This window comes from Pteronotus mesoamericanus, unplaced genomic scaffold (assembly GCF_021234165.1).
Source record: "Pteronotus mesoamericanus isolate MK-2021 breed Mesoamerican mustached bat unplaced genomic scaffold, CSHL_Meso_final contig_116, whole genome shotgun sequence".
In the NCBI taxonomy this organism is placed as follows: domain Eukaryota; kingdom Metazoa; phylum Chordata; class Mammalia; order Chiroptera; family Mormoopidae; genus Pteronotus; species Pteronotus mesoamericanus.
In genome coordinates this window covers 2215111-2337006 of record NW_026555027.1, presented here as the reverse complement: position 1 = coordinate 2337006, position 121896 = coordinate 2215111, and the positions used below count along the sequence as shown (strand labels likewise).

At 55.3% G+C, this 121896-nt stretch overlaps 4 protein-coding genes across 5 annotated transcripts; all 4 read right to left on the bottom strand.

Moving 5' to 3' along the window:
• Positions 1-3952: 3952 nt before the first annotated feature.
• On the bottom strand, positions 3953-25189 carry IFNAR1 (interferon alpha and beta receptor subunit 1). The gene is made up of 11 exons (XM_054577933.1): positions 25013-25189; positions 21011-21134; positions 17384-17562; positions 15519-15676; positions 15269-15410; positions 14384-14504; positions 11931-12130; positions 11681-11826; positions 7074-7224; positions 6270-6412; positions 3953-5287 (listed from the first exon to the last, which is right to left on the bottom strand). The coding sequence occupies exons 1-11, from the start codon at positions 25083-25085 to the stop codon at positions 5042-5044; spliced, it is 1683 nt and encodes a 560-aa protein (XP_054433908.1). The 5' UTR covers positions 25086-25189; the 3' UTR covers positions 3953-5041.
• Positions 25190-29615: 4426 nt separating this feature from the next.
• On the bottom strand, positions 29616-40473 carry LOC129073788 (uncharacterized). The gene is given in 7 exon segments (XM_054577445.1): positions 29616-32562; positions 32564-34417; positions 34516-34880; positions 34883-35733; positions 36120-36220; positions 40029-40093; positions 40371-40473. Coding segments are annotated over 7 exon segments (5241 nt in total). The 3' UTR covers positions 29616-30660.
• A 26441-nt stretch (positions 40474-66914) lies between these two features.
• Positions 66915-85599, bottom strand: IL10RB (interleukin 10 receptor subunit beta). Its single transcript, XM_054577922.1, has 7 exons — positions 85465-85599; positions 83723-83846; positions 80279-80436; positions 79391-79557; positions 75596-75743; positions 70546-70706; positions 66915-67762 (listed from the first exon to the last, which is right to left on the bottom strand). The coding sequence occupies exons 1-7, from the start codon at positions 85511-85513 to the stop codon at positions 67583-67585; spliced, it is 987 nt and encodes a 328-aa protein (XP_054433897.1). The 5' UTR covers positions 85514-85599; the 3' UTR covers positions 66915-67582.
• Positions 85600-87589: 1990 nt separating this feature from the next.
• IFNAR2 (interferon alpha and beta receptor subunit 2) lies at positions 87590-110430 on the bottom strand. Of its 2 annotated transcripts, XM_054577902.1 has the most exons (9): positions 110214-110430; positions 104391-104481; positions 103333-103374; positions 102140-102251; positions 100487-100653; positions 98644-98798; positions 94811-94976; positions 90728-90858; positions 87590-88660 (listed from the first exon to the last, which is right to left on the bottom strand). In XM_054577902.1, the coding sequence occupies exons 2-9, from the start codon at positions 104443-104445 to the stop codon at positions 87950-87952; spliced, it is 1539 nt and encodes a 512-aa protein (XP_054433877.1). In that variant the 5' UTR covers positions 104446-104481; positions 110214-110430; the 3' UTR covers positions 87590-87949. The 2 variants fall into 2 exon arrangements, with proteins under 2 accessions (XP_054433877.1, XP_054433885.1); XM_054577910.1 differs by lacking the exons at positions 102140-102251; positions 103333-103374; positions 104391-104481; positions 110214-110430 and adding an exon at positions 101249-101290.
• Positions 110431-121896: the final 11466 nt, after the last annotated feature.

Genomic DNA, 121896 nt, shown 5'->3' with positions numbered 1-121896 from the left:
CTGCACCGCCTTTGACGTAAGCTGGTCCCTGGGTCTGCGGCAATCGCTCGGTAGGACTCCCCCAGAGAAGCAGAACCACCGCGGCGTACAGAACAAGGCGCTGTGCAGGGCAGAAACGTCCCCTCCGAAAGACGCCCACGCGCAACCCCCGGAACCTGTGACGACACTAGATTAGGTGGCAGAGGGGACGCTCGGGTAGCGGACGCAGTTGAGGTTGCGTGAGCTTACTCTGGAATTCTGGGGAGGCCCTAGCCAGAGCAATGCTATCGGAGGAGGACTTGACCTTTGAAGATGTTGCTGGCTTTGAAGATGGGGGGAGCCACGAGCCAAGGGATGCGGCAGAAGTGAAGGAAGCCATTTTCTCCTAGAGCTTCCAGAAAGGAACACGCGAGGTGTTGGCGGGGGTGGGGCTCCTTTCTCACTGCTGAGGGCTCCTCCCTATAATAAACATCAACACTAGTTTTCTATTGTTACTCTATTGCTACTCTAACAAAGTAACCAGAGAGGCTTAAAAGGACACAGTTATTATATTACAGACTTGCAGGTTCCGTGGTTCAGGAGTCCAAAGCAGGTCTCACTAGCAGAAAAGAACATGACATGGAGCAACACGTGACCCGAGCCGGGTGAGAAGTGGCCAGGGATGGGGACTTCGCCCTCGCCTTCCCCTTGGGACCGAATCAGATTAGGATTTATTTTTCTGGAAATACAGGGTGGGGCAAAAGTAGGTTTACAGTCGTGAGTACGCAAAACGCAGTTTATTCTTACACTATTATTAACTATTGCATTATTTTTCATAGGGACAACTATAAACCCACTTTTGTCTCACCCTGTATCATGTAATATTAACTCTCTTAACTATTGTTCTAAATGGTAAGTAAAACGTGTTCTGTGTAATGGAGCTGGTGTAAACTGCTGGAGAAAGCATTATTTATATTGGTTTGGGGGTTTGGGGGGAGCCAGTAGTCCTTTGGAAGCTTAACGTCCTTGGGTTTGCCATGGAAGCATAGGACACCCAGCCATGTGGAAACATCAGATAAGCAAAGGAGCAGTATTGTACTGTAAGGCTGTCTCCAGCGTCACAAGGGACATAGACTGATAGAGGGTTGTGGTTTATCTGAAGTGACAGGCAGGGCACGAAGAGGACTCCTACCTGTCTGTGGGGCAGAAACCATTTCGAAGGTTTCCCGCGGGGAATGACAGACTTTTATACTAAAAACGTTATCGTCTTCCCTTTCTGTAAGTACAAGGCCAGACTATTCAAAGTGCTCTACAACAAGAGCTATTTTTAGTACAGGTATGCGTCATGCAATACTTGGGACACCCTTACACTCAAAGAATTGTTCACCTGAATTCACATTTAACCGGATGCCCTTTTTATTTGGCTGCACCTGGCAACTCGGAATGGCGCGCACAGGCGTCTGCTCCCCCGTGGTCTTCAGGCGGCCCGTGCTGGCCAGTGGGGAACCAGCTTCTCAGGGCCCCGCTGGTTGTGAATCTACATGCGGTGACTTGCCCCCGCCTAGTGGTGAGTCTGCCAAGGTGCCACCGGCAAGGCCCCACCGGTCCTCGCCAAGCGCCACCTGGGCACCCCCCGCCCCCGCCCTGCCCCAGTCCCAGGAGGTGGAGGAGAGCCAGCGGGCGCTGTCACAGGCCTGCCGGCTGCTGGCAGGGCGCCCGGCGTACCAAGCGTTCTTTGGGAAAGGGCGGCCGACCGCTGTCCCTGGACAAGTGGACACAAGACGACTTCTCTGTGCGGAGAACTGCAGAGTGGAAGGTGTACTTTTACCCGATGAAACACATAATCACCTTTTTAAATAACTTCTGGAGCACTAAAGCATCATAAAAACTGGGAGTGGACAAGAATTGAGTACCCCCAAAAGTACTAGACTTGTTGTTATACATGTAAGGACTAATTTTTTTTTGAGAAAATAGATCATCTTTTTACTAGAGAGACGGGAAAATGTTTTTCTTCATCCATCCCCTTCCTTCCCCCTCCACCCCTCCCTCTGCAGGACGTTTTCAGGACGGGGGTGAGGGCCGGGGAGTCACTGGGGAAAGGCACGTTTAATATAAATTCACTACCAAGAGGTGTAGTTTCTCTATTTCCTCCCTCTTCCTCCCCGCCCCCCTGCAGAGCCAGAGTATCTGCTCCGCCACCGTCTTCTCCGCCTCCACACTCGCTGTCCCTTCACAGGCCGCCCTCTGGGGGGACACGCACGGTTCCTGGGTCCCTCCCATGAGAGACCGACCTCTCTCGCGCTGCCTCTTTCTCCTCGGTGTGTGTGCCTGTGTGTGTACACGGCATTCCCAATTTCCCCCATCGGTGAGCACACTGCTGCACGAACACCCACGCGCGTCCGTGTGGCCCACAGACCTAGAATTCCGTGACCCCTAAACCCAAGGGGAAAAGCAGCGAGAACTGCGTGTCACTGGTACTCGTCACTATGTTGAGGGAACAGGGCCTTTCTTGGGCATCAGAGGTGGATTTATTAAATATCTCCCTGTCCGTTTTGGAAAAAAAATGAGAAAGCTTATTAAAAACACCACGGTAGAGGGTTCCTGGTGGATGTCAACTGTGTTCAGCTTCAGGGTCAAGTGCTTAGATGGAGGGAGACCAATGGGCGTGGGAGACTGGGAGTCTCCTGAGGGGGAGTCTGTCCTGGGGAGAGGCATCCGGGAAGCGGAGCAGCTGTGGTCCAGGGAGCAGCGCAGGCTCGCTCCGCGGGCTGCGCTCCAGCTGAGCTCGCTGCTGAGCTGCGAGAAAGCAAAGCGCAAATGGGCTCCTTGTCGAGGACAAGTGGCGGGACAGCAGCGGCAGCGGTGGGTGGCCCCTCGGGGTGCGCGATGCTGGCCGTGCAGCCTCGGACTCAGGGACCCCCCTCAACCAGACACCTTGGGAAGGTGCCAGTTGCAGCACCTTTGGTGCATGAAAGTTTAGTAAGTGCAAGTACAACAACAAAATCGAAGACTTTTGGCCCCTCGTTTTATTACATCAATATACAAACTATTCACAGCAATACGGTTTAAGACAAAAACAAATGATATAAAAGGTTTTCACATAGAAACAATAACATTGGTATGTCCTCCCACAACTCAGCACACACAGAGACACTGCCAGGCACACACACTTGGTTCGAACCGCCCGTTTCCCCGCACACCTCCCCCATCCAAGGCTCCGGGGACGCGAGAAAGGCCCCACTTCGCAGAGCGCGGTGGCTCCTGGGGGCATTCGGACACCAGACAAACAGCACGTGACACGTCAGGCAGTCACAGGCCACAAGGAGGGGGAAGGGGGATCCCGCGCACTGTGATTCTTAGGGGCTCCCAGATGCTGCTTTCAAGATCACATAGCCCGTGGAACATACACTACATTCTATTTTTAAAATAATTTTTTTGTAGGTTGAAGTTCTCATCAGAGGCTGAAGTTCTCGTAGTTTCTAATGCTCTAATAAGAATCTAGACGTGGTGCTTTATGGCCCTGTAACGCAACACAGGCCCCGTCGCGCGGGTGTGCACGGATGCGATCACAGGCCCGCGCAGCTACATGCGCCTCGAAGACATTAACTGCGTTCCGCATTCATGCGGCACTACTGCTGGCTGTGAGGAGGGGGTCTTCCACGTGGATTCTTAGACTGTATCTAGCCACGCCAAGAGCCATCGCTGTGGTGGTTCCGAGGCAGGCCCTGGCGCCCCCACATCCACAGTCTTGGGACAAGGCCCAGCAGCCTATGAACATGCGCCTGGGGTGAGCTGCGGCAGCGGGTGGGGCGCGGCGCCAGCTGAGGCTTCCTGTCCCCAAGGCAGGCGAACCCAGGGTGTCCCGTGTGCTGCTGCCGCTGCCCAGATGCTGTTCCTGGAAAACCACAGAGGGTCCTCAACCCTGAAGATGCACTTCCACATCTCAGGGGCCCAGTTTCAGCGCTGTCTTTCCTTCCTTTCCTTCCTTTCCTCTCCTTCCTCCCTCCCTCCCTTCCTTCCTTTCTTCTTTTTTTTTAAGATTTTCTATTCTTTTTAGAGAAAGGGGAGGGAGGGAGAGAAACATCCATGTGTGGTTGCCTCTTGCACGCGCCCTACTAGGGACCTGGCCCGCAACCCAGGCCTGTGCCCTGCCTGGGAATTGAACCAGCGACCCTTTGGTTCTCAGGCCGGTGCTCAATCCATTGAGCCACACCAGCCAGAACTCACCAGTGTCTTTTAACTGTCATGTCCAAGATTTCTCCTGTTCGGCACCTTCACACCCTGTCACTAAGTTCTTCGCTCTCCCATTCCTTAAAAAATCAGCGTAGCATCCTATTTCTCTGTAACTTCAGTCACTGCACATTCTGATCAGCAGCTGTCACTCTAATAAGGTAGGAATCAGGCTGCTTAATGACTGTGCAGAATCACTGGTTTGACCCCTGAACTGTGGAAGTTCAGGGAGCTGTCACATAGGAGCCAACGCTCTTGGGAGGAATGGGTAGAACTCCTCAGAGAAACTTTAAGTATCACGTTCTGACACCTGAGAATGTTGTTTAGGGTGAGCTATTTTTTCAGAAAATCTTTTCCGTGGCAGTGGTTGCCAGCATTTCTAAAGAAATTTCCTGGGGTCCACTCCAGCGTCAGAAGACAAAGCCAAACATCTAAACATCTCCTGAGACATAAAGGTCTCCTCGGAATGGAGAATGTTGGGTGCCAGGGACAACACAGCACCCAGCAGCACCGTGACAGCCCCAGCTGACAGGGGCACAGAGACTCCCCAAGGCTCCAAAGTGTGCCGCGCTGACGCGGGTCCCGCAGGGAGACCGGGCATCTTTGGGAACAGACTCCTGTAAGACAGGCCCGAGGACAGGGCTTTGGAGATGCCCCGTGGGAAGTGACGCTGAAGGCTGGCCCCCCGATTCCTGCAGCTTGCTCTGTACACAGGTTAGGCCCACGCCTGTATTTTTAGGACCCATGACGCAAAGGTGTGTCTTCCCCAACGAGCATATGGCCCCCGCCAGGCCCGGGAGACGGGGCCCGAGGCCGGCGGCAGAGGCCAGCCTCACCCCTGATGGGCCGGAGCTCATCCCTGCCACACGCTGTCCTCCTGCCCGAAGCCGTTGCTCGCTCTGCTGACATTGTCTGCATCTTCGTTAGAGTAGTTTCCTGAATCCTGACTAGTCTGGGAGTTGTACGTTTTGTGATCTTCAGTCTGGTTAGTTTCTTTTATGGTGGCGATCGTGTCTCCATTTTCAATTATAAAACATCTTTCAGTTTGCTCCTCAGATGTGGAAAGCAGTATGTTCTTCAGTGACTGTTCGGAGATGTACTAATTTAGAAAAGAAGAAGAACAGAAACGGATCACTTAAAATGATAAAAATCAATCTTCTAGTCGTAATAGCTTTTGTTTCCTATTAGAAAGTCCGCCCAGAGCACAGCGCCTGCACTATCGCGCTCAGACGAAGCCCTGCACAGTGAGCCCACGGACGCCCTGGCGCCGCCCGCGGGGCGGGGGGCGGGGCCTGAGGACGGCACCCCGTGCTGGCGGCGCGGGCACCGAGGGGACAGAGGGCCGACAGCGAGGGCCAGGGACGGCGGGCGTCTCCCTGTGGGATATACGGGATATAAAAACTTCATACCTAGTCCACAAAGGTCCAGAAGCAGAGAAATGATAAATTAATTTTCCCTGTTCACCTAGGAACAGCTGTTGTCCACAGTTAGTTTTAAGTTCTTTAAATAGCGTGATGAGTACTAGTGGGTACGGGAGTGATTTTAAAAACTCAGGGATGGGGGAGGAAGATATGTACAAGAGTTTTGGGGGGGGCAGCCGGGGTGGGGGTGGGGCCCGCTCCCAGCCGCAGCGCCTGCGCCCCCGCCGCCCCACTCTCCTTCACGTCTCCCTGGCTCCAGAGCTCGAGCTCTGAGCCACACTCTCGGGACAGGCGCCCGAAGCCCCCGGGCAGGTTCCAGGCGCAGGCCTTCCGCATGCAGTGTTTCCCCTGACTGTCCCGGCCTCACGGAGGGACCCCGGGCCAGGTTCGGCCCTGGCGGTGCGTTTGGCCTTTCTGTGGCCACAAAAACTTTTGGGGATAAAACTGCCAGAAAAATAAGAGACTAAGGACAAACATTGCTCTTCCCTGCTACCTTCTGTCAAACAAGCGCTTCCAGAGTTAACTCACAGACCCGTAGAAGAAAAGACCCAAATCAGTCTGTCCTCTAAATAGCAAGAAAACCGTATCTATTCTGTCGAAATGCGATACGGTTCTCCTTTGTTTTAAGGAAAACCCCGCTTCCCTCAAAGAGCGACCTACCTCGTCGATGGTGGAGGGAGGCACACTACTGGGGAAGAACACGTAGTTGACCAGTCTCCGGAGGCCCCACAGGGTGAGCAGGAGCAGCGGGGCAGCCAGCATGACGCAGAGGACAGCCGCCAGCCAGGCGCGGTGGGAGCTTCCTGAACACAGGGCACGGAGCTTAGCGCCCACTCGCGTTGGACCACAGGTGAGTTCAACGTAGTGACAGTTTGCGTAAGAGAAATACAGCCGAGCCAAAGGAACTCTATTAAGTGAGAATCTCTTAAATAACCTCCTTAGGGCTGTTTCCGGCAGCACTGAGCCCACGCCTGCTGTCAGCGGCGACACGCACTCTTCACGAGGGGCTTCCCCGGGAGGGCACAGCACTGGCCCCGGGCGCCGGCCACGCAGCTGATGCCGCTCCGGGAGCGGAGGCACCAACTGGGGCCCACCCAGTCCCACGTGAAAAAACAAATTCACAGCGGAACTGACTGACTTCCACGTGATAACATGCCAAGGAGTATGTAAAAACTTTAAGTCTTACTTAATAATGAAGGGTGCTACTTACAGGAAATTAATTACACTGATATTGGATGAAATATAAAGCGTGCAAAAAACATTGAACGGAATTGAGTATTAACAATATTTTCGAAAACCAAATGACTTGGCTTGAAGGCCTTCTTTTGATTCATGGAATTCATGAAGAACATATTCTCTTTATTTTTGCAGTAAAAATGAAGAGCTTGCCAACTGTAAACGGCTGGAATTATCTATAGTAAGTCTAGTTCCCCTGCCGAAGAACATGCACCGCGCGACTCTGACCTGGTTTTGTCCTCTCGCACGTGGTCTCGCTGAACTCGCTGCTGTTGTTCCACTTCTTGGCCTTCAGGAGCGCCCTGGCTTTGATGCAGTACATGGTCAGCGCTTCCAGGTTCGGAAGAGTGAAGTCTGTCCTGTTCTCTACAATTTTCCTCTGTAAAAAAGAAGCGTATCGTTGATAAGATGTAGTTACCTCATGAAATCACAGACCGAATAGCTACTTTCTAAATTCTTTAAATAGTCCATCTCAGCCTGGCCTCTCCCAAACACAGTTGTTGTGTGTTTTAAGAAATATAAATTTGTGAGATTAACAGCTCAAGGAGACAGACAGAGATAGCAGATTTCTGCAAGTCTTGAACAGACTGCCTACGGTCACACAGGGTCAACATCTGACATCATGAGAGGCAGATCTAGAAAGGAAAAACATAGGTCTCCTACCATAGAAGTTCACACCACAAAGTCAGAAAAGCAAGACAGATCAATTTAAGAAACAGAAACAAAAAAGAAGGGTCTCACAAATAATGGGAAGACAAAGAAACATCCCCCAATCAAAGGGAAAGGAGGAATCCCCAGAAAGTTTACTTGCCTCTATTTCATTTAGTTCTCTATCAGATATTGCGTTCCAAACAACGGTTCTAAGGAAGCCCAATGAGCTCAGTGAGCTCGGAGAATTACAAAAAATTACAGGGAAACTACAAGGAACTTACTGCAAACTATATCAGCATGAAAAGGGACACAGAAACTATCAATAAGAGACAAGGGGAAATGAAGGATACCATTTTTGAATTGAAGAACACAGTAGAAGGGATCAAAAGTAGGCGAGATGAAGGGAGGATCAAATCAGCGAGCTGGAGGACAAGGGAGAAAAAAGCTCCCAGAAAGAGCATGAAAATGATGAAAGACTCAAAAAGAGTGAAGAGGCGTTTAGGGAAATGCAGGACAACCTGAAACATAATAATATCCGTATAATAGGGATACCAGAAGAAGACGATGAGGAAGGGATAGAGAACCTGTTTGAAGAAGTAATGATGGAAAACTTCCCTAATTGGAGAGATAAAGTCACACAAGTCCAGGAAGCACAGAGGGTCCTATTCAAGAGGAACCCAGTGAGGCCCACTCCAAGACACATCATCCTTAAAATGGCAAATCTCAAAGACAAACAGAGAATCCTAAAGGAATCAAGGGAGAAAGGTAGTCACATATAAGGGAGCCCTGGTAAGGCTAGCAGCTGACTTCTCAGCACAAACACTGCAAGCCAGAAGGGAATGGCAAGAACTATTCCCAGTCATGAAAAGCAAAGGCCTGCAACCAAGACTGCTCTACCCAGCAAGGCTCTCAATTAAAACGGAAGGCCAAATAAGGAGTTTCCCAGACAAAAGGCGGCTAAAAGAATCACCTCCACCAAACCAGCACTGCAAAATATGCTAACGGGACTGCTTTAGGATGAAGAAGAAGAGTCTATGAATCCCCAGTTCCTTTCACGGTCACCAATACTTGATATTACCAGTATTTTTAATACTTCTTAATCTGATTGTGACAATGATGTTATTTTAATTGTTACTCGATTATTTGTTGAAACTAAACCTGTTTTTGTATATTTCTTGCCTACTTATATTATTTTTAAAAAGGTTTACATGACTTTTTGGTATTCTTTATCCATTTTTTGATTAAATATTTGTAGAATTTATTCCCTAAAAACCCCCCCACAAAAAACTTAATCCTTTTTTAGATGTGCTGCAAATACTTTCCTATTCTATTACTTGTCCTTTAACTTTTTAAAATATGTATATTACTGTGTGATCTTAAATGTTTAATACAGTCATATTTTCAATATTTTACTTTATAGCTTCTGGGTTTGAATATTTCACTTCAGGGTAAGAAAAATATTTTGTATTTTCACCTAAAACTCCTTCGATTTTATATATTGATATTAACGCACCTGAATATTTTTTGTATTATTTGTGAAACAGGGCTCTGTATTTGTTTTAGTCCAAGTAATAGTGGTCCATGCACCTTATTTGTTGAATAAGCCTTATTTTCATTGATTTGAAATATCAATTTAATCATCTATTACATTGTTAGACAAATATATATGTTTGTTCCTAGAATGCTCATGTTGTTTCACTGATCTACTCGATTATTTCTGTGCTGGTGCCATGTTGTTTTAATTGCTGAGACTTTGTAATGGATTTAAATTTTTTAATATTTTATCATGGATTTTGACATTTAAAAATAAATAAATAAAATCAATTTGCATTTAAACACACAAAAAACAAACAAACAAGGAACTCCTACCTTTCATGACAACATGGATGGAACTGGAGAATATTCTGCTAAGTGGAATAAGCCAGTCGGTGAAAGACAAATACCATATGATTTCACCTATAAGTGGAATCTATTCAACAAAATAAACTAACAAACCAAATAAGCCACAGGCATGGAAGCATGGAGCAGATTGAAAGTGACCCGAGGGGATGGGGAAGGAGGTCAATGGTGGAAAGGAGAAGGGACTAGACAAAGGACATGTATGGGTGACCACGGGCATGGACGACAGAGTGGGAACTGACTGTGGGAGCGGGGGCAGGGGGTGGGATGGGTGGAGGGTGGTAAAGGGGGAAAAACTGAGACAAGTGTAATAGAATAAACGTAATTTAAAATACAAATTAAAAAAATATATAAACTTGTTTTGGACAACACATTATAACCAAGTCAGGAAGTTAAAGATGCCGCTGCCGAAAAGAAACATTGAGTGTTTTTAAGACAACCCTAACGTATTTTATTAAGTACATGCCGATGAGGTTTGCTCGCCACCACGGCACCTGTGCTTCGTGGCGGAGGGTAAAGGCAGGGACCCAGTCTGGAGCTGCGGGACCGCACGCCGCTCTGTGGCCCTGGGCTCGTGAGGCAGCAGGCAGGGCCGATGTGGACAATCGCCACTCCTCCCTGTGTCCGTCAGCCACTGCCACTGCGGCATGCGATGAAACATAACCCAGCGCCGTGAAGTATGATAAAACATTCCCTGGCTTCAAACACACCCTTTTTCTCACTCCTGAGCGTCCCCGCTGGCGGAGGGGCCGGCTCCATCCTCCCTGGACTGGAGCCTGCGCGGGGCACGCGCTCCTCCTGACGAGCCGGCTAAACCGAGCTCGCGCGTGCAAACCTCGGCTCGTGCCGTGCGCACGCCGCCCACAGCCCAGCCAGGGAGGCAGCCACGGGAAGTCATCCCGAGCATCTGCTGAAGAGCAGTTCCACTCATCTTCAAATCGAAACTGTCTGGCAGGGCTGCTCTGAAGAATGATGGAGACAATTCATATAAAATACTTCTTAGTGCGCACCTGATTGTAAGTATGCAAATAATGTGAGCTGCTGTTATTATGGTAGCTATTGATGAATGATCCAGCATAGGTTAGAATGGTAACTAAAGGTCACTTAATTTCTACCATTTATCAAGCAACGTGCTAGATATTACTTCATTTGTCACCTCATTTTAAATCTTAGAAATATCCTCCCATAAACTGACTGCTATGATCACCACCACTTCGAAGAAGAGGCAAGAGTCTCAGGGAGGAAAGCGCCTTCCTGAAGCCAGACGACCCTGGAGCCTGAGACACAAACCCAGGTTTTCCTCAACTAGGGACGACTAAGACTTGCCCGTAATGATCACTCGGCTACATGACACCGTGGCTACAGTGTGTTCTCAGAGTTAAAATGAAAGTTGCCAAGTAACTGGAATTTTCTTAGATTTCCAACAGAAAATGAAGTTAAAGAATTAACCAACTCAACAGCATACGATTTTTAAAAGCTGATTCTGTAATTGTAATTCTACAGGAAAAAGCGATCTAGGAATAATGTGGATTAGCTGATGCTGTGGATTATCTCTGCCAGTGGCTTTGAGACTCAGTGTTTAAACCAGTATTTCTGACCCTTTTTTCAAGACTGCCCCCCAAGGAGCCCCTTCAGACGCTGTTTCCTGAGCCATCCCCACAATGACGCTGCCGAGGAAGGGACAAGACCCCGCCGGGCCGCGGCGAGCCCTGGAGGCAGCTCTTCCCCGAGAGGGCCACCGCCACCGCCACAGCTGCGATTCTGCCGCCCTCGAGCCGCTGCTGCCCCGCTGGAGGTGCCCGGCCCCCGGGGGGAGCAGGCCTGGAGGCATTTTTGGTTGTCACGACTGGGAGGAAGCTCTGCGTCCAGAAGGAGGGCAGAGGCCAGCAACGCCGCTGAGCAGCCCGTGACACGGAGTACAGCTCCCCCAACAAAGAATGAGCCCAGGCAAATGTCAACGGTGCCGATGTGCGGCAGGTCCCGTTGATGCTGAGGAGTCACGTTAAAATGCAAGTTCCTGAGTTCCACCCACCGAGAATCTGCCTGACTGGGCACCGGGTCAGGGGTCTGAATTCTGAAAACCATGGGGGCCCGGATGCAGGTGAATTCTAACTCTGCTGTGCAAAACACGGGAAACACTAACATTCTTCATGCTCTAAATATAGGTGGTAATCACATAGTCTTAGAGTTTAAAAACTTCCCTAAATTCTTAACTTCAAACTTTTTCTTTTTTACCCAGTCAATTTTAGCTCTACATTAAAAATCATACTACACAGTCTTTTTACCTCAGCATTTGAAGTGTTTTCCCAAAAAATAATTTCATAGGTCAGCAGGTAATGCTGGTGCGCAGACTTGTTTTGAGAGCCGATAAAGACTCGCAGGGAGCTGCTGTTAACAGCTTTCATGATCACGACGGGAGGGAGGAGGACAGCTAGGAAGAACGGGTAAGGACACAATGTCACCTTGGGTTAGAGAGCATTCGGAATTTGCACCAAACCGAAGGCTTACCGCCCGAAGTAAAAGCTACGGGCTTACTCTGGCTTTCGGTGTCAAACTCCTTCTCTCTGGACCACGAAGACGTGCTATTCCCGCTGGAGGCTCGCACACGGAAAAAGTAAGTTCCTTTTTGGAGGGTGCTCTGGGGAAAGACACACTGGGCAGCTCTTGCGCCGTCACAGCCTGGTACCAGTGTCCACTTTGCCTCGTAGTCTGCGGGTCTTTTTTTGAAAAAGGCACTTTTAAGACAAAAGAAAAAACGTGTTTTGTTTTCTTTAGGCTCCGAACACATTAATTTGATTATCGAGTGCATACAACGGGCCAGACGTCCTGCAGGGGCTGGGCCGTAACGCCAAGTGGTCCCGCCCGCAGGAGACGGGCAAGGCACGGAGGAGGGAGGCAGGCGGCACCGGAGAAAACCCGAGACCTGCGTCCAGAGGGCGACCGGGCAGCGACGTGCTCGAGGCGGCTCGGGTCTGAGCAGTGAGTGGCCAGGAACTGCGAGCTGGGCGCCAAATACGGCCTCCTCCCCGCTGCCCTGCCAGGCCCGAAGGCCCCGCTGTCCCCGGGGCGGGTCTCCGCCACAGGGGCGGTGAAATTCCACGGGGGCCCTGAGAGGCCTGCACCCCGGTGCCCACATCGCCCCCGGGTGTGGGCAGGACCCACGACTCCTGACCAGGTTGCATCAGTACAGCACAGGTAAAGAGATTTTATAAATGAAATTAAGCTCAGGCCCTGGCTGGTGTGGCTCAGTGGACTGAGTGCCGGCCTGCAGACCAGGTCCCCACTAGGGGGCGTGTGAGAGGCAACCATACACTGATGTTCCTCTCCCTTTTTCTCCCTCCCTTCCCTTCTCTCTAAAAATAAATATTGTTTTTTAAAAAAAGAAAGAAATTAAGGTTGCAAATCAGTGGACTTTCCATGAATCCAAAAGAGGGTCTAGGGGTCAGCGACTGTCTTGTGACGCGCTCCAAGAAGCAGGCCATCGCGAGTTCTACAGCGAAAAGATGCCTCCTGCCGGCAACCACAGGCGCTCGAGAGAGGACGCGGCACCTCGTTCGGGACCACAGCCCCAGACCAGGCCCGGACGGCTGCCTTGTGAGGCGCGGAGCGGAGGGCCAGTGCAGCCCACCTGTGCTCCCGGCCAGGACCCCCGGAGGCCGCAGGCGGTGTTGTTACAGCTGCCGAGTGTGTGGCGGTTTGTTGCAGAGCCGTCGGAAACCAGGACCTCTCCCACCCGCCTCCTTGTACGGCCCTCCCTGTCCTGAGCTCCCTGTCAGCCACAGCCCAGCCCGAGGCGCCCTCCTCTGTCCATGTTACGTGCCTGAGTCAGCAACTGGCTCTTATCGAACGGCTCCACTGGCCTCTCCAGCCCCATCCACCTCTGTATTTTAATTCCCACTGCCTCACATAGTTTGCGTTTCATGCCTCAGTCCTACAGGCACTTTGCGAGGCAACATGGGCTCCCGGCTCCGGGTCCAGGTCTGTAGAGCCAGCGATTTTATTCCACTGGACTCAGACACCCCTTCAGTGCTTCGCCCAGTGTGCTGTGTACTCACAAGAAACTCAAGAGGCCAGCCTTCGGGAACCCCTATCCCTGTCCGGTCGGCAGCCCTGCTCCTGGACAAACTTCTGCAGGTGAGGAAGGCCCAGAAAGTTCCTGCAGCACCCTGATCGGCTGGCGAGGTCGCACGCACACGCCGTGGCGCGTACACACGGTGCTTCTCCAGTGCGCACCTGCTCTCGGCCCCCAGCTACCGCCACTGGACAAAGAAGCCCGCCCCAGCTGTGCCCGCCTCGTCGTCCCTTTCCCTTCCTGCTTCCCCTGGGCCTGCCTGAGGTCCCCTCCTCCTCTGCCCTGGACGCTGCCCTGCACCCTGTGCCCACCCCAATCTTCCTCTTCTTTTTTCTCTATTCGTCCCCTACAGTCTTCCATCAGCAGAGGTGTGTGCGTCAGACTCCATCCTTATCTTTCTCGTCTCCTGTCAACCGCGTAGGACACAGTTCTCCCCAGCTTTCTGAAGTCCCCACTCAAGTGCTCACTGAAAACTTGATCAAAGCCACTGAACTAGTCAAAGGGAACGGGGAGGCCACCCTGAATGGACCAGTCCCCGGGGCCACGCGGAGATCACGCTGGGACCTTGTGGAGCTGAGCGCTGCAGGAAAGGGCAGGCTGAGCCAGGCTCTGAGGGAGGGGCTGCCTGCCTCTGGGACCACGCCCTCCCAAGGGAAGGGACCAAGGACCGGGAAGGACACCGCGTGCTGTGAGGACACACTGTCTTTTGTGACGCAGAGCCGTAGGGCCTCAGCGAGCAGCTCGGCGTCACCCAGGAGGACCCGGCGGAGCCAGGACGGGCATGAAGCGTCCTGTCCCCCGGCACAGCCAGCTCTTGGGGGCCCGCACTGTGGCGGGGGCTGCAGCCCAGTGAGCAGCAGCAGAGGGCCTGGGCCAGAGAAGCCACGCGAAGGGGCCTGTATGAACGAGGACTTACGGGAGCCACTGAGCTTGGAAAGTCACGTTCTTGTGTGTGTAATTCCACTGAATAACATAGGACTGATTTTCCCCACTGACTCGTACGTTCTCTGGTGGAGGCAGTTTGTCCACGTTTTCAACTGGAAGACAAAGAACACAAAAAAACAAACACATTCACTCCAGTGAGCCGGTCTATGGCGAGAATTCTGAACAGCACTGGCAAGAAGGAGAAAGGCTGCGTTTTGCCGCTGAGAGTTTAAGTGCCGCGGGGCGTTCTCATGATGGGCTCTACGCAGCCACCCCGAAGGGCGTGAGGGACCAAGGGGTGCTGCTGATGCACGAAGACACCCCCAATGCACGGGGTGAAAAAGGAAGCTGTAGCCGCTATCTAGTGGGACCCGTTTTCTTGTATTTCAGAACACAAAACACAACTGCGGTAAGTGCGCACTGAGGTGAGCCCTGCGGAGTCTGAGAGGAGAGCCACGGGCGGCTTCGCTGACGAGGGGGCCGGGGAGGGGCCGGAGAGGCGAGCATCGCTTTGCAGCCTTCCCTATGGTTTGATTGGAAAAACAAGGCGTGCTACATTTATAATGAAAAGAAACAAATCTAAGCTCCTACCTTTGACCTGAATTGCTGGTAAGGTGTCACTGGTTCAACGGATCAGGGTGTGATCATATGTTAACATTTTGCTTACAAAAGTCTATTTTTTGGAAGACTCACTGTTCTTCTAGCACCTCCCTCCCTCTCTCGGTAGATACTGAACCAATGTTTTTGCTTATTAAGTGCTTTTGTTTTAATGTCTATTAAACCATCGTATAAATTTCAGCAATGACAGGAAAGATGTCACACTGACGGCCCACGGCGCTGCCCAGCACTCGCCGCCCCGGACGCGCGCCCCGCGCACCTGTGGTATTCACGCAGTACACAGGGCTGTCCACCGCGTGCTTTTTCAACAGGAAAATTCTCGCCTTCACTTTTAAGCAATAAGTTGTGGTGGGAGAGAGATCAGTAATTAGGTACTTGGGATAAGCAGTTTCCACGGTTGTCTAGAATGAAAAAAAGGAAGTCTGTTCTTTAAGAAAGCACAGGGTCAGGTTTTAGGATTAATTCACAACCTCCCCGTCACACGACACAGGGGTGGAAGCAACACACACCTGTCTGCCCGAAGCGTCCTCCCAGAAGGTGATCCTGTACCGGAAGCTTGACTTGTCCATGTCCCACATGCCATTGTCTTTTGTTCCCGGAGGAGAGATGTTTATTATTATTGCCTTATCTTCGGCTTCTAAACGTACTTTTGGAGGACCAATTTGAGCTGTAAAAGTCAAAGCACGCACTGTGTGACTTCACCCACACAGTACTCAGTTCCCGAACGAGTAATGACTGCTTCGTGTGTGCCCGACGGGCTAAACCACAGGCTGCCCTCGCGGAGCTCACGCTTTCTCGGGGGACACAGCGGGAACCCCAGCAGACACGTGCACACGCCCCGTCCTGCGGGCTCAGGCAACACGGAGGAGCACAGAGGGACGAGGACAGAGCGAGAGCTGTCACAGGCACGCCAGGCAGGGAGGGCGCCCCGAGACCCGCTCTTGAGGGAGAGAGTATGTGTCCCCGGCGGCGGCGCTCTGGTGCCAGCCCTGCGGGGGAGGGCCGGCCGCCCTCGGGGGGCAGCTGGGCTCCAGTGGCCGATGCGGGTGGGGGGCAGCAGGGGCCATGGAACCGAGGGCTGCGCCTGGGCCAGGGCGTCCTGGCGGACGTCTGAGGGTGCAGGGCAGCCGGGCACAGCTGCTGCAGCAAGTGCTCCAGCTCCAGGGACAGTGCCCGGGGAGGGTCCGCAGTGCCTGCGGAGGGACAGGCCCCTGCCTGCGGTCCGTGCTGCCGGAGTGCGGGGAGTCGGGGAGGGAGGGGCAGGCGAAGACGACCCGAGGCCCCGGGCCTGAGCCGACGCGAACAGGGCCGGGCAAAACCAGAGACCAGTCAGCCGGGAGGGGCAGCTGAGATGCCTGGGGACGCCTGGGCAGAGATGCTGGCCTGCGAGCGGGCGAGCCACGTCTAAGGTGTAGGGCCGGGGTGGGGCCGGGGGCCGGCCTGCAGCCTGAGCATGGACGGCGTGGAAGCCACCGGCCACCCATGGGGCGAGAGCAGAGAGGAGCTGGGGCAGAGCCCGGCAGTGGCCTGGGCGAGGCGTGGTGGGCACAGGAGCCACCGAGGAGCAGGATGGGCAGAGAGGGCCGTGCCCTGGATGGCCAGGGATGCCAGGGTGTCCACAGAGGGAGGGGTGACCACATCGATGCCACAGGGACACGGACCCCGGGGAGGTCGGGCCGTCGTGGGTGACCCCGAGGCGGGGGTTCCCTGCAGCAACGAGGCACGAAGCTCGGAGAGGGCGGAGGGGATTGCGGGGAGGGGGCACAGAGCAAACGGGCCCAGACATCTCAGCCCTTTCAAAGGAGCCGAGGGTCCCAGGGAACGTCTATTCGTGTGGGTTATGGCCTTCGATGTTTAGCATGTTAAACATTAACATTGATAAAAATTTAAAACATTTCATTCATTAAGTATAATGATTAAACCACTATAACAAATACTTGTTATAAAAACTATTTCCCCAAACCAACCAACCACTTAGCAAGAAGAGTGTGCTGTTTCCCACTCTGTTCGAATCTCCTTCTCGTCCAGCCTATAAAGGGGACGGGCGCACCGCACCGCTGCCCCGCGCGCTGGCCGGCACCACATCCCCCCGCCACGGCGCCTGGAAACGCCCGCGCGCTCACAGGGGGCTGAGAGAGGCAAACAAGCCTTCCGGACTCTGCTGGAGCTGCTGCAGCTGGACAGCCCCTCCGGGGGGCGGGGGACCACATTTTGAGAGCCACCCCTGCGGGAAAGCCAGGCCGGGGCAGGGACGAGAGGGCTCAGTGGATCTCCGTTTTGTCTGAAGGTGGGGCACTGCTCATCCCGGGAAGCGAGCTGTCCTGGCGCCACTGAACAAACAACGCGACGGAACGCGCGCGCCGCTTTTCCTTACCTTTCAGATACGGTATGAACCAGTCAAGCTCCTGCCATGGGGAGGTGTTATTTCCTTCTTCTGCTCTTATACGCAATTTAACTTTGTCATAAACATTTGTGTTGAGAGAAGAAAAGTCGCAGTTGGTACTAGCAACACACTGACACCCAGGCAATTCCATCCAATTATTCATCTCTAATCTTTAAAATAAAAAAGCAGACGAATGAATGAATGAGAAAATGGATACAGAACAAAAGAATGTCAGATGTGTCTTCTGTTTACTACCGTTAGAAAGCTACTTTGTTATTTCTTCTACTAGAGTTAACGTCCTGTTGACACGCTAGTGTGTAACCTTCACTTTTTTAATGCACGTACCCCAAGTTCTCATTCATAAAAAGGACTCATTTTGACATACACTTTGTAGCTCAGTTCTATAATTTTGTGGGGGGCCGCCTTAGGATTTCAACGCAGAGACAGCAGTGACCCATGACTATGTGTCACTGGACTCTGTGGTGTGACTGCTGGCCAGCTGGCTGCGTTCCTGGGTGGTTGTCTCTGTCCTGAAAACCTGGGGGCTGGCCCCGACCGCTCCAGTCTGACCGCCTCCTGTGATCGGGTGTCTTGGCCCTGACGGAGGCCTCAGAATCCACAAGGGCTGAGAATTTTCTCTCCCCCTTGAAACCAAAACGTCCCTCCTTCCCGGGATCTCCCGGCCCCATTCCACCACATCACCAGAAGCAACGCCCCTAAAGGAGCGTGCGCGAGTACGTTCCTCCGCACGGACCGAATCAATCAAGATGCTCAGGGATTAATGCGGGATTCCTTGGGCACATGAGGAAATCGATGGCCACCCGGCGCCCACGTGCAACAAGGGCCTGAGGTGGGGATGAGGGGCAGAGAATGAACACGAGGCCCCACACCTCTGCCTGCGAAGCCTGCCCTCCTTGAGGCAGAGGAGGAGCCTGTGGGAAGGTGGTTTGGTCCAGCTTGGTTCAGAGCCTGCCACTTGCTGATTCCTCGTTGGGACGCTGCAGAAATTGCTTTAAAGATGTTTTATGACAGCGGAAACCAGGGACAATAACCAAGTAATCTTGGTGCCGATGCATATTCAAGTCTACCCTCTTTTCCAAAATGGAAACATTTTAAAAAATGACCAAAAACACACCGTAGCACATGGCACACTTCCCTCTCGGTCGGGCCCTCCGCAGCGCCACCTGCCTGAGCCGCGAGCTGAGCTGCGCCCGGCGGCTCCTTCATTCGATGGCCGCGTTCCTGAAAGACGCCTCCGCACCACAAAACCCTGGCTTTTTTTTTGGATAGTTGTATTCTACTTAAATGCCACTTATTAGCAAACAACAATTCCAGAGAAAGAAGGAGATGGGAGACAGTCCAGGACGGGGACACAGCACACAGATCTCTTTCAATCAGGGGCGCGGAGGGTCAAGATGGCCAAGGGGATGCAAGACCCTGGTCATGCGCCGTGGCCCCGTCATCTGAAATACTCACTGTAAACAGGAAACCTCCTAAGAAATTTAAAATTCTAAACAAAGAAACAAACCAAAAAATCTAAAATTCAACCCACCCTCGTCTGTCCTGCCCACGCCACCACCACGGCTTCTGCAACCACGGGAGCTGGGGCGGCAGGTACTACTTGGATTATTTCTTAAAAAACAAAACAAAGCACTTCATCTTATACAGTACTTAGATCCAGGACAGAATGTGAAGAGGAACGAGTGGCCCGTCTAAAACTGCTGTCGAAAGACGGGTTTGAGAAAAGAGGTTCACGCCACCCCTGTCTGAGCCCTCGCTGCGTCCTGAGCACCCAGGCGAGGGCCCGGGTGGGAGCCACAGCACCCAAGGTGGGCGTCCTGACTGACTGTGTGCAGAGGTCTCACGCACTGCCATCCTGGCCTGCGCGGGCCCCTCCGGCCCGGTGCCGAGCAGCTTCTTCGTGGGTCGTCACTTGTCTACAGCGACGTGTCCTCTGCTCTGAGAACACCACCCTCGCTGAGAAACCGTGGCCCGCCGCTGCCACACACGGCCCGCCGCTGCCCCGAGCGCTTGCTGTGTCGCTGTTCAATACTCACAGCAACCTCCTCAGTGAGACACTTCACTATTGGGGTGTCCTCGCCGGTGTGCCAGGGACAGTCCCAGTGTGAGCTGGTTGTTCCAGCTCCTACAAAGTTACGTGCCTCTTTTCACTCTCAAGAGCAGCTGTTTTGGATGCTAAAATGCGTACATGGTTTTAGTTTTCCTCTCTACGTACGCAGCACACAAGGCAGTGGTGGAAACCGCAGGCGGCAGAGGCCAGCTTCACCATCACGTGGCACCGCACGGCACCAGCTCCCCCAACGTGCGGCCAGGCGTGTGTTCCGAAGTCCGCGGCTCGCCGAGCTGGCAGAACTCAGCAGGGGAAGACACGCGACCCACGGCGCCCGGGCGCAGGCGGAACGGGGGCAGAGGAGGAGTGTGGACGGAAGAACCCACGCGAGCAGCAGCCCACACGAGGGAGGAGCCCGAGAGCGCAGCCCGGGCTCTGTTCTCGGACACGGGCCACTTTCAGTGAGAGTGTCCAAGGTCACCTCTGCCACGCTTAAAACAGTTGTCGGGCAAGACACTAAACTGTCTTTTCTGAACTAAGGCAAAGAACACAATCGGTAACAGATGCCAACGTTAAATTTAAAGAAATCCCCTAGAGATAACAATTCTTACGTGGGGTGAGCAAATGCAGGCTTATCGTTGTTCATAGGAGAAACAGTACAATAATTAATAAGTGATCATGCAGGAATAAGCGCGCTTCACACACACACAGCTGTAAACCTACCTTTGCCTGCCCTGTATGGCCAATTCTGAGAAAACCGTGTGTGTGTGTGTGTGTGTGTGTGTGTATGCGTGTGCATGTACACGCTCCCACATACACACGCTCACACGGTTTCACAGTCTCCCTGCCAATAAATGCAGAACAGGGGCGGCATGGCCGTGAGTCGGTGGGGGGCGGGGTGGGGGGTCCCGCTCCTGATCAGCCTGCGTCCATGTTGCTGGTCACCTGCTCTCTAGGACAGGGAGCAGCGGAGCCGGCAGGCCCCGGCACCCAGGCAAAGCACGGCCCTTCCCGAGCTGTGTCCTCCTGGAATCCCTCCTTCTGCGGCCCCCGCCTGCCCATCCCGCAGCCCCGCGGAGCGGCCAGTCCGCACTCGGGACCAGGCCCTGGAACTCCAAGCTCGGGGGCTTACAGAGCGCAGCTGCCGTGCCGACGCCGTGTGGGATGGAGGTGAGGGGACCCTGTGCACAGGAGACCTGCTGCCCAGGCCCAGAGCCGGAACAGGCCTTCCTGGGTTCTCCCCGCCGCCGCAGGGGCTGGCAGAGCTCACGCTCAGACCCCAGTGTCTGGCTGACGCAGGCGGAGCGTCCTGAACAGACAGTCCAGCCAGCCCACCATCCCCAGTGTCTCTGGTGGCAGGGCCCAAAGACAAATGCATCTAAGGCTCTATTTGCAGAAAAGAAGTTACAAATATGTAGACATGAAAATTTCTTAAAAAAATAAACCAACGAAATGTTACACAAATCTGAAAAAAAAAAAAAAAAAAAGGATGGTACTAGAACTATACAAAGGTTTCCGATGATTCCAGCCACCCGGAAGACACGTACGTTTGGTAACCTGCTGAGAAAGTCACGTTCCTGCCGGGGCTACTTCTGCCGTCCCACTGCAGGATGAAGGTGTCATCGATGATGGAGACTTCTACATTTTGAGGAGGTTTTAGATTTGTTCCTCCTACGAAGATAACAAGAAAGAAGAGTTACGGATACGCTACAGACATTTAAAAAAAATATTTTATTTACATATTTTTAGAGAGAGGGGAAGGGAGGAGGGAGAAAGAGAGGGAGAGAAACATCCGTGTGAGAGAGAAACATTGCCTGGTTGCCCCGTGCACACCCCCAACCAGGGACGGAACCCGCGACCCAGGCGCACGCCCTGACCCCGGCTGGGAACTGAAAAGGCGACCTTCTGGTTTGCAGGGTGACGCCCAACCCACTGAGCCGCACCGGTCAGGGCCACTATGGACACCCTCAAAAATGTTAGTCTCCTCTTCACCTTCCTGATTAAAGACTAGATACACTTACATGTGATAAAGTGTGTAAAAAGTCTAAGAACACCTAACGATTGCTTTTAGCACAGAAAAGCTGCTAATTATTTATATCTCTGCATCTGAGAGCTGCAAAAAGATTTTTTTAAACCTATAAAAAGTGTTACATGTCAATTATATCCCAATAAAAGTGGAAAAATAAAGGAAAAAAGTAGGCATTGTCCTTTAACTGAAAAAAAAATTCTCTGTATAAAGAGAGTTTTTGTTTGGTCTTGAAGTCACAGTGACGTAGAGGACATGGGGTCCGACTGTGTATGGGTCCACGTCCTCTGTTCACAGACAGGCCTTGGATGATGGAGACCTGGACCGATGGGACTTCAAAGCTGACAGCTTTTCCCAGGAAGAGACTACGCCGAGCCCAGCCGGGAGACAGGGCGGCGCGAACGTCTGCCACACCGGCTGAGCCCCCAGGACCCTGAGAAAGTCCCGACTGCGGGCTGGCCGCCCTGGGCCTCCCACGCATCCGTGAGGACTTCGTCTAGACGCCTCCTTTGTTCCTTACGCTGCCAGTGTGAAGCTCTCACCAGCTGGATGCCCTCTCTTCTCGCTTTCCCTTTCTGGCAACTGCAGCCCACATCTCTCTTCTCCTCTGACCCCCTAAACCCTCCGAGACCCAGCTCAAGCTTGACCCCTTCTAGAAAACCTCCCCCCGACCCTACCGCTCACGCTGGCCCTGCAATCCTGCACGTGCCGCACCAGGAACCTGTACGGCTCCATCCCACGCTGAGGCCGATGAAGAAGTGGTGAGCAAGCCCCGGCCTGTCACCGAGGAGGCTCTCAAAACGGGTGGGATGAAGATGTTCTTGTGTGTTAAACACAAACCTGTGGCCAGACTGCAAGTGCTCTAAGGGCCGGGTCTCTAAGTACAGCTGCCAATTGACACTGCGTCTTTCAGGGAACCCAGCACGATGCTGGGTTCACAGAAGCTTCTTCAATGGCACGAAGGTCTGGTTTCTCACTGTGACAGACCTCAGTTTTTAAAAGACCAGCTTCTACATTTACTTCTGGTTCCTGCGATATTTCTAGCCTTTACTTCTGCCTCAGGGCAAGCAGGCTATCTCCCTGCAGACTTTTTCAACCATGGTGTCCCGCGGAGAGTGCTTCCTTTATTGGGACTGCTTCCTCTTTCCCGCTGGAGAAATTATGGTGTGGAAAGAAGGGGGAGGCAGTAAAGAAGCTGTTTTCTGCTTTTGTTTTTTTTATTGAATTCAGGGAGGCACTCATGGCCTGCCCCCACCCCATGTTTCTGATTCCCGCTCCTCACCTGAGACCTCACCCCTGAACGGAGCGCTCCCCCAGGCCCTCCTTGGAACGTCATTCATACTGCGTGTGCTGGAGTTTTACAGTCCATGCAACTAAAGGGCCGTGAATGCCGAGGCTAACAAAGATCGGATAGCATTTGTAGCATCCAGTCTAGAACATTCCAATTCTACAGTTCAGGGCCTTGAGATGGGAAGGGGAGGTCTGAGTGGATTTCCTTAGGATGCAGGCCTTCTGCTCAAGGAAGAAGGCCCTGGAGCTCCAGGCATCCTGGCACGTGAGAGATCAAAAAATGACCGACTGATACGCGGACAGAGACTTGGAGATGACAGTTTATTAAACAGGATTTCAGAGTTCATAGATTTCGTGCTATTACTATTAGCAGTATCCTTGTGATAATAGTTCACTTCGGGCTCTTAGCATATCAACTATATAAATGGGTATTTAACCCAAACTTGTACTTAGACAATTGGTTGCTTCCAACTTTTCATGTTCATATTGATAACCAGACAGTTACTATTTTTAAATCTGAACACATACATCTATACAAGTATAAATCTCCCCCATATTTTGGATCGTTTCCTTAGGGTTCCAGAATTGCATTTACCAGGTTTTAAAGTATAAATATTTCTATGGCCTCAGAAGACAGAGCAACATTACTATGATCTCAAGCTCAGGTTAACATTTCACTTAGTTTTGAATGTTACTATTCCGTTGAGAAAAAAGCAGGTTAACTGAAAGATGGGCTCTGAGGCCTGGTTTCCAGGGTTTGACTGCCCACTCACTACTGGCCTGCGATGCTGGCCTCCGGCAGGTTGCACAGCCTCTCCTCTGCAGGAGGAGGGCACTGGTGCCTCGCGGTTGCTTGGAAGCCAAATCATACAGTTTCAAGAGTGATTTTCCACCTTTTTCATCTCGTGGCACACACAAACTAATAAAATTCTGTTGGCACACCAAAAAAAAAAGGTGTAATTTTGGGCCAATCTGACAAAAAATAGGTATAATTTTGATTCATTCGCACTGGACAGGTATGGTCATGTTGGCTGTTGTCATTTTTTATTTGACCATCTAACGGAAAAGAGGTCAGTGCCCCTGACTAAATCGTCTGGTACCATCCTTACAAACTTTTGTGGCACAATGGTTGAAAATCCCTGCTTTAAAAACACTCAAGAGTAGTGCCTGGCATATGAAATAGTTAAGAGCATAATAAATTACTACCTCTGTATAAAATTTATTGTAGTGGTTCTTTTCTAATCTACATTAAAATTAGGATCTTTTAAAAAACATGTACTTATTTTTCAATTATGGGTCTTAATGCACATTCTCCTGAAATGTTACTTTTATGCAAAAACTCTGGGGAAGCTCTTATGTTAAAGTAAACACAAGTTTAATGCAAATTTTCACGAACCAAAGACTTCAAAGAAATGATCACGGATTGCACCCAGACCCCGTCACCACCCGCTGAGTACACCATACCCCGTATTAGCAGCGGAGTTTGAGAAACAGGATACCATGCGCCACATTCGGGGGCGGTTTTCTAAGCCAAAGGTTTTAGGCGGCCTTCCTGACCCCGGGGTTCCTGCCCTCGGTTGCCAGGCCCTTTCTTTTGGAGAACCCCGCCGGCCCTCCCGCCCCACTGCAAAATCAGCCTCACAGCAGCTGCCATCCCCCGCCCCCCGCCCCCGCGCCCGTACATCCTGGCTAAGTACTAAGACGGACAGCAAAGGAGCCCGGAGGCTCCAGCCTTTGTATTCTGGCCCTGTACCGGTCCTTTGTTATTATTTTTTATTAGACTCTAGGAATGCCGAGTGCACGGAAAATTCCCGGAATCTTAACTCCTTCTCACGTGGGACGACCTATTTACAAAACGGAGAAAACGAGTTTCAGGGACAGCAGCACACTCCCGTGGCTCACGCTTCAAATCAAACGGTCCAGCCGGGCTGCCCAGTTTTCGACCAAGGAAACAAGCTCGACCCGAAGGCTCTCGACACCCAGCGCTTCGCGGCGAGCGGGACCTCGGGCACCGGGGCGCTCGCCGCCAGGGGCGCGGTGGACGGAACTTGCACACCATTTCCCCTTGTTTAACTCTCCAACCAAAGTCGGTTTCAACCTGAGCGCCGTGGCCACGAATGACCACAGGTCTCCCAGAAAGACGTCCGTGCTGTGCTACCCACATCCTGGGGCGGCGGCTTCCAGCGCCGCCGCAGCCCAGCCCGGAGCGTGCGCCCGGACCCCCGTCTCTCACCTGCGGCTGCGCGCAACTCCCACGGCGGCCCGGCGACCAGAACCAGGGTCGTCACACCCAGAAGGCCGATCATCCTCCGCGGCCCGCCGACAGCCCTGCCGTTCACAGCGATCGCCGCCCTAACAGTGCCGTGCTACCCGAGGGGAGCCTCAAGCCCGGGCACAGGAAGAAGCCCCACCGCACGCCCCGCCCCATGCTCCTTCTCCACCTCTTACCCCTAGCTCCTGCGCACGCGCCGCCCTCCGCGCACGCACCGCCCTCCGCGCACGCACCGCCCTCCGCGCACGCACCGCCCTCCCCGCACGCACCAACCTCGCGCAGGCGTAGTCCCGCGATTCCACCGCCAGGGCTGGCGCCCGCGGCTTGGACCACCCCCGCCTGGGAAAACGTCTGCTCGCTCCCACTCTTTCGGGGCAGTGACTGCTTGCTAGGCGTCCACCCTCTTCTCGGAAAGCAGCGCCTAAAGCGAGCGCTCGATTCTCTCAACGACCCGGCACGCTGCCAGTGCGCTTGCGCAGGCGTCGCTGCCCGGAATTTCTTCCCTTCCCCGCGGGTCCCCGCGCCGCCCGCCGACTCGGAGTCCCGGAAAGCAGTGTCGAAGCGCCTGGGGGTTTAGGGAGGGCGGAAGCTGCCGGCGGGCCAGGCCGTTTCTGAGCGCAGAGCGCTGCCAGCCAAGGGCAATGAGGAGGCTGTCCGGTGTCCAGCGCTCGTGTTCGGGGCGGTCCCGGCCGAGGGAAAAACGCAAGGCTCCGGCCTTGGGGACCGCGACACTTACCAGGAGCAACTTGAGTTTGCCATTCAGACGGTTAAATACCTTACTAGATTATGGGCATTATGAAAATAAGCAAATGACACGTATAAGCGATGAGAGGTTAAATCAATTAAATGCTTAGCAGTTAATTACAACACCTAACACTATTGATGATCGATCATAAGGCAAAGTGTTTGGAGAGAACAACGCGATTGAATGTGTCTTACAGCTTTGAGATATAATTTACATGTCATGGAATTTACCCATTTTAAGTGAACAGTGATTTTTAGTAAATCTATCTAGTGAAAAACTTTGGGTGATCACTGTGTGATTCAGCGATTCTTTGGTTTGATTCTATCAGTGCTTTGTTTTCATGATGTCATGGATGGAAAAATACTCCACGAGAATATGTAAATCCAAATGGAAGAACAAGATTCCTGGTTGCAATGACTAAATCACTCTTCAAAAGATTTTCCAAGGACTCTTGGATTTAAAATTCCATTTCCTGCTGCCGAAAGTTTCCATGCAAACTAGTTGGAATAGGTTGCATTTTTTACATTTAGGACGGTGAACCCCATGCCAACTGAAACATTTCATCTGGAAGATTTTTTAATGTTGCCCCCCGCCACTTTCATGGGCAGCTAGAGTTTTTATAGGTGCACACAGCGTTTTTGGCAACAAAAATCACATCAAAAGGGAAATACCCTTAAATGTATTTAAAAGTGCAAGAGTTACATGTACGTTCTAACTATATAGTTGCTTTTCATTTTTACTTAATCACAATAAAATCCTTGTTAAGGTGTAACAGCAGGAGGTCAAGCCTGGGATCTTGACTGCTCCTTCGGATGAGCAGAAGAATCCACGAGGAGGGCTCGGTGGGCTAGACGTCCACGGTTATTACTCGTGCAGCACGGGGCTCTGACCGCGGTGGGTGGGCGAGCAAGTCCACGCCCCAGGGCCAAGGGGTTCAAGGTGAAAGCCCTGCCTGCGACTCTGAACTACAGTGCCTCAGTGTCAAGAAAAGGCCAAGAAATAGTCCCAAGACAGGAACTCCCAGGAGTTGACAAGGGGGGAAGTTTTACAGTCCATTTCCAAAAGAAGGCACGTTCCTGCTGGCCGGCTGCCCTCTGGCTGGGGCCCTGTAGCCCTGTATTGACCCCACATGAGAGATTCAGTGGTTTGTTTTGTTTTCCAGTATCGGTGACATGCCACGCCTTGTGAGCCACCTGAAAAAGGCCAGGGAGCATCTTGTAAAAAAAAATGAGCAACGTGTCTTCGGGTTGACAGCGTGTTCATGGCACAGACTTTCGTGGTCTTTCCTCATCTTAATACAATATATTGTTAATGTAGGGTTGCATTTTAATAAAAACTTAGATTGCTTTAATAGTATTTACCAGAGCGCTTGATACACTTCAGTTTCAGTGTATTTGCCGCAGTACTTTGCGGGCAAACCATGAATCACTTTTCCCTGTGGTGAGTACCAGCCCTCTTACTCTAACCCAGGACACGCCCACCCTGAGTCAACTCAGAATGATCCAGCTGAGGTTACGCTTTGAGTTTTTTCATTAAGTGTGTTCTTTTAAACTTTTTATTCTGAAAAAATTTCAAACTTCCAGAAAAGTTGTAAAAACAGAGAATTCCTGCAGACCTTTTGCCCAGAGTCACCAAATGGTTAACGTTTTGCCACATTTGTGCTCTATACACATATACAAGTACAGATACAAACTCAACGTATATATGTGTATATATATTGTTTCCCTGAACTTCTTTAGACTTGGCCTTGGTCGTCCGTGACACTGGCTTTAAAAAAATAATAATACAAGCCCAACGTTTCATAGGGTACTTCGCAACTTGGGCTTGCCTGGTGTTTCCCTGTGATTAGATTCAGCCTCCATGTTCCTGACCAGGACACTGCACACATTGTGTGGTGTCCTCAGAGGTCCCATATGCTCACCCACTGTCCATTCGTCCCTTCGTGGCAATGCTAATTTTCATCCCCCGGTCAATGTGATAGCCAGTTTCTCCACTGTATAGTCACTGTTTTCCACCTTGCAACCGACTTGTGGAGAGACACCCTACGATCCTGGAAATGCTCTGCTTTCATCAGACTTTTTCACCGAGAATTGGCATCCATGAAGGGTCCGTGCAGAAGCAGCCTACCGCAGGCTGCGAAATGGGAGTTCTGACCTGCCTCTTCCACTGCGAGTTTTATGTTGTTGGCATAGCATGAGAGTGCTTTTCGTCTTTCCATTTATTATCTGTATGCACTCATAGCGTCTTATTCAATCAGTTATAGTTCATTACTATCCCTATTTGCCTATTAAGTTTTTAGATGACCATATTTTGCTGTGTATAATGTGTACTTTTTGCCCAAATTTTTGAGGGAAAATAAGGATGTGTATTATACATGGTATAATTGTTACGATCCCCGCAAGTATGAGCTCAGAAATTAGAGTTTGATCACACACTCTTTATTATTTGGCCAAGTTTTACCTGCGCAGGGGCCACCTTTCCCTCGAAAGGAAAAAGGCGCGCCGCTGTAAGGGTACACGGGTTTTTATAAGCAGAGCAAGCAAGCAAGATACAAGGGCAAAAAGCGAGAAGTGGCAGTTAGCGATAGGCAGCTTCTTTCTTTTTTTTTTTTGCTGATTAGGTTCAAGGCTGTTACTGGGCCCCCTACTCTGTCTTTCTCTGGTCAGGATGTTTATCTGAGGCAAGGCTCAACCGTTGCCCTATGCCTCCTCCTCATTCTTGTCGACTCTGGCCCAGCTGCATGGGGGCTGCACCCTGATATGTTTTTCTTGGTATTAGTTTCTCCCTTATCCTCAGCTCTGACCCTGCTTTTACCGGCTGTTTATCTGAGTCAAGGCTCAGCCGTTGTCCTATCTTGTTACTAAGGGGGGGCTCTAATTCTTCCCTTCATCTTGGGGTATTGTTTGTTCTAGTTTCTTGTTTCGGCCCAGGCTTGACCTAGTGTTAAAGTTTGGCCCCTTCATTCCCCCCTTTTTCTTGTTCATCCTTTGTCAAACCCTTGACTCACTGTCTTCTGTGGTTAGTAGGGTATAGGGCTGGGACAGTACCATCAGTTTCACAACCTCTATACGGTCCCGCACAAATGCTATGAGCTTATTCAATATTATTGGGCCAAACAGCAGGATTAGCAGGAAGATTAGGACCGGCCCAGCTAAGGCCGACACTAGGGTAGTCAGCCAGGGTGAAGCTTTAAACATGGAGGCATACCAGGAGGAATCACCTTCCTCACTATCCCTTTCTTTTAACCTATGAGTCAAAATTTTGATGTTTTCCCTTATCACTCCCGAGTGGTTGGCATAAAAGCAGCATTCTTCTCCTAAAGCAGCACAAAGCCCTCCCTGCTTCAAAAACAGAAGATCTAATCCTCGCCTATTTTGGAGGGCTACTTCTGCTAGCGAGTCTACTTGCTTCTCTAGATATATTACCTGCTCTTGTAGTAGGGACACATCCTTAGAGAAAGTTTGTGACAGCTGTCGTAGACTCATTTCTCCCTGCACAAGGGCACCTGCCCCTAGGGCAGCAGAGCCTACTATTCCGATTGTAGCTACGATGGGGACAAACAGGGGGACCCTCTTAACTCGAGGGGAGGGTTGTGGCAGGAAGTTAGAATCTCCCCCATATAGATAAACTTGGGGAATGATATAGGCACTAACACAAATATCAGGGTTTATGGGGGCTATGCATTTCATGACTCCTCTTGTACAAGCAAACCATAGCCCTTCCTGAGCCTTTAGAATCTCAGGTTCCTCCTCTTGTATGGGGGTCTGCTTCTGCATATATATATAGCTGGTACAATAATTCTCATATAATGTGGAAGAAAAGTTAGCTAGGACGTAGCACGTCCCGTTTCCATGAAAATCTGCTAATTTTAAAGTGGTCTCTTGGTGACACTCTGGCATGTGATACGGATAATTATCCTTGGTCACCTTGATGGGTTCTGAGGAAGTTTCCGTGGTATTTGCTCCTATTCCCACAAAAAAGGGAGGCCTTGGGCTGAGGCATAACCAGCATGACTCGGTCAGCATTGGCTGAGTATTATTCAGGAAGGGAAAAAGTCTATCTAGGAGGTTTAAGGTGTCATCCTCTTGCCCGGGGGCTCTTGGGCGTCCCTCAGACCTGGGTCCCCTAGTGGGCTCGTCTGGGTACCCGTCGGTACCCTGTGCACTAGCAGGGGCCGTCTCGTTCCTTCCTAGCTCACTCCCTGATTTCTCAGGAGTCGGCCCCTTTCCCAAAGAGACTATTTGTACCGGCGGAGGCCGTGTTGACAGGGGTAGCCCTCCTCCTAGACCTTTTAACAGGGGGCTGCTCGCGAGGGGTATCCTACGTATGGTAAAGAAGGCCCCTGGGTCTGCTCCTGGTACATAGAGCCTAATTCCCCAGGTACGTCCTTTAACCCATTCCGAGTCATGCGGGTGCAAGACGGTGAAGGTGACCGTCTGGCTGCGAGAAATTATAGTGCCCCCACCTGCCCATCTCCTTTGTTCTCGGTGGACAGCGATGTGAGGGTCCTTCCCTCCTCCCGGACTCCACCCCCCGTCCGTCAGGGTCTCACATCCCCAGGCTTTACAATAGAAGTCCGTATGGGATCCGCAAGTGCGGCGCTGCCCTGAGGGGGGTTCCGGGCAGGCATAGAAGGGGGCAAATTGCAAGGCCGTCTTGAAACTATCATATTGGTTGGCGAACGACCACAAGGGTCGAGTGTCCTCATACTCCTCCTCAAAGAGTTCTGATAAATTTATTCTGAGTGAAACTATCCTCTCGCCCCATGTTTGGTTCTTGGCAAGTACAGTTCCATCCCTCGTCCTTATTAACACCCATTCCCGGAGTTCATACCCGCTCGTTTCCCAATTTAGTCCAATCAATATTAAGAGCGGGTAAAAGAGAGCCGGAGAGGCTTTCCTGGGTCCTGTCGAACTCTCCATGGTTTTTCTTCACTGGGGTCCTGAGCTGGCTTAACGTGGGAGAGGTGTATCCAGTAGGGTTTCTCAGCCACCCGAACGGCAGTCGGGGTGCTTAGCAGTACCTGGAATGGCCCGATCCACCTGGGTTCAAGGCTTCCTCGCCGGTGGTTCAGGATCCATACCCATTGACCGGGGTTCAGTGTCCTTAGTTCGCTAGCACCGCCTCTTTCATTTGCCTCCTTTTCCTCCCTTCATAGGCTCCGGATTTCTTCTCTGAGGGCCTGCAGTGCCTGTAAGGACTTTAGAAAGTTATGATTAGAGGCCTCCATCTCCTCTCTAGTCAGCTTGGGCACTAGTGGCACAGGCTGCCCGTACATGATTTCATAAGGCGTCCACCCTCTTGTGTACGGGGTACATCGAGCCCTAAATAAGGCGAAGGGGAGCAATTCTACCCAGTTCTCCCCGAGCTCCTCCTTTAATTTAATTAATGTTTCCTTCAAGGTCCGATTCATTCTCTCTACCTGCCCTGAGCTTTGGGGTCTATACACACAGTGCAATTTCCAGGTTATGCCCAATCTCCCGGCTAGGTTTTGGGATATTTGGGATACAAAGGCAGGCCCGTTATCTGATCCAATCGCCACGGGAATGCCATATCTGGGAATTATTTCTCGGACTAAGATTTTCCCTACCGTGGCTGCCGTTTCACCCTTTGTGGGGAAGGCCTCCACCCAGCCCGAGAAGGTGTCTACTAGAACTAAGAGGTATTTGTATCCCGATTTCCCTTTTGACATTTCAGTGAAGTCAACCTCCCAGATCTCTCCAGGGGCATTTCCCTTATGCCTGATAAATTGAGGGCATTTTTGATTCTGCGCGTTTACCCTGGCGCATGTCTGGCATCTGGACACTACAGACTCTATAACCTCCCTTAGATTAGGAGCCCTGTAATATTTTAATATTAACTTTTCTAGTTTTCCCTGCCCTAGGTGTGAGCTCGCATGCATTTCTCGGACTACATGGGTTAGCACTCCCTGGGGCAGGTAAAGCCTGTCATCTGGGAGCACCATCCAACCTCCTTTGTCTACCTTTCCCCCTAGCCTCCTCCCTTCTACTTCCTCTCCCTTACTATAGGTAGGCGGGGAAGGTAGCACTGGGGTAGGCACCATGGGGAGTACTCCTGCAGCCTCCTCTCCCGCCGCCTCTTTGGCCGCCAGGTCAGCCAGGGCGTTACCCCTCGCCACGGGGTCACTTCCTCTCTGGTGCCCTCGGCAGTGAATGATGGCTACCTTCTTGGGCATCCACAGCGCATCCAGCAGTTCTAGGATTTCCTGGCGATTCTTGATTTCCTTACCTCCAGCCATCAGTAGCCCGCGCTCCCGGTAGATGGCCCCATGCACATGGGCTGTTGCAAAAGCATACCTGCTGTCCGTGTAAATGTTGACCGTCCTTCCCTCGGCCATCCGGAGGGCTTGGGTGAGCGCGACCAACTCTGCTCTCTGGGCCGATGTCCCCTTGGGCAGAGCTTGTTTCCACACTACTTCATCCGCCGTCGTCACTGCCGCTCCAGCATACCTGTGTCCATTACTTACAAAACTGCTCCCATCCGTGAACCAAGTCAGATCAGCACCTTCATAGGCCTGGTCCCGCAGGTCAGGCCGTGTTCCGGCTACCGTTTCCAGGACATGGGAGCAGCAATGAGTCACTCCCAATTCGGGGACTGGTAGCAAGGTGGCCGGGTTCAGGGCAGTCGTCTTAAGGAATCTGACAGCCGGGGGGTTCAGGAGCTGTGCCTGATATTGGGTCAGTCGTGCGTTGGTCAACCAACGACCAGGCGGTGCACGGAGTACTTGCTCGACATAGTGTTCCCCCGACTACTTGGATGTCTTGCCCCAAGGTTAGCTTACTCGCCTCCTTCACCAGGACTGAGGTAGCCGCTATGGCCCTCAGGCAGGCTGGCCATCCTGATGCCACCGGGTCTAATTTCTTTGACAGGTAGGCCACCGGTCTTTTCCAAGGGCCCAGGGTTTGGCTCAACACTCCTAAGGCCATTCCTTGTTTTTCTGCCACATAGAGGAGGAACGGTTTGGCTGGATCGGGCAAGGCCAATGCCGGGGCCGAGACAAGAGCTTCCTTCAGGGCCCGAAACGCCTTCCGCCCCTCCTCAGTCCAGGCAAACTCAGTCTCTTTCCCCTTTGTCATGTCGTAGAGGGGCTGTGCAAGCCTGGCGTACCCCAGGATCCAGAGCCTACAGTATCCCACGGCTCCTAGAAATTCTCTCACCTGCCGTTTGGTGATTGGCTCTGGTATCCCTAGGATAGTCTGGACCCTTAGCTCAGATAAGGTTCTTAATCCTCCGCTCAGGTCATACCCCAGGTAGCTTACCTTGGTAGACACGATTTGTGCCTTCTTGGCTGAGACCCTGTATCCCAGCCTCTCGAGCTCCCTCAACAAGTCCTCTGTTGCTTGTTCGCAATCACTGGCGTGGGACGCAGCCACGAGAAGGTCGTCTACGTACTGTAGGAGTACTACCTCGGGGTGTTTTCTCCTGTACTCTTGTAGATCCTGGCTGAGAGCCTCGTTAAAAATGGTAGGGGAATTTTTAAAGCCCTGGGGCAGCCTTGTCCAGGTGTACTGACCTCCCAGGCCATGCTCAGGGTCATTCCATTCAAAGGCAAAAATTTCCTGGCTCTGGGGTGCCAGTGGGATGGAAAAGAATGCATCCTTTAAGTCTAAGACCGAGTAGTATTTGTGGGTGGGAGACAAAGCACTCAAAAGCGTATAAGGATTTGGCACTGTGGGATGTATTGTCTCTACCCGGGCATTCACTTCCCTTAAGTCTTGTACAGGGCGGAAATCAGATGTCCCAGGTTTCTGCACAGGCAGCAGGGGAGTATTCCAGGGGGACTGGCACTTCTTCAGAATTCCAGCGGCCAGTGACCGCAGCAAGTGCTTAGCTATCCCCTTCTTGGCTCTGGCGGGAATCGGATACTGCCTGATTCGCACTGGGGTGGCTGTACTCAATAACTGGACTACCACTGGCGCCTGATGTACTGCCAGTCCTGGGGGGTTGGTCTCTGCCCATACCCCAGGTATCTTTTCCCAGAGTGCCTGGGGAACTCCAGTGGAATGAGGCTCGGCCTCACTCACAGCTAGCAGGTACTCTTCCGACAGGGGAACAGTAACTTCTAAGCTGGGGTTCCCCTTCTCTTCCTCGGGTGTCTTGAACACTATGGAGGCTTGCAACTTTTGAAGTAAGTCCCTTCCTAGCAGAGGGTAGGGGCAATCCGGTATAATCAGAAAAGAGTGAGTGATTGTCCCTTTTCCAAGGTCCGTAATTCTCGCACTTGTCCAAGGATAAGTCTCTGATTTCCCGGTGGCCCCTATAATTTTGGCTGTCTCCTTTTCTAGTTTTCCTTGGGGCTGCTTCAGGACAGAAAAGGTGGCTCCCGTGTCGACTAGGAAATCAACTGGTCTTCCTTCGACTGTCAAGGTGACCATGGGCTCCCGGGAGCCAATGCTTATGGAGCCCTGGCCCCGTCAGTCCAGGGTCTGCAGGAGCACCCCAGGGGTCCCCCTTAGCTCCTCCATCCCCTTCCTCTTGGGGCATTCCCTCTTCCAGTGCCCCTTCTCCTTGCAGATGGCGCACTGATCCCTCTCTAGCCGGGCTCCCCTCCTCTCTCTGTTCCCCCTACCGGGGTTCCCTCTGGGTGCACCTCCTTTCCTCTGCGCCGCTATCAAAATTTTTGCTACTTCCCTAGCCTTCCCAACCTCTGGGTCATCCCTGTTGACACATACCTTTTGGGCTATTTCTAGCAGTTTACTGATATTCTCTCCCTCAAATCCCTCATCTTCTGCAATTTCCTCCTTATGTCCGTGGCTGATTGCGTGACAAAGGCTATGTTTACGAGTCTCCTATTCTCCCTTGCCTCTGGGTCTAATGGGGTATATACCCTCTACGCCTCCATTAATCTTTCCAGGAACGCGCCAGGGGTCTCGTCTCGTCCCTGCACTACCTCACTCACCTTCCCAAAATTTGTGGGCTTGCGGGCTGCTGCCCGCAATCCCCTCAGAAGAGCTCGGGGGTACTGCGGAAGTGCCTCCCTTCCCCCTCCAGTGTTCGGATCCCAATGCGGGGGATGGAGGGGAGTATTTCCTCCAACTCCCTTCTTCCTCCCGCTGTCCCTTCTTCCTCCCCCATAACCGCCTTCCCTGCTTCCCTCAGGATCCTTTCCCTTTCCTCAGACGTAAACAGGGTCTGCAATATCTGCTGGCAATCATCCCATGTGGGCTGGTGGGTCCGGAATATAGTTTCCAGTAGGGAAATCGAGCCCTGGGGTTTCTCAGAGAATGGGGGGTTCTGGTGTTTCCAATTGTATAGATCACTCGTGGAAAAGGGGACATAGATTAGCCTAGGAGGCGCCCTAGGGGCGTCCGGGGCCGTGGGCGCCTCTCGGAGCGGTAGCAGGGTCGGCTCTCTAGAGTCCGGAGCGCGCCGGCCTTTCTGTCCCTCACCACTGTAAGAGGTCCCTCCCCGGGTGTGGGGCGGACTAACAATTTCCCCGGATTGCTCGGAGGAATCGGGTGCCGCCTGGGCGGGATACGGCGGTGGGGCGTTAACAGGATCTAAGGGGTCCTCCGGCCGGCCTGGCAGGACTGGATACGGCCGGTTCCCTTCAGGTCCCGATGACGGCTGGGGCTCAGCACTCCCCCTTCTGCTATTTCCTTGGGGGCCTCTCTTCTCGCCCGATCCAGGGGCTAGGCACACCGCTCTGCCCCTCCTGTTTGTCCCTGCCTGCCCTTGGCTGCACTTCCGGACGTAGCCCGGCCTATCCGTGGCAATATCCGTCCAGACATTGATGTAGATTTGCTGGTCCGGATGAGGCACCACGTAGGTGACTCGTTGGACCGAGAAACAAATTGGCAAGTGGAAAGTTCCCTCAGTCGGCCACCCAACATTAAAGGTGGGCCACTCAAGCTGGCAGAACGCTCGGAGGGCCTCCGGGTCGGGAGGACTCCCTCCATAGCGCTCCGCCCGCTTTCTGAAATCAGAGAAGTTTTTCAAGATGCAATCCAAAGGTGAACCCTCGACCGCTCCCGTGGATCCCCCTTGTCCCGTGTCTTTACGTATGTGGGTCCAAAGATCGTGACTTATGAGACCGAGGAGGGTCAAGATTAAACACGCGGCCAGGCTCCACACTACTCTCTCACTTACGCCGTTCACTCTTCGGCCGGCCTCACACACGCACATTTAGGAGACGACTCAGACAGACGGGAACGATTAAAGCACTTTCACTTTCGCCCGCCTGGCCTCTCCTCTCGCGAGGGACTTGGGTCTGTCTTAGCTAAGGCTGCCCAAGTAGAATCCGGGTTACCTCCCAGCCGTTATGCCATATGACAGACCGAGGACCCGCAGGTTGGGGCTCACTCAGACTCCGTAGGCTCGCTGTCCCGTGGAGTCACACAGACAGGCACTCGCTCACTCACACGGCACTTTCGCATGCGCTCCCGTACCCGTTTCTTCCCGCGCTGCGCACCAAAACCGACCTCAGGCGACCCTGTCGCGACTCCCGAGGGCGTCCCCTCCTTGGGAGCCCCCTGGGTGGACTGCTGGTGACGTCTCACCTACCACCTCAGGGCTGCAAAGGCTAGCCTTTCCTTCCCCTTAAGAGAATTCTCGGTTTAACTCACCCAACTCGAGCTGGTCCCTTTGATTCCCGTCCTTTTACCCCACAAAAGGGGGAATCTCGCTGGGGCCTCCAAATGTTATGATCCCCGCAAGTATGAGCTCAGGAATTAGAGTTTGATCACACACTCTTTATTATTTGGCCAAGTTTTACCTGCGCAGGGGCCACCTTTCCCTCGAAAGGAAAAAGGCGCGCCGCTGTAAGGGTACACGGGTTTTTATAAGCAGAGCAAGCAAGCAAGATACAAGGGCCAAGCAAGATACAAGGGCGAGAAGTGGCAGTTAGTGATAGGCAGCTTCTTTCTTTTTTTTTTTTGCTGATTAGGTTCAAGGCTGTTACTGGGCCCCCTACTCTGTCTTTCTCTGGTCAGGATGTTTATCTGAGGCAAGGCTCAACCGTTGCCCTATGCCTTCTCCTCATTCTTGTCGACTCTGGCCCAGCTGCATGGGGGCTGCACCCTGATATGTTTTTCTTGGTATTAGTTTCTCCCTTATCCTCAGCTCTGACCCTGCTTTTACCGGCTGTTTATCTGAGTCAAGGCTCAGCCGTTGTCCTATCTTGTTATTAAGGGGGGCTCTAATTCTTCCCTTCATCTTGGGGTATTGTTTGTTCTAGTTTCTTGTTTCGGCCCAGGCTTGACCTAGTGTTAAAGTTTGGCCCCTTCAATAATGACGACTACCAAGGGTATAATAATGGGTATAATAGTCCTGTGTATAATATGCACAAGAACGTGGGTGCACATTATACATCACAAAATATGCTAATATAATAGACTATTTTTTAGAGAAGTTTGTTTTACAGAAAAATTGAGCAGAAAGTAGAGTTTCCATAGATACCCTATAACCCCTCAGTTTCCCCTTAACATCTTGCTCCGTATGGTACCCTTATTACAATTAACGACTTTATATTGATCCAGTGTTATTAACTGAGGCCCGTAGTTTACATTAGGGTCCACTCCTTGCGTTGTGCATTCTGTGGGTTTTGCCAAATACACAATGCCATCGGCGGGAAGGACATTTTTTTCCTTCTCCCCTCTAGGTTCTTTGGTTGGTCTGATAATTCAAAGAGCATAAGACAGATTCACAGGAGAAAAACAAATGTAGTTCCGTGCGTGCTGGAGCAAACAGTAGGAACACGGAGGCACCCCGGGGCGAGGAGCGTGGGTTCTGGCCCCCGACCTGTCTGCGTGGAGACGGCCGCTGAGAGGAGGCGTGAGCTGGGGAAAGGAGCGAGGAGCGGAGGGCGCGCCCTCCCTGGAGGCCTGCGTTCCGCGTATCCGGAAGGAGGAGCGCGGCCGGCCGCCGGCCTACGGGAAGAGCGAGCGCTGGTGGGCAGTGGGAGCTGACCCGCCCCCCCCCCGCCCCCCGCTCCGTCGCCCAGCGCCCTGGGCTAGTTCTCGACCCGGGTTTCTTCGCCCAGGTTAGAGTACGCGTGGCAGAGGGCAGCGACGAGGACGACGCGAACTGCTGCGAGGGCGGAGTGCAGCTCCGCCTCTGGCACCTGGTGTTCAACAAATATTGGCTGTTTTTACCCCGGGCCACGGTGGCGGTGGTTTTCCCGCTTCTGCCCGGTTCCGGGAGGGGGGCGAGGAAGAGCCCCTCCTGCTAGAGAAAACCTGGAAGACCACGTGGCCCCGATGATCAAAACCTCGCTCCGTCGCCTTAGCGGGCTCCAGCGGAAAACCGGCGCGTCCGCAAACGTCGGCCCCGCCCCTCCTCGTTCCGACAGGCGGCCTCCACCGGGTTCCCCCCGCCGCGCAGGAACCCCAGCGGTGCGCTGGCCAGACCGGGCCCCCGACAACCGGGACCCCGCGGCCGTTCTCCCGTCCCTCCTCCGCCGCCGCCGCGGGAAGGGCGCCCTTCCCGCGGCGGAGGGATAACCTCTCCCCGGGTCTGTGCGCGCGCCCCGCGGCAGAGCCTTGGCTTCTCATCAACGGAGAAACGTCCTTCAGTCTCTCCCGTCCTAAAAAGGCACGTTCCGTACGCCTTCTGGAAACTGCCCTCTCTCCTTCCGCGCACAGCCACGCTCGCCCTCGCGCACGTCCCCACGACTGGCCAAGCCGGGCTCGGCCCGCCTCGTGCCTCTGGCCCTGTGCTCACACGGTCACCGGCTAGCTAGCGGTCGAAGTGCACCTCCCCCGCCCCCGCCCTTGGGGTCTCACGGCTCTGCTCTCGCTTCGCTTCTCAAGAACATTTGGTGTTTCTTGGTTTCCGGTTCCCTTTTGTCAGGGTCTTGTGATTTCACACGCGCTTGCTGTTCTGTCTCTCTGACCGTTTGCGCGAGCTCCATTGCAGACCCACTCACTGCTTGTCACGTAAATGTCGGGGTCCCCCACTGCTTCATCTCCTGCCTCTTTTTTCTCATTTGAGCTCTCATGGTCTCCTCCCCTCCCTGAGTGCATTAGCTGTTATTTATGCCGATGGCCCCCAAGCTGTCTTCAGCCTAGATCTCTCTCCCGATACCCAGCTTTTACACCCACCACACATACTGGCCAAAGTCCCCGGTTATCCTGCTCCTCAGTTGGAGAGTCTGGTTCTAGGCACGAGTCCTATGTGTGACCTTTCATTCCCACCCCCAGGCACCTGGAGGACTTTGCTCCGCAGGCCTCCTATGGGAACTGCCCGCCCCCGCCCCCCACAGCAGGTGGGGCGCAGAGCAGAACAGTGCCGGTTTCTAGGCCGACCTGCAGTCAGGAACTCGGGCTCCACGGGGCCAGCCGCGCCCACGTGCGCGTGCCTGCATTCCAGGCCCTGGGTCAGAGGCCCCAGCTGGAAACCGTGGTAACTGGCGTTCCTGCTGCCTGTCCTCCCCAGGCCCAATAAGCAGAGGCAGGGACCGAATCTCTACCGGCGCTTTATTCCAACAGCCGGCGAGCTCAGGAGATGGCGGGTTTGTGCCCTCACAGGCCCTCTGACCCTTCCTTTCAAGCCAGGCTTTTTATAAGGAGCAAAATGTGTCGGTAAGGGATTTGGAATTCAGGAAAGAAGTCAATCGGTAAAAGCGGCCGTCTGGAGATTTCCGTAACTGTGTAGAGCAGGACCAATAAAGTGGCGTTGGTCTGTTCAAGACAGCATGACACATAAAACAAGATGGTGTCACTCATGTCAACCAAGGTGGCTGTCGGTCAGCCGTGACACTTTGGTTCAAGAGGGAGACTACTGAAGTCATGCTAGACATGTCTGGCAAGGAGACACACCCGACACCTGTCCACGTGCTCAGAGCAGACACAGCTTGAGACTAACATCCTTTGATCCGCTGACCAGTGATTTTCTATCTGTGTCCTGTGTCCTGGGTGATTTTCTTTATCTGTGTCCTGGGCAGCGGGATGTCTCTTCCTGGACCACAAGGGTGCAGAGAGCGTCTCGATCGCTGGTGGTCTCCCCTGGAGCACAGAGGCCGAATCACTGTGTGTCCGGGAGCCGGGCGGCTGTACCTGCAGTTCCTGAAGCAACAGCATGTCACATGCGTTCACAGGCTTATTAACTATGACCCGAAACCACAATTTCCCACTCTTGAGTTTCCCCCAACAAGCTGGGGCCCCCCCTCCCCTGCGAGTCAGCCCCTTGGCACACCTAGCCCGTCTCCCAGACCACCCCCCACAGTTCATCGACCCTTTGGTTCAGGGGTCTCGGGCCGAGAGGAGGTCTCACCATCCGTGCCGTGCCACTGCTAACCCTGTTTCCAAACCGCTGCTTTCCAAACCTGCCCGCGCAGTCTGCGGGGAGGAGGGAACCCTGGGAAGGCGCGCTTGTCCTATTCCTCTGGCTCTTGTCCTAGTGAGCTGGCTGTCTGGGCACTTGATTACTTGACACCATTCGGGGGCCCTTTGCATTGGAAAACTTGTGTCTCTTCAGCAGAAGGAAATGGGGTTTGTGGGGCTTCCAGAATCTGTGTGTTTATTTTTTTCATTGTTTATAAAATTATTGACCATTATTTCTTCTAATTCTTGTTCTTTCCCGCCTTCTCTTTCTCCTCTTTCCAGATGCGCGTACATTCGGTTGCTGAAGTCGTGCCATAGCGCACTGATACTGGGCGTTTGCCAGTCTGGTTTTCCTCCTCATCTTTCACTTCGGATAGTTTCTGTTGCTGCGTCATCCGATTCCCGGATCGCGATCTGTTCGTCTACAGGGTCGAATCTGCTTTTAAACCTAATTCAGCATATTTTTCAGGCATTGTAGGTATTTTCATCTCTAGAATTTTGAGTTGGATCCTTTTAAAAATATATTTCTCTACCTTCTTGAACATATACAATGTGATTTTAATAACTTTTAATGTGCCAATGTATTATTCTATCTGTTATTTCTATTAATTTATTTTTCTTCTAACGTTGGGTTGCATTTTCCTGCCTCTTTGCATGTAATTTTTGATCGGATGCCAGACATCGTACATTTTAAATGGGTGAGCGCTTGAAATGCCTGTGTTCCTATACATATGGTTGCGTTTTGTTCTGAGATGCAGTTAAGTTATATGGAAATAGTTTGGTTCTTTTGTTACCAGAGAGGGAGCAGCCGGGAGCAGGCTCTTGACTTTGTGTAGGGAAGGTTTCACAATACGACTCTGGGTGATTTGGGGTGGACGTTTACTAAAGCTGGGGACAGTGCAAAAAAGGAAGGACTAAGCGTAGAGAAAGCAACAGGAGAGAGCCTAGGCGGGGCTCTGCTTTGGTTCCCGAGAAAAGTTACAGGAAAGGAGTGAGCCGAGGCGGGGCTGCCGTCAGCCCAGTCAGCTCCCTGGGAAGTCAGAGGAAAAGGGGGCCTCAGAGGCAGGGTCAGAGGGGGAGGCCGGGGCAGCCGCCGCGGCCCTGGCTGCCAGTCTTGTGGGAACCCTTAGAGTCTGGGCGGGAGTAGGAGGCTCATGCCTGGGTAGGGCAGGGCAGGGCAGGCTCTAGGGCCAGCCGGAACCTCAGGGGCCTTTGCCCTGAGGGCTTTTTATCTTTTTTTTTTTTTCCCTGTGAGTGAGACTCTTAGGACAGGGTTTCAGCCAAATATTCATCCCCTTTCCAGGTGCGTTTTAAATACGCTGACGCATCAAAATGAGCGCACAGGGGAGACTGGGATGAGTCTCTGGTCTGCTTCGCTGTTTTCTTCTCCCTTGGGTCTGTCTGGCTTTCAATGGGGTTTTTGTTATTTGCTCTGCTGACTTCCTCTGTCCTTGGCTTTGGCTGGCACAAATGGCATTAATGGGTCTCTGTTTTCTCTCTCCCAGACCAGAGGGATTTAAGCCGTGTATCCTCCGGTCGGGGAGGAGAGGCGTAACCCGATTGCTCTCCAGTGTCCTTGGTCAGGGGAGATGAGGGCTCACGGGTCACCAGCCGGCTACTAGTTGCTCAGGCCCGTTGGGCAGGTTCAGGCCTCTCACTCCAGGTGCCCCTTCCCTTCCCCAGGAAGTTCTTTTGCTTCCCACTCCCCTGCCTCGCTTACAAGGCTTACTTTTGTTGGATGGGACCAGGCGAGTATTTCGTGTTGGAGCTAAATTTGCCCCGCTTTTGAGGTCATGTCCTTCCGACTCTCCATGGATGAGTTATGAGGTTTTCCATTCTGGCTCGTGAGCCCTTCCCGCTGGGTATGAGCCCCTGGCATTGGGCTCCCCCTCCCAACTGGTTCTTGCTCTGGTCTCAAGTCCCCTGACACACATGCTCGGGTCAGTATTTAGCCACATACTTGAGGGAGACTTTCAGTAGATCTCCGGAGCTTGCTCTCAGGGTCCAGCTCTCTCCTCCCTGGTTCGCTGCCCGGAAAAACCCCGCTGCTGCGCCCCTTTGGACCCCTAGCTCCACCTCGGCGGCTCGCAGCGGGCTGAGTGCCTGCCGTTGAGCAGAGGGAGGCCAGGCAGCTTCGCAGCGCGGCAGTGAGGAAAAATATGCAGTGCCTAGTAGGTCATAGATAATATAATGTTTTATATGCATACATATTCTGCCAGAAGGTCACCATCATTGTGCTATTTTTTAGATCCTTCCTCCTCTCCATTTTCTCTGCTCCCTCCTTTATAGTAGAAAGTTGCTCTTGCTTGATTGACCTTTGGTGTCTCTCGTTCTGTTTTTGTTCTTTATGTCTTTGTATTTTTGCACTTGATTGTGAAGAACTTTCTTGACCTTTTGAAAAATTTTTATTTCTGCAATTATGTGTTTAATTTTCACAAGCACTGTCTCACTGTGATTGCTCTTGTTTTGTAAAGTAGCATCTTGTTCTTGTTTTCTGGATGCACGAACACATCAGGCTGTGCAGGATTTGGGCTTTTCTGGCCTGCTTGTCTTCTCACCGTTCTTTCTCTTCAAGAGTAAATTTGTTCTATTTGCTTCTCTTTGTCTTCTCTTTTAGGCTGTTTGTTTTTCTCCTTGTCTAGTAAACTTCAAGTGCCCATTTATATTTAAAAGGACACAGGTTTTAAAAAAAAATTAAAAACCACGTAAAATGATCCTTGGGCATCATTACTGATGTCTTATTTAGTAGAGCAAGTTGTTTCTGGGTTGGAGGTAATAAAAGGTTATGAGCCCCAAGAGTAGGCTCTTCTCAGTACAACTGCCCAGGCTACCGCGTGGCAAGTGTAAGGCTGAGTCGTATGTACCCCCGCTCCCCACCCCCATCTCTTATCTCATTTCCGTCATTCGCAAAGCTTACTTGCTGCTTCAGCAATAAACCGAAACAAAATTCCATGCTGAGCGGCGACTGAGTCCTCATTTCCCATCCTCAGACTCAGACTTCATGGCTGGTCTCGTGTGTACGGATGCTTTCTGTGACCCTTCCATGACACCTGGGATCCGCATGACCTGTCTGGGGACAGCAGCCTGCATCTGCCGCCGGCAAGCGCAGCCCTTTTGTCGGATGCAGGCCGGAGGTCTTAGCAACGGCGCGTGGGGACATGGGCGCTGCCGCTCGCGTCCCCGTGGCCCGGGCATTTCGGAGGAACGCGCTCTGCACCGCTGCTGAGCGTCTCCTGGATTCAGGACACTCACCTGCGTTGACACCTGGCTTCTTAGAAGTCTTCCCTTGCTTGTATCGTCTCCCTCTACCCTAGTGCTGTCCCTACGTCTCTGAGAAAAGCCACACGCTCTCACGTACCATCTCGGGATCTTCTCCTGGGAAGGAGGCAAGTGCCCACGGAGGGGACTGTGGGCCAGAGGTTGGCGCGCTTCCCCTGGCGGCCTTCTAGCCAGGGCGCCGCCCTCCGCTCCCCGAGGCTCCCGAGGGGGGGCGGCAATGAAGGTGGGTCTCACCCCGGTGTTTCCTGTACTGTGTTGCCGCTCCTGGTGGCCAGAGGGACTTACAGGCCGCAGGCGGCGGGTCTGCCCTCCGACTGGTGACCCGCAGCGAACACAGGCCTGCAGGGCCGGCTGCCGTGAGAGCCGCTTCTGCGGCCGCGGGGTCCGTGCCTGCCCGCCTGTGCCGCGACTGGGAGCTTTTTCACTCCTGCGCACGGAGAAAGTGCCGGCAGCATGGAAACCTGCTCGTGTTGCCCTCACTTGACAGTATGCGTATCCTTGAAGGGATGGCGTCTCCCTCTGGCGGGGGCCGGAGGGCTTGTTAAAACAGATCCAAACCCAGGCCTCGCTCCTAGAGTTTTGGGCCAGGGCCTGGGCTGGGGCCAGAGAGTCTGCATGTCTAGGTTCTAGGTGATGGCTCTTGTCCAAGAAACACACTTGGAAAACCATCGCTTTGAGGAATTTGGATGTTCTTCTCATGCCAGCTGAGATGACTATCCAGTACCTTAGCATCTCTGCTCCTTTCTTGGAATCTTCTGATACAGTTGACCTATGCAGTTACCCATGCGACGGTATTGTATCTGATGGACTGTCGAAGTTACTTGCTGGTGATGGCAGGATGTTTAGAATTTTCTATTTATGTAGTTATCCTTGGGTGAGCTTCTTCCATGTTAGCAGTTCGCCTACCCCAGTAAAATATTAGCCTGCTTCATTTAGTTTTAAACACAATTAGCAATCTCATTCTTTTCCAACGTAACAGTTAACACACCCACATATATTACAGATACAGTGCAGTGTCTGTCCAAAGCAATGAGGTTCGCAATCTCTCAGGACACTCCTCTGCATGCATAAAGTGACGCATTCTACACGCATAAAGCCTTATGCTTTGAAGGCAACGCTCAGATCTCTTCCTTAACTCAGGTGCATTTGCATTGTGATTTCTGGAAATGAGAACAAGGTCCCCGAGGAATCTGTGGGCCGCAGTGTGTCCCGGAAATGAGGAGATGGAGTTGAGGGTGGAGCCGAGAAGGGAGGGAGACGCCGGCTGAGAGGCCGTGGCGGCCGTCGCGGCCGTGGCGAGCCGGGAGGGCTGCACCAGAGCCTCCGTGTGTGTGCGGGAGCTCGGAGCGCCAGGCAGGCAGGAGAGGTTGAGCAGAGGGCAGGCCGGGCGCTGTGGTGGGGCCGGGGGCGGGGAGCAAAGTGTGGGGCGGGAAGCACACCCCTGGCACCGGAAGCGGCAGAGGCGTAGCGATAGCTCCCTGAGCGCATCCTTAACGCTGGGGAAGCAGAATTGTCTCTGATAGCCCTTAATCAGGAACCCTGCTTTGATAGTCTCTACAAAACATCAAGGCATTCACTGGCTGTGTTGAAGAGCAAAATGTGGAAAAGAAGGCTAGAGGCTCTTTTATATGAAACATCTCGGCCACGGGGAGCCGGGTCTGTCTTGCTTACGCCGCCGTTCATGCCATCTTCCATGTCACCTTTATTGCAAATGTCTTTGGTTTACTAACAGTTTAGAAGCAGAAGGGAGAAATAAGGCTTTGAGGGGAAATGTGATGTAGCTGATGACCAATATGGAAGGCCAGTTTGTTCTTGGAAAGGAAATTTGCCTGATACATTGTAAATGAACACACTCTGGTACTCACTCCACCCCTGTAAGCTATGCCCTGGATCCTTATTTAATTCCCCGTTGCAGGGAACATGCTTTTGCTCATCAGAAATACTGCATTCTAGGTTTACCTTTATCGTTAGAGACCCGCTCAAAAGACATCACCTAAAACCACCCATGTGTTCAGACAGATGCACGGAGGAGCAAAAGGCACCCCCACCCCCAGCACACAATTCAAGCCCAGTTAGCCACCGGGGGCGCTTTTTGGGAGGTGTCTTCTTTCTCAGGGTCCACACACATGATGTGGACGAAGCCAGACAGGAAATGTCTTGCACTGTACGATTCCACTTCTATGAACTCTGCCCAGAACAAGTAAATTCAGAGAAGCAGGAAGCAGATTGGTTGTTTCCAGGAAGTGGGGATAGGGCGTCTGAGGCGTGATTATGTAAAGGGTGAGGATTTTCTTTTGGGGCAATGCACACGATGAGCAGCTTGGTCTGGGGGGTGGTCGCACAGCATCGTGACTGTGCCAAGTGTCACTGAACTGCACACTTTAAAGTGGTTAATTTCATGTTCTGTGAGTTTCAACTCAGTTAAAAAAATAAATAAAAAATATTGGCATGTGGGATTGAAATATCATGTGAGGTTTTTTTCTCCGATGGTGGGCACTCAGCTCCGGGAGCCCCAGGCAGTGCCGTGGGGGCTTCCTGCAGTGTCTCTCCACCTGAGAGGCAGCCAGCGCCCCCCCACCCTGCGAGGACCCCCACTGGGCCGTGGCCCGTGCTACAGACAGCAGCTGAGTGTCTTGGGCGGGAGACGGGGAGCAGGGGGTAGAATCGCTACCATAAAGTCTGCAGTAGAGGATGAAGGGGAGAGAATCGATGTGGAAGTGTTGAAATTTCCACGTGGGGAGAAAAGACGGTGTAAACGTCCTGGTTATGGGCACAGATACAACCTAACCACAAGCTGAACGATGCGGGAAGGCTTACGCCCGCTGATGCCACCTCGTGTACCTATAGTGTCTGAGAACCAGGCAGATGGTTCTCCCTGCAGCAGCACGGCCGCTGTGGGAGGGGCCAGGAGACCTGGGCTCCTGTGCGAGCCTGCCGCCAAGTGCCCCTGGCCTGGGGCCTTCACGTACGCACACACGCGTGTGGCAAACCCACCTTGAGCACCTGGCAAGCGCCGTACGCTGTTCTAAGGCCTGGGGAACCCGCCCTGAACAGGACGCACGCTCAGCATCTCTACCTGCAGGGAGCCTGCAGTCTGAGCAAATCAGCTGATCAAATGCGCGTCGAACTGCCTGGAAACAATATAATGTCGAGGAATGAGCATGTGCTATGTATGACAAAGAAGCCGGGCCAGGGACAGCGAGAAGATGCCAGCAGAGAGGAGACACTGCGGCAGGAAGGCGGTGAGGTGGTGGGAGGGCCACGTCCGCAGGGAGCACCCGGCAGCGGCATCGGGAGGAGCAGGTGCAGCGGCATCGGGAGGAGCAGGTGCGAAGGCCCTGGAGGGGCGTGTGCCCCATCCCAGCTCAGCCTGGGGAGGACCGAGCAGTGGGGGCGGGGGCGGCTGCGGGCCAGAGAGCCTGCCGCCCACGGAGGGAGGGTGGATGCTCCCCAAACGCGGTGGGAGGCCACTGCAGAGGTTTTAGCCAAGATGGGAACTTAGGTCTCAAAATCACCGCTGTGTAAAGATTCGAAAGTGGGGCGCGGGGAACGGGGAAGTGGAGAAACCCGCTGGGAAGTGACCGCAGTCACCCGGGGGCGGGCCGGGGCCAGGGCGGATGCCGCGGGGTGGGCGCACTGAGTCGTGTTTTGAAGGGGAGGTGCACACATCTTGATGGTGGGTTGTACTCTGTGGTGGAAGAGGGCCGAGGAGCCATGGGTGCCGCTGAGATTTTGGCCAGGCCCCCGGCTCTCGGCGCCTAGGAGTCTAACAGGACAAGGGAGAGCGCACAGAAAAGGAAGTGCGAAACCTCAGTTTACCCGTCTGTTGAAGACACGCAGCTGAGGTCGGCGATGAGGAGCCAACGAGGCCCTGCGCACACCCTGAGGGCAGGGGGACCCCTAGTTCTCTTTTTCTGGAAGAGCGAGCCTGCCTCGCCGGGCCAGGCTCCTGAGGCTCCCAGAGAAGGGCTCGGCCAGCGCCTGGGTGGGGCCTGGGACCCAGACCACAGGCTGGGCCCAGAGCGACACTCGCAACAGATGTCCACGCAAGAGCTGCACCAGAGCGTCTACAGCAGCTTTATCCCGAACTGCCAGAGCTCGAAGCAGCGAAACACCCTTCAGTTGTGAATGAATAAGTTACCCTGGGGGTACATCCACATGAGGGAGTCTCGGGCAGTGCTGAAATGAGCCTGAAGCTGTAGCAAGGCAGGGAGGGTGCCTGAGTGCGCATGGCCCAGGGAGAGGAGCCTGTCTGCAAAGACTGCCCACCATGTGATCACAACTGTTCGACGTGTGGGGAAGGGCAGAAGCAGGGAGACCGTGGCAGGATCCGTGGTCGCCAGGGCTTGAGGGGAGCACTGCGGACGCTGAGGGCAGGGAAGCTTTCCTGTGTGAACAGCAGCGGGGGATACATCTGTCAGGGGTGAAACCTCATGCCGCTGCAGGCTTTGGTTGCTGGCGACAGGTGAGTGTTGGTGCATCCGTGGTAACAAAGGGACCACAGGCCGAGGGCTGGTGGTCTTGGGGGAGGCTGTCTGGGGGCAGGAGCGGTCGGTGGGAGCTCTCAGGAGTCTCGCTCAATTTTGCTGTGAATCTAAAACTGTTCTAAAAAATAGTCTATGAATTTTTTGAAAAATGCTAATTACCTTGAGGCAGAGCCTCGTGGGCCCTGCTATTCCTTGGGGTGCCCCCACCCCTGTGGGCATGCAGCTTCTGTTTTTTACTTTAACTGTCTGATCGAACGGTTTTTCGTATATTCACAGAGTTGCGGAGCCATCACCACTGGCTCTAGAGCATCCTACCAGTCCCCCAGAAAACCCTATACCTTCGGCAGTTACCCTTCATTTTCCTCCAGCTCCCAGCTCTGGCAACCGCTAAGCTGCTTCCTGTGTCTTCTGCGCGTTTCCTATGATAGGAATGATTCCAATATGCGGCCTTGGCGGCTGGCTTCCTCCATGTAGCATCATGCTTCAAGGTTCATTTGTGTTGTATCATGCATCAATTCTTCATTTCTTTTAATGCCAACCAATATTCCATTGAATGCATAGACCACATTTTATTTATTCATTTGTCTCTTGATGGATATTGGGGTTATTTCTACATTTTAGCGATTATGAATAACAGACCTGTGAACATTTATGTACAAGTTTTTGTATGGACAGATGTTCTCATTTGTCTTCAATATATACCTACATAGGGAACTGCCGAATCATATGGTAATTCTGTTTAGCCTTTTAAGGAACGGCCAGACTGTTTTCAGAAGGGGCTGCGCCATTTTACAGTCCCACCAGCAGTGAAGGAGAGCTCCGATTTCTCTGCGTCCTTGCCACACTTGTGGTCACCTGTCGCTTTCACACGCCGTCCTGTGGGGCAAACTGCGCCCCTTGGTGGCTAGGAGTGTTGAGCGACTTCCCACGTGCCCCTTGCCCGTCTGTGTGGCTTCACTGGAGCGGCGCCCATTCAGATCCTTTGCCCTTTTTTAAAATTGGGTTATTTGTTTTTTTATCCCCTTTGAGACTCTTGAAAGCTCTGGATCTTCTACCCAGGACAACACATACAAGACCTCAGGCTAGGCCACGCGGGCTCTGGAACCAGCCTCCGGGGCTGACCCGGCACGGAATCAGCGGGCGAACCCGGGCGGGGAGAGGCCGAGGCCGCCCGCGCCCGCTCCCGCCCGGCTCCCCGTGATGCTGCTCGCTCCCATTTCAGTAATTTCAGAGACACGCTAAGTCATGGCCTGTGTTTAAAGAGTTAATAATTAACTCTTTCCGTTCACATTCTTCTTAGATAACTGCTACATCAAAGACATGAGTTTTACAAACCAGAGCTCCCCGCACATTTTAACAGATGAAAAACTTCATCAAAGTCTTCCCAATGAAACCTTGATGAAAATTACAAGCCAAATTAAGATACTCCTCAGCCACAGGAAAAGATGGCGTACAGCCATTTGCAGCAACATGGATGGACCATGGGAATATCATGCTAAGTGAAATACGTCAGTCAGAAAAAGCTAAGACCCATGTGACTTCACTCATATGTAGGATATAAAATGGAAACTCATGGATGCAGACAACAGTGCGTGGTGGCCAGAGCGGGGAGTAAGTGGTAAAGGGGGTCAAACATACGGTCACGGGAGGAGATGTGACTTTGGGTCCTGGGCACAGAGGGCAACGGGCGGAGCATGCACCATAGAAACGCACATTACAACTTTACGGTCATATTAACCAGTGTCACGCCAATAAATTTAATTAAATTTATTGTACCCACACTACAAAAATAAAGTGCTTCGAACACTTTAAAAATCTCACATACATGAATATGTTGCTTGGAAGTTGTTCAATATAAATCCCTGAAATGCTTTTATTTTCTTTGCAAAAATGCCCGTTGTCATGGATCCGAAGTCGCTTCTCCCTGAACTCCGTTCTCACTCTTTTCCCCCCTCGTTTTCGTACTGCCCCCCGCCCCCCGCGCCCCCGCGCCGCCCCCGGGGCGGAGTCCTTCCCACTGCCCCCTGACACCGCCCCCCAATCCGCCGCGCCCTGGGCCCGCAGGCTCCCTGCACGGAGCGCACCTGCGGAGCCTTTCATTCTCACACCTGGGTCCGGGCCCGGGTTCGGCCACGGCGGGGGCTGGCGGGGTGGGGAGGGGGGTTGGCGGGGTGGGGAGGGGGGCAGCAGCCTGAGACAGGAGGGTGGGGGGCCGTGAGGTGGGCTCCCTTCGTGCAGGGTCTGGGCGGGCTGGCTCTGTCCCTCCACCGAAGGCGGCGACCCTGCCGCGGGCCCTGCCCTCTCAGCGGCAGTGGCTCCTCCCTCGTCTGCAGGCCTAGGGCCGGGAAGGCCCCTCGCGCCTCACGCCACTGTGCCCGCCTTGCTGGTCTCCCCTAACCCTGCCCGCCCCCGTGCTGTCAACGGTCCCTTCATTCCAGGCTCCGCCGCCGCCCCGCTGGGGGCCCTGACGGGACCGTGCGGACAGGGCGGGCAGGCAGGCGCGGTCAGCAGGTGACGCTGGGGCCTGGGCCGGGGCCGGGGCCGGGAGCTCACACCCACGCTCGCGTTCGCGCCCGGTCCTGACAGCGCAGAGCGGGCTCTGCCTTTTCGGGGTGGCCGTTGCCCTTTCCAGGAGGAGCCGCCCCGGTCATGAGCTCTGTGCAGCCAGTCCCGCGTTGGTTTTTTGCGCCCTTCGTGTTGTGATCCGTTGGACAGTGACGTCGTTGGCCCGTCCTGCCGGGCAAGCGCGCAGCCGGTGAGACGGTGCGTCTCATTAGGCGCGCGCTCAGGGCGCGAGCTCCGCGAGCCGCTTTGCAGCTGCTTGTTTTCAGAACGGCCTGGTTTGGGTCGGCCTTTAATTACAGTCAGTTCCGTTGACTAAAACTGTGGTTTTTCTTCCCGTTGACCACTGCGACGAGCCTTGGAGAGGCCTCTTCCCCTCCAGGGCTGGCCCTGGGCCCGCGCAGGCCCTCGGGTGCCCGTGGCTCCCTGGACGGGCTGCGCAGGCAAGATCGGCCCTTCCGGACAGCCTGCTTGGGGCCCGCGGGAGCTGCTCAGGGGCCCCTCGGCGACCGAGGGAGGCGCGGAGGAGGACGCAGCCACGATTCCCCAGCGAGGCCTTTCCCGGACAGGCTGTCTGTCCTGAGGGGACAGTGGCTGGGATTTTCCTCGTGGATTTTGCCACCTGATATGGTGTCTGAAAAGCAGGTCCATAATATTCACTGTACAAGTTACCCCACCCATAGAAAGAAATGAGGTTCTTTTGTTCAAAACCAACCGTTCAATAATCAATCCTAGACATTAATTTTTTTCTGGTGACTCAGAATTAACCTTAGTGGTTTTTGGTTCACTGACTCTTGCTTCTTTCCTTTCTCTGGAAATGCAATCACTCTTTGTCTCTATCTGTGCCGTCATCTCCTCGTGCACTATCATTTCTCCAACCCCATCGGCAGGCTCTGCAATCACAGCTGCAGGCGCTGCGAGGCCGGGCGGCGGTGCGGAGTCGGGCGGCTTCGCCTTTTGCTGCAGGCGTGCCTGGCTCCCCCTTCCCGGTGCGTCGTTGGTCTTGGCTCTGTGCTGTGCGCCCAGTGGGCTCTGAGTCTGTGGCCTTCCTTCCAGGCCTGCGGAAGTGAGTCCGCGGGGCGTCTGCGCTTGCAGACATTCTCGGCAACTTCTTTAACTAACACCAAGATGCATGGATACACCTAGGCCACAGGGGTTTATCAATAGATATATATATATTTATGTATATCTATATCTTAACTTCCCCTCTCTGCATCTGTTTGCTGAGGCTGCCATTGCAAAGTCCCACCGCTGGGCTGGTCCAACAAGACATTTACTTTCTCTTCTAGAGGCTGGAAGTCAGAAACCGAGGTGCCAACAGGGCGGGCTCCTCCGGGGGCCGCCTTCCTTGGCCGGCGGACAGTCCCCGTCCCCTTGAGTCCTCGCAGGGCCTTTTCTTTCATCGACATAACACCGGCCAAAACTGTAGAGCATTTATATGTGGTGACAGTTGCAGGGGAGCAAGATCTCAAATGCGTCAGGGACTGACAGTGCGCAGCTCGTGTGTGTGTGTGTGTGTGTGTGTGTGTGTACACAAACATATTTACGTATGTTCTCACCTGAGGACATATTTTCATTGCTTTTTTTAAGAAAGAGAGGAAGGGAGAGGGAGAAAGGAAGAGGGAGAGCGAGAGAAACATCAGTGCAAGGAAGACACACGATTGGCCGCCTCCTGGGGGTCAGGACCCTTTTACAAGGGTGTTAACCTCGATGTACGGAAACGGTGCCCGGGGCTTGCTTGAGGCCAAGCGGGGGGTGCCTTTTACTGACGAAGGGCCAGGCCGGGAGCAGGACTGGCCACGGCGTCCCGCCCAGTCAGGGGTGCCGGGTCAGGCCCCCCGTGAGACGACGATCCACAGGACCCTTTGTTTTTCTCCGCACAGTCCGCTGTTGTTTTATGTGCATGCCCCACCTCACCCTTCGCTGCCCTCACGATGGGTGTTCTCTCCTTACCTTCCGTGTTGCCGATGAGAAAACTCGGGCGGGGAGATGTTCAAGGGCCTGCAGGGGTCGCTCAGGGAGCTGCGACAGAGCCCGGCCCCCCACGCAGGCCGGGCGGCGGCCCCCAGAGTGGGCGGCTCCCCTTGGCGTGAGCCTCCGAGGCCGTGGCTGCGAAAAGGCACCGCACGCCGTGTGGCTGGAGGCAGCGGGCGTGGGCTCCCCTGTGCCCTGGGGGCGAGACGCCTTCCTTGGCTCCACCGAGCTGACCAGGGTCTCGGCCGTGCGGCAGGCCCTGGGAGGCAGCCCCTCGGGAGGCTCCAGGACGGAGCCGCCGCTTGCCCGTGGCCTCGGCCGGCCCGTGGCTGCAGGCCTTCCTCCGCCTGGGATCACACCGTCCTGTTCTGGGTCTGTGACCTGCCTCTGCCTCTCGTGCAAGGACTCTAGTTAGGGCCTCGAGGGCCCGCCCTGATCGTCCGGGGCATGGTTTTGTAATGGGGCGCAGGGCATGGGCCGCCTGCCAGTAGGGCACCGCCCCCCTCAACCCCCCCGCCCGGGGCACCGGAAGGCGCGGCGTTTCGCGGAGCCAAGGCGATGGCCGAGCCTTCCTGGCGGGGAGACCTCGGGAGCTGTGTGCGTGACTGTGAGAACACCCAGGGACTCGGGACACAGCGGGGGGCGGGGGGAGCGGGCGCCCACATCTGAGGCCCCTGTGTCGTCGGGAGCTCTGGCCCTGACTAAAGATGGCAGCCAAAAGCGGGTCAAGGACAGTGGGGAGCTGGCAAAAATGGCGGACACTGACCCACCATCAGAAGAGCCCGACGTGAGGCCACATAGCAAGTTCTGAGCTGAGCATGTAAGTCAGGGGGGGCCGAAGGCTGGTAAGGGAGCCGCGGGCTGGGGGTCGGCCGGGGCGGGGCGCGAGGCCGGGAGGTTGACCTGAGGGATGGCAGCCGAGCCGGCAGAGCTGCAGGGACCTGCCTGGCCGAGCACAGACGTGAGAGAGGAGCTTGGAGTTGAGCTGTGACGAAACGCGAGCTGCAGACTTCTGCTTTTCTGAAGGCTGGTGCCTCTTAGTGGCGTGTTCCGAAACTGGCCTGGTTGGGCAGAGGGAGGCAGGGCTCTTTGTTTCTGGGTGTTTTTAAAGGGAGCAGGACTTCACAGCAGAAGTCCACCGTTATTCTAAATCTCTGCAACCTTTAAATAAACAACCCCTTTCCTTCTTCACCAAACTCTCTCTTTGAGAGTCATGCTCCTTGGCGGCAGGCAGGCAGGCCCTACGGCCGCTCTGGAATGCCACGTTCGGTGACACGTTCCCCTCAGAGCCCTGAACCTAACCCCACGTCCAAAGACCCCTTTTGCAAAGACCACACTCACAGGTGGCATGAATTTGGGCCCTGATGTCTTGTAGGGGCCATTTTCAGCCTCCCAGCCCCCTCACCCTGCTACCTAATCCAACGCATGATTTAATCAGCGCACTGTGCCCTGTGGGCAAAGTGGAGACAGGGAGCCCTGGCGTATGGCGGCCTTGAGAGGTGCCGTAGGGAAGCCCAAGAAAAGCTACGGCTTCCCGCCCTGCCCTCCCCCGCACCCCTCCCCCCCAAGTAGAGTGAACAGGAAGAGGCCCTGAGAATTGTCTCCAGGCAGCTGGAACCTTCCAGCCAGATCACCAGCGGGGACTGAAGCCCCAGCCTGAGCTGAGAATGTGAGAAACCACATTTGCAGCATGAAAAACAATGTGGGGCGGCCCTTTCCTCTGGGTAGAAGGTGCTTTGTACGTGGGCAACCAAGAGGAAGCAAAACTATTCGGCTGTTTTTGCTTTGGCCTTTGCCAACAAAGAGACCGGCCAGGCAGGAAAGGACAGGTGGGGCAATCAAAGCCCGAGGCCATGGCTTCCCCCAACCCCTCATCAGACTCTGCCGACTGGACTGTGGGCCCAGCCCTGGGGCGTCCGAGGAGCAGGGAGGGGCCGTGGGGGGGGCGCGGAGGACGTGCCCGGGAGTCAGGCAGGTGGGGCTGCTGGCGGGCGCGAAACGCCCGTCTGACTCAGAATGCAGAGACGGCGTCGGCCATGGCCTTGGGGAAGAGCGTGAGGACACAGGATGGAGCCATTCCAGTCCCGCTGCGGCGTCACTAGAACCCCCTAGGCCAAGGCATGAGGAAGCGATTCTGTTCTTGTTCGAACCAGCCTGGGGGCCTGACTTGAAATCCCCAGCTGCCGCTGGTCACACCTCCAGACGTGTGACTGCCTCCCACAGGGCGCGGGCGCCCATTTTTGAGTGGTGTGCCTGCCAGAGTGTGTAAAACATGCAGTGCTGACTATTTAGTCCGGGGCACCGACTTTGAGACAGGAGCGTCCAAAGCTACAAAATTCCTAGGCAAGGGGAACGTCAGCCAAGAAAATTAAACAAGGCCCAAGAGTTTGACCAGCTTACAGCAGGGCCTTATCTCCCCTCACCGAAGACGCTTGAGAGCAAACGGGTTCTACCGCTCCTCCCTGGCCAGAGAACACAGGGCCATAAACCACAGGAGTCCTGGGAAGAGAGGACCACCAATGCCACCCCCAGGGAAGAGTTTACAAGGGTGCCGGCTCGGGAGGAGCCCACTCGAGGCCCGAGCATGCAGGCTGGCCAGCCTCAAGGACGCGCCTTTGCCCTCAGGACGCTTCGCTTTCCCTTGTCCCGCGGAACACCGCGGGGTCTCTTCTGCTTTGTGTCCGGTTGTTTCAGGCTTGCAGACCGTGAAGACCCTGGAAGAAACATCTTTATCGTTTCTGTCTAGCAAAGCCTCCCGGCTCTTTCTGAGTTTCTTCAACAGCTTAGAGAATAATTCTCGTTTTTGGGACATTTGCTGGAGATGGAGACTTTTAGTGGAAAAGCCACAGGGAGAGCGGCTGCGTGTGGAGCAGAGCTGTGCCCCCCCCCCCCCCCCCGCCGCCCCGACCCCCAGGCATGGTGTCCTCCCCCCCCCCTCCTGAGCTCCAGCTTAGCACCCTTTGTTTGCCTGCGTACCTTGTTTCCTGAACCCATGTCTTCTACAGCCCATTTCTTCTACCTCTGTGACTTTCTAAATGAGCCTTCTCTGACAGTCTGGAGAAAAAAGAGCACTAAGGAGATTCATCCAACACAGACCCGGCCCCTCCTCTCCAGGAGGGCTTCTCCCCGGCCCTTTCCCGGGCGATTCAAGAGTGCGCCTGTCCCGCACCCCTGGTGTTCGATATTTTGGAGTCCCGTCCTCGCCTTCCCACCTCCCTTACGGCTTCGCCTGCCTGGCACAGGTCCTCCAGTCGACGCCCTGTCACCCCCATCCCCCGCGTTCCTCCTCTCGGATGCGCAGGCGGCCGACGGAGACCCCATCCCGGGCCCCTGGGGTTCGGGCTCAGCCCCCGCGGGCTGCCGCACGGGCGGGAAGAGCGGGGAGACTCATTCAGGAGGAGACAGCAAGAGGGGCGGTAATGGCATGGAGCGCTTCCCCAAGGGACGCTTCTTCACCTCACAGTCAGTGTCGAGGTCGTTGCTGGGCCGAGGAGGGGGGGCCGCGAAGGACGGAGAGCTTGGCATTGGCGGAAACTGGGCAAGTGTCCGTCAGCACCTTGGGTGCCCTAAGCGCCGAGGAGACGCGGACAAGCCGAGAGGACGGTCTTGCTGCGCTCGCAGCTGACGGCGGCATGGTCGCTGTGGAAAGGTTGTTTACAAGGGCAGAGCTGCTTTGGGAAACAGGCTGGCAGTTCACTGAACGGCCGGACGAGATGTTCGTGCGACCCAGCGATTCCAGCCCTGGGTAGGTCTGTCCGAGAGAACCGAAAACACACGTCTGCACCAACCCCCCCCCCCCCACACACACATTTGCAGCAGCATTACTGGTGGTAATCAAAAAGCGGAAACAGCCCGAATGCCTACCAGCTGATGAATGGATAAACAAGCGTGGTCTGGCCACTCGGCGGGACAGTGTGTCGCAATCACAACAAGCGGAGCGCTGCTCTGGTGCAGCGGGCGTGGACGCGCAGCGCGATGCGAAACGAAAGCAGCTCCGCACTGAGGACCACGGGCTGTCTCATTTCACGTCTATGAAACATTCAGAACAGATGCCTCCACGGGCACAGAAAGCAGATCGGTGGCTGTGTGAGGCCTGGGAGGGGAGATGAGGCGCGAGGAGGGACCGCCCGCAGGCAGGGGTGGCTTCTGGGGTGGCGGAACGTGGGGCCGCGAGGTCGGGATGGAGGTCACACCGCCCTGTGAGCACACGAACAGCGTTCGGGCTCCGTACCTCACGTGAGCAAATCGCGTGGTGCCTGAGTTGCATCTCGGTAAAGCTGGTTTGGTTTGGTTTCAGTGGGTAAAGTTGCAGAAGACACAGGACTCTGGCGGCGGAGGAGGGCTCCGGAGGGCTTCCTGTGTTCGTCACACTGATGTCACTCAGGCGTTTCTCCACTGCTTCCTCCGGGCCACTGATGTTTCTTCTGGGCGTCTCTTCTTTTGTTTAAATAAAACAAGCAAGTGCAATTTCTTGTTATTAAAAACAGTTTTTTCCCTAGCTACGAGTTCTACACAGAATGTCTGGAAAGCTAGAAGAAGAAAGGGAAAATACTGATTTTTTTCAAAATCTCCCCCTCCACATTAATTGGTCCCCCCTTACCTTCGATCCGCACCTCTTTCTTCCTCGCCTTTGGTGAGTGTCTGCTGGTGCCGCTCAGGGGCGCGGCCACCACGGTGAGCGGCATCTGCGGGCGGGAGGCCGATGCGGCAGCTCCATGGAACGTGACAGAGCTGTGTCAGGGCGATTGACATCCCGGGAGGTCGGGTCGAAGGCCAGCGGACAGCCCAGAGCATTCTTTGCTGCCAGACCCCTGTGACAGTATCGATTCTGTTGTGTGAGTCGGTTCTAACAACGGACAAGACCAGGGGACGAGGGATGCGGCAGCGCTGGGACCGGGCCTCCCGTGACAGATGATTGTTTATCATCAAAGCTACTACCCATTTGATATTTATCTCCGTTATCCTGAGGTCCTAGCTGTTGCTAACAAAAACATTGATGTTTCACTTTAAGGAACACAAACAGTCACCAGCTTTGGTGTGCTGGGCAAGGACAGCGTGGTGGGTCAAAGGTCATAGCACGAAACTTAAAAAAAAATGAGATGGAATCCAGGGCGAAGGGGTGGTGTTAGTTCTGTTTGTATCTGTACAGCGAGAACAATGGCTTTCTGTGTAAAATGAATTTGCCACTGAGGGTGTGGCTTCTAACCCATTTTAGCCAAAAGCAAGAAATGTTAAACATGAGGAAGAGAACTGAGATGCTGTGAAGTTCTGCGTGATTCCTGATGCACAGTGGAAGCTGGAAAACAATTTCAACTCAACTCAAAAGTAGTTGGAGTAACTCTACAGAGCATAACCCGTTCTCACTGGTATTACTTCTCTCTTTCGCACGCTCCACAGAGTCCGTTGACCTACTTAGATAGAGTTAGCTCCCCGGAACCCGCACCTGTTAATGGCTCTCCAGCCTGCATGTGGTGCGCTTGCCGCCTGTTCACGGAGGGTTCAGTGCGCTGCTTTTTATCAGCCATGGATTCCAGGGACATTTCTTAGTCCAGGCACGGCGAGGGGCTGACCTGGTGGAAGGGGCCGCCCACACCGCAGGGAGAGCTTCGCGGGTGGGCGGGGCGTGCGGGCCGCTCGGAGGCCAGACGCCGCGAGGGGAGGGACGGTGCTGGCCACGCGCAGGTGTTCCAGAGACGCGCACCCCCCGACGGGCTGCGGCCCTCGCAGCTGCGGCACAGGCCGATGGTGTCATCGGTGGCAGTTGGGCTCTCCCGTGGGATCGCGCGGAAAGCCTTCCGAGGGCCCGCGCAGGAGGGGCCATGGCGTGGCGAGAGTCACGTGGGCGGAAAGAGAAGCTGCTCCTCTGCGTTTCCAACTTCCCGTTGGCATCTGTCCTACCATCGGAAAAGTCCGACCGTGTCTTCAGCAAGGTCAAAGCCAAGGCAGTGTCTGGAGTTTCTGCTGCATATTAAAACTCAGGACTTTGGAGCTTGCAGGCCACAGCGGTGGGGCCCAGCAGCTGCTAGACCCCCAGGGTTGGGCACTCCCGGGTGAGAGAGAACACACGAGTGCTCGGGGTGTGTTACCGGGCGGGTGGGGGTGGGGGGGGGAGAGAGAGAGAGAGAGCTGCTTTGTTCCCCTGGGATTGTAACCAGGAGCTTTTTCAAAAGAACCAAACCACGTCCCAAGCTCCCCAAGCAGGCTTTGGATGGGTCTGTACTCCCCAGTCAGACTGACAGGCTGCTCGACCCCCTGGGGTATGAAGCTGCTGCTTCCTGATGAAGCAGCCTGGCTCGTGCTCCCCAGTTTCTCAAGCTCCGTGTCTAATTCCCTTTGCTCCCCTTTCTTTATTCATAGTTAGCTAACCAGCAACAGGGACAGTGGGTGGACCAGCTGGCTGGGCCCTGAAAGTGGGAGCGGTCCCCGGAAGGCTAGAGACCAGGGTGCTGCGTGGGGTGCTGGCGGGTTGGCACTCCCAGCCCCAGGTCTGCTCTCCAGCGTGGCGGCCCCCCCGGGGCGCTCAGAAGAGCAGGGGTGCCTGCGTCCTCCCCCGAGGGCGAGAGGGAAGCGGCCCGGGTGAGGTCCAGGCACCGCCGTTGCTCGGGCTCCCCAGGGGCTGCGGCGGGCATCCGGGGCTGGGAACCTGTCGGGAGAGCGGGCCCGGGGCGCCCGAGGCTGATCCGGTCTGGGGGCGGGGCGGGGGCCCCCTGGCTGTCGAGCGAGCGCCTTGACCTCAAGACTGGGCATCCAGAAAGCTGGGGGGAGGGGGAGGGAGGGAGAAAGAGGGAGGACAGAGAAGGGCTGACGTGGGGAGGGGGAGGATGGGAAGAGAGTGAAGAAGAAGGGGGCGGTGCCAGTGAAGAAGGGGCAGCTCGCCCCTGGCTTCCCGGATACGGGCTCGGACGGACGCGGGCTCCTGCTCAAGCGGCTCAGCGGTGGCTCACCAGAGGGCCTGCCGAATGCCCTGCCACTGTCAGAACCCGGGCCGTTTTCTCGCAAGTGGGGTTCTTCCCTCCGTCTTTACTTTCTGGCTGCAAAGTTTGCAGCCTCGGCAGCCGCCCACCCATATCCTGCCTGACACATCTGGGCCCCAGACTTGACGAGGCCTCCGTGTGTACCCACATCCCAGCCGGCAGCAGCCTCAGCCTTTGTCGTGCGTCCAGGACAGACTGCTTCTGTGACCCGGTTTCAGAAGTTCCTGTGGAAGATTCCACCCCAGAGAGCCGATGAAATAATAAATGTCAAGTGTTTCTCACAAGGCCTGGCACACTGTCAGCACTGACTCTTACCTTTGTCGACAGGACTAAAGAAAAAAAGAAGGTGCGTGTCTATTTGAGAGGATGGCACCTCACGTAGTCCCGTGATGTGAAAAAGAGAGACGTGGCCCATTTTGGGGAGAACGGGGCTGTGAGTGCCTGAGGTGGCCCGGCAAGAAGGCGAGGGGCAAGCGGTCAGCCCGGGCAGGGTCCGGTCCCAGCGCCCCGCCTGCCTCCGCTGGTGCCGCGTGACAGCCCTTGGTCCCCGTCCCCCGCCTCTCCCAGGGAGCCCCTAGAAGGCCTCGCGGGGACGGATCAGCCCATCCCCGCACCAGCTGGTGTGGACGCTCTGCGTGCGCGGGCAGGGAGCCCAGCGGTCCTCCGCTGCCTGGGGGCCTCTGCCAGCGCGGCGGGTGTCTCTTCATGGGGGTACCTCTCAGCCGCACCCTCCCCCGTGGCTGCAGTGGAAATGTCACCTGTCGGACAGGAAGAGACTGGGACCGAACACTTCATGAGCTTCGGCAGCAAAATGAGGGTGGAATGCCAAACCGATGTCTTTTTCTGAGACAGAGACCCGTGACCAGCTGGTTTGGAGAATATCCTGTGTGTTTGAACCCACCTGGGACGTGAAGGCACGTTGGAATGATGGCTATTTGGAAGCATTTGCACACTTGTTACAACTTTCCCCAACATTTTATTTTGAAAACTTAAATCTCTAGAAAAGTCAGTTGTCTAGATGCCCTTCATCCAGAATCACTATTAACCCCCCGCAGCATCAGCTCCCCCTGGCCCCGCCCCCCACCACGCAAGGGCGCCCACCCGCACAGGTCGGCGCACACCTACGCTCGCCTGCACGCGCGCCCTGCAGCCGCGCTGCCGTTCCAGCGTGTGCCCACCACCGCCCATGAGCCACGGCTGAGGTGGCAACCTTCTTCTTTTCTCCCTCAGTGGTTTAATCACGAATGTCACGGGACATCGTACAGGTGGTCACATCTTGGATTCAACAGACAAAAGAATTGTTAATGGGCTCGGCACAGTGCCTGGCTCACTGCCAACGCTGCCCAGATGTTGGCTCTCTTGACTAGGTCGATGTGGCGGCGGGTTTGCCCAGCGTTCGCCCGGCTCGGCCCGCCCGCTCTGTTTCGGCGCTGTATCGTGAAGCGCAGGTGTGTTTTAGGGCTCTCTCGTCTTCCCCATGAACTGGCATTCTTACGGTTACATAACGGTTCTAACTCTAGTAATGCTTTTTGCCTTAAAATCCATTCTGTTTTTTGAAAAAAAATCTTAAAATTTTATTTATTTATTTATTTTGAGAGAGGGGAAGGGAGGGAGAGAAACATCAGTGTGCGGTTGCCTCTCGTGTGTCCCCTACTGGGGACCTGGCCCGCAGCCCAGGCTCGTGCCCTGACTGGGAACCAAACCAGCGACCCTTTGCTTCACAGGTCGGCACTCAATCCACTTAGCCACACCAGCCAAGGCTATTTTGTATGCTATTAATACAGTAAAAGCAACTTTCTTGGTTAGAATTTGGCTGGTACATCCTTTGCCCTCTTTTGACTTCCGCGTTTTCTATAGTCTTATGTTTTCTGTGGATCTTCTACAAACAGCTCAAGATTTACTATTAATTTAAAAAGTGCAGTCTGACCGTCTTGTCTTTTCCTGGATCGTTGAGTCCACTTATTTTTGGTTTATCTCCATCCCATTACTTCATGTTTTCTATTGGTTCTGCCTTTTAGAAAGGCGACCTCTCCTCCCGCCTCGCCAGAGCCCTCTCTTGCTGCTGAGCGGCTTTTCCACTCCCGCCTTCCAGCCTCCGCCCCGGCCGTGCTGCCGGCCGGCCAGATGCTTCCCGGCTGCCTGTCGCCGCGTCTGCCTTGTGCATCTCCCGTGCTTCGTGCCCCCAGAGGCCAGTGACGCCCCTCCGGCTGGGACAGCCCACAGTGTTTCCAGACGTTGTCCAGGGTCTCCGGTGACGCAACTGCCCCTCTCTCCAGCTGAGGACCACTTCTCTGGCGATGACGTTACTCTTGAAATTTTAACCTATGTAACGCGTCCGCCTCTCAAATGAATCTTTATTATTCTCCGAAACACAACAGGAACTTTGAAACTTTTAATCTTCCATCGTTCTCCTTTCTGAGTTTTAGTTGTTGTTTTTTTAGATCCAGGATATATACTGTATTTTGCCGCATACAATGTATATTGTGTACCCACGTTTTTGGCCTGAACTTTCAGGGGAAAAAAAAAACTTTCACTTTAATTTTGAATTCAGTTATTTATTTATTTATACTTAGAAACAAAACCGGTTGTTGTATTCTGGGGTCTTATTTTGCATACGGATATCATTACTGCTTTCTAGAGTTACATTTCTAATGCATCAGCATAAATAAAAGAATTAAAAACATGTAAACAGATACAGAATTTATACTACCCTTATACAATGTACGTCATTATTTTTTCCTGAAAATTTTGGGCCAAAAGTGCACATTATACACGGCAAAACACGGCATCACTGTTGTTTTGCGCAGTGGGTATTTATTTGGGTTACTTGTGTACTTACCGGTTCCTTCCCTATAGTCCTTCTTACGTGTCACCGTTTCCTCCTGGGAACTGTTTCCTTGTGCCTAAAATACATCCTTTGATCTTTATATAGTCAAGGTCTTTTGAAGTTAAAAGTTCTTAACTTTTTGTTTGTCCGAGTCTTTATTTTATCCCTTTTCCTGAAAGATTTTTTTTTGCAGGATACCCCATTCTAAGTTGACAGAGATTTCCTATGTGCTTGGCAGGTGTCCTCTCAATTTTTGGCACCTGTAACGGCCGAGGCGTCATCCGGAGGTCTTGCTGCTCTTCCTCGGGCGGGACTCTGCTTTCTTGGTGTGTGGCGTCCTGAAGTTTCACGGTGGCCCGACTTCTTCTGATTTGGTCAGCCTGTAAACCGGTACCTTTCATCAGCCACTGTCCTTTCAAATATTCAAATGCAGGCATACCTCAAAGAGACTCTGGGTTCAGTTCCAGACCGCGGCAATAACGCAAATACTGCGATCGAGAGAGCTGTAGGCATTTTCTGGCTTTCCAGTGCTCACACAAGTCGCGCTTCTACGGCACTGCAGCCTGTTACGTGTGCAATAGCACCACCGTTTTCGGCCATGTATAATGCTCATTTTTTCTGCCCAAATTTTTGAGAGAAAAATAAGGGTGTGAACTATATGTGGCTATAATGATTACATACCGTGGATAATAATAATAATCCGTGTATAATGTGCACAAAGCTGTGGGTGCGCGCTCTACACGGCAAAATACAGTATGTCTAGTAATGCAATGTATACACCTTAATGGAAAACACTTTATTGCTAAAGATGCTAACAGTCATCTGAGGCGCCAGTGAGTCATGCTCTTTTTACTGATGGGGGGGCCTTCCGTCTGTAAAAATAAAACGCGGTCTCTGAGAAGCACCGTAGAACGAGAGGCGCCTGTAGACCATCTCACGCTGTCCCTCCTGTATCTCGTACCGACAGCTTCATAGTCTCCGCCTTCACGTTGCGCGGCAGGTACCCTTGGTCATGACTTCGGACTCGCCCTGTCAGTGCCGGCGACTTCTACCTGTCACCATGGCAAGGCCACAGCAACCAAACACTCGGCCAGTCACCCAATCGGAATGTTGCTGTAAAGTGTTGTTTTAGAGGAGATGACCGCCGAGACTTGCAGGCGTTGAGTAAAGCAGGTGACCCGCCGCGATGTGGGTGGGCCTCGCCCAGTCAGCTGATGGGCCTCCGAACAGAAAGCTTGAGTGCTTCTGAGGAGGAGAGGATTTCGCCTTGAGGCTGCTTTGGACTCCACCGGAGTAGCAACTCCTGTCTGTCAGTATTCCCTACATGTTTTGGACTCGGCAGCCTGCGCAGTGGTGTGCGCTGGTTCCCTAAAGTCAAATTCTCTTTCTCTCTACACACACGCACACGCACACACCCCTTGCTGGTCCCGTTTCTGTGGAGACCCTGGCTAATCCACTCCCACTTCGCGCCAGGTTACCTTTGCTCTCTGCAGCCGCGTCTCATCTGCTGTGAAGCCCATTCCCTGAATTTTAAATTTCAATGGCTGTACTTTCCATTCCGAGGGCTCTGTTTGCCCCTCCTCCAAAAATGTCAGTCTTTCTCAGCGAGCAGTGGATTGTAATTGTTGCCGATTATGCTCTCCCTCCCTGGTGAGAGGGTTACCCGGCCCTCCCGCTGCCGAGCTGCGGCCCCCTCCCTGGGAGCAGGACGCGCCCCACCCCACTCACACTGGGCTTCTCCGTGTCTTCGGCCAGAAAAGCAGAAGCAACGTGCTCTGTGTCCCAGCAGAAGCTTCAAGAACAGTTGCGGGGGTTGCATTTCATTCCCCATTTGGCAGGTCCTTCAGCCCGGATTCTAGAATGAAGAAGTCACTGAGGTTAGGACAGAACCAGAGCCGACCTCCAGCCCCTCATAAAATGAGTAGGAAACAAGCCTTTGTCTGAGAAGCCACGGAGATCTGGGTTCCTGTGCTACCACCACGACGCTGAACAGGCCGGCCTCGCTGCTCCGCAGGCGTTGGCAGCGTGGCCTCCGCGACTTTAACGGCGCTCGGCGTGCCGTGGGCTCTCCCACGGTTTCTGTCAGCATCTGAGGTCTTCGCCGACCTGGCTTAGCGGCCTGTGGCTCCTGCTGGCTCTTGCTCCCTTCCGGGTTCTGTGACTGCCAACGGCTAACCCCGAACTTTTATTCGACCACCCAGATAGTGTGACCTGGGGCTGCAAACCTCCTCTTTGAGAAAAATTCTCAGAAAAGACCTATTTAGCCTCTTCACTCAGAAAATAAAACAAACCAAAAAGGTTTTCTCCAGTCCCTGGCAGGGGTGTGGAGCAGGCTGGAGCATGACCCCACAGGTACCAGGCACCCGTGGACGCGACCTCACTTGAAGAAAGGGTCTTGGCAGACGTGACGAAATTAAGGAGCCCAAGGCTGGAGATTGTCCTGGACTATCTGGGGGGCCGGGGGAGGGCCTGAAAATCAGCCACAGGTGCCCTCATCAGAGAGAGGCGGAAACCAGAAGCAGAGAGAGAGAGGAGACCAGACGCAGACTGGGGACAGCCACGGGGAGACGGAGGCAGAGGCCTGCGGAGCGGGGAGGCATTTGAAGGAAGCCAGGAGTGACCGTCTCCCCACACGTCTGAAACTCCTTGGACAATACAGCCTCTTGATACTGACTTGGGACTTCCGGCCTCCGGGACTGCGAGGCGACGCGTTGCTGTTGTTTGAAGTCACCCAGGCTCTGCTCCTCCGTCGCGGCGGCCGCAGGACGCTAATACCAGGGCAGGGTGGGAGTCGTTGGCTCCCGGCTCCCCTTCACCCAGAGGCGGGGCTCCCCGGGGCTTCACACTTAGGGGAGGCCTCCGTGAGACTCTGCCCTGGGTGAGTCCTGAGCTTCGTCTCCTGTCCCCTGGGCCCTTGGGCTGAAATCTACAGGGTTTGTCAAATGCTATCAAGGGAAAAGGGAGCTCTTGACCGGCTTGTCTAGGGACAGGCCGCTGAACATTCCTTCCTTCCTCGTCAGGACACACGTGGGCCATCGCTTGGCAGACATCACGTCAGCATTTTAGTTGACGAGAGTCGATTTCATCAGAGGGTCAGCCACGAGGGGAGCAGTGAACCAGCGGGAGGGCCTCTTTGGAGAACTAAACAAATGTCCGACAGGGTTGGGGTGTGTGCGCGCAGGGCGGAGGTGAATGGGGTCCTTGGTCCCCGAGAGGCCTCCGGTTCCCCCCGCAACACAAAACCCCGGCCGGCGTCCTCCCCCGCGGGGAGGGACGGGGCTCAGCCGCCAGCCGCCGCCCAGCAGGACCCACGCCCTTCTCTCCCCTGGTCGCCCCCAGGGTTGCCTGTTCTCAGTGGAAGCTGTTGCCCTGCGCCCACCCCGCCCGCCCTCCCGGCAGCCATCTCAGGCTTCACCTGTTGCCCCCGGAGCCCGTCAGGATGCCCGCCCCGGGGGAGGTGCTCGGTCGGCCCTGCTGCTAGGGAACCACACAGACGATGCATCCTTGCTGTCCTGCTCCTGTGCCGACCCGGTTGGGTCTCAGGACTGGGGGGACCCTCCTCGCGACCTCGCCCTCGCAGGCCCGCTCAGGGTCTTAGCTGCAAACTCTGGGAACCGACCGGCCGATCGAAGCGCGGGCGTTTCTCAGCACCATGTTGGGGAGCCCGCAGACTCTCTGGGACCGTTGCGGGGTGTCGCCGCTGCGGGCGCTGGTCCCCGGCTGCCGGGCGCTGCTCCTGGAACCCCTGTCTGTGTTGCTGTCGCCCTGTCTCCTAACTCGACGCTGGGCCGGAGCCGGGGCTCTGTGCCGACAGCTCAGCAGAGAGGGTGTGGGGACGGGGCTGCGGGGGGTAGTGGCGGGGGGTGTCCCCACTGGCAAGGCAGGCAATCCTTAGAGGAAGGGGACGCAGGCTTGAGTCGGCAAAAAGAACGCCGCGGGTCCACGGAGGGTGCAGGAGAGCTCGGGGGGCATCTTCTCTCCTGCCTGAGCCCGACGCGTGCACAGGCCCGTTGCTCATCACAGGAGGCGCCGCACGGAGGGACAGCACCGGTCTCCCCCGGCCGGGCCTCAGACTGGCCCCAACCAGAGGAGAGGACATGAGAACCGAAGACTCGGCGGTTACGCCGTCACGCTTTGTTAGTGAAGTGATTTTAAAATCCCGCCAACTGTAAAAGGAACACAAGGAAGGTCCGCTAACTTCTGATCTTCCCCCCATGAGGGTTCATTTTAAAAACGTCGTTATGTCAAGAAGGGTTTTTCCTATTTGGGGGGGCCTTTGACACATCGGAGCGACGGAGCGACCTGGCAGAGAAAGGGCGCGGGCACGTCTGTGAGCTACAGACGCGCCCGCGAGGCTCGGGTGGAGGTAAGCAGGGCTTTCTGGAGCGAGTGCTGGGCGTGGGCACCCACTGGGAGTGTTCAGGGGGGATGCGAACCCCAGGTATTTCCATCCCCACGTCCCTCCGGGGGAGGAAACGGACTAGTCCCAGGCTGCTGACAGCCTGAGGTGGGGTTCAAAGCCCAGGGCCCTGCTGTTCCCCGACCTGCCTACACCGGGGGCTCCCAGGTGCGGCAGGCCCTAGCCCTGCCCCGGCTCCTGGCTGACGGCAGGAAGGGACTACGGGACTCCCACTGAGCGAATGCAGGTCAACAAGGGCCTGTGAGAGCCTCATTCAGTGTCGGGCAGCCAGCACATGTCGCCTCACGAGCACAGACCAGACAATGAAACTTCTTAAAATTTTTATTTATTTACTTTTAGAGAGAGGGGGAGGGGGAAAGAGAGGGAGAGAAACATCCATGTGCGGTTGCCTCTTGTGTGCCCCCTGCTGGGGACCTGGCCTTCAACCCAGGCCTGTGCCCTGACTGGGAATCAAACTGGCGACCCGTTGGTTCGCAGGCCGGCGCTCAGCCCACGGAGCCACGCCAGCCAGGGCACAGAGAAGAAAACTCTAATGGCAGCCCAGCCCTGTAGAAAACATGGACAGGTAGAAAAACGAAGCTCTGAGAATGCAAAGCCTGCGCTCTGCACGCGCGGCTTCGCGGACCGCCCGTCGGCAGGCCGGTCGGACGTTAGAGCACCTGTTTTTGCCTCTCATTGTAAGTGTGTCTGTTTCTCACAATTGAAACTTGTTCCTCGTGGGAGTGAGCTGCGAGGCTGAAAACAACAGCCACAGTGGGTGGCTGTTTTTCAACCCCGGAGGCCTTGGGACTGAGCAGCCAGTCCCAAGGTGGAGTCCTGTGGCCAAGCGAGCCTTTGCGGTCCTGCTCTTGGGCTGTTCAGACGTGGTCCCGGGTCCCAGAGTTCCGGACCGGGCCTTGCCGGGGCGCCTGGGCCCTCGGTGGCCGCTCTGGTCGCCTGCAGAGGTGGCAGTGGGACGCAGGGCGTGCCCCTCCTCGGAGACTAGCTGGTGGGCAGGTCCCGTCCCGACGGTGGCCTGAGGCTGCCGCTGTCCCCGGGATCCTGCTGCTTGCCGCTTTCAGGGACCTCCGTGACGACACTCAGTTTGTCAAAAACCTCATTCTCGTCTGAGAGCGGGAAGGAGGCAAAGAGAAGCCTGTTGCGATGAGGCTGGCTCAAAAACTGCAGGAGAAAAAAAGGAAGTGAATCATTACGCTTCCCCACGCCTTGCCCTGGGCTCACAAAGGTTTTCTATAGAGCTCCTGGCTGGAAACCCTTGTTTTTAAAAAAAGGTGACAAGAACATACGGGAGTTCCTCAAAAAATTAAAAATGGAATGACCATGGGACCCAGCCATCCCCTTTCCGGGGAGCCACGCAGAAGGCCTGAAGGCCAGGTCGCAAAGAGACCCTTGCACACCCACGCTCCCCGCACCATTTGTCACCACAGCCCGGCAGGTGGGCGGACACACTAAGTGTCGCTTGACCACACAACAGGCTGCCACTTAGCCTGAAAGGCAGGGAGCTGACACCTACTACTGTGGGGGTGAAAATGACGCCAAGAGAAACAAGCCAGGTGTGGGAGGGTAAACACTGGGTGACCCTGCTGGTACGGGCCACCCGGAGGCCTGAGAGACAGCGAGAGGGCGGGGCGGGGGCGGGGCGGGCCTGCCCCTCCCCGTGGCGGGCCAGTCAGACAAGGGCAGCGTCCGAGCGCCCTGTCTGCCCCTCTCTGAGCAGTGACGGCACACACGGGGCTCCTGAAAGCCCCGCCGATCGATCGCTCGGTCCCCACCGCTACCCCTGCGGGCCCACGCGGGTCTCAGCCTTCGGGATGAGATGGAGAACCCTTCTTCCCCACTTCAGCCATCCCCTCCAGCCCCTTCCTCCTGGTCCCGCCTCCGGTGGGTCCGACCCTCCGCCCTGGTCTGAGGCAATCACGGGCTCCTTGCCGCCCGCCAGTGGGGACTTGCAGGACGCCCCGCCGGGGGAAGGGGCAAGGATGTCCAGGTCTCTGTTAGGAAAGGACGAGGCTGGGGGCGGGGGGAGGGGCCTCCCCAAAGCCTCAGATCCAGTGGATTTGGAAGAACAGACTAGAAGCTGCTGCTGAGTCTCCTGGGAAATGGGCCAGGCGAGAAGAAAGGGAGCAGCTCGCTGGCTCTCAGGAAAGCGCCCTGGGCCCTGCCTCGCCTGCACACACGCAGCCGCAGCGGCTGGCCGCCCGAGGCACCCGCGCGCCCGGACCGCGCCCGCCTCTTCCGGCCCCAGTGGAACCGTCCTCCACGCCCTGGCTGCCGCAGCCTTGATATTCTGAGCCAGAGGGGGCCCTTTCAGACACCACCTCGAGGAGCCTCACTTGCCAGACCCCGGGCAGCGCATCCCCCACCCTCCCCGGGCCCTTGCCACAGCCCCGCCCTGCTCCCGGGCAGGCCCCGCGGTCCAGCCTGCAGAGCCCTGCAGCCTGGCGGGTGGGCGGTCACACGGGCAGCCCTGGGCTGTGCTGGTCTCCTGGTCTCTGGCTGCGATTTCCTGCCTGACAGGTCTCTTTGATGGTGAACCTCCAAGCAAAATGAGAAGAGCTTTCCTTCCTCTTGGTTCTCCACGTACGAAACACCTTCTGCCCAGGGGAAAGGGCCGCCCCGTGTTTTTCCGGCTGCGAATGCGGCCTCTCACCGTTCACTGCTAGAAGGTTCCTGGCTCACTGTGCGGCCTGCAGTCCTATCGGCATTCTTGTGAGAAGCTTCCAGCCTCTCAGACTCCTGTGCCTGGGGTCATGCGCCCCTGACGCCCCTCAGAGACAGGCGCCCGTCACCCAGCTCCCATGACCGTGGGACCTCACAGGCGCCCAGGCCTGTCTGGCCGGAACCCGCCCTCCCGAGGAGGCTGCGCCTGGGCAGGGGTGTGCGTCTTTCCCGGGGTGGCCTGTGCCAGCTGGCTGGCTGCTGTGGGGACAAGGCCTGACACAGCTTCGTGTCCAAATGGCCACAGGACCAGAGAGGCGGGAAGTGACAAGGCCCTGGCAAGACACGCACATTTCAGAGGGTGGGGACTGGCCCCCCGAAGATTCGGGGCCCCGCGGCGGATTCGGGGTCCTGAGGAGCCGGGCGTGCTGGGCCCTCCTCCCCAGGGAGGGACCCAGTGTCCTGTCTCAGCCCTGCCACAGCCAAGAAGAAAGAACCGTGCAGGGCGGTGTCTGGGTTTGTGGGCGGAGGGTGGTGGAAGGGGCAGCGGCACGTGAGACCGGGGTGTGACCAGGCTCCGGGCAGCAGACGCGGCGGCAGCTTGTGCCCCTGGCCTCCCGCCTGCAACCCCTGGGGAAAGGCCAAGCCCTGGAGGGGCTGCTCCAGGGCTCCCTTGGCACCGGGGTGGCTTCTGGTGGATACGAAGGGGCACCCCAACCTCCTTCAGGAGGGAGGCACTCGCCCCCCGCCCCGGGCGGCTGGAGCTGACGGTCTCCCCAGGAGACCCCGTTGCTTGCAGCCCGTCCTGGGCCAGGCCCACATGGGCTCATGACAAGTGGCTCCCAGGCCGTCGGGCCTCAGCTTGGGATGCCTCCGAAGGGTCACCCCAGCTGCAGAGCCCCCGGGACTGGCGGAGGCCTCGGCCAGGACGGCACTCCAACCCGCCCTGCCCCCACCGCCCTGCTCCCCTCCACCCTCAGAGGGGCTGTTCCCAAGGGCGCTCCCCATGGTGCCTTCCGGATGTGACATCCACTTCAGCGTCTGTGTGGTGGAGAATGAGAGCAAAGGGGGGGGTCCTCTTGGGGCGCCCAGGTTGGAGGGGCAGCCTCAGGAACACACCTCTGCCCTTCCTTCGGGCCAGCTGGGCACAGGCCCAGGGAGCAGCCCAGCGAGCGGACGCGCGTCTTTCTCCAGGAAAACCTGCCGGCCGGGCCGAGGCAGCCCGGGGTTAGCGGGAAAGCTGCACGCGGTCACGGCTCCCCCCACCCCCGGCCCGCGCCACCTACCTCCTTCAGGTGCTGCGGGAGCGAGTTGCCGCGGGAGAGGGCGTGCTTGGTCCGCTTGTAGATGCACCACAGCAGGGCGGAGCAGCCCAGGAGCAGCAGGCAGGCGGCGCACACCGCGGCCACCAGCACGGCGGCCACCACGACCCAGGAGGGGGCTGTGTCTGTAGGGGGGACGCGCATGTCACCTCACGGAACGGGCTGCAGCCTCGCACCGTTCTCACTGCCTGCTGCAGGGCTGTGCAGGGCGGCCCCCAGGAACAGGGCCCGCCTGCTCGTCCCTGCAGGCGCGGGAGGACCCGGCCTTTCAGACAAGCCCCATCCTCTCCTATCTCCCCCGCCCCCCTCCCCGCCCCCCAGTCTGGTTTCTGCCACGACTGCTGGCACACGCACAGAATGATGAGCAAGAGCCCGATCCACTGTCCCCTCTTGGAGGCAGCACGGAGCGGCCCCCGCCCCGGCCCCGCCCGCTGGGGACCTGCCGCTTCTCCCCCGGCTGCAGAGCCCCCCCGCACCCCCACGCCAGGGCGCTGCATCTGAAAGCTGCACGCACCCTCGCCAGGGCCGCCGGCCCAGACCCCTGCACCAGGGACCGCGAGGCCGCCCTGCGGGGCCGCCCGGCACCCCGGAGGGCCTGTCCGGGCAAAGCCGTGGCAGCCGAGGAACTCCCCACTGGCGCTGCCGGCACCGGGGCTGCCGCTCTGCAAGCGTTCACTGTGAAGAGCATGGGCCCCTCCCTCTGCCCCTTTGAGGTGTCGGTGCCCCACACGCAGGAGCGTCGCCCTCGGGGACACCGCCACTTCCTCCGGCACCACCACCTGGCATGTCCCCGTCCCCGCGGCAGGGACGGCTGCAGCCTGACAGGGTGAGCACGCCAGTGGGGGCCACGGGCACCTCCCCCGCAGACACCGCGTGACCCTGTCACTGCCAGTTGTAACCTGCCACCCCCTCCCTCCTCCTTCCTTCCAACAGCCCGTCAGCAAGGACCCCTCCCGACACGCGTGCTGAGCAGATCTGTTTCTGCCGTTTCCGGAGCGCCTGCCCTTGTCGTCAGGCATCAGCCCCGGAGGCCACGCGGCCTGTCCGCCACCCTGGGCTGCCCCTGGCCCTCCCCCAGCCGCCCCGGCCACCCAGGCTCTCTGTCCCACCCCCGCTGCCGGCGGCGCCCTCTGGACCGCGCCCTGAAGCCTTGGGTGCTGAGCAGGGGGGAGGAGGAGCCCTGCCCTTTCAGAGCAAGTCACTCGGGACTGTTTGGGCAGGATGTCAGTTCCGGAGGCGGCAGACGCTCCTGCAGCCCTGTCAGCTGCTGGCACCTGCAGCCCCGCCAGCTCCCCAAATATCTGGTCGGGCGCACACGTTCTGTCCGCCCGCCTTGCTCCCTTGTCCTTGGGGAGCGACCTCCTCCTCTCCCTGGCTCGTGCCCTGGCTGAGTCCAGAGGGGCCCTTGTCCCGGGTCCCCTGTGAATTCCTGTTCCATTCGCCTAGGCCCGGGGTGCTGCTTCCCAGCCCATACTTTCGGTGCAAACACGCGTCTCCTGGTAGACGCAGGGCCGTGTGGCAGGAGGCTGGCCGGAACGGTCCCTGGGCCGCCCCCTGGCGCACGACAGGACTTGGCCTCCGGATCCGACATTCCAGCTCCTGAGGAAGTTCCGGGATCCCACGCGTCCTGCCTGCCCTTCCTCCCGACACTACCGTAGTCCTCCAATTTGGCGGGGCCCCAGAACCCCGCCCCCCCGCCCATGCACTGACGGAACACGGGTCGCCGGGCCACCCCGGCGCTGGGATGCCACTGATGAGCCCGGGAGAGCAGGGCCTGGGCTCCCCATGTCTCCAGCTGGAAAGGCAGCGTCTTACACAGGGACAGCCCACAGGCACACGGGGGCGATGGTGACAAAATCCAAAGGACGCTTTTGTGACGGACCCTGAGGGAGAACAGGGACGAGAGAGGGCACTACTTCACGCGTAGGTCGTGGGAGAGCCTCTCTGTCAGCACCCGCTCTGCAAAGCTCCTGCACCTGTTGGGTCCTGCCGGCCACGCTGCGCATACACCGCCTCTCCGTCCTGTCCGCAGGGACGCGCGCCTTCGCTCCCCCGCGGGGCGGCTTGCGGGGCGGCCTCGCAGCGGGGACAGCCTGGGCTCGGCCCGGCCTGTGCTCCGTCGTCTCCCGGCTGGGCGGCTCTGGGCGGGTCCCCCCACCTCTCTGAACCTCTGTGCAGCCTCTGCAGGTGAGCAGAGCCTTGCGGAGCTCTTACGGAAACGCGCTGTGGGGTCTGAACGAGACACCTGTGCTGAAACCAACCTCAAGTGAAGTCTGGCAAAAGCCCGTCTTCAACGGGTCAGACTTTCCCTTTCCTTTTACATGATGTTCGGATTTCGTCACTGACAGTCCCAAAATATTTGAAAAATTGCTCTTTTTGGTCAAATTGTATGGTTCATGCCACGTTTCACGACATAAACCTTTGGGAATACACAAAAACATGATTTTAATCTGTCAGCATTAATAACGCTTGTTCTGTCTAGCACGGACTCAGGGCTCGCTCCGGGCCGGGTGCCGCTCGGAGCGCCCCCTGCCCCCAGGGTCCGGCAGTGCTCTTCGCCCCTCCCATTTCACAGACGGGGTGCTGAGGGGCGGTTCAGGACTTGCCCCGGGCCATGCTGTTCACCACAGGGCAGGACGGGATGGACGCGGGGACAATGAGGCCGTACTCAGGGCTTTGGGAAAGCCAACGGCAGGTGTTAGCAGAGGCATGATGCCAAGGTCGGGGGTCACAGAGATTCGAGCAGCACAGGGCCCCAGGGACCGGAATTCCCATTCAAGCACAAATGACTCTCAAGAGGAATAAAGTGAGGAAAAAAAAAAAACCAGGCAGAAAGGGTTCCTGGAGACAGCCTGCGGCACACGCGCACAGAAGGCAGGCTTTTGGTACTTCGGGAAGCGGCTGAGAGGCTCCGCCAGCTCACGCTACAGATGGGGGCACAGGCAGGTCCGCTCGGCCACTGACCTCGGGCCTCCGCCTGGCCTGGGGGTGCCAGAGAAAGGAGGGTGACCAGAGAGTCCCCTCCCCAGCGACAGCAAGACCCTTCACTTCCCACGAGGCTGTGCAGTGCCGGGAAACCAGCCAGGGGACCGCAGAGCGGCTCTGACCACATGGCCGGCCGCGCTCCGGGAGGCTCCTAGCCCAGGCAAGTCACGTGTGTGGTGCTTAACAACAAGAGAGGACAGAAAACCAACCAGCAGACAAGAAGATTCTGGAAACGGCAGGCCCGTAAGCTTGGGGCTGCTCTCCAGAAAAACATACAAACATTCCCGAAGGGATAATTAAATGGTCATTTATATACCCTTGCAAGAGATAAGGAAGAAAACTAAAAGTAACATTAGGGCACCAAAAAGAAACTATGTCCAAAATCTGGCTGGTGTGGCTCAGCGGACTGAGGCCCGCCTGTGAGCTGAGAGGGCACCGGTTCAACTGCCGGTCAGGGCACGTGCTTGGGTTGTGGGTCAGGGTCCCAGTTGGGGGCAGGTGAGAGGTGACTGACTGATGTTCCTCTGGCACATGGATGTTTCTCTCTCTCTCCTTCTCCCTCCCTTCCCCTTTCTCTACAAATGAATAAAATCCTAAAAAACAAAACAAAACCCTTTAAAAAAAAGGAAATTTGCTTTAAGTAGCTGCCTTTTCTTTCTTGGATTGGGTTCACTGTCAATAAATGATGGCATCGGATGGGCTGTTTTTGCTAATCCTCCAAAAACATGTTGCGAGATCAGCTATGCTAAGAATGCTGATCTGGAGGGCAGCTTCCCTGGGGAGGAAACACCATCCCGCCAAGCACTGGGGACTGCAGGGCTCTCATCCTGGGAAAGATCCCCAAACACAGGGCCCAGGTGGGCGGTGCTGCACTTTGATACAGGGTGTTGATTTCAGCCCCTGTTTGCCAGAGTCTTTTGCAAGGACGTTCGGGACAATGACACAAAGTAGCTTATGTAACGGAGACCGCATCCAGAAGGATGGGAAGCAGCAAGCAAGCGCAGAGGAAGGCGTGTCCTGGAACAACAGCCGCCTGGACAGGCGGGTAGGGACCCCGAAGCTGCCGCAGCCAATCAGCACAGGAGGCACCGCAGAATCGGGTGAGAAGTCAGCGCAGTGACAGAGCCGACACCCAGGCGGAGCCGGGTGAGCCGCAATGGTGGATCGGTGCGGACACAGCCCCGCAGCGTCCTCCGGCCTGCACAGGGAGGCGGCCGAGGAAGAGGCCGGGCCGGGGTTAGGGCAGGGCCTCCCTCTCCGGAGGGGACTTGCCATCACCTTCCTCTGCATCTCTGCGGCCCCAGCTCCCCGCCCCACCCCCAGAGGCCCCAGCGAGGGAAACCGGCCAGGGGACCCGCCTGCCCTCATCCGTCCACGGCCTGAGCTGGCCGGGCCCCTGAGGAGGTCTTCACATGATTAAAAGGCCTGTTTGTATGTACACATCTGGCCAGGGGTCTATCACCTCGGCTGCGACCGTCCTGTGTCAGCCTGTAACAACCTCAGCATCCAGGCCACTCGCTACCCGCCCCCTCCCTCCCTCCCTCCGTTTTTCCTAAGGAAGGACAAGTGCGGAGGCTCCCCGCTGGCCACTGTGCTGGGGTCCTGGCGCCCCATTTTACGATGACCTTTGACGCGAGCACTGCTCGCTGGAATGACAGGGTTTTGGACCCGCCCCTTCCTGTCATGTGTCTGAAGGACCTGGGGACCGGCAGCCTTTGCTGGTGATCCCAGGTTGGAGGAGACTTGGTTCGGGGACCGAGAGGACAGACTGAGCAGAGTGTGGGCGGGCGCACGGAGGCCCGCCTTAGCGTCCCCGGCGAAGGCGTCCGGCTGTCCCTCCGGTCTGAGTGCGGACGCGCCGCCTCTCCAGGGGGCAGCCAGCCGGCACCAGGCCCGCCGGTGAGGGTTGGCCGGGCGAAGTCTGCGGAGCTGTCCGACACCCCCCCCCCGTCCCCCCCGCCCGGCGCGGGGCCGTGAAGCCACCTGGGGCGCGCGGAGGGGGGCGGCAGGCGGCGTGGCCCGGACTCACCGTCGCTGGCGGTCCGCTCACAGACAGGCTCGCTCCACTCGCCGGCTTTGTTCCGGTCGGGAAGGAACCCTTGGACTCGAATGCAGTAAGTTGTCCACGGCTCCAGATTTCGGAGGACCTCAAAGTCATGCTGACAATCAAGTGGATACTAGAAGACAAAAATAAGAACTTGGTCCCGCAGGGAAGGGACATCGTCATTTCCCACTCCCTCCCCTTTCCAATTATACCCTTCACGTCAGGCTCAAAGAAAGAGGATGAAGGACCCCAGGTCGTTTCAGGGGACCCATTTTAAGGGACGGGCAAGGACTGACCGTGGTCCTCACAGACGGCTTCTTCCTCACATCATTCCCGAGTTTGAATGACAAGCAAACCATCCCACTTCCTTTTGTAAAAAGACAAACCCGCTGCATACGTCGAATTCCCTCCCTTCCCCCTGCAACTTCACATGTTGAAGTCCTAACCTGTGTGCCTCACAGAGTGACTCAGCTGGATACAGGGTCTTCACAGACAATCCGGGGAAGACGTCATTAGGGTGGGTCCCTAAGCCAACACGAGACCGCTGTCCTTATGGAAAGAACTTGGGCATAGACCCTCACACAGGGAGGGTCCCGTGGAATGACAGAGGGAGCCATCGCACTCCCACAGGCCAAGGCGCCGAAGACCACCAGGCCCCGCGGGGAGCGGCGGCCAGGGCTGGGACAGAGGCCCCCGCCTCCACCCTGATCCTGGGGCGACATATTCCGAATTGTGGTCGGGTCGCCCAGTTTGTGGTGTTTTGCTACCCGAGCCGGAGCTCACCGACCTGCCGGTCGGCTACTGTAACTCTCGGTGCGATTTTCCTTCTACGCCAAGAGCGCATTTCTGACCCCGGCGGCCCGGGTCTCCCCTGAATCTCTCCTCCCCTCAGGCACCGGCTGCCCTCCGAGAGCAGCCCCCCTCCCCTGCCCCCCTCCCCTGCAGGGCACACGCCACCTGGTGGGGGCGGGGGCATCCCTGATCCCCTTAGTTTAATGTGAATGTAAGCTATCGCGACGGATGATACATTCCTGAAGAATCCAAAATCGTTTCCGGCAAAATAAAGGGAATTGGGAGTATACGCCACCTGTATTTCCACATGGTTGTAATGTCCCTACGAAAGAGTCCTATGTAAAATTTGTTACAGCAATAGGAGCTTCAACAGAAAGTGGACAGAGACTTTTCCTTACTTTAGCAATTGGTTATTTTTCTTTGGGGGCTGGGTTTGTCGATCTCTCGTCGATATTCCTTTACTGCACGAGACGCTGCACTCATGGAGGGCAAGAGAAGATTATACCAACTGAACACCTGAAGGGTACGGCTGACTTGTAATAATGAGAAAGGAAAACATCCCCCCAAACTCCTGGCTGTCCTTTCCAGAAGCCCGAACCCGCTGAAGCCGTCCAGCGCTGCCCCTGCAAGACGACACGCGGCGGTGGCCGGAGGCGGCGGGCGGGGCGAGGCCCTGCAGAGCCTCCCTTCGCTTCCGGGCGCCTCCGGGTCTGATCTCCCCCTTTCTCCTGCTGGGAAGCGACAGATTTCTAAGAGCCTTTGCTGCCATTCGTTTAGGGACCTCACCGGGCAGGCACCCTCCCGGACACCGTGGCCTTCTAACAGAGACCGCGCCGCCCCGTCCTGTCCGGCTGCGACGGCGGAGCGCCACGGACCGGGCGGCCTAGGACAACAGGAGCTGTTCTCACCGCTCTGGAGGCTGCAAGTCCCAGGCCAGGGTCCGGTAGGGGCCGCTCCCTGCGTCACAGCTGCCTGCTCCCTCACGCACGAGGTCTCTCTCACACACACGGGACTCTCCCTCGTGGGGGCTCACCCGCCCGTTGGCCCGCCCCCCAGGGTCATCGCATGAGGGATGACAGCTCAACACAGGAATTCGGGGTGAGGGACCCGAACGCTCAGCCGGACGGGACAAACAGGTAACCCGATGCCTCTCCTGTGGGCGCGTGCAGGATAAAACGCTAAAGACAGGCCCTTGGGCGGGGGCTGTGGACTCCGGGCCTCCATCAGCGTCCGCCGCGCACCCCTCCGGCGGGGGGACCCCGTCTTACTTTTCGTCTCGGAGCTGAGCAGAGACCTGCGTTTGATGAGGAACCATAAGACACATCGTTCGCATTGCTTTCTGGACACACTTTTCCTGTGGTTGGAACTATGGGCCCAGCGCCCGCTCTGTGAGGAAGGCGGGTATCTCCCATCACCCGGCGGAGCATTTTCTGGGCAGGGGGAGCGGCCCGGAGATTCTGGGGGCCTACGCAGTAAGCACGGAGAGACTGAACTAATTGTCCTAAGACAACACAGGCGGGTGACCCTTTCCTCCCCACACTTGAGAATGAGGTGATAAAAAGCAGCATTTAATGTAGAGGAGATAACATGTAACTTAACTCACACAACATATATGTCAGTTCAGGGCCACAAATGACACCCAGCTCAGAAGCACTACAAGCGAGAGTAAAACATGCCCGAGAATGAACGAAAACAGCCTTCCCACGCCTGCACCGGGAAGGGCACGGGGCCTCACCGGCTGACCACATGCTCAGGCACTGGGCCAAGCTCGTGTTTCCGAGATGCCACCAACCGCCCGGCAAGCCTGTGCGGCAGCCTGCGCGCCCGCTTCATTAATAAATGGGGCCGTCGGCCCTTTTTGCAGGCGAGAGGAAGCTGAGGCCAAGCACAGCGGCCCGGGCAACATTCCGACAGGTCTCTCTGCCCCCCACCCCCGCCTGCACCTGAAAGAGTTGTCCCCTGAAGAGGAGAGCAGTGGGGAAAAGTGGCTCCAACAGGGAAAATGGGACACTGTTCATCCGGCGTCCAGGGGCTGCCTGACCACGGACCCGACTCATTGGGGTGTGTGGGGGCTCAGGGTTCCTGCCGGGGAACTGTCATTCGGCGGATCCCGGGTCCCCCCGCCACCTGCTGAATCAGCTCTGTCTTCTGCAACTTCCTTTCGGGGAAAGGGAAGGGTGAAAGGGACACTAAGCATCTTCCTGGTTCGTGCCCGAGCCGTGACCTTTGTTGGAAGAATAAAATGTGACGTGCTCTCCCTGGGGGAGAATGGGCCCTTCTCCCTGGGAGACCAGCACTGTTAATGTTCAACTTTTGATGTATGGCTGTTCCTTTGGGGAGAACGGGCCTTTTTCCCTGAAAGACCTGGTACTTAACGGAGTCACGCAAAGCCCGTGGCGTGTAGACAGCTTTGTCTAAAAACTGTTTAAGCAGAGCCCCGCCGTGAGACGGTGGAACCCCACCCGAGAGGAGGGCGCATCGCTCGGACCGGAACGCGGCCTCCGGGATCCCCAGCGCCCATGGCGGCTGGTGGCGAGTTCCCGACTGGTGAGGTCTGCTCTCGATTCTTGCTTTCACCTTGCTTTCTCTTAGTAAATATAGTACTCAGTTATTCTTATTTTGATCTGGGGTCTTCATTGTCCGCAAATCCGAACCTCCAAATTAAGTGGCCATGGTCTCGTATGTGCCCCTTAACGGCTCAGAAAGACAGGCCCGCGCACGCGGAACCAGCACCGTGGAGGTGCGCCCTATGCGTAGCCTCAGGCCTGGGAAGCAGGAGTCGGGAACGCTGACCAGCCCTCAGCCGGGAACTTCTGGCTCTCAGAAGACCAGGCCTTAGGCCCTGTGGACCTTAAGGTGCCACCGCCGCCTTGCAAGACCCTGACTACGTGACCTCCTGGCCCCGTCCCCCATGGTCACGGCCTCGGAGCGGCCCTGAGCAGAGGACGGGGAGCTACCCCTGAAATGCGCGCGATGTGCCCAGCTCACCTTCTCATCAGAGCCGTTCTTCCAAAACTGCACCTTGTAAACCCACAAGTTATAAATATTCCTCATGGTCCAGGTTTCGTGCTCCTTCTCAATTCTGGGGGCTAAGAAACGGATGTGCAACGAATTGGCAAGTGCTTCTACTTGCATCGCAGGAGGCCCGATGATGGCTAATGGGAGAACGAGGCAAAAGGACAGTCAGAAACCACATTTTAAAAAGTCAACATTCATTTTTCGTAGCTGCTTAAACCAATGGGTCTGCTGGAGAACCCTGCCCTTCGCCACGCCACACTGACTGACGTGGTCTAGGAGCACCGGGAAATTTTGTTTCTTTAAAAAAAAAAAAATCTGATAACCTTTGATTTTATTAATCATTTTGGTCCATTTACATTTATTGTGATTTCTGGTATATTTGAAATTATTCCAAGTACCTTATTTTGTGTTTTCTGTGGACTGCTCTCCCCCCACCTTTCTTTGCATTAGGTTGAATATCTTTGTTTCCTTTTCTGGGCTGGGAGCTACGGATGGCACCTCTGTGATCGGTTGTGTTTGACACGTACAATGAACCATAGACAAGCGGCGCAAGACTACGCGCTGATCATTCTAGTCTTCTCGTTAACAGCCTGGCCCTACTCGTTCCCACCCTGCAGGCACTGAAGTTACCACATTTCTGTTCCGTTACCTTACTGACTGGCTGTCTATCCTGCCCTGTCCGCCCCGTGACTTCCCCGAGCCCCAGCCCCCTCTGTCACATATTCCCTACACTCCCAGCACGGGTCTGTCCCCTACTTTGAGGGTACTCTGTGCATTCTTGCTCAAGGGTCACCCGGGGGGAGAAACTGAGGTATGAGGGTGGCACCATGGGGGAGTGGAAAACAAAGGGGTACTTACTGTCATCCACAGGACAGAAGGTGAGGTTCACCCAGGTGGAGCGCTCATCTCCGAGCTCCGCCCTGACTCTCAAGACGTGCTCGCCGTACTTGGAGAGGACGGAGAAGTCACACTCTGTCAGGGCGGTGCTGGTGCACACATTCTGGAACTTCCTGTAACTGCAAGGCCAGCAAAGGGCACCGTGAGAGCTGCCCCTCGGGCTCGCGCAGCCCGTGCCCCCGCTGCCGCGGGGGCGGCGAGGGGGGAACAAAGCAAGCTCTTCGTCGCCCGCCTTGACGGCCAGTACGCATCCTTTACGAGCATTTTACACACTGGGCTCCAGGGACCTTGGCGTCCTCGAGACGTTTCAAAAAGAAGCCGTTCCGTGGCCCAACAATTCGGGGCAAATGTGAAGAGGTGCCTGTCTTCAGGACAGGACGTCTCAGAGGCTTTCCTATCATCATGAGCTCGCATCTCTCCGGAAGGGGGTGGAGTAGTTGACATCTTTGATGACGACAATTTCTTCCTTGATTATGTGCTTCCGGGCCGGGGGACACGGTTTGTGCGACCGTGGTGCACACAGATTAGCTGCCTCACGTCGGTTACAATGCCTTCAAGTAATGTCCTGTCCGTGCCTATTGCTGCGATCACTCCAGAAAAATGGTAAACAATGTGTTGACCTCCGATCCCCAGCCCTGACACCAGCCACCGGAGGAGGGTGGCAGGGACGCGAAGTAGAAGAAGAGAGATGTCGGGACAGCCAGCCGGTGCGTGTGACCTGACCTCCCACCGCCTCAGGAGGTGTGATGGGCTCCATCTGACCCCACAAGAGCCGGGCTCTTGTCCTGCCACCAGCGAGGGCTTTGTCTGACCGCTTCCCCAGCGCCCCCTCCTGTCGCGGTGCCACGGAAGGCGCGACACAAACACGGACAGCGGACCCAGGTGGAGCAGCGGCTGTCAGGTGTGGCGCTGAGTGTTTCATCAGTGCCGTCTCCCAGATTTTACAGACGACACACAGGCGTGGACAACCGAAGCAGCGTGTCCCACCAAACTCAGGCCGGCCTGGCTGGAGAGCCCGCGGTTCTGGGCACCACGCACACCTGACCAGGTCCGGAGGGAAACCTGGAACACTCTTGCGAAGAGCAGGTAGAGACGAGCAGCTCACAGCGGTTCGCAGCCTGGTCCTTCCACTGTCTACACACAGGCGCTCCGCCCCCCCGGCCGCCCTCACGGCCTCCACAGTCCCGCCGTCTGGGAGGCCCCGGGCTCAGGGCACTCAGCGGGTTTTCTCCCGGGGGCCCCTCCTTCACGTAAACTAAGGCATCGGTTGGTTGGAACACAGAGGCCTTTCAAAGCTGTTCTGCCTAAGGCTCTGCCACGAGGTCAGTTTTACCACATTCAAAATATTTTCCTCCGCATTCAATAGGTAATAGGACCATTCCCCATATTTACACTTAATTTTTTTTAGACGTCTCCATATTAAAATCACAAATACAGCCCTGGCCGGTGGGGCTCAGTGGGTTGGAGTGTCATCCCGTAAACCAGAAGGTCGCGGGTTCAATACCTGGTCAGGGCACAAGCCTGGATTAAAAGTCTGGTCCCCGGTCAGGGCGTGCATGAGAGACAACCAATCGATGTTTCTCTCTCACCTTGATGGTTTTTTTCCTCTCTCTTCCTCCCTTCTCATGTCCTCAGGTGAGGATTAAAATAAATACATAAACACATTTATTTGTAAAACTACAAACGTGCACGCGCTCCGATGTACTCCTGCCCTGGCGAGCCCTGCCCACTGCACACCCGTGAGAGAGTCTGGGCTCTGCAACCACTCAGGCGAAGTTCTACGCAAAGCGTTGACAGAGCCACGGAAGACTAATCAGAGTTTCCTGGAACAAATTTCCTCCCCAAGGACACCCCCAGCACGGCTTTTTGTCCTGGGCACTTCCACTCCGAGAACCGGGAGCCCTGCCCGACCTCTCAGTTCCTGGAAGTCACTGGAAAATCTCATCTCCAAACCGAACGCTCTGCTACAGGAACACGGAACAGAAACGCCCGCGGGAGAAAGACAGCGGGAGGGAAGTGGAATCTCTGCAGCTGGGTGACTGCGGGGAGAGGACAGAGGTGACACTGTGAAAGCGGTCAGTGCTGGAAACACGGCAGGAGAAACGCCTGCCGCAGAAGGACGCCCCTCCAGTCCTGGGCCAGGTGGCCGGAGGTGGAACAGACCACCGGGCAGAGGGAGGGTCGTCTCCGCGGGCCGGCCGCCCACGTGGAGGGCCAGGCCGCAGTAGAGACCGTCCTTGCTCTTGGGGAACACATAGTGAACCGTTAAGGGCAAAGGGCACGATGTGTCGGGGGAGACTATGCGATGAACCTCAAAAATGGACGGATCTGGACGTAGGCTCTTAGGAAGTTCTTTGTGCTGTGCTTGAAATTTTGAAATGTCCTGTTGGCTTGGAATTATCTCAAACTCAAACGTTAACGATAAAAGCCAACAGGGACTATCGTCTTCATCTCTCTGCTGCTTCTTGGGCTCAGCGGGCCTTGGCCACATTTGCGCAATGAGAGCAGGGTGAGCCGGGTGGGGGTGCCGGGACCCCGGGACCCCGGGACCCGTGGTTCTTCCTGCCCCACCGAAGGGGTCGTCTGCCTTTCCACATGCGTCACACGGGGAGCAGGCAGCCTGCTGCTGTCAGCATCTGCGTAAAGCCGCGTCCCCTGCAGTCCAGCCTATGGCGTGCGGTGGCAGGCTGCCAGGGAGGGCCGGCGCAGAGAGACGCTACCAGGCGGGCAGGTCCCGGGAGGTCAGGGCGCCACGGCGACAGCCATCTTTGACGCTCCCCCTTCCTCCCTCAGAAGTCCCCGGTGTTTTCAGAGAACAGAGCTTCTCCTAGGCAGGAGCTGCCTTACGTTCGCCTTCAGGCCCCAGGCAGGGAGGCGCTGAGCACCCACTGCGCAAACATCCTGCCCCCAGGGCACCGGGCCAGCCTGGCGCGCACCTGGACGGGGCAGGGCCGAAGGAGGGCGTCCTGCCCGGCCCAGCTGCCTTGGGCAGCGGCCGCCTGCCCACGCTGCCTTCCAGCAGCACTCCTCTCACGACTGGGGCTGGTGTCCGCGACAACTGTCTGCAAGGAAACGCCCGTGTGGTGAACCCAATGCGTCTGCTTTGTCGCCCGCCACCCCTGCGGCCGACGATGCCCACGCCCACGTGAGGAAACATCTCCACCGACCGCCACCCCCGCGCTCGTGCCACCGGAACCACAGGACAAAGTGAGAAGAAGCTCACTTGTCTGCTTCCAGAGAACAGGGCGTCCACAGCGCTGCCCGGACAGAAGGGAAAAGGCCAGCAGGGAGGCTCCGTGGGCGGCCACAGTCAAGGCAGCCAGGCTTCCTCCTGTGGCCCGGAGCAGTGACCCGCCCCGGCCACCCTCCTCGGGCACCTTCCTGCCCAGGAGGCTGCAGACTCACCTCAAGTACTGAGCTGTGAAAGTCAGGTTCCCTTTGGGAAAAGCAGGAGACTCCCATTCTAGAATGTTCTTGAAATTAACCGAATTCATTCTGACGTTTTCAGGAGGAGGTACCATGCCTAATGCTGTAAAAAGAAAGGGAAATAGCTTGCAACTTTTCTTCTCAAAAAGGTCTCCTGAGGAAATGACCAGATCCGACCCTCGGGCTCCCCAGGGCTCCGTGTCGTCCGTGGGCCCGCGGGCGGGGAGAGGAGGCTGGGGGTGGGGGGGGAGGGCCGGCGGAGGGCAGGCACGCTCCAGAGGCCTGAACCCCGGGCTTTCTGACGCCTTTGCGGCGGGGGAGCAGGACCGGCCTCTGGCCCTGACCTGAGCACCTGATGCCGACAGGGGGCCGGGGGAAGGGAGAGCAAGGGCCCCCTTTTAGCCGGGTCCGATCTGGGGTGTCGGCGGGTACCCGTGAGCCGTGGCAGGGTCAGCGGGGTGCAGAGCCTGAGGTGCTGCAGGCAGGTCTGGGTTAGAGGTGGAAATTGCTTTAAGACGTGTCAGCAGGAAAGGTCACACATACACAAAGGCAGAAGGATGAGTACGAAAATCTGTCCTTGGCCGGCCCGGCACCCGCTCGTGCCCATGGAGACAGACATCGGCGTCATGGGCCCGTGGCTGCTGGTCAGCAACCGGGGGTCTGCTGATGTCCCCCCGAGGGACGGAGCAGGGGAGGGGAGGGCCGGGCATGGACGGGCCAAGCCCTGGCCGAGCTGGCGGGCCAAGCGGGACAGCTGAGGGGAGGAGCGCGCCCGGGAGCGGGCCCTGGCGCCGGCGGCCAACGGTCAGAGGAAGGAGGATCCGTCGCCCTCTAAACCTGGGCCGGCAGCTCCAAGGAGGGTGAGGCTGAGGGTCCCTATGACTTTCCTCAAATTTAGTTTTAAATCCTGGCTCAAGAGGTCACATCACTTCCTACCTCCCTCAGAGACCTTCTTTCTCCCAGGCCATCGGCCACTCCCCAAGGGGCTGCAGATGACAGCAGACTGGACCCGACCCATGGCCACAGGGCGGGGCCTCTGCAGGCTCAAGAGAGCACCTGGGCCCCCATGACGCATCAGCACCTGAGTCCTGAAGGGGACCCCGCTGGCTACTTTCCCACCAGACCGGCCAGAGGGACACGGGGACAGACCTCAGAGCTGTCCTCACACCTGGAGCGATGGCGCCCCACTCTGACCTCACCTCTGGCCAGTCAGCTCCCAGCAGCACGAGCCCGCACCCCGAGCCCCAGTGCGTGCGACTTCGCCCTGTGGAATCGGTCACTACTCGCCCCGTTCTCCGGGATGGCGCCCCTTATGATCAAATAGCCAGTCTCTCTCCCCGGCAGGTCTGGGGCCTGGTGTCCGGCTTGCCAGCCGTGGAGGACGGACTTTCTGTACTGTCACAGTGGCAGGAAAGGGTTCCCTGGCTTCAGAGCCCGGAAGCCACCAGAGCTTGAAGCTGACGCAGAAGAACTCAGATGTTGGGGTGCTGAGCAGGCCCCGGCGGCCTACCGAGCATTGGTTCCTTCCAAGGGGCCTACGGGGTTCGCTCCGGGTGGCCCTTGGGTCTTCGCTGCCCGACGTCCCCCCACTCCCTGGGTCCCAAGCGCGCCCGTAAGGACGCCCTGGCGGGTCCAGGTGCCCGTGCAGGGGGCCAGGCCGGAGGAGGACGAGCCCAAGCCCCGGGACCGCCCGGCCGGGACCTTTCGTCGCTGGGCCTTACCTGACACCACGAGGCAGCTGCCCAGCCAGCTCCGGAGGCTGCGCGCCATGCCCGCGCAGGGAGCCCCGAGGGCGCTGGGGGCGGCGGGCACACGACCCCAAGTCCCCTTTGCGCCGCGAGACACCTGCCGGCCCACCGCGGCGGCCGCTTCCGGGAACGGCCGGGGCGGGGCGTGCAGGGGGGCGGGGCGCGCGGGGGCGGACGGGGACCTCGGCACTCCCTCCGCGGGAGTGGAGAACGCCGATAGCAGAACAGGTCGCTCAACTGCAACGCGCTGTCCCGCCACGCGCGCCTTGAAAGGGGCCCTCGAGTTAAACACAGGCCAGCGCGTCCCGGAGGTGCCACCTGGCTGGTGACGCGTGGAGGCGGGGTCTCCTGGCACCGGCCAGCGCTGTGCTCCCCGCAGCCGGCGCCCGGGGTCCCCGCCCAGCTCATCAGCTGATTTTAAAGAACTCCTTTAGCAACTCCAGCTCACCGCTTCCCCTCCAGGGACGAACGACGCAAACCCAAGCCGCTGACTCGGCAATGGGCAGTGATTCGTTTCTGCCGGGAATTTCCTTTTTAAACCTTCGCAGCGGGCAGGCTGGAAACCCCAGAGGGCCCGGCGCTGGGGCACGCCCCCTGCGCGCTCGGCCCGCGGCGGCGCGGCTGCTCCGCGCGCGCCCGCCGGCCAGCGGCCGCTCCCCAGTCGTTCCCGCGTTTGCGTTAGGAAGGTTCTGTGGAGCCTCCACCCGTCACACAAAATTTAAACACACACACGTACACGCTCTGCCAGGAAAGATCGCTCCAGAAATCTTTCAGGATAGGACAGCCGCACTTGGAGAAGTGAGCTGTGTGGACGAGGAAGTCCCTTTCTTCCAGGATTGAATCAGAGGAACACCTGTGTAGCACGACCTGTTCTTTGCGTTTAGAGCGATTATGAAATTAACCGATTCAAAGTCCCTGAACTTACATAGTTTTTGTTTTTCCCACCTGTGAATGGACCCGAAACAAGGTCTGAGAACTCAGCTTCTGGGGCGAGGGGCCCAAGCCAGGGACCCCTCGTTCACCCTGCGACGCTCGCTGCAGCACCTCCGCCGGAGCCCTGAGTCCCGCGTGCTCCCTAGGGTGTTGGAGGTTCCCTAGTCCAGTTTGCTTATTTCACAAGTAAAGACACGGCTCCCACAGGCTAAGCCATGTGCTCAGGGTCCCACGGTGGAACGGACTCAGAGGAACGGGGCCCCCCTGCGCTGTTTGCTCCTGATATTCTGGACCCCAACCTGCAACTCACAGGAGCTGCAGGCACGTGTAGGATACTGGGCATCAGCACACACAGCACTTCTTAAATTCCTAAAGATGACCCCCAGGCATTTGAGGCCTTACCTCTTCTGAAGACCTTGAGGCAGTTTTGCATTTTTGTTGCCTCACTTGCATTTTAAACAATCTTAAAGCAGAGCAGGAAGGTCCTCTCCCTGCGCGCAGAGGCGGAGACCCGTGCCTGAGCCCATCTTCCTCGCCCGGACAGAGGCTGGAAGAGGGGCTGTTGGATTCCAGTGTCCACGACAGAGGAGGGCACTTGGAAGGTGGCTCTATCTCGGTGTGACCGAGCGCAGGGCTGGCTACCTGCCGCGCCGGAAGCCAATACTCGAGAGGCAGGTGCTGAGGTAAAGGAAAGTGGTTTATTTTCAGGTCAAAGCCCACCACCTCCCTGGCTCTCAGAGGACGCAGAGCTTTTACAAGGAGGGAGAGGAGGCAGAACAGAGACCACAGGAGGGGGCGGCGAAGTTCGCTACGTGCAGAACTGCCGCGTCCAGTCCGGTCCCGCAGCTGATGGTCCCGTGTGCGTCGTCCTGGCTCTGAAGGTCAGCAGGTCTTCTGGAGCTGGGATGCCTGAAGGTCGGAGTCCTACGATTTTTACACAAACGCACTGCTCGCCCGCAAGCCACAGGACAGGCAGAGCCAGCACTTAAAGAACTGACGCCGGAAGGCTGGCCGGGGCGGGTGCGCTTCCCTGAGGTCACAACTTCCCACTGTGACACCAGTGGGACTTCTGCTTTCCGCGCGTCCCGCTCCGGGAGCCCGCCCTCCCCCCTTCCGGAGCCCGCGGGGGCGCGGCTGGCCGTGCGCTCCGGCTGCGAACCCTGCGGCCGTCCGTGTCCCCCCTGCACGCCCACCCTCGGCCTCGCCAGTGACCTCCCAGCACCACGGCCCACCCCGCGAAGCCCCAGGGAACCCTGCTCCTTCGGGAAGCGGAGGCAGACACGTTATCAATGTGTGGCCACTGGACAGGCATTTTCCCTTCAAGGCCTGTCACTTGGAACACTGAAGAGCCCACACCATGACGCTGGGTTTCCTGCCGCCCTTCCCCCATCCTGGGAATGGCATCGGTGACGTCACGAGGGGGAGGGGGCACCCTGCCCCCCGAGAACCCCTGCGCACCACAGGAGCGCCCAGGGGACAGGGTGTGGGGGACAGGCAGCTGCCAGTGAATCCAATGTTTGGGGGTTCATCTCATTAAATAACCATCCCCGATGTTGCCATTGTCAACGACTGACTCGGAAGTGTCACTTCTATCAGAAGGAGACTCTTCAAACCACGGGCCCTGCCCAGAGGAGCTGGGGAAGGCCGGCTGGGCGCCCTGTCCACTGGCCACTGGAAGGCCTGTCCCCATTTCGTCGGGATCACCCAGGTCGATGGTGTCTTCTGGAAGAGAGGGCACCAGGGGAACCTCTGTGTTGCTGTCGTCCAGGACCCTCACAAACACAGAGGTCAAGTCCACGTTGAAGAGCACCTTGTCCGCAGGGCTCTCGGCACAGCTGCTGTCGTCGCTGAACGGCGGGCGCGCCGGCGGGGCCCCCCAGCCCTCGGAGGCCCCGCTGGCGCAGTCAGCGCACCAGGACCTGGGCTCTGGCGCCGTCAGGGGCCGGGCCTCCACCTCCGGCTCGGACGGCTCGTCCTCCCAGGCGTCGGGGTCCCCATCGTCCTCCGGGCAGGCTGAGCCGCCGGACGCCGGGTGCGGAGGCCTGATGGCGAGGCCGTGCAGGGTGTAACCCCCTGCGCTGGCTCGGGCCGCTGTCTCATTGTCGCTGTCACTGTCGTCGTCATAGTTGTAATCCCACACCTTCTTCTTCCTGTGGACGTGAATGACCTCCAACGTGGCCACTGCTTCCAAGGGCGGCAGCTCAGGGACCACATAGGCTGGCTGGTTACAAAAGTTCTTTAGGGCGCAGCGGGGGGTGCGGGTGCGGGGAGACAGAGAGAGAGAGAGAGAGAGAGAGAGAGAGAGAGAGAGTCTGTCAGTTGTTTGTCCATCTTCTGACATCGTAAAACATGAGCTGGACCGCGCCCTGGTGAGGCGGGGGCTGGGGGCAGCAACGATCGTAGCCAACAGTTCGGGAGCGTTTGCTGTCGACAGGCTCTGCTCTGAGTACCTGGCACATTCACTTCACCCGCACAACCGACCGCAGGAGGAAGCGGGCTTCCTAGTCTCGCCCAGACTCCGCAGGGGAGAGAGACTGGCAGGCGAAGAAACCAGCCCAGGGTTCAGGAACAGGTGGAGGAGCCCAGCTTTCAAACCAGGCAGGCAGCCTGCAGCCCAGGCCACGTTCTGGCCCAACCCGCGCCCCCCAGCCCCGCTGCTGTGCTGGTTCAGGCCGGACAGGCGGCCATGCTGGAGGGTGTCAGGGAACTATGGGCGAGGAGGGACTGGGGGAGCCGACGGCATGGGGCGGGGTTGGCGGGGTGAGCTAAGGAGACCACAGGCAGGCCTGTTTCCCGTCGCCAGGTGACACGGGGCCGGCCACGCCGAGGGTGGTCACGAGAGCCCTTGCACAGGCCCGGAACTGTGGTCGGCATCCCCGGCCCCCGCTCGCCACGGCCCGCCCGGGCTGCTCCATCGGACAGACCGGCACCCCCTGTTCTCCCCAGACCCAGCCTTGGGGGCGGGGGGTGGGTATCTTCTATTGGGGTGCCCGTCTTTTTTCTTACTGCTTCATGGGAGCTCTCATACGATCCGCATGCTAATCATTTGTCGATTATTGGTTACGTGTATTTTCCGCCAGTCTGTGGTTTTAGCATTCTACTCTCTTTATGATGGTATTTGAGAAAAGGAAATTCTTAATTTTAATGTACAAAAATGTATCAGTGTTCCTCCCTATGGTGTTTGCTTTTTGTGTCTGAGAATCTTCCTTATTCCCAAAGCCACACAGAATCTCCTATGCTGCCTTCTAACCCATGAACAGCTGTGCCTTTTACACTGCGGTGTGGATGAAACGCAGCAGAGCGTCCGCACCTCCTCAGGCACCGCCCAGTGCCATGTTCAAATCCCAGGGGTAGTTAAAATCTCCAAAAGTACACCCACCCACCCAGCCAGCAACCCCCCCAACCCCCCCAACCCAGTAAAAACGACAAGAAAAAGAAGCGTGCAAGTATAATCACTTCTTTTGGGATATTTAAAAATGCAGCTGTTAAAAAATCAGGTTAGGTGAGTCAGATCAAACATAAAAAATAAGATATTTCTGAGTGAAAAACTGCAGAGCTACTACAGAAGGAACGCAGTGGGGTAGGGGAGATGACCAATGAGGGACAAGACAAGACAGGGGGAGGCCTTAGATGTGCACGAGGGGCCCAGGCTCGGGGGGCCGAGTCACGGCCCAAACAGGAGCTCGGAGCCTTGGGCGGCACAGAGAGGACGCGAAGACCATGCGGCTGGTTTCGCGGACAGTGAAGGCCACACAAAGGAGAGCAAGCGCGGGGGCTGTTACACAGGCGGAACGGACGAAAGCGGTAGAAGCCCCGGACCGTCGCCAGCCGCGCTCCGGCGTGAGGCGCACCCCGATGTGCCACTGCCGGCGTCACCAGTGACTCCTTTATCTTTTCACAGGACAGATGCTCTCTGGGTGCATGTTCCACCAGGGTCACCAGAATAAAAAGATATCTGTATAAAAACGTTCACTGAGTTATTCTTGATGGCCAAGAAAGAAAAAGAAACAAGAAAGAAATTGATTGAAAAGCAGGGAAACGATTAGGGGAAAGACGATACATTCACACCAATGGAACACTAAGCGATCACTAGAATAACATGCAGACGAAGCAGAAAAGGAACAACATAAAGTGCAAGAGCCCCGTTGGTAAGGGAGGAGGAGGAGCCACCGCGCTGACATGCTTCGGTGTTTTGAGAAAACGGAGTTTTCTGCTGTGCAAACATTCCAGGAGAGAATAAAAATCCTTAAGTTAAAATAAGAAATAAAAACAGAACTGAAAAAAAGAACAAAACACTACCTACCAGCACTTTGGGCGACACGTTTCGTAAGCAAATGTAACCGACCCGCTTCAGGAGCCCCACGGTGCTTACGGACACGACCGCCACCAGGAGCACAGTGATCAGCGCTCCTATTCTGGCGGGTTCCGAGGACTCTGTGGGTGGAAAATTAAATGCCTGCTTCAGAATAAATCCGGCAGGGGGCTGCAGGTGGGAATACATGCCCGTGGGTCTGGTGGGGAAGGAGACATCAAAGGAGCAACGGCTAGGGAAACTATTGTCAGGTACAAAAATAAAAATAGAAAGGAATCCAAGGATGCATTTTTTAAAAAATGATAAACATGAGCGATTTGGTTTTTCTAATCATGTTCTACGACAGCACTGTTCATTCAATACGGTGGCCATCAGCCACAGGTGGCGACTTAAAGTCAATGGACCCAGACGGAAGACACCTCTCGTTTCTGAGTCGAAGGGCCCCTGAAGGCGGGCCGCGCTGCCGCCGCTGCCAACCCAGTGCCCCAGGGGCAGGCGCTGGCATGAAGGAAAGGGGTTTATTTTCAGGTGCCGGCCACCTGGGTTCCAGGGGTGCTGACCCAGAGGCACCTGTTGCCAGTGGTGCCCTCCGGGTTCCTTCCTCTGCGTCCTCATCCGTGAAACAGGATGAATCTCTGCCAGCTAGGGTGGTTGTGAAGATTGTTAAAAGCACCAGCCAAAACGGAGTCATTTTTACTAAGCCACTGGCGCCAGACCCAAACTTAGTGGCTAACCTAACCGCAGCCTGTCCCAGGGGTCGAAGCTAAAGCCTGTCATCGGCCTGCAGCTCCCTGGGCCGCCCAGGGAGGCAGAGCCCTGGCGCTCGCCACCGCTCTCCGGACGCCTCAGTCCCCTCCGCCCCCTTCCCGCCTAGGAAACCATCCCATTTTGGACCCTTCCAGTTGCCAGGTGGGATGCAGCTGGATTCAGGAATCGCTTCAGAAAGCCAAGTGGATCCTCACGTTTACCTGATTGCATTTTGTCCTTTACCATCATCCACTTGGGGTTTTATTAGTGGGATGCTGTGGTTTGTAGTAAGAACTGCACACGCGGGCTGGGACCGAATCCTTGGCCTGGAGCTCGGGCGACTGTGCCACGCGATGGGAGCCGAGGCGACGAAAGGATGTCTTTCAGAGTTCACCACAAGCCCCTTTCGACGACGAGGGAGTTGATGAAATGAACGCCCTTCGCCAAGTTCCAAGGTGGGGGGCTGGTTGCCGGGGGAACCAACCACGTGACAAGAAGGGTGGGAACTTTCCGCCCCACCTCCAGGGACGTGCTGGACGTTGAATCATTGGCCAAAGACTGAATCAGCCATGCCCACGTGAAAACTCCTCCTGACGGGGCTCAGAGAGCTGTGGGGTGAACAGTGGAAGGGCAGGGCGCGGCGGGGGCGCGGGGGTTCTCTGCGGAGGGCCGCAAGCGCGAGCCCCTCCCCCACGCCGTGCCCAGGCTGTCGGGGGCGCTTCCGCCTGGCTGCTCCTGAGCTGGATCTTTTTATACAAACCAGGAATCTAGTAGGTAAACTGGTTTCCTGCGTCCTGTGAGTCATTCTAGCAGGTTATCAACCCTGAGGGGCGCTTCTGGGGATCTCCGACTCACAGAGGGTGGGGCTGAGCCTCAGACGACAGCATGGACTGTGACTGGCATTTGAGGCGGGGGGCTGTCTTGTGGGACTAAGGCTCTCACCGGTGGGATCTGGCACTGTCTCCAGGTACTGGGTTGGCCAAAAAGTCCACTTGCTTTGTTTTATTTTTCCATAAAATAAGACATCTTATTTGGCTATTTAGAGTATGTCGGCTGTCTCCCGCTGTTGGCTTCCAGTGGGGAGAGGCCAGGGGCGCTGCTGAACATCTTCCGATGCACGAACCCCACGGCAAAGAGTTATTTGGCCAAAATGTCAGTAGGACCAAGACTTTGCAAACCACTTTTGATACGTTCAATCAGTCCCAGCACCTTCTCCAAACACTGCACAGATCTTCTTCTGTGTTTCAGTTCCATTTTTACCTCTCTCGAAATCATAAAGCACGACACACCAAACATGTCATGTATTTTCTTCCATCTTCAATGTTAAAATGGCTGCACCAAAATTCACCAATTTTGATAAGTTTTTTTTAAACGCACGCTGATAGGACAGCTGTCACAATACAATCTAACAAAACTGTTTCGAATGAAGTTAAAGACAGCTAAGCGCTACTAGAGCCGCCGTACAGAGAGGACGGAACGGACGGTGCGGCCGACCCGAGGGTCAGGACTGACTGAAACCGCGGGGCACTAAGCTGCCGCCAGAGTGCTGCTTGGTGCAGGGGAGGCGGCGAAGCCAAGCGTTTGGAGAAAGATGTGCTCTCTGCGTGGAGAGGAAAAACATTTCCTCTGTTCAATTGGTTATGTAATTTTGTTTACAAGCTCATGAAGCATTAATAACAATAATAAAACGTGTGGCCTTTGTTCCCCGTTCTTGGCAAAGAACTTTTGGTCCCTTGGAATGTCTTGAATAACAAGTAACGTAACTCTCTCTGGGGCCACCTGCGTTTAGGCTGAGGAGGTGGCTGAAGGGATGGGGGCTGGTCCCCAGAAAAACCAAGGTGTGATAGGGGGTTGGAACGTACAGCCCCTCATCTTGAACTCTAGGGAGGGGGAAGGGGCTGCAGATGAGCCAATCGCCAGTGGCCAATGATTTAATCAATTGCAGCCACATAATGAAACCCAATAAAAATGCTGGACAGCAAGGCTCGGGGGCTTCCAGGTCACTGGGCCTATCGAAGTGCTGAGAGGGCGGAGCACACTGGCACTGAGGGGACAGAGCCCCTGCGGCTGGGACCTTTCCAGGCCACGAGCCTCTCCGCCTGGCTGGTCCCTGGCCCCCTCTCTGTAACCGGGAATCTGAAGTCCAGGCCTTCCCGGAGCTCTACGAGGAGCTTCAGGGAACTGGGAGCTCGGACGGGACATCGGGAACCTGTGCATTCGCAGCCGCGCCAGACAGCAGCTGGGGCAGCCTGCGGACGGGGACTGAGACCGGCACCGGCTGGGGGGCTGTCTCGCGGGACTGAGCCCTTATCCTGTGGGGTCCGCACGAGCGCCTCGTGCCCCCCCCCCCCCCCGGCGGTGTCCCAGGACTGCTGCCAGGCAGGACAGGTGTGTGGCAGTCTGTTTAGGGTTTGTGTTTTTGTTAGAGCTACTGGCATAAAGAATCTGCGCACGGTTTTGTGTTGGCCCTTATTTAAGTGCCATGAGGAAAATAACTGAAGCTAAAGGTTGAAGATGCTTTTTCCTGTAACACTGGTCCGGGCACCCCTCACCCCAGGAGCCCTGGCGAGTACAATCCCGCCCAGCGCGCCCGCGCGGCGGGGCCCCCCAGGAAGCCACGCCCTCCCGCGCCCTCCGGCTCGGCAGGCCTCCTGCATTTTCCCATCGCGACTGCGGAGACCCTGTCGCCAGGGCCAGGAAGTCCTGAAGGGCTTCTTAGGGGGAGAGTGTCATAGCTTTTCACCTCTGGTCACACAGCTGGGGACCTAGTGACTTTCTGAGAAAATAAGCAACAGCAGCTGTTCCTCATCCTGACTGTTCTCACTGCCAAGTTCTCTGTGCGGAGGAAGGCGTGGGGATCGCATTGTGCGCTCCTCTGAGGCCTTTGAGACAGGAGGGCTGTCAGCGTCGTCAGCAACGCCCTCAGCCACACGGGCGCGTCCTCGTGCCTCTGAGCCCCAGCCAGCCTTCCCGAGAGCCAGGCCCGATCGCCGAACGGCGCCCAGCCTGCCCCCCGGACGCCGGTGCTGCACCTGCTCCCGCATCCCCGCCTCCTTGCCTGACGCCCCAGCTCAGGGGGGCGCCGAGCTGAACTTGCCCCCGACTTCCTGGAATACAAGCGATTCCACAGCAGGAGGACTCTGACCTTAAAAGGCAGATATCTGAATGTCCCCATTGTGTGGCGGCAGGGTTGTGACTCGCCACTTTGTGGAGACCGGCCCCAAGAAGGCACCTCTGCTCGGCACTCCCCGACCTTCCGATTCTTTTCTTTACACAGAGCTCCCCTCGGAGTAAAAGCAAAACGTGAATTCTCAAAAACCGTCCTACCTGAGTCCCGGGCAGGCGGAAGGCGGGTGCACTTCCAGGGAGACCTATTTATTCCCAAGTTCCTGGAATCGAAGTAAACAGATACACAGTAGCTTGTGTTTGGCATTAACTTGTCGAGGACGTAAGTGAAATTTCCATTGGTGGCTTCATTTATTTGGAGATCATGCTGTAAAAATAAGCAAAATAATCAGGAAGACTTGGCGTAGAATTTTATTAAGAGGCAGGCCCTAAGACTGCCTTTGGGGATTTGTCCTCAAACCTTGAAAGGAGATAGGAAGATCAGAGGCTTGGCAAGGAGTATTTATAAGGCACTTGGGGCAAGCAATTTATCACAGAGCTACACGTACATATACACATCTTTAAATCACAAAATCTCACTTCACAAACATTGAGAAAAAGTCCCAAAGGGGAACAAAGGTCTCCACGAAGTCACTTTTGGAAGCTCATCCTATCTTGCAGTAAGGTTATCTTGTTTCATAAAAGGTAGGTATCTACTTTACATTTCAGAACGTGCTTTCAATTAATATGAACTCACTGGTCTATCAAAACAGTCTGCAAAGCAGACATTATCCCCACTCTCCAGGTGAGCAAGCTCTGGCTCAGAGTGGTTCCATAACTTCCCCAGGGCCGCACAGCCTGCCTGTGGCAGAACCGAGGCTGACGTCTGGCCCCTGTCTTCTGCCCCGAGGCCCCTTGCCTCTTCTTTCCCAGGTAGCTCTGTGCCACTTGGGGAGCAGAAAGATGTGCTGAAGGTTCTTTTCTATAACGACTTAGAGTTTTCAGAGTACATTCTTGCTAGTCTGATACATAACGATTTCTAGCAGCTCATCTACAGCCTTCTACAGTAATGCTTTTCTGCAAGTTTCTATTCAGAAGAAGGAAGAATTATTTAAAGGGAAACTGACACACTGACAACTCAGCATGGCCAATGAGTGATGGAGGCGAAAAAGGGGACAGAAGCCAACCGGAGCCTGGGCGGGGGCGGGGGGGGGGAGAGGAGCGACCCCCCCCCCCCCCCCCCGCCCCCGCCCCGCAGCGGACGGGTGTTTAAGGGCTGCCCAGCCTCATGCAACCTGCGGGCTCCCCTCGGGGTGCGCGTGCGCGGCTGTGTGCAGTGCGGCCCCGCCCACTCGCCTCAGTGGCCTCCTCCCAGCTGAGGCCAAGCCCTTCCCCTGCGCAGCACATCCCACCCACTCTCTGCAGGGACCCTGCTCCAGCACGAACATTCCCTCAGCACACTAACAGGCTATCACTTTTCCCCACCTTCAAAGGCCTCTCCCTTGACCCCACTTTCTCCTGCAGGTCCCACAGCGCCCTCTCCTTCTTTCCAAAACTCCTGAGACGCGTTCGCTCGCAGCTGCCTCTGGCTTCTCTCCTCCTTCCCACTCCTGCACCCAGGTCTCGGCCAAAGCCCCCCACATCAAAGTCACCCTGACTCCCCAGCTCCTAAAGCTAACACTCAACGCCAAGTCCTCTTCTGACTCGTCTCATTTGTAGCATTTGACATGCTGGATCCTGCTATCCTTCTGGAACTTTCTTCTCTCGGCTGGGAGGACCTCACTCTCATCCTTAGTTTCCTTTGCTCTTTCCTCCTCCTCTGCTAATCCCCGCATCTGGGAGCCCTTCAGGGCACTGTCTCTGGACCCCGCCCCCCCCCCGCAGGACCACTCCCGGGTGACCTCGCCTGCTCTCGGGACGGACCAGGGTCTGGTCTGGACACTCTGGCCAGCAGCCCCCGGGACGTGTCTCTTGCTGGCAGCTTCGCCCTGAACTCCAGACACAGCGCGTGCTGCTCCTGCTCGATGTCCCCTCCCGGTGCCTCACAGCAGCTCAGAGGCAAGGTGTCCCGCACCACGCTGCGCCCCCCATTCACCCGCAGGCCCATCTTAACCACGCTTCTTCGGTGTCTTCTTAAAAATGACAAAAATAAAAGAAATAATGGCCTTTCTTATGAACTAGCTTAATTTTATTTAAAAATGAGAGGAATCATAGTTAATCTTTACTGACGTCTTGCTATGCAGTAGGAGTAGCGCTAAATGCTTTACCAAAATATACCCACTTATCCTCAAAATCCCTGTGAAGTAGGTATTATTATCCCTCACTTTGCAGATGAGGGAGCTCAAGCTGGGAGAACATACTCTCTCAGTTTAAAAAAGGGAGAAGGAGTTCGGGTTAATGATGACACATTCCCATGTCAAACGACCAGGCCAGCTGAAGTCCTATCGCAGGGAAAATGTTACCCACAGAACTGACTGTTCAGATTGCCCTCCTCGCCTCCATTCAGCTGTACACTTATGATTTACATGTTTTTCTACAGAGAAGTTCAACAAAAGGTTCATGGTTAAAAACAAAATGCGCAACTTAAAGTTCTATCTGTGTCAAGTCTAGAGACTTTAATAGGAAGCCGCCTATGTATGAGTCATGTTCGCGACTGCTCTTTATTCCTTAACCTTGTTTTACCTTGGTTTCTCAGCTATTTTCACTGTTATTTTTCTGCCTTTTATGTATTTATCTTTTTAGGCTGAAACTCAATGCCATTTGCAAATAAAACAGAGAATAAAAATTATAAACATATTTGACTTACAGAATCCCCAACCATAGTTACCATCTAAGTATAGAAGTAGTTATTCATAACTTTCATAAAAACCACTCACATAATTCTAGATTATAGCAGAGCTCCTGGTAGATGAGAGCAAGTACTGATCAGACAGAATAGCGATTGGGTCGTCAGGTCTTGTTGCTTCTTTTCTCAGGATGGTTTCCAAACTCTCTCTTAACCCTCTCCTCTTCTTATCGCTGCCACAGTTTTGGGCCTTACCGTTTATTGCCCAGGCTACTGTGGTTAAGTCTGAATTCTGCCCAGTTTCTCTCATTAAGTTTTGAATGGCCTACTTCTCAAACATCAATGTAATTCACTGACGATCACCTACTTTCTCTTTGTTTATATTTACACAATTTTTCCATAATTATTTCCCTAACCAATGTGTCAACTGATTTGAAAACCTCCCTTTGTCCAAACATGCATAACCAAAAAGGATCGGTGAATATTCTAGACGGGGCAATGTTCACCGGTGTCCTATGGGCCGTGAGGAACTACCCCAGTCTCTTATCTCAAATGCCTCTACTAACTACAGACGAGGAAACATTGCTTCTCTGTACAATAACCCCCTGAGCTGTACGTCTCTCTCCTCATCTGCCTTGTAACTTGGCGTTCCCAACGGCTTCTTTCTCTCTCACTAACACCCTGGGCCATTTTTTAAAAGGTGCTGGAATATACTACAGTCTGTCTCTCTTTCAACCTCAATCCTTCTCTTCTTTTTGGTAACTTTCATAATACTACATTCTCGAAGTTCTCACTCTTTTGTTTTCTTTCTTACTGGTGTATATTATATGTAGTCTACATTTTTCTTATTAGCTTTATTAGTCCACATTTTTTCCTTATTAGTCCACATTATTAGTCTACATTATATTTCTACATTACGTATAGAAATATATCCTTCCTGAAAAATTTTGACCTTTACAGATAAAGTGAAAGTGCGCCTTCCCAACTAACTTTCACTTAGTACTTAGTCTGTTCTAAGTTTGGTCCTTAGTGACCTTTCCTTCCCTCCATTAAGATAATTTTTTCTTTAACTTACCGAGTTTAGAGAGAGAGGGGAAGAGGGGCAGAGAGAGAGAGGGAGGGAGGAACACCGACGTGTTATTCCCCTTCCTGGTGCATTGGTTGCTGATTCTTGCGGGGGCCCGGATGGGCGATGGAACGCGCAGCCTTGGCGCATCGGGACGACCCTCCGACAGGCAGCGCTGCCGGGCCCCCATTTTTGGACACTTACCCTCTTCACAATCCCCTCTGACTGCTCTTCGATTAAAAGCAGTAGGTGAGATCCTCCCGCCGTGAGTATCTTGGGCAGGGCCTGGGGCAGTTCCAGCATCACGTTGATGTGGTCCTTGAAACCAGCGATCTCAAACCGTGGTGGTTCCATTGTTACTGCTCAGAAAACAGAGTCAGTGACAAACCCCACGAGAGCCCACCCCTGCTTCCGAGTGCGGATGGGGCTCGGTTCGGCCCTGCCGTCCACCTGCCCATGGTCCTCCTTCAGGCGTGGGTTTTGTTTATTTCTTTGGAAGCATTCTTTTCCTTCCTTTTTTTTCAATTGCTGAGATACTGGGACCAACAAAAGCGACCGGCATAATATTACCACAGGAAACAGAGGACAGATTTTGGGAGGGAAGTCCGCACTTTTCTAGTTTTCAGGCTATGTTCTAAATACAAAACTAAAAATGACGTCTTTCCACGTTACAATAATAATACCCAACCCCTGGAGAAATCTCAGAAAATAGAGACAATTGTTCCTGAATGTGGTTAACCACGTTGTCTCTGCTGGATTGTGTACACATGCACAGGCAAATATAAACTGAACCAGTGCACACAAGCAGTTCACACGCACACCCCACCCCCAAGCTAAAAGCAAACCACTGCTCCCCCGCACCGTTAACATGGTGTACGTTTTCATTTATTTCATAAATAGATGAAGGCATAGTTATCTACATCGAGATAACAATGGCAAACAATGGCTTATGGGCTGAATTTCTGCACAGCCTGAAAGTTGAGAATGGTCTTTATTTCTGAAAGGGTCGTACATAAAGGAAGCCTATGTCACAGACACCGCATGTGGGCCAGAGTCCAAAGTGGCTTCCCTCTGGCCCTTTACAGGAAGTCGGCAGCCCCCGACCTTCGTAATCTTTCCCAGCTGATTCTATTCCACCCAGCGGCTGCATCACAGTCTGAAGGACTTACTGGAACTTTGCTGAAAAGAACCTGCGTATCAGGGGGGATCCTCGGAGTGAAACCTTTGTTTTTGCCCTTGATCCCTTCAGGACAAACTGCTAAAGAGGAACTCGGGGTTCGGGCAGGTATGTGTTAAGGTTTTTAATACGTCCTGCAAACACCTTCAGAAAGACGGGGCCAATATGCGCCCTATGTTTCCTCTAAACCTGGGTATTGACATATTTTTAATACTTGCCATTTGGAGCCTTGGAAATTGATACCTCGTTTTAACTGTGACTGCCTCTCCTGAGCGATCTGGATGCCGTGGGCCACGAGCTGGGCTCGTCCCTTTTCGAGGTACGCACGCACAGACAGGCCTGGCTGCCACTGCCGCTGCCACTGGGCTGGGCACGCCCCCCGGTTTCGACCAAGGGCTGAAACCTAGGCTTTCTCTTGGAAACAGACTGCACATTGGGACACTGGAAAAGTGATGGGGTCCAGCTACGGGCCACAGCCGGACACGGCGGGCAGCCGACGGCAGCCGCGGGGCGGAGGCGGCCATGGGGTGGGGCGTCGCTCCGGGAGGCCGCCTTCCCCCAGGCGCGCCCCAGGGCAGATGGCCACCAGGGCGCAGTCTCGGGGAGGGCGGGCTGTGGCCTTAAGGAAAACACCGGCCGGACGAGCAGCGACAGCTGACACCAGGCCCTGGGGCCTGCCTCCCCACGCCCTCCCAGGCTGGAAAACATCCGACCAGCAGCAGGTCCCAGCGCCTGAACGGCTGGCTCCCACGGACCAGAGCGATCATTGCGCAGTGCAGGGGACCCCCGCCACTGTCAGGCCAGGGTGGCAGAGACATAGCGATGGCCTTGCGGGCCATCGGTTGTGGTGACAAACAGAGATCAACTCACTGTCTGTGTCTGGAAAGATGCTGCCTGAACAATTGACCAGCGTGGCATTCCCCCGGGACCCGACGAGCCTCAGGTGGTACATCTCGGACATCTCTGCCCACACGTGCGTGACGTCACAGGACGGCCTGGTGATGTTGGCGCAGTGCTGAACAACCTCCATGTCTTTTCTGTGGGATGGGGAAAGAAACGGTCAAAGGAAAACTCTGGCCCTTGTGGAATAAGGACCCATCAAGGGCACGGCCCACTTCCTCCTCCCTCGGCGGCTCTGGGTGAGTCACTGGGACAAACCATCAGACCCAGCGCTCTGTTTAAAACCCAACCCCTGACCTGACCCCTGACCCTCCCCGCCCCCCTTGCCTGCGCAGTTTCAGTCAGACCATTGACCACCACCTGCCACATTTGATCTCGGTTTGTGTACCGATGTCTGCGCCCACCTGCAGAATGTCCCGCCCGCAGGGCAGGACCCTGGTTCATGGCTGACCCCGGGGTGCAGGAGGTGCTCAGTGAATACATGCTGGACGAGTGGGCACACGAACCCTAGGCGTTCACGGTGGAGGTCCCAGAGCTCATTGCCTCCGCAGGACAATCGCGAGTGCCCCCCAGACCCCGTCTCTCTCTGGCTGAGGACCCCATGGCCCGCCCTGGGTCAGCCTGTGTCGCACGGGACAGCACAGACATCTGCTGTCTCCAGCCTCAGAAGGGCACGTGAGTGGCCCATGTGACTACCAAGTGCAGAGAGAAACTTAAGACTTTAGCGGGCACCACTTTGGCTGGTGTGGCTCAGTTGGTTGGAGCATCCTCCTGTGACCAAAAGATTGTGGGTTCAATCCCCCATCTGGGTGAGAGGCCATCGCTTGCCGTTTCTCTCTCTGAAAGCAATGAAAAAAATGTCCTCGGTGGGGGGTAGGGAGGTGGGCAGATAAAATGGAAAAAAAAAAGACTCCAGCAGGCAGCAGGGAGGAGCTCAAAGGCCACGCGGGTCAGCCAGCAGCACTAACAGCTCCAGGCCAAGCAAACACAAAGCTCAGGGACACCCTGAGGCGCTCCTGCAGCTGACGAGGGTGCATGTCCCACCTGGGAAGAAGGGCGCCAGGGCCGGCACCGTCCACGTCGCCCTCAGCGCGGGTGTCGGCACCACAGTGGAAGGGCCAGAGCAGAGAGCCTGAGCCCTCTGCCAGGCTCCCTGCTGCGGCCCAGCCGGGTCTCGGACCCAGTCTGGGCTGGGACGTTCTCTCAGGGGACGTTTGTCTCCCTGAGCAAAGGAAAGGGAACACAAACCATCAACCCGGTCACCGGCCCTTTGGACTCCTGTCCTCAGAAAACAGCTGACTTTTAAACGTTCGGACTTACTGAATTAGAGGAATACCTGCGAACACCATTCACAATCATGATTTTGCTTCTGAGGCTTTGAGCTGTAGGAGCTGGCTTTGATTGTAACTATGAGCTCTTCCAAAAACAGCCTTGAGCTGTTAAAGTACTCCATTGAACTACCCAAGGCTTTGTGTGTGGTCTTCGGATTTTTAAGTCTCTGAATAAAATATACAGCGGGCGGCGCGGGGGCGGGGCTCTCTCCCTTGTAAGACCTCCCGCCCCCACTCCCACACACCAGAAAGAGAACACATTTAGCCAGAGAAAATGAAACGCCCAGCAAACCTCGTGTCTGCATGCCATAACGTATAGTGAGTTGGTTCAACAGAGTGGTTTCTTAATTCCCATGACAAAATCAGCTGGAAATTTCTTAACACCACGTTGAAAACGCAAGCATCTATTGAAAATTTTAAAGGGAACAAGGGAAAAAGTAAACAAACACTGGCATCCGGAACCAAAGGCTGCTCTGGGCCCCTCTGCAGACCTCCCCTTGGGGCCGGAGCCCCCGCTCCCAGCAAAGAGCCCCCCCCCCACCCCCGCACCAGCCCAGCGTTCCTGGACCCACAGGGAGGCGATGCCTCTTCGACATGGGGAAATGGACTAACACAATGAATGGCTGGGCCGCACAGGGTCAGAACGGGGCGGGCGGCTCAGGAGGCGGGGCGATCAGCACCGCGTAGCAAGACGAGGCTCACCGCTCTCCCGCGAGGGGCGCTGGCTCCCACCCCGCAGGGCGTCCCCTCCTCTCCGCTCCCCTCCCAGCCCTCCCTCTGCAGCTCGGCCCGCCCACTGCCAGCCTGTCCTCCCTGGGATCCCCGACTGCACTCTTGCCCCGCTCAAGAGGGGCGGGGGAGGACGAGGCGTGCCAGTGGGCCCTGATGGGCGGCAGCCCCCCAACGACGCCGAGGGAGGTGCCACAGAGCCAGGCCACGGCCCCGCCGCGGAGCAGCGGAGGAACCTGCTGCTGGCAGCCGGGAGGCCGGCCCGCCAGAGCGCCTCCGAAGCTCGCTGGCCTGGCGGTGGCCAGCGCTCCACTCCCCAGCGCTCATCGCAGGCCTGGACGCGGACCGAACCCAGGCAAGAAGTTCACTTTAAAAAGGTATCTTCCTTTCTCTGGTCCCAGGTAGTGAATCAGGGGTAGAAGGATGCACATTAAAGGGAAATTATTTTGGGGTCATTTTTGTTTGGCATAACCTGTGTCTCCTCATTCTTCTATTAAGGGGTTTAAATGGCACATCCTTTTAAGGGGTTTTAAAATGATCTGTAGCGTTCATTTCTCATAATACTGAGACACATGGGAAAACCAGAATTGGCTGATTCTGTCTCGTTTTACAGAGAAACTATTTGAGAAAAAGATTTCAAACGAAATGGGCAACAGATCTGGGATTGGAAATATCAAATTTCCCACACTTTAGACTTCTGAATGGTCACCCCACACTCTTATATAAAATTTAGTCAAGCCAAGAAAAATCTCTTACCAGGCAAAGTGTGGCACATACCAAACATGAGGCCGATATACCCTAAAAAGAAGAAAAACACGTTAGACAAGCAATGCTTTCTCTGAGATCAATTCACAATTGCTGCTCTGAGTCTGGTATTCTTCACACCCGTGTGTCCATTTTGAATTAAGACTGCCTGTGCAAAAAAAAAAAAAAAAAAAATATCAAGTCGATGCTCTTAGAAGGCGGACCCTGGTATTGGCAGTGGCTCATCCAGGGACTTCGTCCTGAGTGGACCCCCGACGAGGCCCGCGTGGGAGCCGATACTGACGACAAGGCCTGGCTGGCAGAGGAAGTGTCCCGAGAAGCAGTGCCATGCCTGGAAAACACTCCGAATGTGAATAAGCATGTTGTTAAGTGACAAACCTTAAGGACGAGTCTCGGAAAGGCCAGTGGAGGAGGGAGAGGCTGGTGATGGGGAGCGGGCACTGGGGTGGGGGAGGGGCTGCCCCGCCTCGTGGGGGGAGGCCCTGGATGTCAGCTGTGCCTGTGCTGCGCAGATGGTCCCGCCTGGGAGATGTCCCACGCGTGACCACGGAACAGAGGACCCAGCGAGGCTAGAACAGAATCGGCACAAAGGCAGAGAAACGGCACGAACACAGCCACGGGAAGAACTCAGCGATACATGAACCGTGAAGCCGAAGCTCAGGAAGGGCTTTAGTCTGACAGCGTTGGTAGGAGACGGGCTTGGCCTCTCTGCAAACAAGAGCAGGCGACCCAGTCCATCCCGGGTCAGAGCGAGGGTATGAAGAGAAGTGTCTCCGCAAACGACACAGGAAGGCACTCTCCATCCTTACTGAACCGTAAATTATTCTTGTTTATTTGGCCCTCCACCCCCCCGCTAAAATTAACAGTAGATCAGGAACCAATGCTGACTCCAAAGCATCAGCGCAGATCCCCTGCCCACGCCCCACCCGGCCCCGGGCCTCGGGCAGCCTGCCACGGGGTCTCAGCTGGCTGTCCCCCACAAGGGCTGTCGGTGACGGTGACGTCACAGGCTTGCTCCTACAGGGGCAATGATAAAAAGCGACACTCACCCAGGAGACACAAGTGCCATCGTTCAATCCCACCGGCGCCGGGGCCCCGAAGCATCTTTGTTATTTCATGTGTCCTTCTTTGCTTTCACATCTGAAAGGAAGTCCGCATCGGGTGAGGCGTCCACTGAGAACAGGCACAGACAAGACCGTGGACGGCTGGCAGCGGAGGCCGGGACGCGGTGCTCATCCCCGCACCCGGAGCTCGCCGGCCGCCTCGGGGAGGGATTTAAATGTACCGTTGAACAGTGACACAGTCTTCGGGTTCCAAAGCTTTAAACATACAAAAAGGAAATGAAGAGACTTGCTCCCTTTAGAGAACTACTTTTATTACTATTTTTAGTGAGTCCTTCAGAATATCTTTATGCATAAGCAAAAACAAACCAGTATTATTTCTCCTGTTTTTCTATACAGGAGATGGCATATATACGTTCCCTGTCTTACTCTGCTTTTTCCACTTAAACACATATTTGGGAGATCTTTCTACATTAGCACCAAAGAGAATCTCCTCGTTGTTGCTGTTTTAAACAGCGTTTAAAGGGCTGTGACCTCGGCCAGCCGCGGCCAGCCCACGGTGGCTGTGCAGGGATGGGGCTGAGGGCTCAGTGAGGGACTCAGCACTATCTTCCCTCCCTTCTCGTGGGGCTCCACGCGGGGTCAGAGAACCAGGACGCAGCCCTGGCTGGTGTGGCTCAGAGGACTGAGCGCCGGCCTGCGAACCAAAGGGTCGCCGGTTCAATTCCCAGTCAGGGCACAGGCCTGGGTTGCGGGCCACGTCCCAGATTGGGCGACGCGTGAGAGGCAACCACACATCGACAGTCCTCTCCCTCTCTCCCTGCCTTCCCCTCTCTCAATAAATAAATAAATAAATAAATAACTCTTAAAAAAAAAAAAAAGCTGGTGGCTGTACCCATGGATGACAGGGTGCCAGGGCAAAGTAAAGGGTGAGGAAGGTGGAGGCGGGTCCGGGAGGGCAGACGGGAGGCTGCGCCGAGGGCTGTGCGGCTTCGATTCCTGCGGAAAAGGCCACAGCTCCGCCCCAGCGGCTGCCCACAGGCTCCTCCCTGCAGCCTCCTCCCTGAGGGAGCCCGCAAGCGTGGGGACTTTCTAAGATTCAAATTTGTAAATGAGAAACCGTTCTCTTATTCTGAGCCGGATCGAGCATGTCTTCGCATCTCTAAGCGCTAATTCTCGTTAACTGTCTTTTTGTACCTTTGCCCAGTTTTCTATCGAGTTCCTGCTCTTTTCTCACTGGTTTGCAGGGGCTTTTTAAGTTTATTTACCGGTGTGCAGGAGGGAGCCTGGCCATTTGTGAAGAGTCACCTCTTTGGTCCCCTTTCCTTGCCACTTGCCCTTTGATTTGCATATGCTGGAGTTTGGTTTTTTTACCACGCGGAAGTTTCTGAGTTTTGTATTTTCATGTTTAAAGGAATTTTCTTTCTTAGTGTCCACATTTCGAGTCCAAAAGTATTCCTCCGCCCGAGGTGAGAAAGGGGTTCTTCTCCCCCTCGCAGCTTTTGTCTCCGCCCCAATGTTGGGGCTCTGCGACACTGGGGTCCTTCAGTCCCCACGCTGGGGCAGCGCCAGCTTCTCAGGGACAGTGATAGAACACCCCTCAGGGTATTCTGGAGGAATTCAGGAGGTCCTGGGTCAGAATTGCCACCGGTTTGCAAGCACCACACCCCCTTGAGCTGTCCAGGCGCCTCTGCCCAGAGCTGATCCCAGAACTTGGTACCCCCTGGGGCACCCAGGGACGTCATTGCCCTGTCCCTCCCCAGCAGAGGGCGTGCACGGCGGTGGGCATTCCTCGGGTGCTGGGCGCACCTAGACTGTGGAATGCCACACTGGGGGGAACCCCTTCCACCTGACATCTGCCCTGGGGCCTGTGCCCCTGCTGTTCTTTCTGAGGGCGGTGCCTCTGCCTTGGCTCAGCTTCCGCAGCAGGGAAACGCGCACGCACATGCACACACGCATGTCTGGTAACGAGAGTCTTGCTTGCTGGGAAAATCAAATTTCTCCTCTTGGCATGCTGCCTAGGACTGCTCAGGAGGCTCCTTAAGTCTCTCCCGGATGACAAGGAGATCGGCTCTCTGCCACGTCTGCTGCCAGGGCCGGCTTTGCTCCCCCGGGCCTGCGGTGCAGGGGTCCCCCACACACGGGGTTCACTGCTCCCTGGCGGCCGCTGTGAGAGTCTGAATAACTATCCCTGCACTGGTCTTCTGTTAGTTAAGTCTGATGGGACAATGGAGCCCTGAGCCCTGGGCTGGGAGCCTCAGCTCACTCGGTCTCGCTCCCCCGGCCCCCTACCCTGTCCTCTGCAGGGTGACGGTCCCACTCACGCCTGCTGACTACCGTGGGTGGCTGCTGGGTCTCGCTGGAGAGTGCCACGCTGCCTCGACGCCTTCCCGGTGTGCATGCAGGGAGGGGGGAGCTGCCCCGCCCTGCTTCCCCCAGGGGTGGTCCGTCTGCGGGGGGTGAGATCAGGGCAGCCCCGAGGACCCCAGCGTGGCGTGGCGGGGAGCAGAGGGTTAGAGACGCAGGGACGCGGTCCATATGCTGTGGCCTGGGGTGGCAGGTCCTTGGAGAGGCGAGACTTGGCTTCCCCAGAGCTGACCCCAGGCTGGGGAGCGGGTGGCTCGCAGGAGGGGGATCTGGCATCCTTCTGGCCCAAGTGTGCGTGTGCTCAGAGTTGCTGTGCAGGGGCCTGGGGACCTGCGGGGGCTGCCCTGGACCTGGTGTCCCTGTGCCTGAGGGGGTGCCCCTGGGCTGGCTGTGCGCCCAGGACCCTCTCTCCCCGCGTCTGGCTTCAGTGTGCGCCCTCCAGCTGGCTGTGCCGTGACTGCCGCCTGGGGCGCTCGGTGACGCCCACAGGAACCGCATGTGCCACGCCTGCAGCCAGCTCTGGCTCTGCCCCATGGAAGGCAGGTTGGTAAAACTCAGGCCAATCGTCTAAAATTTTATTTTTTAACTTGGAACAACATTAAGTAGCAAATTAAAAATGACAAGTTGAGACCCAGAGACTGTGGAAGAAAAGAAACAGCTTTCTATCTGAGTACCTCCAGTGATATTGTTTCCTGGGAAGTGGCATTTTCTTTTGGCCTCTGGACCATTTTTGCTCCATTTCCGTACCATTTCCTTCATCCCAGTTTTGCTGGCATTTGCTGTCCCATGTGCTGGCTTCTCCACCCCGGGGGGCCCAGCATCCTGCGGCCTAGGGGTGCCGCCTCTCCCTCCCTGCGCGGAGTCTTTCCCACGGGCCTGGTCTCGGCCCCTTTCCGTCTGCGCTCCCCGGGCTTCGGCCCAGCCTGTCCTCGGTGAACACACGCTTATTTCCAGCCGTGCCTGTTCCCTGCCGTCTCTGCCTTTCGGCTGCGACTGTGTCCCCACGGCCTCCCGTGGAGTCCCTGGGGCCCTCCATCTCCCTTTCCATCTCAGTTTTCACATTTTCTCATCCTTGAGCTCATCCGATGGAGTTATTTTTATCAAGTTGGTGCAGGACCTAAGGCTACGGGAAGGAATTTCCTGCTCTTCCAAGTCCATGCTTCCTTCTTAGGAAGACTCCTTGCAACCACCCCCTTCCTTCCCTGTCCCTCCTCTCCCCGCACCGTTTCTGTTCGCCTGCTCATATCTGGACAGGACGTGGTCACCGTGACACCGCGGAGTGAAATCCTGACCTCTCCTCGTAAGTGTGCCTGATGCCAGCTCGTTCAGAGGACCGGCGCCGAGAGGGGGCAGCCAGGGAGCACACAGCTGCCGGAACCCCTGGGCCCTGCGGCCCCCTCGCCCTGGGCAGGCCGGGCAGGCCTCCGTGGGCAGGTGCCAGCGGGGGTGGGGGGTGGGGGGAAGACGAGTCCGCACGGGTCTGGGGGTGGGCCTCCTGACCCTGCTGCGGGCTTTTCCAGCTCGGTCAGCCCAGTGGACTTGCGTCATCTCCCTGACCTCTGACCTCTGTCAGAAAAGGAAAAAGCTACATGCGCCAAGACTCATTTTCTTTTTTCCTACTCATGAGGCAGTACTTTCATTTTTGTTGACTCCCTAGTATAGTTTCTGGTGATCAGGTGCATGCAAATTTTAAATATTTTTAAAAGCCTCAAAATTAAAGCAACAACAGCGGCAATGCTTATGAACACCTCTCCCATGTCCTGCCCACAGAGCCCTGGCGGGCCTATTCGTAAGGAAACCAGGTGCACGCATTTTCCTGCTGGCTGTGGAGGACGGTGGCCGACGGTGGCCACAGTGGCTCGAACCCGCCCCCGCCCCTGCCCCCATCCTTCTCTTCGGTGCTCTCCTTTCTGCCGTGCTCCGCACCCGGCTTCGGCCAGCCCGCCCTCCTATCCGTGGGCTCATCCGCGGTCCCTCCTCAACTGCACTGGACCCATTTCCTTCCTCCACGTGCTGCAAGGCCTCAGGAACAGGCCTGGTCAGGCTCTGCTCTCCTCAGGCTGGATTTCCCGCTTTGTAAAGGGCCCATTTCCTTCTGACGTTTGAACATCTTGGAAACCACAGTGCTCCCTCCAGGAGCACCCTCAAGCGGGACCCGCAGCAGTTTTTCTGACTTGGTCACGTAAAATCAAAGTGCATCTGATCATGCAACAGCATTTAAGATTCGGTACAATGTAATATGCAAGCCATGTTAACAATGTAATATGCAAACTCTTCGATAGTTTGAAGGTTTATAAATGTATAAGTGTAACGGGAAAAGGAGTCTAATATGGCTCTGTGGGTGCAAGTGGGAGGAATGGAATATTTTTTAATAAAAGTTTCACTTCTAAGACCTCTTATGGTTCTCCTAACTTTTTTCTAAGGCAAATTATTACACTTTTTTTGTCAAACCATAAGAACCAAATTTCAGGCAGATTTTCTTTAACTTTCAAATAAATACATGAGAAACGTTAGAGGAACTACAGATAAGAATAAAAGAGCCATGCAGATTTTTGATGCTCTAAAATCAAGAAACAACTTGTGAACTACAGAACTTTAAAGTTCAAGTCACTTCCTGGGACCAGCAGGTCAAACCTCACCGAGCACTCGAGGCCCGGCAAGCCTCCCAGACGCAAGCCTCCCAGACGCAAGCCTCCCAGATGTTCTCTCTGCATTTGGGTGAGGACCGCGCCTGCCCCCTTCCCTCCAGAAGTCTGTGTGGTGGGGAGGACACTGAGAGGGCCAGCCAAGGTGCGGGTCCGCGTGGCCGGTGGAGCTCCACACAAAGGGGAGGGGGCAGGGCGGGCCTCTCCTCACCTGCGCCCCACCTCCCCAGCTCAGAGCTGACGCTGGGCAGGTCACACTGGTTTCTAAGATTTCTTGCAGAAAAGAAAGGCAAGGAAATGGAAGGAGGCGGGACATCTAGCGATTTCCAGTAAAGCCACTGCTAAATCTGTGACTTGATTGCCAAACTCCTAACTTGGTTTAACTGGTTGATTTGCTCGGGGCTGAAACGCAGGCGCCAGCTCGCACCCAGTCCCTCCCCGGCTCCCGACCCGAGAGGGGGTCCACTCCTCTGCCTCGCCCCCTCCAGCTTCCAAAAGACAGATCTGGCGGGACGTGGGGCACTGGGCCCCCGTCCCTCTGCGCTCCTCTGTCGCACGGCTCACGCGCCGCAGCGGCCACCGGCCAGCGCCCGGGCTCCCGGGCATCCCTGCTGGGCGACGGCGCTCGTCCCAGCGCGACAGGAGCGGAGCGCGGCGCCGCGCGGGGACGGGGCTTCGGAAGAGGAAGGCGCTCGGCGAGGGATTCCGGGAAGCGGCCGCGGGGACGCGCGTCTGCTGGGCGGCCACCGCACCGGCCAGCCCTTCCCGCCTCCCCGCCATCTCGCGCTCCGCGCGTTACCTTGGCGGTGTGTCGCCGCTCGGTCCGGGACACCGGCCGCGACCCCATCCCCTGCAGCCGGGCTCCGGCGGCGCCCTCCCGCACCCGGGTCCGTGCGCCGCGCGAGATGAGCTCGCAGTCAGCCGTGCGGGGACGATCCCTCCCGTGGGCGCGTCCTGGAGGCTCCCGTGGGCTGGCGGCCCAGCTCCGTCCTCCGGTCCTCCTCGCGGAAACACGACCGAGTGCCCAGCGCGGGTGCGCGCGCCGAGCGCCCGCCTCCTCCCGGGTCGAAGGCGGGGCGGGCCGTGGGCGGGGTCGCGGATCGCGGAACTCGCGGACGTTTGCCGAGTGGGCCCCGAGCGCCTGTGCACAGCCGCCTCGGCCCACCCCCGCCGTAGGGGGAGGAAGACGGGCTCTTGGGCTGTTCTGTTTCCTGCGATACCTTCCGGGCCAGAACAGTGCCTGGCAGTCACTTTATTCAATAAAAAATGTGTTCAATGAATGGATGGGAAGAATCAACATCCCGTACAGTGTACTACCCAAAGCAGTCTGCAGCTTCCAGGCAATCCCTGTCAAAATACCGGTGACACTTCCCACAGAATTAGAAAGTTATTAGGAACCACAGAAGACCCCAAATAGCCACAGCAACCTTGAGAAAGAACAGAAGGATAAAGTTGGCGGTATCCTGCCACTTGATATCAGACTACAAGTCTGTAATAACTAGAACAAAATGGTGCTGGCATAAAAACATATATGCAGGGGGACGCAAAAAAAAAAAAAAAACAAACAAACCCTGGAATTTATTTATTTAAAAAAATGTGTATTTATTCTTACATGTTTAAACCTCAGTCACCTTCCAAGTCCTCTCCATTTGATGCAATACACCAATCGAGGTGTTTAGTCTACTGCTCAAATCAGTTTTGAACTCGTCGATGTCGATTCCTTTTAGTGCTTCTGCTTTTTCTTGTGTCATCTCTTCCACACGGGCAAAACGTTTCCCTTTGAGGACGTTTTTCGTCTGAGATCGGATGAACAGGGAGGGTGGGGCACAGGGCTCCTGCCGTTTTTGGTCAAAAACTGCTGAACACTCAGCGAGGTGTGGGCAGGTGCGCTCGTAAATCATGCATCATGAAACGAGCAAACGTGTTGAAAGAGTCTTCAAAAAAATTCACTGAAGCCCAACGCAGCCTCTCACAACAACACCAGCTGGTGCACGGACACAAATGGGCCCCTGGAACACTCACCCAGCGGGGGAAGCCCGGACTGCAAGGGGTCTGCCTTCCAGAGGATAGTTCTGGTTTCCTTGGGTCCCCGCTTGTTCATAGGTAAATGGAACAGAATGAGAGCTCAGAATAAACTGATGCCGATCTGATCCATGAATGGATCACAAAGGAGGCAAGAACATACAATGTGGTAAAAACAATCTCCTCAATACATGGTGTCGGGAAAACTGGACAGATACACACAAAAGAATGAAGTGACCATTTTTTTTTACACCATAAACAAGAATAAACTTACAATGAATTACTTAAATGTAACCATAAAACTCCTTGAAGAAAACGTAAGCAGTAATCTCTCTGACATCATTTTTGGTAATAATTTTTTTTTATATGACTTCTTGGGTAAGGGAAAAAAAGGAAAAAAGACATCAAACTAAAAAGTTCTCCCATAGCAAAGGAAACCACGAACAAAATAACAGAACAACCCACTGACAAGAAGATATTCGCCAATGATGCATTTGATAAGGGGTTAATATCCAGCGTACAGAACGAAGTCATACAACTCAACACCAACACCACAATAACAAAACACCAACAAAAACCAACCCACTTAAAAAGTGGGCGGAGGACCTGAACAGGCACTTCTCTAAAGAGGACATACAGATGGCCAATAGACATATGAGAAGACGTTCAACGTCACTAATCATCAGAGAAATGTGAACTAGAACCACAATGAGATATCGCCCCATACCTGTCGGAATGGCTGGCAGCAGGTACGGGCGAGACTGTGGAGAAAAGGGGCCACTCGTGCCCTGTTGGTGGGCACGCAGGCTGGTGCAGCCGCTGTGGAAAACAGTGCGGCGTTTCCTCAAAAAATTAAAAATGGAATTGCCTATGACCCAGAGATTCCACTTCTGGGCATATATCCAAGGAAATTTTAAACACTAATTCAAAAGAATATACGCATCCCCACGTTCATTGCAGCATTACTTACAATGGCCAAGATTTGGAAGCAGCCCAAGTGCCTATCAGTAGAGGAGTGGATAAAACAGCTGTGGTCCATTCACACAATGCAATACTGTTCAGCCCTAAAAAAGAAGGAAACCTGACCTTTTGCGACAGCGTGGATAGACCTGGAGAACACTATGCTCAGTGAAATAGACCAGTCCCAGAAAGACAAGTACCATGTGACGTCACTCATATGTAGAATTTAATGAACAAAATAAACGAACAAACGAAATAGAAGCAGACTCATAGAGACAGAGAACAGACTGACCGCTGTCAGAGGGGAGGGGCCGCTGGGAGGCTGGGTGAAAAAGGTGAGGGAATTAAACAGCAAAAAAACACACCCCAAAACCACACAGACACAGACAATAGTATGGGGATCCCCAGAGGGAAGTAGAAAAGGGGATAAATGGTGACGGAAGGAGACTGGACTTGGGCTGGTGAACACACAGTACAATGTACAGATGATGTGTTATAGGGTCGTACGCCCAAAACCGTATAATTTTATTAACCAATGTCTCCCAAGTAAATTCAGTTAGAAAGAGCATTTTAGTTTTGGGAGAAACTGCCACACCGTCCTCCAAAGTGGCTGTACCAGTTTACATTCCCATGAGCCATGCATGAGAGTTTTGACTGCTCCACCTGCTCCCCGGCATTGAGTGCCATCAGTGTTTTGGATTTTAGACATTCTAATCGATGCGCGGGAGTATCTCCTCGTTGTTTTAATGGGAGGTTATCAGGCAAGTTCCTGGTCTGTCGAGAATGAGCCGGTAGGGAGTGATTAGTTGATGATGGGGAGAGAGGAGATGCAGGCAGCAGCAAAGGCACTAGGAGGGAGGGAATCCGGAATCCTGGCGGGGCTGGTCTTAGGTAGCAGCCGGGACCTTTTGTTCTCTAGGAAGGAGAAAGGAAGGCAGGAAGAGTGTGAATTGGAGGTGGAAGGTCAGAGTGTGTCCGGCAGCTCTGTGCAGGAAGCACGTGGCAGAGCCCTCCTCTGGGTGTGACGTGAGCAGGAAGAAGGGTCAGGAGGGAGGCTTGTGGAGAAAGGACAGTCCAGGCGTGGAATGCTCCCGTGCATGGGACTTCATCGGGGCAGATCGCCCCGCGGTGGCGTTCGTGGCTGCAGCGGGTCCCGACGCGGGTTTGATGCTTCCCTCGGGGCCCGCACGCCCCTGTGGCAAGGCTCTCTGGCGGGGTCCGCAGGCCAGACGGAGAGCTGCGTCTAGTCTCAACTCTGGCACGAACGTTTCCTGGGCGAGGTTTACCTCGGAGGCCCAGTGCTTCGCCTGCGCCTCTTCTTGGTGGGCCCCGGGTTCCCACCGTGTGAGGAGGTGGGGCCGGTTCCTCCTCTGAGGTGCCACCTGAGAAACTGGAAAGCAAAAGCGTAGCCTGGACTCAATTAACATCTGCCGAAAGGGGAAGTGGGGCCGGGAGGGCCTGCATTTTCCCCTTCAGCTGCAGCCTCCAGCCTCGGCCACACCCAGCCTCAACTTGGGGACTAAGCCGCATGCACGTGACCCTCTGTGCTCGCCTGGTCCTCAAAATCACTCCTTTCTTTCCTTTTTCAGCCTCTTTTTAAACCTCCATCTCCCATGCCCTCACCCCACTAGACCTCTTACAGGGAAGGCGCCAGGCGCCCGCGGCCACTGCGGTCCTACAGAGCCCAGACCAGGCTGGAAGCAAACACAGGTCAGGGCGCCTGCCACTACGAAGGCTGAAGCTTGAGAGGCAGGTGCTGATGTAGAGGAAAGAGGTTTATTTTCAGGTGCCAGCCAATGGGAACCTGGGGGCCTCAGGCTTCAAAGCCCCCCTCCTGGGAAGGTGGGGGACTCACGTCTCAAAGCCCCTCTCCCCCTCTCAGTGCAGGCAGAGGCTTTTATAAGAAGGGAGAGGGGATGGAACAAAGAGATCAGAGGAGGGGATTGCAAAGTCCTCTCTGCACAGAGGAGCCCAGTGAACTCCCATAAAGTGAGCGGTGGTCCGGGGTCGCATCTTCGCAGTGGAGTCACCTGGTTTCACGCCCTCCCAGCTCCACGTCACCCTGGCTTGGCTCTGTGGACAAAGGCCAGCGAATCTCCCGGAACTGGGACGGCTGAAGGTCCGAGTCTGCATCTTGCATTCAGTTCCTAGGGTTCTTCCGCCGATGTGCTGTTTATCTACAAGCTGCCTGGTGGTCAGAGTCCGCACTTCCAGAAACGATGTCGAGAGAAGGGTTGGGTGGGTTACAATCCCCACCATTATAATTTTACACCGTTACAAATCCCCACTGGCAGTTTTTCATCCATGTTTTTTGGAAGTTAGATGGTTGTAGCCAAAACACTTCAGAAAACTAGAAAAATTCAGGAGCCACTCTAGTTCATAAATGAAAAATAAAATGTCACAATTTACTGAATTAGAGTTTAATGTTCATATGTATAATAGATTCTATTGAAACACCATTTTTTGGTCTTGAAATCACCCTCATTTTTAGCAAGGATACGAATGAAGACCGATTCATTTACTGCATTAAGTCCAGTTTCAATTTGGCCTGATTATTTGCATAAACAAAACAGAAATAGCAATTAATCGTCCAGGCTTCCTGAAATCCACCTTGCTGGAATGTGACAAGGAATGTCTAGATTGCACCTCGAAGGGCAAAGAAATCAAGCCACCCAGTTGCCACCAGGCTTTGCCTGAAATACCTGTAGGTTTGGGTAAACTCCTCACGTTCTTGAGGTCCCAAAATGTCTTGAGATTCTTCCTTGCTATCTCCCCGGAAAGCAGACGTTGCTCCTTACCTGGAAAGCGTGCCATGAACCATATGACTAAGGTGTCAGATCATTTCTTCAAGGGGCTTTTATTGGCTCCAAAGTCAATGTTTATCCCTTAAAGCTCTTTGTTGACATCCAGAGTCTAAGAACGTATCTCTCGGACATGAGATTTCAGTCAAAGTCTTGGCTGATAAATCCACAATTGGAAACTGGAACAGATCAGATTCCTATTGGATTCATGTAAAGAAATATGTTGCCATGAAAATAATAATACTCACTCATTAGGAGTTTCCAAATTCTGAAGGGGTCAAGTAGGGAGAAAATATAAATGCTTCAACATTGCTACAATTTACCAAATTGCTCTAAGAAAACAACCAAGTTTTGAAAAATCAGCAATATTTTAAACAAAATAAGAACAACAATTAGCCTCGGTTCATTCGGTCCCACAGTCGAGTCCTGTTTACCCCCATTACCCAGCAGAATCTCCATGAACCCATTCATCTTCCAGAGCCTTAAAAATCCCCGTCTATTTCAAAAGTATAATTTGAAAATTTATTCCCAGAAATTCGTATTTCAGAGTAAGTCAAAAGAGGCAACATTTTTGCAAATGCATCAGAGTAAAGCAATGACAAAAAAATATTTAGAATGGCGTGGTGGCAGGTCCGATTACAATGCCACTGGCACAGGAATTAATTTTTTTTTTTTGTAGCAACATTTTAAGATAGCTATCAGAATTACAGATGGAAGTTACCAGACCAAGAAATCAGTCCATTTGTTCCTCGCTGTCAATTATACCTGGGGATTCTGTTGGGAAATAACAATACGTTTTGGAAAATCAAAGGGAACTTTTGGCTTTTTAATCTGTCATTGAAGTGATCACTTTGCTTTACCATCTATCTATGTGTCTCTCTTTTTCTTACTTTTTTTCTGCCTCCATTTCCCTTCTTGAACTTCCTTCTCCAAATAGCCTTCCTTCCTGTATGTCTCTCTCCTTTATCTTTTCTCTCTCTTCTTCACATCCTCAGTTCCTTCTCTCTTTGCTTCTTCCCTCTGCACTGGGTCCTTCTTCGTCCTGCTCTGGCCCTCTGTGACCCACGCTAAACCGCCCGCGACTTCCCTCGTCCCTTAGAGCTCACTGTTTTAGCTTGTCTAGAAATAACCACCTTCTGCGCAACCTACTATCAGTTCTATTTCATTCAAAATGTATTGCCACAGTTTATGCCTTTTCTTGCCCAAACCATGTATTTTCCCCAACTTAATTAGAATTTTCAGTTTTTAGTGACTAGTACAAGTAATAGCATTCTTGTAGATTGGCAAATTCATAATACATTTTATAATTTTCAGAAACAGCGTTCTCTCCATTGGCACATAGACGCACATCTGACTCATTACCGCATTCCTTTCATGTCCTCAAAAGTGAAAGTGGTCTGTTTCATGATCTAGTGCCCATGATGACGTTTAGGGAGTGGGAGCGGAGGCGGGGGCATGTCAGGCTTGGCGTGGCTTGAGCCACTTAAGTTTAAACATGCCCCTTCCCCACTTTTCCTTTTCTTTCTGAGTTTTACTCTCTGAGAAAGGAGTGCGATCTTTCCCCCTCTTTAAACCATCCATTTAGATTCTTTCTAAATAGAATCCTTATGAGGTAATGTGAAAGCTTGTCCATTAGAGAGCTTATCTCATTTGCCAGACCTTGGATGACACAGTTCTCACTAGTCTAAAATGCCACCTACTGGACTCTCTGACAGACTCAAGCCCGAGCCGCTTCTTCCAAAAGAGAAACAAAAACTGTATCTACAGCAAAGACACATTTCAAACAAGTAAGTATTCTCAAAGTAAATCCTGTAAAAGGAGGGGACTGGGACTGGACTGAGACTCTTATCTGACACCAAAGGCACTGCAAATGACCCTGCCTAACTAGTCCAAATAGCACGGCGCCCGAACAGCAGAGACAGAAGGTTCCCGGTGGATACAAAACAGCAAAGATCAAACCAAGGCCCCGAAAGATAAGAGAGCAAGCGAAAAGTTGTAACCGACGCCTCATTTCAGATAGACTGGAGAAACGGGCGCGAGCCCTGAGCGGGAAAGAGGCTTCGCCCTGTAGTGAGGCAGAGACGCCCCGCTAACAGGCACCCACGGGCCGAGCGCCACAGGAAAAGCAAGCGAGACTCGAGCCCACGCCAAGAGAGCACCCCAGCCAAGCCCCGCACTGGGAGCTGGGGGTTTTGCCTTGTCGCGGAGCATTGCCGTTCAGCGGTATCTGTTGGCTCCTACAGAATCCCAGCTGGTTCAAAGGACCCACGTGGCGCGGCAGGGGCTCCTGGTCGTGTGCACGCAGCCTGGGCTGCGAGCCCACCAACGACTGTTTCCTTTCACCAGCGAAGCCTTGAAGGTTGGCAGATGCCCGCGAGGGCGAGCAGGGAGAGTCCGCGAGGTAACACCCAGGTAACACCCGCTTGGCAGCCTCTGAGAAACCCCTGCAATTCCTGCCGTGGGGTCAGCCTGCCACAAGCGGCTGGGGCTCCAGCCACCGTGCTCCGGGCCTTCCTGGAGTCCCTGGAGTCCCATCTGGAGCTGCCAAACACTGTAACCAAACACAGGTGCCGGCCACCGGGAAGGAGGATGGAGGCTCACGTCCCTGAGCCCCGCTCCCCTCTGAGAGGACGCAGAGCTTTTACGAGGAGGGAGAGGAGAACAAGACCGAGAGACTCGCGGAGGGGGCTGCAAAGATCTCAACGTGCAGAACTGCCCCGTCCCGTCCAGCGACGCAGGAGATGGTCCCCTGGGCGTCATCCCGGCTTCACGTCCTCCTGGCTCTGCAGCTGAAGGTCAGCACCTCTCCTGGAGCCGGGAGGCCTGAGGGTTGGAATCTGTATCCTTTGAAGCTAGTTCCTAGGATTCTTTCCGCCAACGCGCTGTTTATCTACAAGCTGCACATTAGTCAGAGTCCGCCCTCACACAGAGAACGTCCGAAGAACGGCGGGGTGGGCTAGAATGTCCCCGTACGATTCCCCACAGGGACATCCCCCAGGCTTGCTTGAGGAGTGGGTGCAACCAGGAAGGGAAGGGAAAGGAAAAAGGACATGAAAGGACTCAAACCAGCCTTCTCATCTAGAACGTGACCATTGGCCCGTGGAGGAAAAAGGCACCCTGTGGAACGTCCCCTCACGGGGGCTCTGACCCTGCACCCCTGACTGGGCGGGACGCGGTGGCCAGTCCCGCCCCAGGCCTGGCCCTTCGTCAGTAAAAGGTTTCTCTTGGCTTCACGCAAAACCTGGGCACTGTTTCTGCACATCGAGGTTAACACCCTCTTGAAATGCCCCCTCTCTAAAAACCTTCTTCTCAATACTAAGAAAACAGCCCTGGCGGGTGTGGCTCAGTGGATAGAGCATAGACGTGTAAACCGAAAGCTTGCCGGTTCCGTTCCCGGTCAGGGCACAGGCCTGGCTCAGCTCCCAGTAGGGGGTGTGCGAGAGGCAACCTATCGATGTTTCTCTGCATGTCGATGTTTCTCTCCCTCTCTTTCTCCCGCCCTTCCCCTCTCTCCAAAAATAAATAAAATAAGTCTGAAGGGAAACGAAGGATGAGAGACCATAACCTCAGCCAGCCTGCAACCGTTCCCCAACGCGCTTTCTCCCACTGCCATGTAATCCGCCTTAATGTCCAACGCGTAGAAGACTCTGCAAAACCATTGCTCTCCAGAGCATTGGCGATCTGGCCTCCCTGCAATTGTACTAAGTTTTGGCTCGAATAAATTCTTGTAGAAGTTCTCTACAAAAAGTTCGAATGTCTGTGGTGACAGGTCAGATGATTCCTAAAGTCTCTTGTGACTTTATACTGTGGCAAAGAGTTAATCTTGCATATACGATGCTATTGAATCTCATTTAGTAAGTTACTATGGAAGTGTAGATTCATTAAAAAAAAAAATCCCCAAATGTCACTGTTTCCTCACGTACCCGGAGTCTCCCAATGGCCCACAGCCACCTGCTGGGAGGACCGCGTGCGTGGGGGCCGACAGAATCCCTGCAGACCCGGCTTTTCTAGGGAAGTAGCCCAAGAAGGCAGGTGGCTCCCATGTGGCCACAAGGACCGATCGAGTCCTGGACTTGACCCTAGGTCCTGGAGGGCCGTTAGGGGGCAGTACTGTCTTTGGGTGTAGCCACCCTGAAAGGTCCCCGATGTCGCCCAGGGAGAACCCAGTCAGCGCTGCCCTGAGGGAGCGTTGGGAGAAACCCCAAGATGAATGGGGAGACGCCCTCGCCTGGGGTCGGTCAGCGTCCTTCCCAGGACACTGAGAGGCTCCCCCCAGGGACCGACGAGGCCGGCATGGTGGCCTCGGGCTTCCAGCCTCCAGAACTGAGGGAAATAAATGTCTGTTGTTGAAGCCACCTAGTCTATGGCAACCTGTTACAGCAGCTGAGCAGACTTCCCATGGTTTTAATATAATTGAATTTCCAAAATGTAACTGCTGTGTAAATTGAGAAAAGATGGTACTTTGTTTTGTTTAGACTTGACCGCCAGTTCTGCATTCTGGAAAACCACATGCCACTCACACCGCCCGTGAGAGATCACGGCTGCCCCGGGCGGCGTGGGGCTCACGCCCAGACCTGTCCCGGCTGCGTGGGGCCGTGGCATTCGCGGAGTCCGAGCAGAAGTCCGCAGGAGGCAACGCACAGGGGAGCCAGCTCTCCCCTTGCTGTGTCCAGGGAGGGTGTGAAGACGGGAGAAGGGCAGAGCCGCGAGGAGGCTCTGCGCCTGCCCCGAGGTGACAGCAAGCGGCCCTGGCCAGCACGACGGCGCTGAGGAGGGCGAGAGGCGCTAGAGCGGGGCGGGGGCTGGTTTGGCCGCGTGGAGTGAGGTCACACACGGTGTCAAGGCGCACTCCCGGGGCCCTGGGTTAGGCACCGCCTTCTGGCGCGGAGCGCGTGTGGTTCTTCCCATGTGTCCGCTTGGCCTGCCTGGGGACCCGGCTTTCGGCTCGGTCCCAGTCAAGATCTTGCTGGGAAGGTATCGCTTCGATGTGGCGCGTGTTGGCATCCGTAAGTCACCCCCTTCCATGGTGAGGGTGGGCCTCCTCCGGTCACTGGAAGGCCACTCACCACGCAAGTCCTTTGAATGGGGCTGCCCTGACGCTGACTTGGGAGAGTCAGTGTGTGAAAGAGAATGTAGATGGTCTCACTAACCGTTTCTTACTGGGTACACGTGGAAATGATGTTATTCTGCGTATATTGGGTTAAACAAACGTGCTACAGTATTAAAGTTAATTTCTGCTGTTTTAAAAATTTTAATGTGGCTTTAGTTTAAAACGACATTGTGGCTCACGGGACATTTCTGTTGGACGGCGCTGATCTGGACTTTAATTCTGAGTAATCATAAACATTTTTTTTGTTCTTTCGTCTTAGCATTTTTCAAAAAGACAATTGCCAACTCTTCTAAGGTGCTTGCTCACGTTTATTTCTGTTTCTCGCAGTAACTCTTTGATTTGTTTTTCTCCAATTTAAATTCTGAGGCCTTGTATAACTGAGGATATTTATTTTATGCCCTGATATTTCAATGGTAGTTTGGCTGGATATCTATTTCTATTTCTCGGTTCTAAAGTCATTTCCTTTAATACTTTTCCAAGTATTTAAAAGTTTGGCCCTGGCTGGTGGGGCTCAGTGGATTGAGCGCCAGCCTGCGAAGCAAAGGGTCACCGATTCGATTCCCAGTCAGGACACAGGCCTGGGCTGTGGGCCAGGTCCCTAGTAAGCAGGTGCATGAGACACAACCACACATTGAGGTTTCCCTCCCCCTCTTCCTCCCTCTCTTCCTCTCTCTCTAAAAACAAATAAATAAAATCTTTAAAAAATTATAAACAAAAGTTTGCTCATTGTCCTCACGCGCCCTTTTGCTCGTGAGGAGTCTGGTGCCAGTCGGACCTGGTTCCTCTGTAGGAAATGCTCTTTTCCTCTAGAGCAGCGATTTTCAACCTTTCTCTTCTCGGGGCATGCATCAACTAATTACCAAAATTCTGCAGCACACCAACAAATATATTCTATTTTTTGCCTAACTGACCAAAAAAAAAAAAAAAAAAAGGTTTCATTTTGATCCATGCACACTGGCAGGCTATTGCGGGGCTGGCTGTTGTCATTCCGTATTGGACCCTCTGGGGAGACGAGGTCAGCGCCCCCACCCAAACAGGCAGGCACGGCAGGTCTCCAACACTTCCCACGGTGGTGGGAAGTCGCTGCTCCGGGGGCTTCCAGAATCTCCTTCGCCTTCCATAGTCCCCTTGTTATGTCAGGTCTCTTGGTGTGAGTTTTTTCCTCCCGTTTTTCCTCTTTCTTACTCTAGAGGTCCTTTTACTCTGAGGTATTTCATTTTATTTTTCAATTCTAGGGACTCCAGCTCCAGTTGTAGGGTAAGCGGAGGCCTGGGGCTGCCTTACCTGGGCGTCTGGGTGACTAAGGGAAGCGGTTTCTCCCGCCGTGAAGGGGCCTGAGAGAGCAGGGTTCTCAGGGCCTCCAGCCGGCACCTCGCAGCCCTGAGCCTGGGCCCGTACCTGGGTGCCATGTGGCCTGAGACTGCGGGCGCCCAGCCGGCTCTGTTTGTTTTGGCGCTTGGAAGGCCGGGGCTTCCCGCTGGAGGAGCGGACACGGACGGGGGGGCGATTCTAGGGCCCGCATGGGGCGCCACGCAGAGGGCACAGGGGACATGCAGAGCGACACGCAGCGTGCAGCGTGTGCGGGTCGT

Bases quoted from the DNA above. Each gene is read 5' to 3' on its own strand.
- IFNAR1 (XM_054577933.1), bottom strand. From the start codon at position 25,085: ATGATCGGCCTTCTGGGTGTGACGACCCTGGTTCTGGTCGCCGGGCCG. The intron at 17,563-21,010 runs GTACGTGTCTTC...TTTATTTTAAAG, and splicing joins TTCTCAGCAGGTTACCAAAC to ATTAGAGATGAATAATTGGA. The intron at 11,827-11,930 runs GTAAGCCCGTAG...CGTTCTTCCTAG, and splicing joins GTTTGACACCGAAAGCCAGA to CTGTCCTCCTCCCTCCCGTC.
- IL10RB (XM_054577922.1), bottom strand. From the start codon at position 85,513: ATGGCGCGCAGCCTCCGGAGCTGGCTGGGCAGCTGCCTCGTGGTGTCA. The intron at 80,437-83,722 runs GTGAGTCTGCAG...CTGGCCTTGCAG, and splicing joins TTCACAGCTCAGTACTTGAG to TTACAGGAAGTTCCAGAATG. The intron at 79,558-80,278 runs GTAAGTACCCCT...TTCTCCCATTAG, and splicing joins CTTCTGTCCTGTGGATGACA to CCATCATCGGGCCTCCTGCG.
- IFNAR2 (XM_054577902.1), bottom strand. From the start codon at position 104,445: ATGCTTCGGGGCCCCGGCGCCGGTGGGATTGAACGATGGCACTTGTGT. The intron at 103,375-104,390 runs GTGAGTGTCGCT...TCTTCTTTTTAG, and splicing joins ATGGCACTTGTGTCTCCTGG to GGTATATCGGCCTCATGTTT. The intron at 90,859-94,810 runs GTAGGACGGTTT...TTCCACCCACAG, and splicing joins TCCGCCTGCCCGGGACTCAG to AGTCCTCGGAACCCGCCAGA.